Consider the following 144,179-nt stretch of genomic DNA (forward strand, 5'->3'; position numbering starts at 1 on the left):
GTCCCTCTCTCCCCACGCCCTGCCTGGGTCACGAGTCTGGATGTGAAGGGGACAGCAGTGTTTGTGGATGGAGCGAGAGGGTAGGGCCTGGGTGGAGTCTTGCTCGGCTCCCTCCCGCCCCCAGCACAGCCAGCAGAGGTGGAAAGTGAGCTTGGCTTTGTAAATACAGTAGCTGCAGTGACTTATTTCCCTCTGGGATAAGGTGACCAGATAGCAAGTGGGGAAAATCAGGACAGGCTGTGGGAGGTAATAGGTGCCTATATAAGAAAAAGCCCTGAATATTGGGACTGTCCCTATAAAATCTGGACATCTGGTGACCCTAACCTGGGAGCAAGGGCAGAGTAAAGAAGGATTTGTAACTCAGAGAAGGATTCTAGTATGAGATGCAGCTACACGCTGACCCTCACTGAGGACTAGAAGTTGGGTCCCAATCTTGCCACCCGTTCCAGTCAGACAGCAGACCAAAGCCACCTCTTCCTATTTCAAAACAAGCCTCCCCTTCGAAGTGGCACGTGGAGACAGACGCAGTTGAGGACTCGAACATCTATTCTCCTTGGAGCTTCTTTCAGTCCTGGCGCAGTTTGTGAGGGAGAGGGGAAAAAATTGCCATGCATTTGTGCAATATCTGATATCGCCCAGCTAACGAATGGTATGTGGGTTAAATGCATGTAGGAAGCAATATAGGAAAATATCCATTACGTTGCAGGAAAACAACCCCAGCCTTTATCCATCTCTATGTGCCTGAGGAAATACTTTAAGGCAGACGGCATTCTCAAAGAGTTAAATCAGCCAGAGCAGATTGCAAGATGGTGCTTTAGCCATTTGAATAGATAATGGTTAGGTCAAGTCATGAGGCTGGGTTTTCATGATGCTATCAAGCAATCTATAATTTAATATTTAAAATGCAACCTTGGCAATACAATTAATACTATTTTATTAGCCTACAGAGGCTTCATGTAACTACTTAGAGCCATATAACACCATCCGGTATCACAGGACCATATAAATTCATCCAGCAAGATAAACTTTGAGGTCTACAGCCAGAGACACTGGAAATCTGCAGAGCCAGCACAAAGTAAATGGCTTTCACATTTGATAGAATATCACTTTGTGTGCTCACATCTGTGACTCCTCTGCTGAGAAATGTGATGGTGCCAAGACCTTGGAGGAGAGACAAGTGCAGAACATGCCTAGTAAGTTGTCCTAAATCATCCTCTCTCTCTCTCTCTCTCTCTCTCTCTCTCACACACACACAGAGTTTTTTTTCTGCCTCATCCCTCCCTCTCAGATCTGAAACAGAAACCCGTATGCACGATGCTCTTCACTGAGTTAGAATCCTTCTGTCTATTTATATGGACCCTGCCACCATGGTATCTGAGAACTGTTGCTCTACAATGCAGTCTTATGATTGCCAGTGGATAGTTACAGTATAAGGGCCAGATCCTTCCAATCCTTACACCAGTAATCTTTGCTCACAAGAGAGGTCCACTCCTGGGATAAACTGTATGCAGGATCAGGCTCTGCAATCAGTCTGTAAACCTCACAGTATGTCAGACACGGGGCCTGTTCCAAGTCTGTGAAATGAACTCCCCCAGGAATGTAGGACCATCCCAAACCTCTCCACCTTCCACTCTAAGTGCCCGGTGCATTTCTTTGACCGTGCCTCCTGTAACGTGCACACATAGCCATGTATATACATCTTTAACAAAATACCAAAACAAGAAACCGCCCTGCACGCATTTCTCCTCTGGCAGAGGAGATGAGAGAACAAACAGGTGACACGTTAGTTATGTCGCTTAATGCACTAGTGGAAGGAGCTCAGGTACTACAGGGTGTGAGCACAGGAAAACAACCTAAATAGCATAGGATAGACCATCTCTGTTGAGATGTCTACAAATCCCTCCCAGCTGGCATAGGTTACGTCGAAGGTGAGCGAGACTTCCTTTATTCTGGTGACCTCTGTTCCCTTTGTGATCCTCCCACCCGCTTGTCTGTTTTGTCCACCTGCAACATCCTCACTGATACCTAGATCACAAACTCTCTTAGATTATTTGTCTGTAACACCGGGGCCCTGATCTTTGATGGGGATTCCTATGTGCTGCCATAATAAGCAAAGTTTCAGTACCTTTTGCTTTGCTCAGACACTAGTAACAAAGGACAGGCTCCCCAGTCAGGTTCTGTTACTATTATTTCAAGAGCCAGGGTACCAAGGTACCAAGAGCCAGGAGGGTGCGAGAGGCGACACAGAGAGATTACACCAGTCTAACTCAGCTGGGCCCAACTCCGAGGTAACAACCAGGAGCATCCTGGTCGTGGTGAGAAAGCTGTGTTCCAAAGGCCTGATGCAAAGACCATTCACTGAAGTGAGGGGGAGTCTTTCCATTGTTGGAAATGGGCTACGGATCGGGCCTGTAACTCCTAAACTATACCAAGCTGCCCGGGCTTCAGGTTTCTTTGTAAACTTCAGTCTCAGCCCAAATTGGCCCATTTGTTTGCAGAGCTTTGAGGTGAATCTGGTTCCAGCTGTGAGTGAAGCTGGGCACACTGAGACCATGTGAAATTGGCGATGAAGCGGAATGCAATTTTCGATGAGTCACTCAGTCTGGGCTTTGATTTTTTTGTCGGCGGGAGCATTTGAATTCACCTCAAAGGTAAACAGCTTAAATAGTGCAAAGCTCCTGGATGCAGATCACAAGAGAGGGCTGGTTCATTTGAGGCCTTGTGAAAGGAAACTGCTGAGCTTTCCCACAGTTTAGCATCCTCAGCATCTAGAGGCTCAATCAGGGCCCCTTTGTGCTAGGTGCTGTACATATACACAAGAAGAGACAATCCCTGCCCTGCAGCACTTACAGTCTAAATAAACCAGGCAGGCAAAGGCTGGGAGAGAAGAAGTATTAACCACATTTTACAGATAAGGAACTGAGAAATGCAGAGATTAGGTGACTTGCCCTAGATCACACAGGAAGTCTGTGGCAGAGTTTAGAACTCAGATATCTTGAGTCTTCATCTAGTGCCTTAACCACAGGATCACCCTTTCCTCTCTTCAATCACCTGTTCCTGCTTCCATTGACTTCGGTGGCACAGGATCAGCCCCTCATTGCTTGGCCACTGGGTTCAGATCTTGACACCCAGCCCCCCAGCACACAAACCCCTGCTTCCTAGCAGCAATAAGGAGCTGACAAATCCACAAATGAACAAAAACCACCAAAAACAAAAAAAAACAAAGCAGTCCCAGTGTGGTCAACACTTGCAATTTGACCACAAGTCACTCCATATTTGATTCTTTTCTTAAAGCCCCAGCTCTTGGAGTCAGGTGAATACAAGAGAATCTCAGCTTTCATGTTAAAAAAGTAAGTTGCTAGCCCTCCTGGCAGAGAAAAGCTTTAAAACATGCATTTTCTAAAGGCTCAGAAACCAGAGGGTAAATAAAAAGAGCCTAAACTGTATTTTCTGATTGCATGATTTTTAAGCCAATCTCAGGATTTTTTGGAGTCTGACTCCCGGGTTTTGAGTTCTTTGGTGTGGCAGTAGCATAGTTCAGAGGGCCAGTTTCCATCCTCTCTGACTTTAATGCACCCCACCATGCAAAGTCATTGGTGCAACCAGTGAAGAAACTTGTGCACTGATCTGTGACCCTTGCAAGGCCAGGAATGAGGAGGCTAGTTGAGAAGAGAATGGATGACTTAACCCTGAATTTCCTGGCTTTTGCGGGTTTAGGATGGATTTTGAGCATCATGAGAACCATTTGCGCGGGTGGGTGCACGTGTGTTTGTATGGTTATCGCTGAGCTTATGCAAATGCACCCAACTGCGACGGCACAGCTTCCTGAATAGATTTAATGAACACCCTAGTCTGAGGTGATAATGACAGACGGGAGTCAGAAATGCAGAGTTCTAGGTTAGCCCCCCAAGAAGCTGGAGGACCCGAAAGGTATGAAAAGGCAGAGCCGTTCATAAGAAGCAGTGGGGAGAAAGATCAGAGCAGCTGGAGAGGTAAGGGGTGACGAGCTCAGTATGGAGCACACTTTAAGAAGAGGCGGCATGGAGAGATAACAGACTAAATCTGTCCTATGAGCAACAAGGCTAGCCCAGCACCTGTGCTGGAGTTCGAACTTGCCTGACTGGCTGCTCGTCCACATGGGCAGCATGCTGGGTGCTGGTGGACAAAGGCTTCAGGGGGAAGAGACCCTTCCTTGATCACAGGATCGGTTACTGGGACAAATCCTCCCCTGTCCTTCATGTAATCACTCCTTCTGTTCCACCCACCCCTTCTCCCCTGTAGGAATCATCACTGGAGGGGAATCACCCACAGTCTGTGCAAAGGCTAGCGCCTCTGGTTTCCCCCTCCGCTCCCACCAGGGCCTTCCTTGCTGAAGTTAAGAGGCAAATCAGGACAGGATCCTCCCTACCTAGACCGAGTTCCTATCCTGCGAGGTGCTGAACGTCCCCAGCTCACACTGACTTGGCGGGAGTCACGGAGCACCCCCAGCCTGGCAGAGGCTGGCTCTTGCTACAGGCCTACCATGGATCGCAATCATCATTCCCCGTGCCTGGCATCATGCACTCCGGTTTTCATGAGCTGCAGGCTATATTTAGTGCTCCACTATCGCATTGAGAAATGCTGCCAGCCAGAAAACAAACACTCCATTTGATGGAGCACATGGCCCACTGGAATCCACCTCTCAGGAGGAACCCCTGCCAGCATGGGGAAAATCCTAAGGCAAGCCTAGGGAGTTTGTCTCCCAAGATGACAGGTTTCAGAGGAACAGCCGTGTTAGTCTGTATTCGCAAAAAGAAAAGGAGTACTTGTGGCACCTTAGAGACTAACCAATTTATTTGAGCATGAGCTTTCGTGAGCTACAGCTCACTTCATCAGATGTTTACCGTGGAAACTGCAGCAGACTTTATATACACACAGAAATCATGAAACAATACCTCCTCCCACCCCACTGTCCTGCTGGTAATAGCTTATCTAAAGTGATCAACAGGTGGGCCATTTCCAGCACAAATCCAGGTTTTCTCACCCTCCACCCCCCCACACAAATTCACTCTCCTGCTGGTGCTAGCCCATCCAAAGTGACAACTCTTTACATAATCAAGTCGGGCTATTTCCTGCATAGATCAAGGTTTTCTCACATCCCCCCCACCCCCATACACACACAAACTCACTCTCCTGCTGGTAATAGCTCATCTAAACTGACCACTCTCCAGGTTTAAATCCAAGTTAAACCAGAACATCTAGGGGGGGGGGGGGGGTAGGAAAAAACAAGAGGAAACAGGCTACCTTGCATAATGACTTAGCCACTCCCAGTCTCTATTTAAGCCTAAATTAATAGTATCCAATTTGCAAATGAATTCCAATTCAGCAGTTTCTCGCTGGAGTCTGGATTTGAAGTTTTTTTGTTTTAAGATAGCGACCTTCATGTCTGTGATTGCGTGACCAGAGAGATTGAAGTGTTCTCCGACTGGTTTATGAATGTTATAATTCTTGACATCTGATTTGTGTCCATTTATTCTTTTACGTAGAGACTGTCCAGTTTGACCAATGTACATGGCAGAGGGGCATTGCTGGCACATGATGGCATATATCACATTGGTGGATGTGCAGGTGAACGAGCCTCTGATAGTGTGGCTGATGTTATTAGGCCCTGTGATGGTGTCCCCTGAATAGATATGTGGGCACAATTGGCAACGTCATAAACCAGTCGGAGAACACTTCAATCTCTCTGGTCACGCAATCACAGACATGAAGGTCGCTATCTTAAAACAAAAAAACTTCAAATCCAGACTCCAGCGAGAAACTGCTGAATTGGAATTCATTTGCAAATTGGATACTATTAATTTAGGCTTAAATAGAGACTGGGAGTGGCTAAGTCATTATGCAAGGTAGCCTGTTTCCTCTTGTTTTTTCCTACCCCCCCCCCCCCCCCAGATGTTCTGGTTTAACTTGGATTTAAACCTGGAGAGTGGTCAGTTTAGATGAGCTATTACCAGCAGGAGAGTGAGTTTGTGTGTGTATGGGGGTGGGGGGGATGTGAGAAAACCTTGATCTATGCAGGAAATAGCCCGACTTGATTATGTAAAGAGTTGTCACTTTGGATGGGCTAGCACCAGCAGGAGAGTGAATTTGTGTGGGGGGGTGGAGGGTGAGAAAACCTGGATTTGTGCTGGAAATGGCCCACCTGTTGATCACTTTAGATAAGCTATTACCAGCAGGACAGTGGGGTGGGAGGAGGTATTGTTTCATGATTTCTGTGTGTATATAAAGTCTGCTGCAGTTTCCACGGTAAACATCTGATGAAGTGAGCTGTAGCTCACGAAAGCTCATGCTCAAATAAATTGGTTAGTCTCTAAGGTGCCACAAGTACTCCTTTTCTTTTTGTCTCCCAAGAGCATTCTATTTTTCCCTCACTGGTTTCCAGCTAGCCCTGGCAGAGCACTTCAGAGCTATGTGGCAGGTGGCCCACGATGCCAGCAGAGGTGACTCTGCACTGTCGCCTGTTTTATCTTCCTCATTGTTAAAACAGTCAGTTCAGCTCAGCCTTCACTATAGTGGGGCTGCCACTCCACTGGGCTTCTCTCGTAGTCTAGCAGCTCATTATTGTTCTTTGTATTACAGTAGCACCTATAAGGCCCAGCCAAGATCAAGGGCCCATTGTGCTAGGTGCTGTACAAACTCATAGCAGGAAATGGTCCCCGCCCTTGCAATAACACTGTGCTCCATTTAGCACATAGCTGTTAGCAGGGTAGTGTTTAATACAGCACCTTGCACGCCAGAGAGCCACAGCAAGGGGCCCAAGGGGTAAGTTAAAGTAGCACCTGCTATTGTTACTGCTACTCTAGTAGCATCTGCAGGCCTCCATGGCGTGCTAGGTGCTGTTCAAATACAAAACATGGGACAGTCCCTGCCCTAAAGAGCTCACCACCTAAGTCAGCCAGAGAGACAGAGTTGGAGGAACCGAGCACAAGGAGTCCCAGTCGTGCACCGGGACGCCATTGTACTAGGCACTGTACAAACATAGACCATAAAGACAGACCCTGCTCCGAAGCCCTTTCGATCTAAGGCACAGAGCAATTCTGTGACATGCCTAAGGCAACACAGGCCAGTGCTTAGCCACCGGACCATCCTCCTTCCTCCGACCAGCAGCAACCTGGGTTCTCAGGAGAAATATCAGTCCTTCGGAAAAGGAGCACCCGCAATGGCAAAAGTGTTACCTTTGCACCCTCTGAGGCTGGCATGGCCCCTGGCATAAATGAGGCCTCTGTAATTTATGGCACCCTCCCAGGGCTGCCCAGCAACCCAGAACCCCCCCATAACATTGAGCTCCATGCTACTCCGCCTCTTGTCCCGTCCACACCAGGGACTGCCACGGGGTGTGTGCAGGGCTATTTACACCAGCCCTATGCAACTAGGGTGGCAGGGGGACTTTCCCTCACCCATTTGCAGCTCCTGCATTGCCACCACAAAAGCCATCGGAACAGCGTATGGGGCGGAATCAGCCCCTTCATCTGCAAATGCAGACACCAGGCCAGACCCTCAGCCGTGGCTCCAGCCTAGATCTGGCCCAGCACTCGGGCCTGATTCTGCTTTCACCCAGAGAGTAGGAGGACTGACTCCATTCAAGCCCGTGGAATCATACTGGAGTCAACCCAGTGTGAATGAAGATTCAGGCGCGGATAATTCCTACCCTCTCGTGCTGCTTTGTTATCAGGAGGCAGCTTCCTTGTACAATGCATGATGTCCGCTTGCTAAGGAGTAGATGTGATGATCTAATCCAAGAGCAATTACTGTATGTGTTTTGGACACAGTTTCCCAAATCTGCTACCAAATAACAACACACAACGTATAACGATGCAACATCTGACAACGCCAAAGCACCATCCAAATATTAGCTAATTAACATTAAATACTGTACCCGCACTCTGCTCTTAGGTGAAGTACCGGTGCCAGTGAGGCAAAAATCATGCTCCAAAGCAGGGTTCAAAGTCAGTGTTGGGGTTATTAGGGGCTGACTGAAAGCTCCCTGAAGTCACTAGGTGCTGTTAGTATTTCTGCATATCATGGAGGGATATTTAATTACATCAGGATCAACATGTTTCTCCAGACATCCAAATCAATATTAAAGCAGTACACAAAATGCACCTTAATCAATGTAAGGGCAAAAAGATACTATATGCCATGCAAAGTCTTCGCCACACTTACTCGGTCATTTTTGCTATAAATCCTCGTCTATTACATTCCCATCTTTCATTACTTCTCTGTGGCCCAGCCAATACATCATCTCAATAAATACAATGAATGACTGGTTTGTGAAGCCATCCTTTTGTTAATACCTTTGTACAAGCTCTTAGACAATGTAGATTTGGGAGCAAATTCTGCTCTCAGACCAAACCTCCGTAGGACCCTGCAAACACCCTGCAGCTGCTGTGGGTCTTCTGCATAAGGCAGGGGGGCGGGGGTGGGGGAGGGATTTGCAGATCTCTTGAAGGGGGAGCAGACACTATGTGTGCAGTGCCGGGTCCAGTTTTGAAGTGCAGTGATTGGCTCAGACTCATAGTCATAGATTCCAAGATCAGACAGGACCACTGTGATCAGCTAGTCTGACCTCCTGTGTAACACAGGCCAGAGAACTTCCCCCAAACAATTCCCTTTGACCTAGAGCAGGTCTTTTCCAAATATGTCCCTGTCTTGATTTCCAAATGGCCAGCAATGGAGAATCCACCATGACCTTTGGTAAATTGTGTCAAAGGTTAATTACTCTCCCTTTAAAAAATGTATCCCTTAGTTCCAGTCTGAATTTGTCTAGCTTCAGCTTCCAGCCCTTGGATCGTATTGCAGAGGCCAGAAGATGGATCCTCTGCAGTGTAAATCCTCTGTGCTCTTCCCCCATAGAGAAGAGTCATAGATAGGGCCCTACCAAATTCACAGCCATAAAAAATGCATCACGGACCATGAAATCTGGTCTTCCTCCATGAACTCTGGCCTTTTGTGTGTTTTTACCCTATACTACACAGATTTCACGGGGGAGACCAGCGTTTCTCAAATTGGGGTCCTGACCCAAAAGGGAGTTTCAGGGGAGATCAAAAGGTTGTTTTAGGGGGGTTGCGATACTGTCACCATAACTTCTGTGCTGCCTTCAGAGCTGGGTGGCTGGAGAGCAGCAGCTGTTGGCTGGGCGCTCAGCTCTGAAGGCAGCGCCCTGCCAGCAGCAGCACAGAAGTAAGGGTAGCAGTACCACAACCCCCGCTACAATAACCTTGCAACCCCCCAACTCCTTTTTGGATCAGGATCCCTACAATTACACTGTGAAATTTCAGATTTAAATAGCTGAAACCGTGAAATTTACGATTTTTAAAATCCTATGACCGTGAAATTGACCAAAATGGTTCCTGAATTTGGTAGGGCCCTAGTCATAGAGTTTAAGACCAGCATGGACCAGCAGATCATCTAGTCTGACCTCCTGTATATCACAGGCCGCCAACTGCACCCAGTGACCACACACTAAACCCAGCAACCGAAATGAGACCAATGTGAGTGCCCACAGGACACTAGACTGCTATGTGCCCCAAGCAGAGCAGGAGGGACCAAGGTGCACCAATGCCCCAGGCCCCCATAATGACAGGGAAATAATTAAGTGAGTTCAGGGCAGGAAGGGGAAGCTAGTGAAGAGGAATGTATTCCAGTGCTTAGGGTGGAGCAGCAGCCGTTCAGCAGCACACTTACCTCTCCCCAGATTCAGGGAGAGGATTCCTCTCCCCTTTTCCCCATGACAATCCCCAGCATCCAGTGGAGTTACTAGAGCTGGATGCAAAGCAGAGGGTTTTCTCCTCTGGCAGTAAAGCTTAGATAGACTCTAACTGGGATTCATACAGGTCACTATGCAACAGCAGAGCTTGTTCCACTGAATTCTTGCTTTCCCAGCTCGGGTTTTAAATAATTTCCTTGTACTGTGTCCTTTTCCCCTTTGCCCCACCATCCTGACTTCACAGTACATGCAAAATGAGAGGGTCTAAATTATCTGTTACCACTCAAACAAGAGATTTTGCAGTCATCATGGATAGTTCTCCGAAAACATCTGCTCAGTGCGCTAACAGACTGTTAGGAATCGTCAAGAAAGGGATAGATAATAAGACAGAAAATATCATAATGCTACTATAGAAATCCATGGTACGCTCACACCTTGAACACTGCGTGCAGCTCTGGTCACCCCCATCTCAAAAAAGATCTATTAGAATTGGAAAAGGTACAGAGCAGGGCAACAAAAATGTTTAGGGGTGTGGAACAGCCTCCATGTGAGGAGAGATTAAAAAGTTTGGGACTGTTCAGCTTGGAAAAGAGACGACTAAGGGGGGATACGACAGAGGTCTACAAAATCATGAATGGTATGAAGAAAGTGAATAGGGAAGTGTTATTTACCCCTTCACATAGCACAAGAACCAGGGGGTCACCCAATGAAATCAATACATAGCAGGTTTAAAACTAACATAAGGAACTACGTATTCACACAATGCACCAACCTGTGGAACTCATTACCTGGGGATGTTGTGAAGGACAAAAGTATAACTGGGTTAAAAAGAGAATTAGATAAGTTCATGGGGGATAGATCCATCAATGACTATTAGCCAAGACAGTCAGGGATGCAACCCCATGCTTTGGGTGTCCCAAAACCTCTGACTGCCAGAAGCTGGGACTGGATAACTGAGGATAGATCACTCGATAAATTGCCCTGTTCTGCTCATTCCCGCTGAAGCACCTGGCACTGGCCACTGTTGGAAGACAGGATACTGGGACAGATGGACCGTTGGTCTGACCCATTGTGGCTATTCCTATGTTCTTAAACTAGTATCCAGGTGTTCAAGGCCAGGACTTCATGTGCAACATCCAATTGCTTTTAACACATGGTTTAACAGTAATGAAAACACACAAAGTGGCCTCAGGAAGTGGAAGGTAAGAACTGTTATCTCATATTACATCATTAACTACTTCACTGCTGGTTCCCTAGACTTCTATCTGCCGTGTGCTAGAGTTCTTTAACATTCCCGTGAAATCACAAGGGGATGGTACAATATATCTGGTCCATGGGGAAGCACTGGAAGATCACTTTCTCCTGGCACAATATGGACAGAGGGGAAGTTAATTCCTCTGATACGGTATCCACTGTACCGTATTGGTCACTGTCTGATTATTCAGAGAAAGGTGAACTACATACAATTCTGGAGCTTGTTAATTGTAGAGTGCTGCATATTAGGAAGGGAAATTACTTCCTGACCCCTGCAGATAAGAAATGAACAAAGAGATGAAGACTGACGTCACTGCAGGACCAGAGTTAAGGTAGTTTTGATGGTACATTTCTTTCAGCATGATAGATGATAACATGTGTTGAATGGTGACAGCTCAAGACTCTGCTGTCTGTAGGACACAGTTGATTCGTTGTTTAACATAACCGGATTTCTTAATTTTTTTCACATTTGGGTTGGTGGTTGTAATGAAACAAGCTTAACAGTTATACAACCGTATTTTGTTTTAGGGGTGTCTTCGCATCTGCAAATACGACCAAAGCTATTAGCGATCATATTCTGGATAGAACTGTGCTTTTAAAAACCCCACTCATAAACAGATCGGTATAGTATTTCTCATTTAAAATCCCATCCTTTAATAGGACACGGGACAGAGGAATCTCCAAAGGTTCGGAAATTTGGTTCCAGTTGAATGAGTCTCACACAGTTTGGCCGCTTATCTGCCATGCAAATCCACCCCTTTGGTATTCAAAACACTCAAGACTGGTTTCTCGTGCATCCTGCTTTTAGCGAGGCTGGAAATGCCCTGGCAATGGCCTTTTTAGCCCGGCACTTTAGTACTTCTGCTTGCAACTGAAAGGAGGAAGTGAGGAAGAGCACTAACATTTTACAACCCACAGGGAATGTAACTTTTGCTAACCTCAGAAAAGTCAGGGGCAGTTCAGTCTGAGCCACATTTTGACACTGACTCAGACTCGGTATTACCTTGTTCCACTCATTCAGATCAGTGGAATGACTCACAGAGAAAGGTACTGGTCAGTGTGAATCAGAGTAACAGAATCTGGCCCCTTGCGATTCAAGTAAGGGCTTCAATCAGTTCCTGGTTTATCTGAACCTGATCACCTACCTGGACTAGGCTGAGAGCTGTAGTCAGTGAAAACTGAAAATAACAGTGATAATAATAAAATAATATCAGACAGCACTTGTCATCAATAGAGCTCAAAGTATTTTGCAAAGAAGGCCAGCACCTTTACCTGTATTTTACAGATGGGGAAACTGAGGCACAGAGAGGTGATGTGACTTGCCGAAGGTCACCCAGCAGGTCAGCGGCAGAACCAGAAATAGAGCCCAGGCCTCCTGAGTCCTAGTGCAGTGCTCTATCCAGGAGGAGGGTAATTAACCACTCGAGCAGATTACCAAGGGAATGTGTTAAGAGTCCATCGCGTGGAGTCTTTAAATGGAGACTCTCTCTTCAAAGCGATACACTCTAGTTCAACCACCAGTTACTGGTATGGATGCAGGAATGACTGGGTGAAGATCTATGGCCTGTATCCAGGAGGTCAGCCTAGAGGACCATAATGGTCCCTTCTGGCCTTAAAATCCATGAATCTAACCAAGGGCCACTCTTCTAATGCTGGAATGTTGCAGCTTGACGTTGTCTTGTATTTTCTGGCATACCCTTCCTTTCTTCTAGAAAAGCCTCTCACTACATGCTTAGGGTCCCGAGCTCCAGTCTAGAGGTGGACTGCTGGGGTTCCTTTCGAAACAATGAACCCACATTGTTGAAAGCATGAGGCCTTTTCTCCCTACTGAGATTCACCTGCTTGCAAAACTTTCTTTGCTTTCAGTGGGAGCTTCACCTTCAAAAGAACTGCAGGATCAGACCTCATATAGATTATAAAAATAATAGACCAGCCATTTCTTCTGCCAAAAAGACAGAATACCCTAATCCAGGGGTCGGCAACTGTTCAGAAGTGGTGTGCCGAGTCTTCATTTATTCACTCTGATTTAAGGTTTCGCGTGCCAATAATACATTTTAACGTTTTTAGAAGGTCTCTTTCTATAAGTCTATAATATATAACTAAACCATAGTTGTATGTAAAGTAAATAAGGTTTTTAAAATGTTTAAGAAGCTTCATTTAAAATTAAATTAAAACGCAGAGCCCCCCGGACCAGTGGCCAGGACCCAGGCAGTGTGAGTGTCACTGAAAATCAGCTCACATGCCGCCTTTGACGTGCGTGCCATAGGTTGCCTACCCCTGCTCTAGTCCATGAGATCTAGTCTTGTCAGTTGTTTCATGTCACTGGGCTTAGTGAGTGGAGAAGATCCAGTCAAGGGCAGAGAGTGGGATACCAAATCCGGAGCTTTGGGAATGTGAGGCAGGCATGGAGAGAAGGACACAAGTGCAAAGCCACTGGGGAACCAATAAAGGAAAAAAAATAAAAGAAATCGGGGGGCCTATGTTGCTGTGCTGCATAATAACTGGCACAGGGCCAGTCCACCCATCCACCCAATCTCATTCAAAGTCAAGCGACAGAGATGCTTTCTCCACAGCGCATAGAGGAGCAAGGTGAAAGATGTGCGAAAGAGTCAAGGTCAGAGCTACTGGATCACTTCCCAAATGACTAGCACAGGCATATAACTGCCAGCTTTGTCGAGCGCGCACACACAGAACATTGTGGACACAAAGCCCAAAGCCACAGTCATACTGCAGCTTCGCAGGGCGGGCGCACAATTCTCAGGAAGTATGAAATGATATATGCTTGAGGACACAGATTCCAGATGTCCTTGGTATGTCAGATCAAAGCTACGGCGGGACTCCTTTTCTGCTCTGTTTACGGAGTGGTACGGGTAAAGTCAGCGGGGTGAAATGTCGCTTCTGGAACGCGAAGAGAGTATTTGTATTTCAATATGAAAAGCTGAATTGTACAGAGCTGTGATCCAGCAAATTAGGCTGTAGCATTCACAGGCGTGCAGCCCTGGTCTAGAGGATGAAATTAAGGTCATCCCTGCTTTCAAAATGCACTGCTTGACTTGGGGAGAAATTAACACCACCATTCACTTTTCCTATAGCGCCCCCTGTGGGTGACTGTATTGCTACCAGATTTCTGGGCACTAAGTGTTACAAGAAGTGGCTGCATGAGACTTCTATATCAGTTTATGGGGCCAGTCACACATCTCTTAATTCTGCATAATCTTCAGTTCATCCCTGCAGTCTCACTGACTTCAGTGGGACGACTCACAAAGGGTTACTCATGTGATTACAGTTTGCAGGATCCGGTTCTAGCTTTGTAAAGCACCCTGGAGGAATCCTTTGGGGTCGAAGGCAGAATATAACATAAAGGGCCGGATCTGCTGGTGGTTTAGATTGGCAGAGCCCCATTGATTTCAATGCACTTAGGCTGCTGTTCTCCAGCTGAGCATCTGGCCCATGTTACTGGACCCAGTACTCCCCAAAATGGGAGTTTTGCAATTGATTTCCATGGGAGCAGGAGCGGTCTCATTATTATTTCTGGATTAGCAAGAGACCTGGCCATGTTATTGTAAAAGGCCAGTGTTTTATTTTATATATAAAATTCCTCAATCCTCTTATGGAAATGGTAGCTAGAATTTAATAGAGATTAAACCAATAAAGGTCTAAAATTGTACAGACAATTTAACAGAAAATGAGATCCTTTCTATGGAATTTTTAAAACCACCTTATGGGATTTAATAGAAAATTATACTGCTACCATACAGTTCTAAGGCTTGGTTTAAAAATTCCATAGTAAGTGTTAGCATTCCCCAATAAATCTGAGAGTACTTTTTCTTAAGGGTCTGAAAAGAATCACCAGCAAAGTCCATTGCTGACCACATGCATTCCCGTAGGCACGTTGCTCTGATCCTCTATTCCAGCCATCTGAATTCGGATTACCCTGTGTGCCATACAAATTACCTCTCATACCATAGAAATGTTTCTTCTTGTTTCCCATTAAAGCACTGTATCACCTTTAATTCTATGAACCGTACAATGTCTCTCTAATGGTGCAATCCTGCGAGGTGCTTCTGGTGGGACTGCAGGGTGCTCAGCACCTTGCAAGAACGGGGGCTTAATAGCCCCATGCTAGATAGATTGCTGACCTGATACACAATTCTGATTTGCATCTACAATATTAAGGGAAAACGTTGTATCCTATTAAATTAACAAGCTACCACATTCCATCAACCAGTTCTCATGCCCTCAAGGCATCCTCTGGAGATTTTCGCGACATGCCAATGAAACATTCAAGCTACAAGACAGCCCAGTCACTTCCCATCCATTTTTTATGGTCCCATGGAAACAAAGAGTCCCTGCCTGGCAATTGCTTGTTCAAGCTATCAATAAATCATTTTGCAACTAGCAGGGGCACGTGATCTCAGTGTCCTCGCCTACGGGATCAGACAGACTCACATCCCCCTCGCACCATTTACCCTCCCTGCCACCTCCCTTCCAAAAAAAAAAAAAAAAAGTATTTTTGCACAAAGAGTTTGGAAGGGAATCCATTTCTTTCAGGCTTTTTTATTTGCAGATGCTCCTTGGGTTTTGTTTTTGGAACCAGTCCCATACATGTGCTGTGCTGATGCTAAGCCAGAGCCTTAGACAGGGAGGTGGTTTTGCAACAGCTCAGCCAGCCAGAACAGAGACTGAGGGGAGAGGAACAGACACAGTGACTCCTCTGTTGGAAAAGTTACCTTTTGTCCTCTCTCAGGGAATTCTCCTGCTCACCCACCACCCCAATCCTGGACTCTAATCTACACACCAGACCAGACTACTCCTTCTTCCAGTGCTCAAGCAGCTCTCCACTCACAATAAGTGAGCGGGTGATGTTTTCCATTCTATTCAAAACAGCATTGTCCTGAGCAGACATGGGACATGCAGGGCACCCTCCCCCACTCATACGTGCGCTCTCTCTCTCGTCTCATGTAGCTATTACTGCCGTGTTGCCAACTCTCAGGATTTCATCATGAGTCTTATGGTCCTTGGTGTTTTGTTTAAAGCCCCCACCAAGGGCAAGTCGGCAGGTGAAAAACTTAGCTTTCATTTAAAGAAAAAAGTTTCTAGCCCTCCTGGTTTCAGAGGAAAGTTTCAAAACACAACCCGAGAGCATCCAAAAGGCCCAGGAATCAGAAGGCAAATAACCTTCCAGCATGTTATTATTTTTAAAATCTCACCATGTTTAAGCCAATCCCATAATTCAGGGCGTGTCTGATCCACATTGAAACTGGTATAACTGAAATCAGAGTTTGGCCCAGAGGGTCCTACAGGATCTGGAAGCGGAACTAAAGCTAAACAGAACTTTTGGTTCTAGTACCATACACTATAGTTCAAGCAGACTTTACCATCTCCACAACCTCGTTCACAATCTCTCAGTGGTGATGTGAAAGTAACACAAGGGTGCATGCAAAGGCACATCATCTGGAGTACGAGTTTATAATGGTCTTTATAACGTATTGCATAAAAGCTTCCCCAAATTTCAGGGATGTTCTGATCCAGGTCTTTGGTTTGGGCCAATATAAAGAGCTATAGATGAGCCCCAAAGTTTGGCTCCAAATCTGGTTCAAAGCATCACCAAATATGTGTATGTGTACTGAGATCTAGTGTTATGGTTAGAGTCCAACACTGATTCATTCTCGCCCATTAGATACTGCTGTTGCAAACTGGGCCTAATCCAAAGACCACTGAAGTCAGCGGAAAAACTCCCTTTGATTCCAGGGGCTTTGGATCATGGATGAACATGACATGCATTTGAAATTAAACCACAGACACACAACCAAAGAGGAAGAGGAGAAGTGACCCTTTGGGTGACAATCCAGTATTTTTAGGAAGTGCTGTGATTGGGGGTAATACGTTTAAGCATGTAATAGTGGTAAAAAAGAATATTTAACTGAAGTTGCCAAAATGATGGCCAGGTACATTTTGATTTGCAGAGGCCCATGCTTGGTCAATCACATTTCATGTTTGATTTTAATTTATCAGTGTAATGGACTGGCTAGTGCATAGGTGTAGCACGACCTCCTACAGCTGGAGTCGGAAGTGCTCAACTCTGTGGCAGCCCTGGAGTCTCTGGAGGCTGGTTCAACTATGTTTGCCCTAAAGACCTGGACTGCAGTGCAGAGAAGATACTATGCAGAGTTCAACACAAATGGATTACACAGTCTCCAAACAGCTGGGTGTAACTCCACAGACTTCAGTGGAGATGCTCTTGATTAATAGTGAGAACAAAATCCAGACTTTGCTGGGTAAAGAGAAGAGAAAGACACGGGCAGGGGCATGCGGAGGAATTTAAATCTGACCGCTTTTGGAGGGGCACATTCTGTGCCCCTGCCGGGGGCCGGAGAAGCTCACTCTCCCTGCTGTTTCAGAGGAACAGCCGTGTTAGTCTGTATTCGCAAAAAGAAAAGGAGGACTTGTGGCACCTTAGAGACTAACCAATTTATTTGAGCATGAGCTTTCGTGAGCTACAGCTCACTCCACCTGTTGATCACTTTAGATAAGCTATTACCAGCAGGACAGTGGGGTGGGAGGAGGTATTGTTTCATATTCTCTGTGTGTATATAAAGTCTGCTGCAGTTTCCACAGTATAACATCCGATGAAGTGAGCTGTAGCTCACGAAAGCTCATGCTCAAATAAATTGGTTAGTCTCTAAGGTGCCACAAGTACTCCTTTTCTCCCTGCTGTAGCCCTGAGGTGGGAGGAGCTCTGTGACCCACTGCAGCCCCAGAGCCAAAGGAGCTCGGTGACCCTGCTGCAGCCCTGCGGCTGGAGGAGCTCGGTGTCCCACTGCAGCCCTGGGGCCGGAGGAGCTCGGTGTCCCCGCTGCAGCCCCGGGGTTGGAGTAGCTCGGTGTCCCACTGCAGCCCTGGGGCCGGAGGAGCTCGGTGACCAGCTGCAGACGCGGGGCCAGAGGAGCTCAGTGACTCACTGCAGCCCTGAGGCGGGAGTAGCTTGGTGAACCGCTGCAGCCCCAGGGCCGGAGGAGCTCGGTGACCCCGCTCAGCCCCGGGGTTGGAGTAGCTCAGTGACCCACTGCAGCCCTGTGGCCAGAGGAGCTCGGTGACCGCGCTGCAGCACCGGGGACGGAGGAGCTCGGTGACCCCGCTGCAGCCCTGAGGCGGGAGGAGCTCGGTGCCTCCACCAATTATTGGGGGGGGGGCTGTGCCCCTGCTTGCCCCCCTTGTGTACGCCCCTCCTTACGAGCATCTGTATTAACCCATTTGTTACTGGAAACCTCCCCTCCCAGTGTGCATTTCTTTGCTGGTGACTTAGATTAACACCCCATTATATGTACGTAATCAATGAGCTGCCAGGGCACACTCCGCTCTTGTTGGCAGCGTGGAAGGCATGCCTTTGCCAGATAGGCCTGGCACACGCAGCTGCAGTTACTTGGTTATAGGCACTGGCTTTATTAAACGTTAATGGCTCTGATCTCAGAAAGAGCAACTCTCCTGCAGCTAATAATGAAAGGGATCGTCTAGGCTTATTCTGAAACGAGCAAAGAGCGATTTAGAATGATCTGGACCTTCTTAAACACTCTGGGCCTGAACCTCAGCTCCTGCACTTGGGACAGAGGCAGGAAGGGGGAAGGGTGATAGGTGACTTTAAGCCACCTTTATGCTCTTGATCTATTGGGGATGCTCTGATCCCCTGGTTATGCTTGGCTTCCCAGGATCCCCCATAGACCCTAAGACGTCAAGACTAACCACTGTGGAGTGCAGTGCCCAACCCGACCTTAGGGTCTGGGGGTAAGTCTTGCACAGAGTCCTGTATGTTATCCAGCGAAGCCCTTGGGTGGGGAATATTCCAAGGTGGCTTTTATGTCCACTTTAAGCTAGAACTAGTAGAAAATTTTCCCTCTGAACTTTTTTTTGGGGGGGGTGGAATTTTTTTCTTCTTCAGCAAAACGTACGATTTCATGGGAAAAACCCTTTTGCATCGAAAGTGGATTTTTCTTTTTCAGTTTGTGAGATTCTGGTGGCTTTTTGACAAAAGCCTGGAAAGTTTTGAGGAAAACTTTCTGATGAAAACAAACACAATCTCCCCCCTCCCCATTTCTTTGTGGGGGCAGGGCATAATTTCCCAACCCGCTCTAATTTAAAGGACACTTTATGCTGTGAGAGGGATGCAAAAGGGACTTTGCTGAAGTGAAAATCAGATCCTCCTTCCCTTCCCCCCCTACCCCCCCTCCCCGCGCAACCCGGGCTTCAGAAAGTGACCTGAAGCCAGAGGCAGCTCGCTCATTTACTGGTGTGCTGGGCGTTTATCTGCTGGTAGAAATATTTTGTTTGTTTTGGCATAAGCTTTATGGCTCATTTGAAAATGTCACAGAGAACCGAAGGTCGAGGAGGGAGGCAAATGTTTTAGTGAGGACCAGACGATTTTATGAGTGTTAAACCACAGTGTTGCTAAGTACTTATCTATTATTTACTGAAGACAAGGTTGTGCTTGCTTCTAAAAAGCACAAGCCGGGCTCTGTCTAGACTTCCTCACACCAGCGTGGCTTGCCCATCAAGCTAAGTACAGCAAGCCACACTGCACCTGCTTAGGGTTCTCGTTGCAGGCGTCGGTTACTTTCAGCTTTTGGAACCTTGGCTTCAGAGGCTTCTTCCCCTTTTGTAGTTTCAAAAGAACACATCTGCGAAGGAGTCATCACGACATACCTCTGCCAGCGTCTGATCTGTCATGATAACCTGCTCTAATGAGCTTATAGCTCCCCTCCCGGCTTGCAAACACTTCGGAGCTGCACGCGACGCGAGGTAATTAGAGTGACGTGCTTTCATGCACAGACAGAATAAAGGAACACGAAGGCAGGGATCTCATTCACTTCACTGTTAATCGATTGTATCTGCGTAGCCCCAGTGCAAACATAATGATAAACTATGAAGAAATATAGATAAACGCCAGGCCTTTAAGTGTTACAAAGCCATGCAAGTACATTCAGGCCAGTATATGATGTAGCTGGACACAGCACAACTTTACTTTCTATTCATACTAGAGCTGGCCTGGGTAACAAAATCTGGATCTAGGATCAAATATTTCCAAAGTTTAAGGGGGGATTGGATCAAGGTCCAAGATTATATCAAGCTCCATCCAGTGTATGGATCACTTGATGACTACCTGTTCTGTTCATTCTCTCTGGGGCACCTGGCACTGGCCACTGTCAGTAGACAGGATATTGGGTTGGATGGGCCTTTGGTCTGACCCAGTATGGCCGTTCTGATGTTCTTAAGGTCCAGGTCCAGGTCCAGGGCTTGGCTTGTTATAGAAATAGAAATACCAAGCCACAAAGTTCAAATCCAGATCTAAACTTCCTCAAAATGCAAGGCCCTCAGATTCACTGCTTTGGTTTCTGGCCCACCTCTCATTAATACCTTCTTTACAGTTGACACCCATCTGCTTTGCTTTCCTTTAGTGATGGGGACACAAGAGATGTCATCTTTATGGTCAATGGCAGAAGACCCGGAAAAGGTTGATGTTCTCTCCCATGCTCCCTTTCCCCAGCACTCAGCAAAACCATAGAGTCACATACTGAGGTGCTCACTCAATTTCTATTCAGACAAACTCACACTCACTTCAATGAGAACATGCCTGAATAAAGAATAAATGAAAACTGAGAACGGAGGCTCAGGATTTGGCTCCAATATGCTGCTTTTCTATGACCTCACTCCCAGTGTGATTGCAGCACATCCCAGTTCACAGGTTACACGATAAACAATGGATCAGATTCCTCGCTGGTTTTAGTTAGCGTCGCTCCATTGATTTCTGTCGAACGAGGCAGATTTACACCAGCTGAGGATCTGGCTCTGTATCCTTGTTTGCAGACAGAAGACTAGGTGCCCGATCGCAGGTGTGTTTACTTTATTCTGTGATCCTGCCAACAAATTAGAAGTTAATGCCATTGTGTCTCTCTCTTCTCTCTCCTCATGTGGAGCTGCCCTGGGATAAGTGGCACCATTATCCCAAGCTAAACCAGCCAGCTAGTGAAGATATGTGATGTCACAGCTTTACACTGCATCAGTGCCATTGCTGGCCTCAATCTATCTCCTTAGCCACAGCTTCACAGCTCAAGGTACGATATTTTACATCCCTTTGTCCTTTAGCGCCCCATTCTCGGGGGTAGCCCAGCCACTTTGCTGAACGAGGTTGCTGCCCCTGAGACCTGGAGATTCACTTCTAATTACCATGCTTGCGACAATCCTTGCTATGATCAGAGGTGACAGGACTGAGGGCCACAGCTGCTGGACTGCACCAGGATCTACCTTATAGCACAATGCACAGAGCCACAGAAAGAGCTCAAGAGTTATCCGAGCTGAATCATGCATGTTCCCCCTCCCAGAAGCACAGCACAATCTCGCTCTCAGACTGCCACGATTTTTTTTTAGAATCTGTGCATTATTTTGGCCTTCTGCGTAACGTTTGATTGTTCTTCTTTCCTTGGGCAAAAATGCTCTTAGCTTCCCAAACAGGTTTGGATGTGTCCAAAAAAAAAAAATAATCTCTTTGGCCAGACTTACCCTCCTTTCACAACGTGAGCATATTCTGGTCGCTCCTTTGCTGATGGCATCATAGAAGAGGTAACATCCCCATGCCCCAGTCACCATCTGATTTTCGGAGAAATGTAACAATGCAGCCCACCATTCCTCTGCAAAGCGACCACATAACCATCTCTTACAACAAGCACTGTACACAGACAGTGGACAAAACTGACTGGAGTCCTGCATCTCCTTTCTAGTACAAAGCAGGTGGCTGAGGGGACTACTAAGGCTTTCACAGATAGGTCACTGCTCTGACTCTGAGCATGTTGGAAGTGACTGAGGGACAATCCAGGCTCTGTTGGTCAATAAGAGCTTTTCCATTGGCTTCAGTAGTAGCTGTTTTGCGGCCCTGAGCATAAGGCCCTGTGGGTCTAGAAGCCAGGCCTGCAGAGCTGCCAGCTCTAACCAGCTTGTGCTCCACTGCCCACAACCTGCTGTGGACACAGAGCATGGGAAATCCGACCTCAACGGGTCTGACAGACAGCAGCCCCATGGCTCCTGATTGGCTCCCTGCCCTATATAAACCGAAGGGGTGTTCCAGGCGATGTCCAGGCAACAGTGTGGATTCCCTGTAACTGCCATGACTGCTCCTTGCTCCTGAACTCCTCCCTTTGACCTTAGCTTGATATGGACTTCGCCTTCCGACTCGGACCCTGAAACCTGACTTAGACTCCAACCCTTGGTACCAAGCCTGGCCTGGAGCCTGACTATGCACTCCTCCGCTATTGCCCACCTCAGGTTTGCCCTGCTCTGACCCTTGGTTCTGACTGCTTGTGTTGGGGTACTGATCCTGAGTTTGCCATTGGTAACCTATGTGAAATGAATCTGTGGCTCTTAGTTGAAAGAACTCAACTGGTTTCCATACATGGGTAACTGGATTAAATTCTATGGCCTGTGATACACAACAGGTCAGACTAGATGTTCCTTCTGGTCTTAAAAATCTCTGACACTGGTAGAAAAATCAAAATAAAATTTGCACCAGTGCTGAAATGTGTGAAGGCTCTTTTTGTTCTGCTGGGTTTCAAAACAGACCAGTTTTAAAATGTCCTGCCATTTTTAAAAATTCAGGTTTGTTCATTTTCAAAAGTTTTCTAAAACAAAAATTTTCAGTTTCAAAACTGGAAATTTTCATGCTAAGAAATCTGTTTATTTTGAAAATCAAAACTCATGTGTGACTAGGCTGCCCAATCAAAATTGGCAACAGAAAAACAACCCAGCCCCTGCACCACAATAAAGGGAGTTTTTGTTGAAACATGGAAAATTTTGAGAAAAATCAAAATGTTTTGGGAAAAAATTCTTTTTTCCAAAAATTTCCAAATTTCCATTGAAAAAATTTATTTTGAACAAAAGTTCAACCAGCTCTGGCAGTAGATGAACATCCATATCAGAAAACCACCATCACAATTAGCAACCTCATCATGAAGATCAAGGATTTAAAACTGGCCTGTATGGTGACCAAACCTCTTGTCTTACCAGATGGATCTTCCCGGTTGGGGTTGAGGCTCATTGTTAGTGCAGGTTTCAGAGTAGCAGCCGTGTTAGTCTGTATTTGCAAAAAGAAAAGGAGTACTTGTGACACCTTAGAAGAGAGTGGGGAGGGGTGCGGGGGGGGGGAACCTTTTGTAGTGATAATCAAGGTGGGCCATCAACTGCTGGAAATGTCCCACCTTGATTATCACTACAAAAGGTTTCCTCCCTCCCCCGCTCTCCTGCTGGTAATAGCTCACCTTAAGTGATCACTCTCTTGCTACAGTGTGTCTGGTAACACCCATTGTTTCATGTTCTCTATGTATATAAATCTCCCCACTGTATTTTCCACTGAATGCATCCGATGAAGTGAGCTGTAGCTCACAAAAGCTTACGCTCAAATAAATTTGTTCGTCTCTAAGGTGCCACAAGTACTCCTTTTCTTATTGTTAGTGCAGTGATTGGAAGCCTGTCCTGCAGCTGTGCTGTGAATATTAATATCCTTCACTTCTAGCACTGTATGTGTAATGTGGTTTACACAACGCAGACTTGTTGGGAAGAAAACTTTGCTCTGCGGCTCTTTCTGCCTACATTGGACTGGCACAAAACAATTAGAAGATAAGACACGAGGGTGGGAGCAAGCAGGGTCATCTTTGATCAGCGATCGAAAGAAAGGAGAAGAGGAGGGTTTTAAGGAGAGATTCAAAGGAGGAGACAGAGGTCTTTGGAGGGCACAGGAAGGAGGAGGTTTCATAAGCAGACTCAGCCATCCGGAACAATGCACCAGCACTAAATTAAACTTATGGACAACTTTAAAGATGCTCGTGTTGCATCAGCCATCACAAGTCAAAATATAGGGCCTGTTGCACTGCTACCTGGCACCTTGTGTCGTCATTTATGCCAGTGCAAAGTGGGTGCAAAATGGGAGCTCAAGCCTAACTATAGAAGAACTATATATGTGATTGGGCCCACCTTGGTGTAATGCTCAAACAAGTGTGTTACTTGCCCCGTAACTGGCTTGATGTGTGCAAACATGCAAGTGTTTGTAACGTTTACTTATGCTACTTGCCAGATCCTCATCCGGTGTAAATCAGCTTAGCTCCATTCCCATCTCTGGGCTTACACTCATTTAACTCCAGAGAAGGGAATGGAGCTAAGCTGATTTACACCGGACAAGGATCTGGTCCGTGGTGTTTTAAATCACGAACAGGATATAAGTGCAGGCAGAGAAATTACAGGTTCTGCTCTTGCAGAGCAATGTCACTGGTGTCAGAGAATTTACTCCAGGACTACAACAGCATGAGAACACAAAGTAGGCAATGCACATCGGGCCCAGTCCTGAGAGGTGCTGACCGACAATGGGAACAGAAGGGACCTCACAGCACTGGGCCCCTAAAAAGCACTACTAAATTAAAATAAGAAAACCAGCGTACTCTGGTAGCTTTGGCACCATCTTGCCATTTATCCACTGGCCACTGAAGTCTCTATAAAAAGGCACTGGTTTGCTAAAGCAAAACTTTTTTTTAGATCTTCGTACATGGCAGAATTCAGGAGCGATACATACGATGGCATAAGTTAGACTCGCTTATGCTCAGTCTCTCTGAACTTCCACCCCACACGCAAAAGTTGGCCTAATTTACACGCTGAGGAGTCAGAGAGAGAGGTGAGTTGAAGTAAGTGAGGGGCAGGATGGTTTCAGTGGACGGCAGGCCTACCAGCACTCCAGCTCGAGGAGAAGGCTGGTCTTGGGGCTGCACCTAAGAAAGTCAGGAGCTCTGGGTTTGATATTAGGATTTGACGCCCTGCGTGACCTTGAGCAAGTCACTTCATCTTTCTGCCTCAGCTGTATGACCGGGAAAATAACACCTCTTTTCTCCCACCTCTTGTCTATTTACCTTGTAAATTCTTTGGGGCCAGGACCGTGTCTTACTGTATATTGACATTAGAGAGACCAATATGGCTACCAGAGTGCATATATATTTATAGAACAATGGGGTTCAGTGGGGGCTTCTAAGCCTGCCGTAATACAAATAATAAGAGGTGCTCTTATGATGTTTGCCATTTTACACCTTCCTCTGGCAGTCAGGCATCTAAGACGCCAAAGCTGTCAGCAGGTATATGCTAAATGTAGCACAATATTAGAGCAGGTCCTTGGCCCGTCCCCATAACCCTCGCCGCGTTATGCTGGGTGATGGTGAGCCAGCGGCAGGCCCCCTGCCTGCTGAAATCCAACATTCCAAGCGTCATCGCTCGTGTTTTTAGTAATTATTTGGCAGGAGCATCGAAAGAAGCTCTTCCCCCTGCCATTCATCTAGGAGCACCCCTGCCTTCCTAAGGAAGGCCCACCCCTGCCGACAGCGCAAAGGAGACACACTGCAGCTTTCGGTCAGCTGGAGAGTTTACTGACGGTAGCACTTTTCCAGTTGCATGAAGAGTTGCCATTAGATGGCTGATGATCACAGATTGCTAAATTACTTAACAGCTGGAGCCGAGCAGCCTTTGAGTCGGCATCCTTTGTTGTTAGGGTGTGCGTGTGCGTGCGTGCGCCTCCCCGGCCTTTGACTGAAAGAGAAAAGGAAACTCATCGATTTGCTTTGAAGAGCCTGAGCTGCTCAAAAATGATCACAGGTTGCAACATAAAAGAGGGGAGCGAGAAATGGTTAAAACAACCAGCGAGTCCTGCAGTATAGGGCCCAGCCCTGCACAGCCTCTATGACCGTGGGCAAGTCATTTAGTCTCCCAAACTCAACCTCCCCAGCTGGGGATATGACTTACTTACCTCAGAGGGGTATTAGGAGACTTTATTCATTAGGGCCTGACTGTGGCCCTTCCCTACACAGTCACGCAGGGGGAGTAAGGCACTCCCTTACTCTCTGTGTAGCCTCCTTGTCTGTCTGCTGTAGGCAGGAGGTGGGTAGAGAGAAGGACGGAGAGGGGCTGAGAGGGGCTGAGCCTTGTCTCTGCCCACTCCAAGGTGCTAGCCAGTGAAGCAGAGCTTTTGAAGGCAGTGGTTGTAGTCTACTTCGGGTCACTTCCCGGCTGGAAGCATGTGGGGAGGGCGGAAGGCACTGGGCTTTGTATGTGTAACCCTTGGGCCAGGATGTCTCAGTGGCGACAAGGGCTGGGTTCATGTAGCTAGGGGTCCCTGTTAAAGCTAACAAACCCTACTCACAAGCACTGGACGTGTCTGAAACAAGGAAAACTATTAGGGGAAAAGGGAACACAGCATCAACGTGGGAACACACAGAGACCATCTAGCTATACCAGTGGCTCTCAACTGTGGTCCACCACTTGTTCAAGGAAAGTCCCTGGCGTGCCAGGCTGGTTTTTTTACCAGCTGCATCTGCAGGTTCGGCCGATTGCGGCTCCCACTGGCCGCGGTTCACCGCTCCAGGCCAATGGGGGTTGCAGAAAGCGGTGCGGGCCGAGGGACGTGCTGCCTGCTCTTCCCGCAGCCCACATTAGCCTGGAGCAGTGAACCGCGGCCAGTGGGAGCCGCGATCGGCCGAACCTGCAGATGCAGCAGGTAAACAAACCAGTCCGGTGTGCCATAGGCTTTCTCTGAACAAGTGGTGGACCACAGTTGAGAACCACTGATCTATACGAATAAGTAAAACACACCCCACAGGAACGTTGGCAATAGCCTGTTAATCCGGTTCCCTACCCGTCAGTGTGAATGTCCTGTAGGCAAATGTCTCTATCACATCACTTCCTACTTCCCACTCTGCTAACCCCCACTCAGGGCCTGGGATCAGTGGGCAGGATGGTCCAGAATCCTGAGCTGCCCTTGGCAGGCCTGTCTCCAGTCCCTTGGGACATGCTACCTGGTCTTGTCCCGAAGACTCCCGCACCTACCAGTTACAGTGATGTCAGCGTTATTTAGCTGGAGCTCACTCAACTGAGAAGCTGTCCTTTGCTGCTTCAGCAGAGAGCCCTTTCTGCCTAGCACCATTAAAGATCCACCACTGACTCATCTCCCATTGAAGAATCCGCCCACAGTTTTTCATATAAATGTCTACACTGGGGGTATTTAGGGCTGTCTCCTAATATGAAAATCCTTCTTTAACATGATCATCCAGTGCTGAGTCAGCTTGCTAGCTGTGAACCGCACATCATTCCCCCTGTAGTCAGAGCTGGTCGCACCTTTTCCTCAGGCCTCCGAGAATCACCCAGCGGGGTGTGCTAAGCAGACAGCAAAGCGGACAGTAAACCATGTAGTCGTAGGGAGAATGTGAGGTACCAGGGGCTGTCCCATGAGATCTATGGCAAAGGAATGACCCCAGGTTATGACCCACCTTGCAGTGGTAAAGTGTGAGTAGGTTAAATGCACCAGTGACACCTGGCTGGGGGAATTAACCGATCATTCAGTGTGACCAAGCCCAGGCCCCTCCTCCTAAATCTCACCCTATCCACTGGCACTAAGGCACTCTTCCAGAAAAGGAGAAACTATCCAATCCTGATCCATTTTACCCCAGGTACTCTTGGATCTTTCCTTAATTTTACTTCTGCTGCCCCATCCTCCTTTTCTCTCTGTGCTTGTCATTCATAGACGATCCCCAGGAACTATTTTCTAAATGACCTCCCTAAACACACACCTGCATCCCAGCCAAATTCCACCACATTTGTCAGTTCTGCCACACCAAAATGCTCACATGGGTGACTTCATTCAGTTCCTGTCAGAGGACCTTAGCTCTTCTGCAGTTAGAGAATTTCCCCTTGCCCACGTGGCTGTTCCTCACATTAAGCATGTGCGTCTTCGCTCAGGTATAAGGTGTGAAGTTGGCCAACTCAAGTTATCTAACAGGAGGTAAAATCCTAGTGAAGACACGGCAGTTTGTAGTTTTCACATGAGTTTGCAGGTCGAGTCTAGCTTGGCTTTGGTTTTCAAAACTCCAACATTTTACCAAAAACAAGCAATCTTTACAGAAAACTGTTCTTTAAAAAAGATTCTTGTTTATGTGGGTTTTTTATACAACCCCCCCCCCCACGTTTTCACTGGAAAATCTGAAAGAAACCACACATTTTTAAACTTTCCCCTAGAAAAATAATTTCCCTTTTGTGCACCAGCTCTGTCTATCTCATTGATACAGATGTTTCCTTAACTTTACATTTAGCAAAATTTAGATCCTGAGTAATATTTTCAAAAGCGCCTCTGTGACTAAGGCTTCTAAAGTGCCATTTTCAAAAGTGACCTGGGCCCTTAGGCAGCTAAGTCTCACTGACTTTCAAGAATGCTTTAGAGCATTTACTGTGGGGACACACACACTCGAATTTATAAAACCGATTTCTAAAAAACCGACTTCTATAAATTCGACCTTATTCCGTAGTGTAGACATACCCTTAGAAGCCTCAGTCACAGAGGCGCTTTTGAAAATTTCACCCCCTCTGGGGGAATGAGAGTAGCTGAGTGGGGCAAACACAGGACCTAGAAGACGAAACAATTGATTTGTTGCTGTAAGTACCAGAAGCTGCTGGAAAACACAGCAGAGTGAAGAGGAAGATGGTCCCATTAGCTATGGGACTGAAAACAAACATTAGTACATTCTCATAAGAGCCAGAGACTGATCAGATCACTTCTTCCATCTCCCTGTAAGTGAGATTTGTTCCTTGTATCGTTATTTGTGTTTGTTTTTATAGGGTCTAGTTTTACTTATGACAAGAGATGGGGTTTCCACCGCTTCCCCCGGGAGATTATTCCATAGGTGTTATGAACACAGACTATCACAGATGTAATGCTGAACACTGAGCAGTAACACACGTGCAGGTTGTTGCTCGGAACCTCACAATGTATCCCATGGCTTTACCACCTGTACTGGTCTTTCAGAAGCCTCTTATAAGAGAATATTGGATCTAGCCAAAGTAATGCAATGCACTGATCCAATTAATTCACCACATGGCAGACAGGCACATCCTGATATTTCATTCTCCTCATGACAAAGAGAGCAATAAGAATGGGAATGACAATGAGCCTTAAGACTGTAATTGAGTGGGACTCTTTAGATGTTGTCCTGTTGGTAGGACCCTAGGGATCTCATTTGAGACTCCAGCTTGGAGCCTGGAGCTGTGGAAGCTGAAGACAAGAACTCCCTTCGAATAAAAATGCTCTGGTATTTCTGCGTAGCTCCTCACTGGATTTGACATTCTCATCTACTCTCTGCCCCTGGCAAACTTCTCAAGTGGCGGCTCTTCATCTCTCAGCTCCACACAGGGAAATTAAAAAGCCCCATAATATATTTCTTTAATCTAGTTAGGAAGGGAGCTAGCTGCACTGAGCTATGCTGCACAGGAAACTTTGCAGAGGTCTCCTGCAGTGAAATTCCCTCTCTGTCAAAACTCCTTCAAACATGCAAACAAAGTGAAACTAAAAATAATAATAAATAATAATAATAAGAGGAAATAAAAACACTGCTGGGACTTCCATTTTAGCAGGAAACCCCCTGTGGTCCCACTGTTACTGGCAGTATGCTGGGAAATCGCTCTGCCGCACCTCATGCATTTGCAATCGACGGGGCCACTGTCGTAGGAATCCGAAAATGAGCACCAACCTGTTCGGACAACTGCTGCACTTGCAAATTCTCACCTCAAAATAAATTGCTGGCCCAGAAGCAATGCGAACTAAAAGGCATGAGTTTGGATCTCTGGACATCTCAGTTTGACAACCCTCCTTCCCAGCCCAAATTCCTCTGTCTGGTTTCTGTTACAGAGACTGTTGCAGCTCCCCAGCCCTGGAAGTAATGTGGCGATTTGGGCAACGACTCAAGGCAATCTCAATTACAACCTGGCAGCAAACCCTATCCAATAGGCATGTACGAGCTGGGGATTGCTGGAGCCCAGTGGTCTCCAGCCACACACACCCTTTATATACCCTATAATGAGGGCTGAGAGGGGATGGTGTTGGACCATCTACCCCATCTTTATGCCATCTGGGGATCCCCAGCTGGCTGTTTAAGCCTGCGATGCAGTTACTTTGTGTCACTACTCCAAAGCAGGATTGAGCCCTTTGTGCATATTAGCAATGAGAGCAAATATGTCCAAATCGCTCCACGGTCTGGGTTTAACACCAGGTTGTCATACTTATTTAATTCTGTTTTCATTCAACATTTTCAAAATCGAAGGCTGGAACAGATGCACATGAGTATGTTCTTCCCAACAGTTTTACTTAAAAGGCCTAATACAGCATCTCAGAGCTGGCTGAATTACACCAAAAGTGATCCCCAAATGCATCAAATAAATGCATCAAATTTGCTTAGTTGTTACCCACAGTGTCAGATTATTAGATGTTTGTGTATGTTCAGAAAACCACCAATCTAGTCAGGAAAATTGTCCTAAATTCCCAGAATTTAATGGATTATTCTTCCAGAAACACCTAATCATCACACGCTGATCTTCTGTTTGAAAAGTTTCAGCCATCCAATCAGAGAGTAGAAAAAACCACCAATCACACAATATGACTAGCAAATACCTAAAGCAAAGAGTTTGCAAACAACCCATAGTTTGAAACACATTTGCAAAGGCTATTCCATGAGTACTTACTAAAGTAGAGTGAGGTTTAGGGAAGACAAGATCAGACCATGAACAGCAAAAAAGAAAAAGGGCTAAATTCATTGGATATTCATCATCACTCTCAACAAATAAACAGGTGCCAGTCACAGCACATTACCTTCCTGCCCAATAAATCTAAGGATTCACAGACCCATTAACACAGATAGTCTATGGTCAGTGAACAAACAGTTGACTATATGTCAGGAAATATCAGATACCTCCAGCCATTCTCAAAACGCATAATCCAGAGGAAATAAATCAAAACTAAATCTTCCAATAAGTATTTGTTGACATTGTAGTATGCCGCTTTCTCCTTATGTGTTCTGAACAATTGCACAAACATTGTTGGTTGTCAGTACATAGCAGAACTGGTCAAAAACTGTCAACTGAAAAATCCCCCCCCATGAAATTGTGTCAAAATAGCTTTTTTTTTTTAATGCTGGAAATGGATTTTGATGCCTTTTTCCGATTTTGAAAGGAAAATTCAAAACGAAATGTTCTGTTGCAATCTAAAATGTTGAAAGTTTTCACTTGGACATTTCCAAATAGAGCTTTTGGGGGGAACTTTCCACTCAGTAAAAGGTTCTGATATTTCATCTTTTCATCCTGTTTCATGATGGAAGCAAATGCTACAACATCAGCATTTTCCAGGGGATGGAAAGTCTGTATTTCCCACCAGCTCCAATAAATAGAAATGATGATTCATAAAATGTTACATAACAATACATAATAATAATACCCAGCGCTTAAACAGTGTTTTCCCTCTGTAGATCTCAAAGCACTTTACAAAGGAAGTCAGTGTCATACTAAGAACTTTCATGTGAAGATTTTGTAAGATACTGTATTATTTGAACTATGGTAGAGCCCAAAGTCCCAACTGAGACCAGGGACCCATTTTGCTCACTTTGGACAAACACGTTACAAGAGACACTCTCAATGGACAAGATGAAAGCACCGCTAGGTGAAGTGAAGTGGTTCACGCACGGTCACACCACAGGTCAGTGATGGAGCTGGGAACCCAAGTTTCCTGATTCCCAGTCAGTGACACATCTGCTAGACCTTGTTGCCTCTCTGCAGTTACAATAAAGAATTGGGCAAACTAGCAAGGGGAAAAACATGCGACTAGGGTCATGTCTTCCGCTCAGGAGATAAGCCTTGGTGAAAAGGTCTAACACAGCCCCCTTCTCAGCAATCCTCTTACCATCAGTGGTAGGTTTTCTTGAGGAAGGTGCCTGGCAGTTGTCCTCCAGCACTGGGATCTCACCTTTAAGGAGTGACAAAGGAGGTCTGCTCTCCTGTCACTGAGGTCTTCAAGGGGCAGCCTCACAGGTCCCCTCCACTTCTTCAGAGTCTTCTAAGGGAACATACAGGACTTGCTTATCCCAGGCTCCTGGGGAGGCACCCGCTCTGGAGTCGTTGGGTCTGGGTAACTCTTCCTCTGGGTGCCTTTACTCATGCACCTAAAATTTAAAATGCACTCCAGTGATGTACAATCCCATCTTCCCTTGCAGCAAGCAGTGCTAATAGTTAGGCCTCAGGCTGCAACAAAGCTTCAGTGTCACATTCTGTGTGTGTGTGTGTGTGCGTACGTGCGTGTGCACATGCGTGCATGTACACAAACACCAGGCACATCCTTTTGTACAGTGTAGTATGGAAAAAGCCAATAATAATTATTACTTATTATTTGTATTGTGGCAGTGCCTAAAAGCCTCCGTCACGGACCAGCACCCTATTGTGCTAGGCACAGTGCAAACAAATGGTCACTGATTTAGCTGCTCCTCAGGTCTACCGAAACAATCTCTCTCACACCTGCTCAGAATAATAGCCTTTGTTCGGTTACTGCAGAAGCTGGGTGCACAGATGTGCCAGATCAACACCCACTGACCTTCACTGTTTCCTTAAGGTTTTCCCAGGTCCCGGTGTTCTGATCTCTCCTATCACGCCTGCAAACAAAACAGCAAAGAACTCACTGCAACCCCTAGGAAGCTCATATATTGGGCTTTTTTGGTATGATTTGTAAGCTGGGTGTGTGAAATGATGAGGTGGGGAATTTGGGGTCAGATTAGAGCCGAAAATGGGCTATGGAAAACTGCAACTTTTCGGCAAAAAAATCAAAAATGGTTCTATGTCAGCTCAAAGGAAAATGTTGCTTGGTTTAGAGGGCAGGTGCTGCTGGCCTGTGATATATACAGGAGGTCAGACTAAATGGTCCCTTCTGGCCTTCAGTTCTATGACTCTGTTCACCAGAATATAGTGCTTCGGTCAACACCATTCTCCTCTCCAGGCTGGAATCCCTGCACAGACTTCATCTTCTTTTGTGCACCATGGTCTCCACTTATGGTGAAAGGAGGAAGTTGCCTCAAGACAATCCTTGGCCATGGTACATCAGGGAGCTGTCTAACTGGGGAGCTGAGCCTATAGAGGAGAATAGGGACATGAGGAAACCAAACTACAACTCACATGAGGCACCATGGTGAGATATCCGAATCAAAACATTTCAGTTTTCAGTTGTCTAGGTTTTTCAACTGAAAATCAAAAGTTTTCACAGATGCTTTGTTGCACTGAAAACCCAATTTTCCACCAAAAAACCATGGAAAGTTTCAGTGGAAAATTTTTGATCAAAACCTCATTCCGATTTTAACCACAATGTTTGGTGAAGATGAACCATGGGGATGGCATCCTGGAGCCCATGGATCTTCGGGGCTGATGTCATGATGCGTATCCGCTCATTTGGCCAGAGTTCAGACCGTTTGGGATCCTTACCCGAAATTTCTGCCCAACAGGAGAGGGAGCATTTCCCCACTTTTAGCCTCTAGCCCTCTAAAGGGTTTGACGTTGCCCTGAAAATAAAAACTGCACCTGCTGTGCGGGAGGAGTGGGAGTTATTCTAGACATGAAAAGTAAAAGAGTGGTACCCAGAATTCCAAGTAGCTGGAATCCCTAAGGACTTAAGTGGGATTTTGGTGGTGCATATACCTTGTGCTGGCCCTTTAGAGCTCAATAAACTTCTGAATGGGACTGTATGGTAGGACTGCCTACACTAGCAAGAGACTGGACTCGATGACTCTGGAAGTCCCGTCCAGACCTATATCCTATGTTCCTTCACACAGGCTGAATTTTACCCCGTTGGATTGTGGTTGCCGTGAGAGGTAGCAATATTCATCCCACCCATAAACCCCAGAAAACCCATATTCTGAATTCTTCTACACTGATTTAGCTCATCTCCACTGGCAAAAGTGAGCACAAAAACTAGAGGAGGGTGATGGAGCCCCGCATCGCAATGCTGCAGCGATCAGCACACTGGCACAATTGTGCGAAGCAGGTAATTTCTCAGGACCCTTGAGCCACTAGGGGAAGGCACACCTTGCTTACATCTCCTCAGATAAAACTTGGATCAACTCCCAGATTAGTTCCTCCTCACCCCTTCCAACAATGTTTACAGCTCTCCAGCTTTGATTTAGATCATTTTCTGTGGCTTTCATCTAAGCGCATCAGCATTTGCAAAGTAGTCACAGGTGACTCATAGGATTACAAGAGTGGTGTTAAATTACCAAAAAGAAAAGGAGTACTTGTGGCACCTTAGAGACTAACCAATTTATTTGCTCAAATAAATTGGTTAGTCTCTAAGGTGCCACAAGTACTCCTTTTCTTTTTGCGAATACAGACTAACACGGCTGTTACTCTGAAACCTGTCGTTAAATTACCAGAGGTACACAGCCCCGATACTTTAGTACCTCATTTCTGTATCTTCTTTATGGCTCGTGATAACAATGACCTTATAGTTGGTGACTGAAAAACCAGTTAAACTTGTTCTCTGCCAAAATAGTAATTAAAAACTTTCCTACAGGATATGAAACAAACCTTTACTCTCCTGCATCTTTCCCTTTCCAGTGAGACTCATGAGCAGGGCTTCAAGAGGAACAGAATACAACAGCTAGGCAATATGCAAAAAAAGTCTCCAAAGAACAAACTTAACAGCAGGCAGAGTTCAGTCGTCTGCATTAATATATTAACTGTGTATTAGGCTCAATTAAATACAAATTAACCACAGAAAAACACAAAATGCCTCCTCCTTTTGCCACATATTAATACTGAATCTGGTTAAAAATGGTAAATACGTTTAGCAACAATTTGAGTTTTTCCCATTTTTCAGTTAAAAAAAGGAGAACTTGAATATTTCCCCTCTTTTTCCATGTTGCCATTTAAAAAAGGGTGGAGGTGGGGGATGCAGAGTAAGGCAGAAAAAAACCACCAAGAAATCTCAAACGGAGATGTTTGGGGGGATTTCCTTCCAAATCCTAGCAAATAAAATAGGGGAAAAAAATCAGACAAAGCCCATTTTTGTTCAAAAAGGTTGCAGCCAACTTGAGTTAACGCTTTCAGGTGGGTGTGTGCTGCCCGTACAGACCTTCTCCCCTGAGGAAGAGCTACTGCATTGCATCACATCCAGGAAAGTTATGTTGGTGCAAGGGGGATCCAACCCTGAGCTGGTTCTCTGCTAATGCAAGATTTTGGGCTATGGAAGGACACGAAGGAGGTGCCTGTCAGAGGCCAAGCCAGCTATAAACCTGCCTTCAACTCTTAAAAATGTCCTTTTATTCATCCTACCTCTCCTACTAACTGCCATAACACAACACTCGAAAACTCCATTGGATGCCGGCGGGAGCAAAACCATGTCTTAAATCAGGCAGCTCCTGTGAGTTGCTAATTCAAAGGCTAGACAGTTGAGGTTTGGGTCACAGGATCTGAAGAAAATCTTTAGGGAAGGCAGTGTCTCAAGTGAACAGCTGGTGACATACCTGGATTGCTTCCAACTATGTGTGGACAATTAGTCTACCTGCTTCGGGCAGCACCTCCCACGAACAGCAGCAGGTCCTGTCAGTCATGCCCAAGGCGCAGTAAGCCAGCAGCAGATGCAGAAGGGTGTGAGTAACACTCTGTAAATCCATCCAAAATGCACACTGAGGTGGGGGGAATGATGGCACTTTAGAAATTTTACTTCTGAGAAACCCAGAGGATGTTCAAACTAGATTATTGGCAAAGCTGCTGTTGCATGGGTGGGCACTGGCTCTGCAGAGAATGTAGATCCACTGTGTATATGGCACAGCCTTTAAGTATGTCCCAAGATCTAGCTACCTGAGGTAGCCACACGGCCCCCTACACTGTAGAATCTGACTGTCTTGTACTTTTTAATGGGCACCCTGGGCAGTGCTGTTATCCCCATGATTCAGTGGCAGAGGTGAGAACCAAGAGAGACTAAGTCACTTGCCCAATGTCACACAGGCGATCTGCAGTGGAGGGACTTGAACCCAGGTCTTACAAATTGCACACCAGTGTGCTAGCCACTAGGCCACCCTTCCTCTTCAGGGAAAAGCCTGCAGAATTTCCCATTGATTCTCAGAATGTCTGTGCATTAGGAGGGCCCCACGTCCGATCCATGGCGCGGCAAGACATTCCTCTAGACAACACAGCGTTTTGGACACACTTTCGCCTCACTTTTCTGCCTAACTTGGGAGCTCCCCTGTGGTTTCTTCCGATGGGGAAACATGAGAGCTGGGCCTTAGAACAAAAATGGAAATTAAACTTTGACCGCATGGAAAAGAAACTCATGGCAGCTATAATGTTATGTCTCCTTACAGGATATTATTCAACCACCAGATGTGCTGCACAGAGTTCCACAGAGTACGGACGCTGACAAACAAGGCAAACAAAGCTAGACCAAGGTCTGTGGAAGCCTATTTATTTTTCTGTAGTTGTCGCTGCTTTATTTCATAAATGCCTCTTGCTGAAGGTGAACCGTGGATCCATAGAGCATGTCAGCAACAGGGACTCCTGGCAGCAGATTATCTCGCCACTGCCCTTCCCCCTCCTCGCCTTTTTAATATGTACGTTCCTTACATTTAAAGAAAGTGCATTGTTTATTTCAAGGATGAGCAATTATCTCTTGGATAAATGGGTCACAATCCCCAGTGGACAAAAGACAGTTCTATTACCGGTTAAAAACAAAGCCTCAAAAGAAGAACAAGAAACCTCTGGATGTATCACATCCTTCCCCTCTCCGCAACACCCCCAAATTCCCTTTTTTATTGGCGTCCTTTACAGGCTGCTAACCAAGTTAAAACATTCAACCTGAAGTCCAACTAGTAAAAAGCAGTGAAGGCATTCAGAGCATGCTTCCCCATGCCATGTTTAAAGTGCGGCACTAAGGAAATGTTCAGAAGAGTGAAGCTTTGCCTTTTATATATCCCAGCAGACCTACACTTCCTAATAGACCCGTCTACATCAACAAAGTATTCCCCGGTCAGGGCCGAGACTCGACAAGAACCACTCTGAGGCAACTGACGCAGCCACAACTTTCCACTAGAAGTTAATGAACTTTTAAAAACATTTTGGAGAGTGATCTATGCACAAGGCAGCTTGGTGTATCACAGTTAATATAATGGGTTCATTTCCCGGAGGGAGACCCAGTCGGAGCTGCCAGCTGGATGGCTATTCTTCCAGTTCTTTTTGAAAATTCTCTTCCTCCCCTCCCCCTCTGTTCTTGCTGAGGAAGTAAAAGGGAGCCAGGTCCAGCCTGTACTAATGATCCATTTCAACAATTTTAAGGTGAGTGGGAACAAAAATCAGGACCTTAGACTAAGTATAAAAGGATTCTCATTGATGTCTGTGTTTTGATTTGTCCCTGGAAATCAAGGGATCTTGAGAGTGGCTCAATGCCCTATGGATTGATGGATATTCATATGTTTAAGGGTGTGTTCATATGTACACACATGTAGGAGAAAGGTGCTGGCAATCTGATGGCTGTCACTCCTGATCCATCACACTCATTGAGCTTCTCCATTTATGACGATGGAAGATATAGCTCTATATATATTTGGCAGAAAAAATGAGGAGGGTGAAATTGTCAGAAAGAACTGAAGGGGCTCGTAGCTCTTGTGTGAGTGCTTTGTATAGCTTTGCAGCTGATCTTGCTAAGGGAAAGTTAAGACTTTGGCAAACTGCTGGGAGCTTGCAGTTTTGGAAAGCAGTAACATTTCGCATGCTCAAAATTAATCACAGTGCAGAAAATGGACCACTTAGCCTGCATTCAGCTTCCCTCTTTGCTAAGGAAACAGGCATAGCTAAGAAACATACATTGCAGGGGACGACTTAACAGATCAACGCTAACCACTTTTCATGGGCCAGCAACACAACTCTGAGCGACAGCGTAAGGAGGGAATATGCCCTGCTCGGTGCACTTGGTCTTGTGTTATTTTGAAAAAGAAAACATTTAAAAAAATAAATAAATAATGAATCAGAAAGAGAATGCAAGCCAGAGGTTGGTATTTTAACCTTAGGCTATGCATGCACTGCCCTGCAGTTCAGTCTGTGAGTCGTGAATAGCAATGTGCTTTACTATGACTCCCTGTGTGAACTCTGCAGGTGCAAACTACAAGGTTCCTAGTTCACATTAATGTAATCCTGTTTGAAGAGGACTACCATTAATGCAAACTAGAAAGCTTTTAATTTGTGCCTGCGGCATCCACACAGGGGGTTACAGTGCTGCACTTTGGTGCACACCGTTATCATGTCCCTATAGTCCAAACTGTGGGGCAGTATAGACAAGCCATCTTCCCATCTATCCACATTCCCAGCATCCTCCCCACAACCACACCCACTTTCCCAGCATTCCCCACCCCCAGCACATGTCCCCATCCACACACATCACCACCCTCTCTTTGCCTGGCCCTACCATATTTCTTCTTAGGAAATATACATAACATTTTATACCATAATATTTGCAGAAATTGAAGCATTTAAGGTGATATATTATTGTCTGATATTTCATCTTCCAGCAATATTTTGACACTTATAATTTACTAAATTATGTGATTTGTATTTTAATTAAAAACAGTTAATGGAGCTACTACTTCTGGCCAGCATCCAATAACCTTTCAATGTCCAGTGACAATATTTTAACATTAAATATTTCATCTCATTTTGTCTTTAAGTTAACATCTGTTCGACGTAGCTGGAGAAAATATTTTAAGCAAGCTCAAAGATTACTGAGGCAACATCACAACACGCTATGACAGCTCCACTAGATATTGAAAACAAACAAAAAAACCCTATTCCTTTAATAAATATGCAGGTAATAACAACAAGACCAGGAAGAAACCTGCAGTCTGAAGGGTTACGTGAAGTTATTATAACCAGGGCTGCTGCCTGGGTGCCATATGGCCCTCATAATTGCATTGTTACAATGGCAGCTGTTGGGAGGACTGTTATTACAATAGTGGAAATAGCAGTTACCTGGAGTAGCAACTCAGCTTCTTCTGCAAGTGGCTGTAGAGGAAAATGTGCCATTTGGGGCACTTCTGGCTGCTACTCTGTTCTTATTCTGGGTGTAGAATTTCAGATCTGTTAGAAAGAAGAAGCGGAATAATAGTGTGAAATGCAAGGAACGAAAACTCCATTGTACCAAGCTGTCAGAATGGACACTGGTGCAAACCTGTGTTGAAACGATACAGGACAGCTCTAGTACTGCATATGGTCACTCGATAGAATTTGTGTGACGGAAATGTTTGATCTTGGTGTTTGATTTTCATATCATATGGATGGTTCAAGTCAGCCCATGAGATGGATTTCTCACACAAAGTTTTGTTACCTGTAATAAAGTGAGAGGAAAGGAGTGTATGTCGTGGTTGAAGCATGAACCTGGGAGCCTTAGGAATAAACTTCTACTGTACTAATGACTTCTAGTGTGACATTGGGCAAGTCTACTTTATGTTTCAGTTTGCCCACTTGTATAACAGGGATAAATATTTATCTACCTCTCGGAGGTCCTATGACACGTGTCTAACATGTGTGTTACAGAATGTCCTCCAAACTGTAAATATTTACTTGTGAGGCAGGTAGCAAACCACAACCAATCCTTGACTAATTATTAATTAGTTTTATTCCTGTAGCGCCTAGAGGCTCCAACCAAGATCGGGGCCCTAATGTGCGAGGCTCAGTACAGAAATACAATGAGATAGTCCCTTCTATTTATTCCTAGAGCATATGGGAACATTTTTGACCAAATCAGATTTCGGTGAAATACGCTGTTTCATTGAAGCCAAAATGTTTCACGGTGATGGTTCAGTTTCAACGAAGACTTTGTCAAAAAATATTTCAGCTCAAGAACCTCTTTCACGCTCTGTAGCCTGAGGGTTAGGGCACTGGCATGGGAAACCAGGTTCGAGTCCCTTCTCCACCCAATTCAGAGTGATCTGGGATGAAGAACTCTTCCTCTAAATTCATGAGGCAGAGAAGAGCCTTGGAACCTGGATCTTCTATATCCCAACCCAGGGTCCAGCTACCAAGCTCCAGAACATGAAAACACACACATGTTCAAAAGGTTTCCTTTACAATATGGAACTAAACCAAATTTTGAAAGCTCAAAAGTTGCCACAAAAGGGAATCATCATCCACCGGTCAGCAATGCTTCTTGCACAGGATTTGAGCTATCTCCTACCTGTATGCCTTGATTACTCTTGGGATTCAGCAGTCACTGTCCAGCCCCCAGCGTAGCTGCACCAGTGTAAAAAAGGAAAGCCATAATTTGCACTGGTTGAGGTTACTCTGGTTTTAAGCAGAGGTCCACCATTCCACCAGTCCAATTTTGTCTGTCTGCAGTAGGATTTGCACCGCTGCAGCTGTAACAGTTATTGGCCAACATTGGGGAAAATCACCAGTAAGGACAAGTCCTTAAAGCAGGAGATCTCTGTGGTAAGGGCTGACAAATGCGGACCTTGTAAAGGTTTCCATTATGTTTAATTTCACGAAGGTCTAGTAGAAACTGAATGATTGATTCATCAGCTAATGCCGGTACAGCTCTTTGACAATGTAGTGTTGTAGAAGCGCTAAGTGTCATTATCGATCAACCCTTCCACTTTATACTGTCCCCATAAGGAGAACAAGGGGGTCACTCGATGAAATGAATGGCAGCTGAACTTAAAACAATCACTGCAAAAGACACTGGCTGTGAAATTCACAGCCACAGGAGGTCAGGCTGTCAAAGACTGTAGCTAAATTTTATGACCATAAATACTTGTACTTAAGCCTTCTAAGGCAGAGGCAATCAGATCTCATACCCCAGGGTGCAAGCTGATTGCCCCCAGAGGCCAGGAATTGATCGGCACTCCTTCCATAATTGGTGAATTACATTGTCAGGGGGTTTATGCTCCCCCATGAAGCAGGAGGTCAGACTCGACGGACCAATGGTCCGATCCAATAAGGCAAATCAAAGGCCCACCAAGACTCTGTTTCCTTTGCTGCTGCCATCCACCCAGTTGCGAATGCCAATTCAGATCAGGGCTTACAGCTAGACTGAGAGGGAAAATCATTCCATAGCCATGATAGTGAATTTTTTTGGAAAGCCAGTTAGTGAGCCCCATGCTCCTGCTCCACACACGGAGGCAGAGACACTGGGTGAGAGTCTCCAAGCGGGAGAGCGTTTGCTGCATGGCACTGCCGCACCGTGCGTGCAAACAGGAAGTGGAATTCCAAAAATTCCTGGGCCTTTAAAGGGGGAAGGGCAGATGCCTGTATACCTGGGTGCAGGGCAGCGGAGTTGGAACTGCTGACCAGAGCAGTCAGGATGGGCAACGAGGGACACCCCCTGGAGGCCATTTCCAGTGATGTAACAAAGTGCTTTATCTACACGGACACGCTGTCGATATAACTTTGCTGCAAAAAGCTCTACGCCTCTCATCGAGATGGTTTAATTTTGTGGGCAAAGCAGGATCGTTTTCCCGGCAGAAGGACCACTCCAGTGTGGACACCTCCACTGTATTGCCGATGAAACCTGACTTTAGTAGACAAAACTCTGTAGTGTAGACAAGGCCTAAGAGCATGAAATCTTTGAAGCCCTGCTCTGAATTAACAGGCCCCTTCATTCAGGAACGCTGAGCGTTTTATACCCCCCGGCTCGCTCCCAGTGCTATTTTTATTCTGCACACACAGCCCTCACTTGCCACACTCCTGCTTTAGGGAGAGTTAAAGAGCAGCAGGTGCCGAGTCTCCACAAGTGTGTGACAGCTATAGGTAGGTAGATATGGAACTTTGATCACTGTCAGTACCACTGTAGCAGTGGAAGAGGGAGTGGTTTTCCATCATTCACTGCCACTTAAACACACCATCAGCAACAAGCTGAGAAAATGCCACGGGCTAACAAACTGTTTCAAATATTGGAAGGCAATTGGCTACCTCAGCAGTTCTCTCCCCTAAATCTGATTTCGTTAAAAAATTGTGTCAAACATTTTATAGCCAGAGATTTTCAGGGAGATCTAATGGTCAGAAATTAGAGCAAGGGAGGTTCTCCCGGACCTTTCGAGCCTGGGTAATTGTAGCAGCACCTCTGGGGCTGGATAGAGCCTTACTAGTGATTTTCAGAAATATTCTGCTGATAACAGTGATTGTTGTAAGTTGCTGAATGAACACAAAGCACTGGCTGTCAGGAGATGTCGGGTGCCCTGTTTTCCAGATAAAAAGTGATTAAAGACTCCATAACAGGTTCTAAATCTGTTCTTTAGAAATTCTATTAAGCAATCTAATTAGCTAATTCAATTAACTGATTAGGTGATATTAAATAGTTAATTTAGGGGGGAAATTTATAAAGCTATCACATGAAATAAAAAAAAGCAGGACGACGTTAGGCCAAGAGCTTCCTTTCTTAACTCCTGTAGTGCTTTAATCAGCAATTTAATTGGCCACCTGCTTTGGGCACGGAGTCATTACCTACCACTATGCACCAGTAACCTTTCCCTCCACTCCACTATTGACTGGCATTTCAGTTCAGTGCCCAGAGAAGGTGTGTATGTGAGACGGATGGTACCTAAAGTGATTATGTCAGTACCCTACTGTGACAGGTTGCCCCCCTTCAAGATGGCACCTGATGTGCTGAGATGCCACTGAGCGTCTCTGTTCTGCCAGCCTGAGCACCCTTTTCACCTGTCTTGCCTAACCAGGCTCTTAAGCCTCCTCCAGCACACACACAGGCAGGGCCACACCCAACTGTGGAATGAAACAGACACCGAGAACAGGTCTGGGAAGACTCAGTTTAAGGGACTTGGCCCAGCACTCAAGTGCAAACCCAAAAGTATATTATGATATCTGCCTCCTCCCTCAATGTGGAAGAAAGTGTGCACAGCCTCTTCCCCCTCTGACCCCCAATTATGAATTGCACAAATGGGATTATATTATAAACAAGAAATAAATTTAACTATAAAAGGCAGATTTTAAGTGACTGTAAGAGATAACAGACACAACAAAACAGATTATTAAGCAAACGAAACACGCAACCTAAGCTTGTTTCACTAAAGAAATTGGTTACAAATAGTAATTTCTCACCCTAAATATTGTCACAGGTAGATTACAGAAAGTCTTGAAAGGCAGCTGCGCTGGCCTGCAGCTTGAGACTTCAGGTATTTCCAGTCACAGACTGGACTCACTCCCACCCTGGGTTCAATCCTTCTCCCCTCAGTTTACTTCTTGTTTCCAGGTGTTTGTCAGCATCTCTTTGGGTGGGTTTCAGAGTAGCAGCCACGTTAGCCAGTATCTGCAAAAAGAAAAGGAGTACTTGTGGCACCTTAGAGACTAACAAATTTATTTGAGCATAAGCTTTTGTGAGCTACAGCTCACTTCATCAGATGCATGTAGTGGAAAATACAGTGGGGAGATTTTATATACACAGAGAACATGAAACAATGGGTGTTACCATACAGACTGTAACAAGAGTGATCAGGTAAGGTGAGCTATTACCAGCAGGAGAGTGGGGGAGGTAGGCAAACCTTTTGTAGTGATAATCAAGGTGGGCCATTTCCAGCAGTTGACAAGAACGTGTGAGGAACAGTGGGGAGGGGGGGAGAAATAAACATGTGACAGCAATGCCCCTCTGCCATGTACATTGGCCAAACTGGACAGTCTCTACGTAAAAGACTAAATAGACACAAATCAGACTTCAAGAATTATAACATTCAAAAACCAGTCGGAGAACAGTTCAATCTCTTTGGTCACTCGATTACAGACCTAAAAGTGGCAATTCTTCAACAAAAAAACTTCAAAAACAGACTCCAACGAGACACTGCTGAATTGGAATTAATTTGGAAACTGGATACAATTAACTTAGGCTTCAACAAAGACTAGGAGTGGATGTGTCATTACAAAAAGTAAAACTATTTCCCCATGTTTATTTCCCTCCCACCTATTGTTCCTCACACGTTCTTGTCAACTGCTGGAAATGGCCCACCTTGATTATCACTACAAAAGGTCCCCGCCGCCCCAGCTCTCCTGCTGGTAATAACTCACCTTACCTGATCACTCTTGTTACAGTCTGTATGGTAACACCCATTGTTTCATGTTCTCTGTGTATATGAAATCTCCCCACTGTATTTTCCACTACATGTATCTGATGAAGTGAGCTGTAGCTCACAAAAGCTTATGCTCAAACAAATTTGTTAGTCTCTAAGGTGCCACAAGTACTCCTTTTCTTTCTTTGGGTGGGGAGGCAGAGGAGAACCACGATGATGTCACTCCCCTGCCTTATACAGCTCTTGTGTATGGCGGGAACTTTTTATCTCCCAGTGGAAGAACACTGGCATTCCAAGGGATGGGTCCAGTACCAGGTGACTCAGATCCATGTCTCTGCAGGGCTGTGGCAGCCATTACTTGTAGGCTGTCTGGAGCGTCCACAGGAAGACTGAGTTCTTTCACAGTCCATTGTCTTTGCTAATAGCCCATTAGTCCTGTCTGGCTTTTCCATTTGATGTACCTGAAGGGCTAATTGGGGGTGACACCCAAAATAACACATTTGACATACAGATACATGGTCAATATTCCTAAATTCAGATACAGAAATGATACAGGCATACAAATTGGATAATCACATTCAGTAAATCATAACCATAATCATACCATAATGATATCTTATATGCACCATCTTGCTTAAAGTATATCTCAGTTATGTCATATTCATATCAAGCATATTTTCATAACGAATATGGAGTGAAATGTCACACCTCCTTTCTCCTTGGGAATTTCCCCTTCTCTGCTGCATGAGTATTCCTTGAGCTCCTTTCTAGACTTATAGCCTAGGACAGGGAGGTGGGAAGATAAAAATCAATCAAAAAGATACAGCAAGAGCCTAAACTGTGAAACTAAATTGGATAATCACATTCAGTAAATCATAACCATAATCATACCATAATGATATCTTATATGCACCATCTTGCTTAAAGTATATCTCAGTTATGTCATATTCATATCAAGCATATTTTCATAACGAATATGGAGTGAAATGTCACACCTCCTTTCTCCTTGGGAATTTCCCCTTCTCTGCTGCATGAGTATTCCTTGAGCTCCTTTCTAGACTTATAGCCTAGGACAGGGAGGTGGGAAGATAAAAATCAATCAAAAAGATACAGCAAGAGCCTAAACTGTGAAACACTGGAGCCATCATGTTACAGTAAGACTCAGCACTTACATAGCCTCTTTCATCCTCTAATCTCAAGAGCTCGTTTGCATGGACCCTCTGGGAAACAGACAAATATTCACCCTCCCATTCCACAGATGGATAAATAGAGGCACGGGCATCTAGGGATTGATTTTCCATTGCCTTGCACCTTGCATGGTCATTTACATCACTGCAAAGCAAGTCCATATGTGCCAGAGGAGAATGGAAGTGTTGCAGAGCCACCTTGAGCAGGTGTTAACGATGACAGAGAATGTAAGGTGCAGAAGAACCAGACCCCGAGCATATTGCCCAGCAGCTCAATGGAACAGAGCTCAGCAGGGCCACCTCTCAGCCGCTTGCTCTAATCACTGGCCAACCAGACATAGCTGAAATCTGGCAGGAATCTCTGCATGCAGATTTCTCTCTAGTTAGGCAGACACCAGAGGTTCAGATACCACCATCTGGAAGGATAATGTTTGGATGATCTCAACCAAACTTCCATGCCTCAGTTTCCCAAGCTGTAAAAAAAATGGGTGATATTGGTACTGACCTTCTTTGCATAGAGCTTTGAATCTATTGATGAGAAGCACCACATAAGAGCTAAGCATTATTAATCTTCTCTGACCCAGACTGAACCTGTGAACCTCGAGAGACCTGCCCTTTATAGTTCATGAGAGTTCCAAATACGACACAGTTAGAGTTAGGAGACAACCTATCACTGTAATCTGTCCCCAGTAAAACATGGAGAAGTCCTTGTGGCACCTGAGAGACTAACAAATCTAATTGGGCATCAGCTTTCTGTTAGTCTCTCAGGTGCCACAAGGACTCCTCATTGTTTTTGCTGATACAGACTAACATGGCTACCACTCTGAAACCAGTAAAACGCTGCGTCTGGGGATAGTTGAGAATTATTTTTGTACAGATGTAGTGAGATCTTCTTGCAGATGCCTAAGGGCTGAGTGCAGGGAACAAAATCAGTATTGTTTCCTTGTGTTCCTCTGTCTGTTTGTGTGTATCCACTACAGCCTTACCTCTGTACCTTTTGTCTTCTACTCAAGTTAGGCCTGCTTCTCTCCCCATATAAGTTATACTGATATACTAGACCAGCAGAGTGCTCCTTGTGCGGCTGCCAGTTATACTGGTAAAGCTGCACTTTGTACTGATATATAGCCTCCCCCAGCCCCTGAGCAAAACCACCCTATATGGGTAAAAGTGTAGCTGGACCTGTGTAACTGCACCTAAACTAGGGGCTTCTACTGCCACAGCAGTGTCATTCAGGGATCACACCTTTTTTACACCCCTGACCAACATAACTACGCCAAAAGAAGTTTGTAGCATAGACCAGGGCTGGACTTAGGCAACCCAGGCGATCACCTGGGGTGCGGGCTTTGGGGGCGCCAGGCTTGCGGGGGGGGGGCTCTTTTTGTTTTTAGCGGCAAAAGGGAAAATAGAATCTTTGAAGTAACATGTTTCGGGTGTTCCGTATGTGGAGTCATTTTTCACTAAGCTTCTAGAATGTTCTGGATCTTTGTAGAATCTCATGGACTCTTCCAGACTTTCTGAGAACTACATTTTCCTTGAACCTCCTAGAATGTTGTCAGCCACGCCCTTGCAGGTATATAAGGGGCAGGGCGTCACCAGTCAGTCAGTGAGATATAAGAACAAAGTGAAGTGAGAATCCAGCTGCAATATTGTGAGGGAGAGACTGACACCACTTGCTACTTTATTGTTTGAAAATGCCATTGGCCAGTCTTTGGATCTCTCTGATATTTTGCTTCAGTTCGTGAAGGCAAAGGCGAGAAAAGCGCCCTTTTGAACTAAAGGACTAGAGTTAACATTCTAAGGCTGTCACCTACTGTAACACGATTTAATACTGGTCCGCTCAATGTTGGTGCACAGTTCAATTTTGTGATGTTAGTATGTAGAAAATTTAAAAGTTTCTACAAGCTTTGAGGAAACAATTTTTTTATTCGCTTATATATGGCATGAATAAATACAGATTTATAGACCCTAGCGTGCAATTTTATCATCTTATATGACAGGGAGAAATCACGTGTGCAAATCGTGCAGCAAAGTTGAGAAATGGGCTACCAATGCAATACAAAATAAGGTATTCAAAAGTTTAACGGAGGGGAGTGGCGCCAAAGATGCTCCTCACCTGGGGCGCCATTTGCTCTAGGGCCAGCCCCGGAGCAGACATAGCCTTAGATGGTAAGTTCCCTGGGGAAGGGACCATCTTTTTGTTCTGTGTTTATGCAGCACTGAGCAGAACAGGGTCCTGCTCCATGACTGGGGGGTAGGGGGGGTCGGGTCATCTCAGGGGCTACTGCAATACAAATAAAGATAAAATACAATATTACCTACTCCCAACATTCAAAAAATCATGAGTCACGCCGCTAAAAATTCATGAGATAAAAAAAAAAAGTGTTGGGGTCTAGTAGATTTCTGCTTTCTGAGCCTTTTGGTAACACCCGGGTCATGTTTTCAAGTTTTTCTCAGCAACCACCAGGGCCAGTGACCTAGCTGGAAAGCAAGCAATCCGGCAAGCCTAGATTCTCATGTATTCCCAAAATTCCAGGAGCTGGGGCTCTAAGAAAAATATCAAATATTGGCAACACTACAAATGTTATCCTAATTATTGCTTTGAGGGTGGCGGAGGGGTGGTGGTGGTGGCGGCCTGTGTCCTGGTTGGGGGGCTGGCCCACTGTTCACAGCGTTCGCAAAGTCTCCTCTGCCACAAATATATTTCCTAGCCCCAGACTTTGTAGCCTTGATCCCAACTGAGTTTTTCATCTGGGTCCACTTGTGATAAGAATCAGGGAAATTCCAAGCAAAAGCTTCAGCTCCTTCTCATATGCACCCCACTGTAGGTCAGTGTGAATTCATATCTATAGTGTACTTGGAAGGCAATAAGCACCGTATAAAGTAAATGCTGATTGTTCTGATTTCTTATCAGATGCACCCAAACCAGAACCTTTTGTTTGAACACGTGTAAACATTTGGATGGGGGTTAGATGAAATGGAGACCAGATCCAAACCACCCCAGGGGGTTAGTTTTTCCCTAAATGCCCCCATCTCCATTTGAAAAGTAGAAGGGCCAAACCCATTTATCCCAACTGCTTCCCCATCTAAAACTTGGGGTCCCAGATCAAATGGGGACAGGGATCCAAAATACCTTTGGTTTGCTCATCTCCATTTGATCTCATCTGCATCGTTAAAACTTCTGGGGAATGAGCATAGATAGCACAGCACCCCTTTTATATGGGTGTGAAACACGGACAGGTCTCTGTAAACACAAAGCAGCTTGAAAAATGTCACATGCATAGTCTCCGCTCTGTTCTGAAGGTCCATTGGTGAGATAAAGTGTCAAATATTAGCATTCTTGAAAGAGTTCACACAACCAGCATGCACACAATCCAGGCTCAGGTCATGTGATCAGGATGGGCAATGACAGACTCTCAAAAAAGTTTTTCTATGATGAGCTGAAACTCGGAAAGCACAGGAGGGAATCAACAAAAAATGCTTCAAAGACACCCTTCGGCACAGTCTCACCTCAGGCAGCGTAAGTATCAATACCTTCAAAGACCTAGCCAAGGACCGACCTGACCGAAGAGCAACTATCAATAAAGGCTGTAAACATTTCGAGAAAGACAGGCGCAAAAAACAAACAAAAAAAGGCCAGGCATCCTGCCAAGTCTTCAGTGGGAGCCTGCACATTGCGGTGTGACATCTGTTTGCAATCTTGTGCCTCACAAATCGGAGGCTAGAGCAACATGAGAACACAGATAATGCCGTGACATCGTGGGACAGCCATACTCTGCACGGCACAGTACAGGTCTAGATGGGGTACGTCTAGCCATGGAGCACAAACGTGTTATGTGGAAGTTCCTCTCTTGCCTGTTAGGCTCATAATAGGAGATTAGACCCTAACTGTGACATTCTGATCTTGAAATTCTTTGAACCCAATTATCCCAAGAATTCAGGGGTGTTTAGATCTGTAGTTTCTGTCCAGCCTGTTATGAACTAAGACAAATTGGGATATTCAGCTGTGGTTTTGGTGCTCTGGTCTGGGCCCATCTCTAGTCATGATCATATTGATGTCTCATTAACACAGCTCTTTGTATCCTATAGTTATTTATATCACAGCAGCACCTGAAGGCCCCAGTCAGAGATCAGGGCCCCATTGTTCTAGGCCTTATACACACTCATACTGAAAAGACTGTACGTGCCCTAAAGAGCTCACAGTCTGTGACAGAGACAACAGGTAGATACAAACAGACCAGAGGAACACAAGGGAACAGTCAGTGAGAAGATTATGATTCGTGTCAGTAGCAGCTGTCACAGTACACAACTCGTAGTCACTGTTGAGTGCTTCAGCTGTATTGCAGCAGAGGTGAGATTTGAAGGAGGATAATGTAGTGGCTTAGTGGATTTTTATGGAGAACTCCTCCAATGCATCTTTGATCATTCTACATCGACACCGAGGTATTCACAAGCGCATGTGAACTTTTGAGAGGATCCCTTAGGCCGCAGAAGTTGGTGCTAGAGTTCAGCTGTAACAGGAGCTTTGTTTAGTGGTGCCTCAGAGCAGAAGGTCAACAGCAGCTGCTTTGCCAGGGTTTTTAACGCTTTGTTCACCTCCACACTCTGGTCCACACAGAGTTCTCTGCTCTTTAGTGGATCTGTTTAAGAATAGTTGTTTTGCTAATTGCATTACACATTAATCTTGCAGTAGGACGGAGCGGCCAATCGGGTTGGGGTTCTATTGTGCGAGGTGTTGGACGCTGTAATACATTATCAACGTAATTCATCTGTGTCTTGTCACAATGAGCTCTCAGGAAGCACCAGGATATTTTGCAGCTTGTTGCAAAATAAAAAAACAAAAAATGATGGTATCTTTCAACAGGTGCAATGGAAAAATCTAGGCAAAAGTCAGGACAATTTAAGCTCTGAGACTTACCTTATTCTTAAATAGAGACGTACTGAAAGATTGCAGATGGTGTGACTGTTATTCCGAGAGCGTAAATATTTCTCTCTGAAAAAGCTTCCCTTTGGTTTGCTGTTCCTGAGTAAGTGCAGTACTGAAGGGAGTGCTTCAACCACTGACAAAGTCTAAAGAGCCAAACAATTGTGCTGCATACATGGGCATTGGGTTGATGGGTGAAGGTTCAGAGTTTAGCTTGAATAGGTTTGCTACTGATTTGCTATGTGGCCTTGGGAAAGTCATGGGAATCTCTTCATCTCAGTTCCTTGTCTGTACAGTGGGGAATGATACTTCTCTCCCTCCCCCTTCCCCAATCAGGAGCGTTGCAAGGACTAATTCAATAGTGCTTATACAGGGCTTTGAAGACATCGTGTGATATAATAAAATGACTCTCCCTCCCTGCAGCCTCGCTGACATCAGGATATAAAGCAGCACGGCATATGACCCTACGCAGCAGTATCAAACGTTTCTGTTGTATCAGGCTGGAAGTCTCAGGAGGGATGTTCTCAGGAGGGATGATTGCTGAGACTTCTGGTTTATGGCCAGATGAAGAATACTGGACAAATAGCTCATCCGATAGTATTCTGACACTTCTTCGAGCCAGAACAGATTGGACCCAGCTAGCTAGCCTTGCTATGCTGGCATCTAGATATTACAGCACTGGGTATTCTAGAAAATTCAAAACTAAGAGCCAGGTTCAAGCTACCAGGTTTAGACCCTGTGTGAGCTTTCCCCTAAATCTGGGCATGCCCACGTGATGAAACATGGTTGCATATGCACAGATACCAAGTTCATCCATGGGGACTGAACATATGATAGTCAGGCCTTCAGCACACGAGCACTCAGATACTACAGTAATGCTGACCTCCGTAGGTAGCCAGAGCTAAAGAACTCCCTTTGCTGCAAGTAAAAAGCTGCTAGAGTGGCTGGAGCCAGCAGGAACTGTGATCACACCCACTAAGGCAGTATTTCAGACACACCCTGTTAGCCAAGTCCACCATGAGCCTCTCGGATCCACAGGCGTTCAAGTCCGAGCTGCTGACATTTTGCAACACTCTGGACCAAATTCTCCACTGGTGTAACGCCACTGACTTAAATGGAATTACACCATCAGAGAATATGACCCACCATGTCCATGGAGGGCTGTGGAAGGAGGCAAATGTCCTTACCTGATCTGGACCAGATCACCCACCTCTAGCAGGCACAATGGCAGTGTGCTGTCTTGGACCAATCAGAAGAATCTGATCCCTGATGGGGGTCTCTGTGTGATCCCATAACACACTCAATAAAACCTGCTTAAAGCACTGCCTGTATAATATTATACCATAGCATGCAGTTTGATAGCTCTTGTCATTTCACGTTATACTGTTTGCCAGTTTTAATCATGTTGTCTAGTCTTTTAGGTTTGTTAGCATCCCCTGTACCTTTGTGATTAAACAAACTGCATCCCTGTTAAGACCTTACAAAAGATATTGGCCTCTTGTAGCACTGTATTTTGGATTTAAACGATGACGTGGCTGATAAAAACACCCACCTGAAGATATGCCCCTTGAGATGGTGAAGATGCATAAAAATCTCTGCAACTGCATGAAACCCTCAAGGAGAATCCAGGGTCTACAAGACTGGGCTTTATACCACCTGAGCTGCAATTAGAATTTCCAGGGAAGACTGCTGGGACCCCTCCCACAGCCATCTAGGAACAAGCAGGTAGGGAAATAAAAAAAAAGTTTCAGAATCAAGCCTTGCCCTTTCAGGACAATGCTGGGAATGGATTTGTCAGCCTCAAGTGAAGTCACCCAAGAATGTGTTATGCCAACTGCACACATTTGGCAGCCCGGAATCAACATGGTGCAGCTGTTCTTAATGGTAATCCTAACATACCCATTAGGATGGAAAATATGATCTATTACACAGCAGCTGATTAATGATGGGAACAATGCTGGTGAAGGGCCCAGTTCTCTGCCCACCTGCACCAGTGTGACTCCACTGGAGTCAGTGGGGTGACAGCCGTGGAAGGGACAGCAGGGTAGGATTGGGTTCTCTCCCACGGCTCCCTCCAGCACCAGATCAGCATTTCCAGCACCTCTGGATAGCCAGCTGGGAGTTCATTACTAACAGAAGAAGCTGGGCCCACACTTCTGGAGAAACTCCTCCAGAGTCCGAGAGCCATGAGACCAATGAGATTCCAAAGAAGTGACTCAAAGGCTACATACTCCAACAGAGAATGAGCACTTGACTATACTGTTTTTTAGAGCATTCAGTAGACTTGTTGAGCAGGGACATAATTTATTTATTATTTGTCCATTTAATTCACGAGTACGGTTCAAAAACCCTATAGGAAGTTTATCTTCTTTAAATAAATTCTTATGAGACAGATCCCATTATGGCCCATTAATTAGAGCACTGCAGCCCAAGCCAAACTTGACAGGACACAACTACAAGTGTCGGGTCTGTGTGGGAAAACAACCGGCCCCTCTCAGGCTTGGGTAGGGTCAGCTCTCCTCCTCCTGCCCATGGGGTGGTGCGGTGGCAGCCACATGTCCTGCTCTGACCAGTCACCACCACCTCGCTGTGCTGCGTGTGCCAAAGAGTCACTGTACCTCTCACGGCACAGCGTGGCGGGGAGCAGCAGATGGCAGGAGCAGGGTACCTGGCTGCCACAGCACTGGCCCCATGGGCAGGAAGAGACAGCAGTGACTGGGCTGACCTAGGTTTGGGGAGAAACATTGGATCAGGTCGGGTTGGAAAATGACTTGGACCCTTTGGTGCTTGGGTCAGATCTAGTGGGCTTCGGTCAGGGATGGGTCGGGCCTAAAAGTTAGGCCCAACCATGGATGTTGTAATGACAACACGTTACTTTCATTTCCAACCCCATTATGAGCCGGATTTATCAGTGAAGCTTTCAAAAGTATCTTTGTCTATTCTAGTCTGCACTGCTTCCCACAGCAGCCTCACCACTGTAGTATCTGAGTAATGCCTTCCAATAATGGAACTGTCGGATGCTAAATTCTATTCTCTTGAAGCAAAGAGGTGGAGACAAGGTCCCAAATTATACCCCATAGCTCCTGGGTACATGATACACGTGTCCTATACATCCACTCGTGGGTGTCTGCCAGCACATCAGGTCAGACACAACATCAGATGTTTAGCGCAAGTGCATGGCTCCCCATTCAAGGGCACAAAGGGCAGCTAGGAGCCCAGCTCCCAGGGTAAGTCAGTGGAGACTGGGAGCCAAACTGCCATGTGTGCCTGTGACAATCTCCCCCTTTCTCATCCTCCTCCTCTACGTTCTTGGAAAACTCACAGCCATAGTCCTCATGGGAGCTGAAATATTAACAGAGTAAGAAGCTGGTGGCTTCGATAATTGAAGGACCCCGGAGCCTCTCCCAACTTCTAATTACCAGTTTCCTGCTTGAGGTACTTCCCTTCCTGGCTCTCCTTTCTTTCAACCAATAGGGATTTTTTAGTCATATAGTACTTGCCAGTTCCCCCCGCCCCTCATGTGGCATGATGTCAAATCCTCAGCAAGCAGTCCAGGATCAACAAATATTCCAGTTATCCTCAGCACTACAGTAGAAGCTTTCAACACAGCCAGTAAATGCAATCCTCTGCAGGCTGATTCCTTAGCAAGGGTTCTTTCTGCAAGAACGTCACCATGTGCATTGCACAGACCTAGTGCTAGACAGAGGGCTCCCATGTTTACCAGAATAAGGTTGGAGAATCATATATATCTTGCTGCTCATTGTAGAAGGGTTTGCTGGAGTGGCAATTCAGAAGATGGGTCCCTGATGCGTAAGGCATGTGTGGACTTTGGATAAGTAACCACAGCAAAGGTACGCGAGCAGCACAGTTTGCATTAATATGGATTTCTGTCTGTTGGCAGGGATGCTGTCACCCAGCTGACAGGACAGAACAGACTGAGATCCACAACTGCTTGCCATCTGCAGGCACAGGAAATTGCTCATGTAGCCTTCTTCATTGCTCCAGCAGAAGGGGAATCCCCTGAGGTTCCTGTCAACACGGCCTGAGTGAAAACTCCTTCCTGACACCACACTTCTCTCTAATGCAAGCAAGTGAGAATCACCGTAGTTACTCAGCCAAAGATGGAAGGTTTTCTAACTTTTTCTGAATCCTGCTAAGCTTTAGGACTCAATACTATCTTGTGGCAATGAGTTCCACAGGCTAAATGTGAATTATGTGAAAAATTAATTGTCTTTATCGGTTCTGAATTTGCTGTTCTCCATTTTTTATCTTCTTGATTTTGCATCATGAGCAAGATGAATAGAAGTGCACCATCTACCTCCTCTCTATTATTCACTAATTTTATATACTACTATCAGGTCCATCTCAGTCATCTCTCTAAGACAAATAATTCCAGTTTTTCTCCATTTTCGGCTGGGCTTTCCCGTAAGATCTCTCATTGAAGCTCTGATCCTCCTGAGTCCTGAGATCCAAAAGCCATCTTCTATTCTACAAATTATTAATACTTGTATTATTTACTGTAATTAATTACCACTGTATCACTATAGATGTGCATGGCACTTTACAAAAGCAGACAAAGTCCCTGCTGCTGCAGAGTTTGCAATGCAAATTAAGAAAAGGGCAAGAGGAGATGAAGTCAGAACGTGGTGCTGTGGTCCAATGGCTAGAGCACTCAACTAGGAGTCCAGAAGTCCCTCTTGCTCTGCCACTGACCCACTGTTGGCCATGGGTAAGTCTCTGTGTCTCTGTTTCCTCTCCCACCCTTTATTTCATCTTGCCTAGCACACCCTTAGAGCAGGGATTATTTAAGCAGTGCGTACCACACTCTGGTGCAATTGTAATATAAATTATGTGCTCACTCAGAGAGTAATGCACATCCCTCTGGTTTGGATTTTTCAGTGAGAGGACAGTTGTTTAAGCACCTCCTGGCAGAAACAGGTTTCAAGAAGCAACCTGAAGTTGGAAAAGCTCTGATCGTGGCAGCCAGGGTCCAGAAAAGATTTCATGGAGCCTCAGCTCTTAGTTTGGACAATAATACCTAGCTCTTATATCCTGCTTTTCATCAATAGATCTCAAAGCACTTTACAAAGGAGGTCAGTATCAATATTCCCATTTTACAGATGGGGAAACTGAGGCACAGAGCAGTGACTCAACTTGCCCAAGGTCATCCAGCAGCCTAGTGGCCAACCCCAAAAATAGAACCCAGCCCTCCTTAGTTCCAGACCAGGGCACTCAGCAACCTCCTGTATCCACAAATAAAACAAACCCTAACCAGCATTTCAAATCAAGTTAATCCAAGTTTAGCACGGGGGCATTTTTATTCAGATGCTTGTGGAGTGGGTGTTGCCTTTTCTGGATTGTAAGAGATGGTTCTGAGATGAGTTGTGTGGCGCTGCATAGCTGGAAAAAAACCCACAGAGCAGAGTAGATGTTTGCACTAAGAAGCACTGCAAATCCACATCACACAGCTAAGACTGTGTTTCAAAGCCCTCCCTCGGTGAGAGGTCAGAGCAGTCAGCCCACAGGTGCGAATTTTCTTCTGTCTGGGTGGGTGCTTCACCCCCACTCTGCCCTGAGGCCCCACCCCACTCCATCCCTTCCCCCAAGGCCCCACCCTTGCCCCGTCTCTTTCCGCCTCTGCTCCAGCCTCTTCCCTAAGGATCCAACACCACCCTGCCTCTTCTTGACCCTACTCTGCCCCCGCCCTCAGCACCTCCCGCCCGCCACTGAACAGCTGATGGGTGGGGCCCGCAGAGCGACTGATGGTTGGGAATCGGTGGGGCCCGCTGAACAGCTGATCGGCAGGTAGGTGCTGAGCCATGGAGTCGGCGTTTATGATTCAGGAGGTACTTGGCACCACAACACTCAGGGCTTGTCTACATGGCCCTGCAATTTGGATGATGGCGCTGTGAATTGCAGAGTGCACCAAAGTGCTGCACTGTAACGGTGCTGTTAACATGAACTAGAAGGCACCTCATTTGTCTTAATGCAGGCCAGTTGGAAGAGGATTATGTTAAGGTGAACTGGTTGCCTTTTAGTTTGCACCAGCAGCATCCACCCAGGGAAATTACAGCACTTCGGTGTGCGCTGTAATTCACACCCTGTAGCCCGCACTGCAGCACAGTGTAGACACAGCCTCAGTTCTAAACTGCCCTCCAGGTCCTGAGTGGTGAGAATCACTCTGATATGCTGGTCATGTATGGATAAATCAGAGAGTGATGGTGCCCTCTGCCGGGGAAGCTCAGAGAATAAAGGGCGACCCGTTTAGCAAGTTCTCACATTCCAGAGGTCTATGCTCTTTGAGCTGAAAGCGGTGTGTGCTAGTCCCAACTCTCTAGTTGTGTGTGTAATCTATATAATAATGTAATGAAAAACTGAGTTAAAAGAACATCAAGGTTGCAAATGCAAGCATTTAAAAGTTAGGATTGGGCATGCCAGAATTAAGGTTGCCTGGGCAACCTTAATACAGCCCCCTTGTGCATATATATTGTGATGCAATCTTACCAAACCTAACATCACATAAGAGGGCTGTAGCATAGCCAGAAACAGAACTGAGCTCTGGGTCCCAGTCCATTGCCTTAAACACAGAGACCTCTGTCTTTCTTGCATCTCTTCATCTCACTGTCCCTCCTGTGCCCTGAATGAGGCTGTAGTCCTGTACAAAGTCCATATGTGATCACATCTTTAAAGATTATCATAATGCATAAACACAAGGGTGAACTCAAGTTTCACAGGCAGCAGCCTTAAGTCTGGCATTTCCAAACTCCTGAGTACTTAACTTTGCAACCATAACATTCTATTATCATTGTTTTTTGTAAGGCATTTCCTAGGTTTTTAAAAAAGCAAACTGTAAAAACCAGAAATCCCATCATATGGAGCAGTACGGAACACACACACAGCAATAGATCATGAGCAAAGTCTGAACCCAGGACTTTTAGATCTACAGCACAGATCTCTACCACTTAAATTAAAGGAGTAACTACTAGCAGTAGTAGGCTACTGTCTTCAGTGTGAAATAATCACAAGAGAGCTGCAATATATGCTCTGCCAGTGGTTTACACAGCTACTGGCTAGACAGCAGAGGAATGTTGGAAATCAGGTTTTCTGGGTTCAGTTCCTGGCTCTGGAAAGAAGTATCATCTAGCAGTTACAGGGTAAGTGGTTACACAGGATGCAAAGCAGTGGAGAGTCAAGCCCATTGCGTCTTGCTGACAGCTCATGAAATTTGTAATTCATCTCTGCCTCCCTACCTGCCTCACACAGCGCCTCCATTCCTTACCCCGGAGCTCCCCACAACTGGCGGCCCCTCTCACTTGTGCTGCCCCTTCTGTCTCAAACTCCCTCTCTCCCTCCACATCAGTCCCCATCTTTAGGGCTCAATTCCCACCACATCCTTCTTGTTCAACGTGAAGCCGTGGCTGATCTTAAACTACAGCCCCATGCCCAGCTGCAGTGTAATTAGTCAAGAGGATACCTGCAGCTTTCAATGTAAGGGGCTTTTCCTCTCCTCTACGCCACCTTCATACATCAATTTGCCCCTTACTACCTGAACCCAGCTCCATAAAGCCACCTTCCTTCAGTTCTGCCAGTCACCTTCTGTAAACCATTTAGCGATGCCTTCTACAGCAGATACTCTCCAGGTAAAACTGCATGCTATTCCATTGCGCCTGCCTTGGCAGCAAGAAAAGCAACGCCGCCCTGCTCCGACTGTTAGGGTGTTTTATTTTCCCCATACAAGAAGCCTCCCAGTCTGCTCCATTCCACAGCCAGCGTGTCCATTTCTATGGCTTTGGGAGGGTCTGTTTGGAAGCACCCTACTGGGCTGGCAGTGAGAGGGGCCAGCACGGTCAGAAAGGCAGACACGGCACGGTTCAGTAGGATCTGGGAACCTGACCAACAACGCAGGCTGAGGTAGTTAGCGAGAGGCCTCAGTCCCGGGAGAACAAAAGTCAGAACATGGAGGAGGGGGTAGAGAAGACAGAAAAGGATGAGAAATCAGAAGAGGCACCCACCCAGCATGTCCCAACCATTAACGCCGTCCTCCCCCCACCCCGCCCCCCCCCACACACACACACTCATTAATGGGAAAAGACTTCCTCTGGCTTTTTGAGGGCTGCATATTTAAAAGAGGTTCCTATTCAGTTGGTCCCAATCAAGCATCACTTGGCCACCACTCCAGCTTCTGCAGAACGTGCATAATATTCAGGCAAGCTGCTCTCCACTCCAGTTACCTTCTGCGGGTTTAATAGCAGACATGTTCTCTAGCCGCCCTCATCACGAGCCATTGTCCGCACTAAGGGAGGTGTAAAGGGGCCGCATCATTCCTCCTAGGGGCTCCCCCAGGCAACATATGCTGCTGCACTGGCATCTCCAGCATCCCTAAGGCGGGGCACCATGGGCTGTCCTCTGTGTCCAGCTAGCTCTTCCAGCTGGGGGTAGGGTCAGAGGGAGCATAGCTCTTCTCCCCCACCCCCGTTCACTCTCATTTGATACAGACGACAGAACACTAGCAAGGATCAGCATCTGCCCCTGGAACCAGGGAAGAAGCCTCTTTATGGCCTTTGTTCCCATTTCATACTGGTCTACTGGGGGTGGCTAAGATTTGTTCTGCTGGCTTGCCCCAGAAACTATAATCCTACTGGTTCCTCACAGCTAAGGGAGCTGTCCTTTTTGCTCATCTAGTCAAGGCCTGTGTTTTTGCTGCCAAAGGTCTCAGGTTCAAACCTCACAGATGACTAATTCACAGCACAAGTCCAGACACAATCAAGCCCTACATTTGCCCAGGGCCAGTTGGGAACAGGAAGGGTGACCTGCTAGAACTTTTGCATCCCTCACTTCTCGGGGTCTGAGTCTCGAGGAGTAGACATCTCTGCATCGAGGACGTGACATGCTGTCTCCAAGCACTGTGCTGACATACACTTCCTCTCCTCGTAGGTGTGAGTTCAAAAGAAACTAGCCTCGTTGACTCACAGGGTCCAACATGCCTTGTTATCCACCAGCTCCAGATGAGTCATCACCATGGGGGAGTAACATCCAGCATCTGCAGTGCATATTTATGGCATCAGCTGTGTCAGCAGGGAAGTTGTTTGTAGGGAGTAACTATGGACAGAGGAAAGCTGGCAAGCACTGAGAGACTAGGGATGGGGGGAAATACCCCACCCCCGCAGCCTCTAAACGCCGCCCCCCCATTGCTGGAATCCACCCTTTTGTTCGATGAAAGTATTTGAATATGGCTTTTCCTGTTCATTGTGTTTTCCAGCCAGGACTAGAATGGCTGAAATACCAGAATACTCTTGTGGTGTTGCCGGCTGCAGATCCTCTAAGGAAGCAGGATTCCAGGTCGGATTGCAAACCTAAGGGGCCAGTTCCTCAGCTGTGTAAACCGGAGTGGTTCCACTGAAGTCTGCAAAGCTATGCCTGTTTACACACGCCGAGGATTAACATTTATGCTTATTTACACCCACTGAGGCTCTGGCCACTAAGAGCTCTGCATAAGCATCTGGGGCTGAGTTTAGCACTTCTGAGCTGCAAAGCAATTTTTTGCCACTCTTTTCACCCAACACAACTGAGTTTCACCACTGTGATCACAGCACAATGCCCAGGGCTGGGCTCAGGAGTCTGGGCAAGATTAGTGGGACAATCTTTTGGGATACACCCCAAAATGTAACCGAGTCATTTTATATGAAAGTTATCTGTGTGCTGGGGTTGGGGGGTGATATTTGGGCCAGCTTCCTACTGCAGAAACAGAGCCCAGATTCAGCATCTTTTAACTCCAGCAGTTCGGTTTCTATTGTTAAGGCTGCCTTTGCAAGGAACAAGGGCAAGAAATGGGCTCTTTTTAAATGAAAGTTTATCTGAAGTGTTCATTAATAGTTTATAAAGGATTAGTAAATTATTAATAGATATTTTAATTAATGGTTAATCAATTGTTATAGAGTCCTTTAGGTCAATAACTGATAACTATCTATAAAACCTCCCACTGATGGGCTTCTAACTGTCACTAAGATATTCTGCTCAGGCCTACAACATCTATTCATCATTTATCAACCCTTTATAAACTATTTATAAATGTGGCTAGTTTCCCTTTACGCAGCTGTTCCCCCAACTCAGAGGTGCCATAAGCTGGGAGCTTCATAGGGTCCAGAGGTAGAATCTGCTCTGAACTTTTGAGGTTTGTCCATGTCACCAGCAGGGACTTCCCAGCTAAACAAAGAGGAAGTGCAGTTGTGCTGGTAGTGGCTTCAGTTACGCTGTGCCAAGATTGGGCGGCGAAGCAGAAAAGAGCCTCGTTTTCCCAGCTCGGGAAAAACCATGCTACCAGCATGGAAGCTTGCCAGAAGTGGATGCAAGGTCTGTCTCCTCTGACCCCACTATAGAGCAAAACTGCCAGCTTCAGCTATGGTAAAATTCACCTGAAGTCATTCTTTTGGCGATGGTCATTTATAAAGTCACATAGCATACCTAAAGAAGCAAAATAGCATGAGGTGCACGGTGAGTTTACTCAGTATTTCTCTTCCCATAGGCATTGTCTTCAATGCTAAAAACGGTGCCTATTTTACCTCAGTGCAGCTAACACATGGGAGCTATCCTGAGGTAAAAAACACAGTGAAGGCAAGGCACTCTGGTTTTATCATGAGGAAAACTAGGCAAGGTCAGCACTACACCCACACCTGGGGTTGTCCTCGCCTAGTTTGCCTCACAGGAGAACTAAAGTACTTCGTTTCCCTTTGGTTTTACCACAAAATAGTGCCTGCCCATTAGTTACCCTGTGATAAAAAAAAGACACCGTTTTTAGCAGTGCAGCAAAGCCCCCGCTGGTCTTCACTAGACTTTTTTACCTTGAGTTAACTGATAGCCAGTTAACTCTAGGTACTTAGCATGTTCATTAAGACCAGCATGGACACTCCCCAGACATTTGATCTAGAAGCGATCAGCATACTGTTTCCTGAAGTTTGGATCTATGGTTTGGACCCATCATAGAAATACAGGCCAGCAAAAAAATGTTGATCTAGATCAGGTCTTGAATTCACTATAGTTTGGGGTGTATTTAGATCTGGGCTTTTCTTCAGGACCTTCTCTAATTTGCATCTTTTGTGATGCAGTAACTTAATATGCCCAAAAAATAGAGAAAATTCACTGCAAAGCAGAATTTTATGCAGATTTGGCAGGGAAATGGAATGAAGGGTTTATTCAGAGTTCTTACCTATGACAAGATAGGTGATTAGCAACATTCAAATAACCAGGGTAGATTAGCGCGCCAATGGATAGCTTCAGAGGTGGCTTGGTGTAATTTTGAGATGCCAAGAGCAAGTGATTGAAGTGGGCACTGATTTACAATGTGGTCCATAGTTTTTGACTGCTGTCCACAGCCACATTCTGCATTGTCTCTCATAGTCCAGAGGTAAGAGGTGACAGCATCTGCCATACAATATTCTAAAATGGTTCCATCTGGACCATTGTTTTTGGAGTAGGTTGATGCCTGGACATTCTTTTGAGAGGTCAGCAACCAGGTGTTTGTTTGGGACACAAGCATTATCCCAGAATTCTTTCCAGTGTGATTCAGGACTGAATGAGGATGCTTTAGGAGCTTTAGCCCAATCCCAAAAAGGCTTGCGAGATTCCATACGTGTCTTTGGAAGGTGATGGAGGTCTTCATGAATTGGTAAGTTGAAGCTGGCCATGGTTTGATTTGACTCCCGAACTGCGTGCATATTGTCACTCTGGATTTTGGGTGGGTATATATGTGCCAGAGTGGGCAACCTTTGAACGCGTGTTGATTTCAATATTCCAGTTATAGTTCTTATCGTAGTGTGAAGCTGCACATCCAGGGATTTGGTATCTGAGCTGCCTGCCCAGACCGGTGCACAATATTTAGCAGTCAAGTATACCAGAGCTAGCGTCACCGTATCAAGTGTGTATGCCTCTGCACCGCATGTGTTGCCTGTAAATTTTCAAATGAGATTAGTGCTGGCTTTTACCTTCCAGATGAGCTTTAAAAGTGAAGCTTGTGTCCAAAGTTACATCCAGATACTTCAGGTGAGGCTCAGTTCTGATCTGCTGACTGCAAAAGGTGACATTGAATCAGGAGTGGTGGAAGGTCCCTAAAAGGGGTGGAGGCCATTAGTGCCCCATTATCTTGCAAGTTGTGGAGAGGAGTGATATTGGATGATATCTGGTGGCATCATGCTTGAGAAGGGCAACAACTATCCCCCAATGGCAACTTTCTGGGATCTTCCCATCTAATGTATGGCAGCGAATAGGTCTGCCAACCGTCTGCCCCCCAAAAGAGCTCGCCCTGAACCTTCTGGCAAGTCAGTTTTGGTCTTTGTATTATGGAGAAGATGAGGCAACAGCACTGGCTGTCACTTTTGGTTGACAGTGTCTTACAAAGACAGTAGGTCCAAGCTTATGGAGGAGTGCCCAGGCTTTGCAACTGGAATAAGTCAAGCCAAGACCCTCTACTGTCTTTTTCCCTCTCTCCAGGCAGGCAGAGTTCAATGACTATTAGTGCTTTAGCTGGGTCAGGATCACTGTTCTTCTCAAACTCTTTGAAGAATGCTTCTGTCTCCAGTTGCCAGCAAGGTGTACAAACCTTGCCATAGCCACGGGGAGTGTATTTCACAGCAGCTTTGTTTAGATGGTGAACAAAGCAGTCATAATTTTCTGGGGCAGGCTTGATACGGTGTATCTTGTCTTCAGCTTCTACAGTCCATGCAGCCCAGTTTTTTCTGCAGAAATTCCAGCCTGGTTTTGGTGTTGATTCAATCAGCGGGACTCCACAGCCGACAGGTAGACTAATGGAAGTTTCCAAGCACAGGTGGCCAGGCTTGCAGGGGAACACCACTATTGTCATGCCACAGAGCTGCAGGTAGTGCTCAGTGTGCCATCTGGCTGGGTGAAAAGTCCCTCATTGTTTGGGGTCGAAAAGAAGGTGGACATTTACGAATGAAGCTCAGTCTGTGAGCTGATCACCAGCTGCATCGTTTCCGTGACAGCCCCATTGTGAGTGGTGGCTATTCAAGTCACCAAGATGCACAGCTGGTGGGAAAAAATGGTAACGTAGACTTTGGCCATTCAAAATTTGGAGGTTTGTTGACATTTATTCTGGTCAGTTGTCAGATTCTTATTGCAGCAACAGAGATTACCAGGGCTGTGGATTCTTCCAGGACTGAGCCATCTTTAAGACTATGTATGATATCTGTGGTGAGACCATATTTCACATTGTTCACCATGGCAGTAAGTTCACAGCTATGAGTTTTGTATGATACAGCTTGCTCATGATCTGAGGCATGAGTTTTTTGTAGAGCAAGCACATCAATTTCATTCCCCTTGGAGCTCTCGAAAGATAGTTACACTTTGCATGTGACAGACTTTCCACATTAATTTGGTACCCATGTACATCTGGTCCCACACGTCTTCCATGCTGGCCCCAACAAAGGTTTGCAACAGATTTTGCATTGCCAATCATACTAGGAGATCAGCAAATCGATATCTGGTAGCCTTTTGATGACATTCATTGTGTTAATCAATAACATGTAACCAGAATGCCACATGAAGGCTGTTGTCTTGCTTGCTTATTCTGTACACTGTACACACGGGCATGTTTTTTAGAAATAAGAGATGGACTCAATTGTTTGCAGAGGCACGAAAGAGGGAGCTGAGATTTAACTTAGGCCTGGTCTACACTAGAGGGGGGATCGAGCTAGGATACGCAACTTCAGCTACATGAATAGCGTAGCTGAGTCAACGTACTTAGATCTACTTACTGCGGTGTCTTCACTGCGGTAAGTCGATGGTTGACACTCCCCCGTCAACTCCGCCTGCACCTCTCGCTCCAGTGGAGTACCGGCGTGGATGGGAGAGCGCTAGGCGGTCAATTTATCGCCTCTAGACTAGATGCAATAAATCGACCCCTGCTGGATCGATCGCTGCCCATCAATCCAGCCCGTAGTATAGACAAGCCCTATTAAAGCAAACCTCAGGAGAGGATGGAATTAGTCTCTGGTTGAGCCAAATGTTTCCCTCTCAAAAAAACAAATGAATCAAAGCCATGCTAATTTGGTCAAATCACCCAGCCACGTGCCAGCATCACTAGTTTCCCTTGGTTTTATGCCACTTCAGGAGACCCATGCAGCTCTCTCCTTAACTGAGAGGAAAGCATCCTGAAGGGGCTGCCTTTGTAGAGATTCCCAAGTGGGGTTAGACGAACAATTTATTGCTCATCAGCTTCAGAAGCGCTCCACGCACCAAGGACTCAACTTGGATTTCAGTTACGTGTGTGCATGTTGTAAAGACACTTGATTCTCTACTACGTGGCACCTTGGGTAGCCCATTTGCTCCTGGGCGGCCCATTCGCCCTTGTGCAAAGTGTGTGCAAACTGCCATCAAATCAGAATTCCCCTCTCACGCCGGCGGCAGCATTTAAGACCCACATGGCAAAGACCTGCATTCAGATCTTGCTCCCCGTTTTGCCCCACACTGGTAGCACAAAGCAGGCCGAAATATGTTTAATTAGCTCCCCCAGGATTCTCCCAGTGTGGCAAATCCCCAGATGGCATAGAACTGGTATAGTAGCTCCTACGTTACCCTATCTCTGATCCCCAGCATAGAGGCATGGCTAGGGAGTGGCTACACCTGGCAGATCCTCAGTTGCCGTAATGACCTCTTGGGGGCTATTACCAGCTGAAGCACCTTAGAGCAGCCTTGAAATGGTTCTCATGTCATGCCTTAGGGTTAGACTGGTACTGGGCTGCCCCATGAACAGTAGGGTTGCCAACCGTCCCGGTTTCACCAGGAGTCCCCCGGGATCAGGCGCTACCTCCTGGAGGCTACCAAGCCAATCCAGGAGATTTTTGGCCGCTAGAAGTCCAGCAGCCGGGGTAAAGCCCTGGCCCCACACTGCTCCCAGAAGTGGCCAGCACATCCCTGAGGCCTCTGCGGGGGCAGGGGCTCCACACGCTGCACGCATCCTGAGCACCGACTCCCCAGCTCCCATTGGCCAGGAACTGCGGCTAATGGGATCTGCGGGGCCGTTGCCTGCAGGCAGGGGCAGCTTGCAGAGCCCCCGCCCCTCCCCCCAGGTGCCGCAGGGACATGCTGGCCCCTTCCAGGAGTGGCATAAGGAGGGGGCAGCGTGCAGAGCCCCCAGCCTGGCTTACCTCCGGCGGTTCCCGTCCATGGCAGGCTCCACCCACGCAGCTCCCACTGGCTGCAGGAACTGCGGCCAATGGGCACTGCGGAGTCGGTGCTCAGGGTGTGGGCTGTGAGTGGAGATCCCTGCCTCCCCACAGGGACCAGACATGCCAGCTGCTTCTGGGAGCAGTGTGGGGCCAAGGCAGGCAGGAAGCCACTGACTGGGAACTGCCCAAGCTAAGTGGTGTCCAGCAAGAGCTCACACCCCTCACCCCCTCCCACACCCCAAACCCCTCCCCCAGCCCTGAGCCCCCTCCACCACCCAAATTCCCTCCCAGAGCCTGCACCCTAACCCCCTGCCCCAGCCCTGAGCCCCCTCCACCACCCAAACTCCCTCCCAGCGCTTGCACCCAAACCCCCTCCTGCACCCGAACCCCCTGCCCCAGGCTCAGCCCGGAGCCCCTGCCCACACTCAGAATCCCTCAGCCCCAGCCCAGAGCCCACACTCCTTCCCGCACCCCAAACCTCTGCCCCAGCCCAGTGAAAGTGAGTGAGGGTGGGGGAGGGCGAGCAACGGAAGGAGGAGGGATGGAGTGAGCAGGGCGGGGCCTTGGAGAAGGGGTGCAGCAGGGGCAGGGCCACGGGGAGCAGGCAAGGCTGGGGTAGGGCAAGGGTGTTTGGGCTTGTGTGTTTAGACAGTTGGCAACCCTAATCAACAGAGATACCTGAAAGTGGCTTAAACCCATCTTCACTCCCACCTCCTCTCCCATGCTGCACTGAGCACAAAAGGGCCAGTCCCAGGGATCTGGCCTCCTTTCGCTCGCTTGCTCTGGGGGAGTCACATCCTCCTTTTCTACCTCGACTGTTTTGTCCAAGTCACACACTTCTTAGCAAATTTAAACTACAGCCAAAACGTTGGAATTTGATGGGGACAGTGGGTGAGAACACCCAAACGTGGTGAGACGTGCCAGAAGACGCCTGATGAACCCAGCTGGTTAATGTGATGCGTTTAGCTTTGTAACCTTGTTTTCTGGGTCCTGGCCCTTTAAAAATCTAAGGGCTGCTCTCGGCAGAGACAGGTGTCCCTTTTGTGCTCACTGCAGCGCAGACTGTCAGAGGCTACGCATGCACACACATACACTGTCTCCCCATGGAGACCTCACTTTTGTTTGTGCTTCTCTTCCTGAATTTAACATGAAAGTCATTCAGACTGAGTGTATACGGTTCTGGTGTACAGACACGCCACCTTTAGGACCTCCTTTGCAGATCTCATCTGAAAGACCGATCTCTAGCAACACCGGAGACCCCTGCCACAGCATTACCCTGGGGCGTCAGCGCAGTATCGACTGTCCTACTGTAAGGAGTGCCACTTTCTGAGTCACCCGTACCACTCCCTGCAGACCCGAGGGTTTCCCTTGGGTTGCCTCCCAGCCAGGTACTGACCAAGCCCAACCTCGCTTTGCCATGGAATCTCATGCCAAAGGTGGGGTGACTGAAGGCTACAGAACGTGAAACTTCAATTGATAATTGCTTCCTTAATGAGTTAGGAACACAGGCAGACCCCTCCATGTAAAGTCAATGGGGAGCTACCCTGGGGAAATTCACTATTCACATCAGTTTGTCACCTCGCCCGGTATCCGAGATGAAAAGGTCATTTTGCTATTTTGTGTATTATGTGGATACCGAGGGCAAGAATCATTTCATCACTGTAGCTGGCCACACATCCAGCCTCCACCAGCTCCTATGTAATAAGCAAGAATGAGGTAGGGGACAGGGATACTCTGCTGGTGGCCTGATTTACAGGGTTTAGATCTCCCCTCCCCAAGAAGTGTAGACTCAGAGGCCAGCCAGTGCCTCTGGGCATGTAGAAACAAATACACCATCACATGATCCGGGAACTGCCTAAGTGGACTCTGCAAGCTCCTGGGGATTTTGAGTTCCCCAGAAGCCCTCTTTATAGGCTCCTCCATTAGTAACAACTGCCTGGATGGATCCGTAAGTCCATTCTCCCCTGAGGTCAGAGATGAACTCTCCTCTGCCCTAGCTTCGCTGTAGCCCCCACACCCCCCATGTTCCTCTTTCTGGGGGCGCTGGGACACTGTGCTGGATGATGCACCATGACCCCCTTTGGGGGTGCAGAGACCCAGAACAGAATTCCCACCCAAGCTTCCAAACGTCTCAGGTGACAGGCCTTCAAAATGACTCTTGGAACTGGGAACCGGCTGACTCGCCTGGGGCACGGGCGGCCTGGAAGGTTTCAATCATAGGCTCAGACAAGTCGGAAATGGGAAACCAGCTAGATCATCAATTCTTGCAAGTACAGGATTTCTCCCCTCCCCCATCCCACAAGTGGGGATGTTTCAATTACTTAACTAATGCTACCCTTGACCTTACACGACTGCGGAGTGGGGGGTTGGGAAACTGAGGCGGGAGCTGTCTGGGAAGCAGAGTAGTCTAGGGGCTAGGAGAGTGGATTGGGAGAGCTAGTCCTAGCTCTGCCACTGACCTCCTGTGTGACTTGGGTGAGTCACTGTATCTTGGTGCCTCTCTTTCTCCTTGTCTGTGTAGAATGTAAGTGCTTCGGGGAAGGGACTGTCCTTACTAAGAATGTGTACAGCACCTAGCCCAACAAGGTGCTGATCTTGATTGGAAACTCTAGGAAAAACTGCAACAAACAAAGAAATAGGAAGCAATAAGAGATGCTTCACGGAGGAGCTGCTTTCACAGCGACTTTCAAATCTTGTGGGATTTTGCAGCCCATCAGTGCACCTCTGGGAGCAGCGTGCCCCTCAGGTCCATTGCCAGAAAAAAGGGGAAGTGGTCACTCAGCTGTGGGAAAGTTTTGCAAAGGTTTCTGAGTCTGGAGGGCTCTGACTCAGCACACAAGGGGAAGAAGGGGCCAGCTGATCTGCGTTCCCCACATAGGCTTCATTAGCATCAGTAAACTGCTAAGTCCTAGAACGGAAGCTGGGAAGTCCTAGATATTCTGACAGCATCACAGATAGGCCAGGCAGGGTCTGGAGCTCCCACAGACAGGGGGTTCATGGAGATGACCCTGCCCCCGCAGAGGAAAGCAAAGGCAGGGGTTTTCCGCCGCAATTAATCCACTCCCCCCTCCATCCTGCACTGGAGACAAGAGAAGCAACAGTGAAGAGTGGTGCAGAGACTGAGCCAAGAGGGCAGCTGGGAGAGAGAAGGGGAAAGGGATGCAGTGTTTGCAGAGGAGGAAACACTCTGCAGGAGGGTGGGTTGGCTGCCAGGGCCGCCTTGTGCTGTAGTGCAGGGAAGCAATGACGCGGGAGCTGCCCAGCACGGCCGAGGGACTGAAACCACCCAGCGTGGAGCATAAGGTCCCCTCCTCACATGTCCTGCTGGGCTCCACATCCCAGGGAAGAGCCAAGGCAGGAGGGCACCTGGAACATCAGTGTGGTGGGCAGTGCCGACACCTGGCTGCACAGGCTTGCATCAGCACTTGCCAGGCTCTGTAGGCTGGGATCTGCTATCTGGGGTTCCCTACGTGTGGAGGAGAGTCAGATACGGCCCTTGGTTACCCCTGTGCAGAGCCCCACTGACTTCAATTCATTGGCCTCCTGTGGATAAATCATGTTCTGTCTCATAGGGGCAACTTCAGTGCTAGCAGTGGGGTCCCCCCGGATTCAGAGCCATTTCCCTGAGTGTAGTAGGCCATCTCCTATGTGCAGAGGCCCTTGCTCAAAGCTTCTCTGTGTTCGGTGCATAGAACCGTGGCCGGCTCTGAGGCACCACCGTAACAAACAGGATTAATAGTTGTAACAGAGCCAGCCCTGTGTGTGTACGGAGATCTAGGACCCTGGGGAAGCCAGGCTTCGTCCTGGGGTGCTGTGTGTCCAGCAGCAACACTGGACAATGGCAGATCAGGTTTCTCGCTTGGTCTCTCACAGGCCCAGCAAGGAGGTTGCTTTCCTTCAGGCAGAGAACCACGGGGTGTTGGCTTCAGAGGCGGTCCCACTGGCTCCCAAAGCCCTGCTCCTAGGAGCCAAGAGGCTGTGGCAACAGGCCCTGAAACGGCCCACACCCTGCCCAGCACAGCGAGCCAACTCCTGCGGGCTCCCAGAAGCAACGCCTTGGCCCAGGTCTGCAGAGAGCATGGAAAGGCAGCCCCAGCTCCACAGGGCAGGCCAGAGGAGCTGGGAAGAAGCCTAGCACATTGTCCGCCCCGGAGACGCGGCTCCGCAGGCGTTCCACTCAGGCCAGCCCCTGTCTTCCTTCCACTGCAAACACGGCTTCTCCCCTCTCAGTCTGCTACCATCTCAGTCTCTCCTGGCTCTCCCGGCTGTCAGAGCCAGTCCTCCGAGCTGCTAGGAACAGACACTGGACCAGCTCATCAGCTGGCACAAATCAGCCTAGCTCCATTCCTGACCCCTGCCCACCAGTTTCACACTTTATATATAAATCACTTGATTTGCATGGAGCTATGCCATTTATGCCAGCACCGGCTCTGTCCTTCCATGGTTAAATATGAGCCATTTCCCTCTAGTTCTTATAAATCGACTGTAGTATTCTGCAGTAATCACCCACAATGCTGTAGTAAGGCTATTGTAAGCGCCATTAATCAGAACCGTTGCTGGAGTACTTTATAGAGTGTGGAGCTGATTGGCATGAATTGGCAAAGAGATTTTTTTCTGGCATGGTACAGAGCTGGAATTCCGGCACGGTCGTAAATTTCAATACAAATCCTGCGAAGAAGGCTATTTTTATAGCAGTTAGGGGCCCCATTTCCTCCTCTTTCTGGGCAACACACAATACTCCTCTTTCCAGGGCTTCAGCTATCAAAGCATTTATAAGTAGCAGCGCTATGCTTGCCCCTTTGCCAGGATGCAGCAGACTTTGGGGCTGCGAAGTAGGTCAGGTTCCCAAAGAGAGAAAAATCAGTGAGAGAGACTAAAGATATTTGTGAGCGTCATGGGTTTGCAAAATGGACACAGGTCCTGGAGTCAAATCTGGATCCAAATCATCCCCGAATTTGGTGCCGGGGTGAAGATGGGCATGGGCAGATGAAGTGTTTAGGCCTATTTCGAGTGGAAAGATGCAAAAAATAAAACTCTGTTTTGGTGTAAACTGAGGTGAAGGCTGAGTTTCCATCAAAATTCTGACATCCAACAGCCTGAAACCCATCTGGTCCAATGGACAAGCTGTGTAACTGCTCCTCCTGCTGGTGTATGTGCTGCATCACATAACTCTGGACAACAGCCCAGTGGATGCTCTAGGTTAAAGTTTTAGGTGGGGAACATAGGAACAGCCATACCAGAGTAGCCAGAAGTCTATCTAGGCCAATACCCAGTGCCCCATCTCTAGTCGTGGCCAGTACTCAGTGCTTCAGAGGAGAGTGGAAGAAATCCTCATAGTGTTTCCTTGTGTTCCCTCCCGCCCTGGATTCTCTTCATTCTATTCACTGATGTCTCACCCTATACTTAAAATGTAAGCTCTCAATAGAGATAATATTCTTGTTCTGTGTTTGTACAGCACCTAGCACAATGGGGCCCTGATCCTCAACTGGGGATTATGTGTTATTACGATATGTATCTTCTCATTCATAAGTGGACAGATATGGAATAACTTGCCCTGGTGGTAATTTCTCCCCAACCCCTGTCAGTGAGAGATTGGACCATTAAGGCTTATATCTTATTTTCCCCTATCTAGAGTATCTGTAGATGGTCTCACTATCCATAGTAGTGTCTAACCCTTTTCTGAATTGCCACTAGCCTTCCAGGGCACTTTTGACCAAAAGCAACCCTACCCTGAGAGATTTCCCACAAAAACTCCCTCAGAACTACCTGGCCTCAACATTGTATCGTCTCCAGCCCCAAATCGTAAATCAGCCCAGGTTCACTTCCATGCCTCATGACACTCAGCAAACCCTTTAAGAGACGTGGGCTATATTTTAAGTTTGCAATAAAACACGTAGCCAGGTGGTTTTGGGGTATGTGGCAACGTTTCACACAGCTGGAGATTTCCAAGACTCGTGCAGATTACAACAGTCAAATAGGTCACGCACTCATATTCTGGCCCTAAACTGCCTGACAGTCATCTGCTAGTGAGATAATTCAGTCTTTTTGCAACCTCAATATCCACAGCTGGTCAATTTACTTCCCAATACCCACTTCCATCTGCATCACAGGGTGCATCACTCACCACTGGTCTGGGGCCTCCTTCTGGTCGCTCTGGGGATTTGCTCTTTAGGTGGACACCCCACCGTTACTCTGTCTCTCATAGAATCATAGAATATCAGGGTTGGAAGGGACCTCAGGAGGTCATCTAGTCCCCCTGCTCAAAGCAGGACCAATCCCCAACTAAATCAAATCTAAACTAAATCTCCTTGTGGTCTGCAGCTCCACTGTCGCTCCAGGAGCTTCAGCCTCTCCTTCATGACTTAGACATCCAGCTAGGTGACACAGCAGTCCCCCTTCCGGGATACAGTCCATCAGCAGTCCTAGGCAGTCCTCCCTTTCACTGCCTCAGTTCTATGCCATGCCTTCTGTGGCTGGTAGGGGAACCTAGATCAGCCCTTTTCTCCTGGTTCCAGTCCAGGGACCCTCAGCTCAGCAGTTCTGAGCTTCCTCTCTGCCCTCCCTGCTCCTTCCCTGGACTGCTTCTTACCACTCTGGTTCCCCTTCTCTCTCTGGGTGCACCAGCTCCAAGAACCTTCTTCCCAGGGAGTGACTGCTGCCTGCCTTCCTGCAGCCTTTCCCAGAAGCGTCTATCTGTTTCCAGCTACCTGGCTTTATAGGCCCTGCCTGTTCCGGCAAAGGTGGGTCTGCTCACAATCACTTAGTTCCCTGCTCCTACGTTCCTCCAGGTGCACCCTGTGAAGTTAACTGGTCTGCGTGCAGCCTTAATCCCTTCCAAACCTGTGTGGGGTGGCCACCCCATCACACCCTGTTTTAAGAGAGGCTCAAGCTACAAAGTTTGGATTGGAGCATTACCGAAATAGAGATCAGTCATGTAGTTCTGATCCAGTCTGAATCCACCCTTCCCCCGCAAATCCAGGGGAGTTTGTATCCAGTGATTTTGTTTGGTCCAAATCTCTTTTTTAATATATATTATTAATGGAACCACAATTTAAATGGTCATGGTCCTGATTTTACTTCTTATTCCCTAAATATGATAAAAAAGGGTCTTCTGGAAATAAAAGGGAAAATTATACAGCAGCTAAAAATGAGTTCTGAATCTCACCATCCATGGAAAACAACCAGTATTCCCATCCAGTGGGGTCTGCTGATGCTACCACTGATGTTAATGGGAAGTTTGCCATTGACTTCTACAGACGAGAAGACCCTGACTACTATACAAAACAATCAGTTTGGCTGATAACTGAAATACTTTGCAAAGTGAAATAATCCCAGATCTTGTTTCCAAGAACTCTTGGTTAGATGGACAGCCTTGGCGGGGGCTGGTGTATGTGACTCAGGTTTGGGGAAAGGCCCACTGAGACAGACTGTGTTTCAGAGATGAAAGGTTTTAATTTGGAAGTGGACAGCAGGGAAGGCCTTGCTGCTTCAGAGCCCCCTGCTGCCTGATACTGGAAACAGCAGCAGTGTCGAGTCAAAAGGAATTTCTAACACTCTTTTTCCTGGCATCCCAGTCGCAGGTAAGGAAGTGACAGGATGGCTTTAGCTGCTGACATGAGATGAAGATGTGGAACTGTCAGCAGGTATAGCCAGCAGCAAGCACTCATCATAAATGCAGGGCACCAGGAACACGCCTAGACATTGTAAGAGAACAATCGGATGCGTCACAGATCGGGCGCTTTACCAATGCCTAGTCAGACAAATTCTCAGCGCATGCAATAAGGATGTTGAGCCAGTTCTCAGCCTTACTGAAAAAGTAGCCTTCAAAGCACTAGAGAAAAGTAGTGTCAGGGACACGACTGGGGTGTGTGCAGTCAGGTCTAATGGTCCGAGCCATGAAGTGGCCAAGGCTGGAGGTTATAGCAGAGCTGAACTGGAGTCCAGAATCAGGACCACGGGACACCTGGGGGCACACTCAAGTAGTAGCTAGCTCCACCCTTCCACCAGTCAGGAAGTGCAATCAATCAGGCAGCCCTTGCCAGGATCAGCTGTGCCCCCACATGTTGCTAGGAGACTGACTCTGCTGCAGCTGGCTCCCTGAGAAGTTGTTTCACAGACATATGGGATATGGGCCTGGCATACGGGCCTTTGAACGCAATTCTTGGCAATTATATAGCACTTTACCCCCAAAGACCTAAGGCTTTACAAAAGTGGCTGCAAATCATTACCCTCATTTTACAGGTGGGAAAACTGAGGCACACAGCAAGTTGAAGGTCACACAGGAGATCAACAGAAAAGGCTAGAATAAAACCCACATCATGTGGCTTCCTGGCCAGTGCCCTGTGTAGTGAATCAAATGGACTGTCTTACTTGCAACATCAGTTCCTGTTGCAGGCCCAAGCTTTTTAAAAACACACTTTTTGCTGAAAAACTCTTTTTTGTAAAATGAAAATTCTTACCAGAAGTGTGCCAGTTTCCTTCAATTTAACCTGAAAATGAAAATGTTTTGACTATTCACTCCCTCCTTCTTCCAAGAGGAGAAAAGGGAACCAACCCCTCCTCTCCAAACCCCCCTCCCCACACATTTTCAAGTACACAAAAATTGTTCCTGTTCATAAGTTTCAGACCTAAACTGGAAAACTTGTAACATATTTACAACCATAAAATCTGTGCCCATTTTTCAACCACCCACCTCTGTTGCCAGCCCTGGAGGAAATGGGTCAACGGAATGCAGTAGTGTCAGGCTATTCTACTTCAGGCAAGCAAAATTTTGAGGAGTAAAGGAATCCAGAGAGGAAGGTTGAATAAGGCAAGATTAAAATCCAATAGGGTGGAAGAAGATGGAACGTCCTATGAGGCAGTATAATTAGATTGCAGTTTCACCAGGGACTTTCAGCAATCTGAGGTTTTAAGAAGTAAGACTCCTGGTAGTTTACATGGAAGAAGAGGCAGGAGATCAAACAAAAAATTATAGGCTTCAAATATGCTATGATAAAGGAACTATATCGAGGACAAAGGGAATGGATTTGAGAGGGGAAAATTCAATCTGAACAAGAAGAACATCCTGACAGAGGTTTACACTGAGCCTGTCTCTCCCAAGGGAAATGCAGCGGACTGATCAATTGATGTATTTAAAAACTAAATTAGACCCCAAAGTGGTTAATTTACAACAGGAAAATCCTGCAGTAGCAATGGGGTGGGGGGGGAGACACCCAATAGATTTCCCCCTCTTTAGATTTCATTATTAGCATCCCGTGATACCAAGGCCCAGGTCCTCCAACAACCTTGCCAAAGTCTTCCAAGCTTAAAGATCACAAGGAGGACCTGATTTGCGGTGTCTGGAAAGGAATGCTGGTATTTTTTACCCAGTGCTGGATACAGGGAGGCCCTTGGTTCTATTTCAGGTCTTTAGGAGCGACCATGATATCATCTTCATTGCTATTTTTTCTATGTTCAGAACAAGCAGAAAACAATCCTTTATAAGAAATACCATTTCAAACCTTTCCCAAGGCCATCATCATCCTCTGGAAGAACAGTGCAAGGCACACACTATCATTGTACAGCAAACATCACTTTTCAAACTACTCTTTTGTTGTTTCAGAAAAAAGCACAGTGCTACGGGAGCACTAATTGTCATGACATTTCATATGCTAGTCTGACGGAACGCACTTTATACTTTATTGGCTTGTGTTCAACTTTTAATTATTCGCTTTTTCCTCTTGTAAATTTCAACATGCTCCCATTGTACAATGATGGGACCCTCTCCTAGCTAATTAACACCTTTACACACTGTGGATGGTAGCCAAAGACTCATGTATCCTAACGGATAATAAAATGTCTCCCTTATTTCAAAGGAGATACATTTGCATCTGGTTAGGGTTATACGTTTATTTTAAAAAGTCTCTTTTTTTTCCCCATCACTGCAATTAGAAATTAATTCTTGCCCATTTTTCTAAAGCAACAAAAAATGTAACACATTATTTTACGTGTCTCAAAGTCAAGCTAAAAAGAGTAACCACTTAGCCCCATGCAGATGGGATAGATACACCCCCAGCCAAGTTAGAAGAGGTTAGCCATTTAAATGATCATGTTAAACAAGACAAAATATGGCTAATATTGATCATAATCCCACACAAGGGAGCTGTGAATTGGGAAGGGGAATCAAGTTAACCCTGTGTGTGTATTGTTTAACTTGGTAGGTTAGGTTATGCCTTTTCGAAGGTAGCTATTTTTCTTGTAGCTCATGTATTTCTAAACTGATTTTCTTTTTGATACACATGTTTGCAGCTAGACACACATATTGTATAGAAGGTTCCCCTGCAAATGATACCAATCTCGGCATTCCTTTCACAACTCAGACCTTTTTTCTGGCTGCCTGTGACAACCTCATAAAGGGCCCAATCCAAAGCCTATTGAAGTCAATGGAAAGTCTTTGCTTCAGATCAGACCCTAAGCATTCATTCTTGCTGCCATTGAATGCTGGTGGCAAAATTCCCATTGACTTGCAATGGGAGAAAGGTCAGGATCATCCATAACATCCCCCAAAAAATGTGTGCAAAAATGATATCCTACTAGAAAAGACCATTCACCGGGTCCATCCAGGACTCAAACCTCAATTTCACCACTGTCATCCTGATCCTAGGGGCCAGATCCTCAGGTGCACCTGAGCAGTGCTCAGCACACCAGATCAAGAAAGGACAAAGGTGGCTAAGGAGTAGTTCATCTCCAGTGCATATTAGAGTAACCTCAAAGCTGCTCTAAATTGCCCAGGCAATAGGAGCTGTTCCACTGACCCAGGAACACCAGACCACAGTATGATCCCACCATGCCCCCTCCACTAGATAGGGCAGAGCAGGTGGCATAGAGCTGATTGCATCTGCTTTACATCACCCGGGGATTCCCCACTGCAAATTATTTAAACCATCTTTTCATCTTTTTTGCACTGGCAGAGCAGCCCAAAGGGTCTGCCCTTTGATTCAACTCCAAAGTCTCTTTTGTTTCCCACATCCTCCAGGTCCTTTAATCTTCCACCTTGAAACCATCCTCCGCATTCACTGTTATCCTGACCAAGCTGCCAAAACTCTTGTTCATGTGGGGTGCATCTACACTGCAATTAAACACCCACAGCTGGCCGGTGTCAGCTGACTCAGGCTTGTGGAGCTCGGGCTGCAGAACTGTAAACTTGCAGTGTAGATATTCGGGCTTTGGCTGGAGCCCAAGCTCTAGACCCTCCCCCCTTGCGGAGGTTGTGGGGTCCCAGAACCCCAAGGTCTACACTGCAATTTTATAGCCTGCAGCCTGAGCCCTGCAACCCTGAGTCAGCTGACATGGGCCAGCCTTGGGTATTTAGTTGCAGTGTAGACTTACCCCCAGTCCCCTCTCATCTTGAACAGAATAGTTCTGTCCCCTGTTGTGCCCCAAACGGGAAACCCTCCAGATGTCTCTTCAGCCAAAGACAGTAGCAGGGAGAGTACATTTAAATCCAGGGATAATCTTGTTCATTTCAGGATCCATTACAAAGTCCTTCTATCCAGTCTTTGGGAACCTGAGCCAAAACCCGCTGAAGTCAATGGGATATTTAGGATAACACTGCATAATGCACAAGTAAACCTGCTGTATGAATAATGAAACGTCAGAATGGAAGGGCTTGTAGCAGTACTTGGGCTAGTCAGTCTTTGCTAAGAAGAGTGCAGGTGAGAAAGTATGCAAGTTAGAGAGGGTCACTACCCATGACTAAAATACAGCCGCTGAAGGAACTGGCTAGCTCGAGGACTTGCAATGCTCTGGCTATAAAGTCTTTCACTTAGTCACCAGTTCAGATGCAGCCCAGGATAGGAGAGAATTAAAGTTGATTACACAGTGGTTGTTTGGTGGCCTACAAAATATAACGTCGGTGCTTCTGATTCTGCTTATGTGATGGCTACCATCTTGGATGACACACCAGGGATCGAACTGGGGAACCTCCAGAGCTAAAAGCATCAGCTGCTACCATTGAGCCTCTTGGTTAGCTTTAACAGGTTCCTGCCCTCTGGGGATCAGGCACAGAAGGAGGCCAGTAACACATGTTCACCAGTGAGTTACACTTATGGTGCCACACCGTAAAAACCCCTATTGCAAACAGCACTGATGTTCACTATCTCAGCTGAGACAGTAAGGGCTGAATAGGCATGTACAATGAGTTAGTCTTTGTACACAAGAGGAGGTCCTGAGCAGATCAGGATTGAGGAACAGTAGTGGAGAAGGTTGCACTGCAACTACATCTGTCCTCTCTCTGATGAGAAGATTTCCATCTCCAAGACCACCAATCCAATCCATTACACAACCATAACTAAGTAAAAGTTCAGCCACCTCTGGAGTGAAGCACAGTCGCTGTTTCATAGAGCACAACAACAGTTTGGAGCAAGAAATGAAGAGCACCATCTCCAATTTATATGAAAACAATTTCTGATTGTGTGTGCTCCCATGTGCTCTGTGTGTGTGTCCATCCGTGTCAATGTCCGTGTTCTCTAAAACAGCAGAAGTTATTTGTAACAAATAGTTTATTCAGTGAATTTCCCCTCTTTTTCTGTTTGCAAATTACCGGATTGTTTTACTAATTTCTCAAATTCATTCTTTTGACAAAATTATTCACCAGATAATTTCTGTGCATAATTTGGGTCTGAAGACTGTTCACAAGCGCTTCAAAACTGGAGCTAATGATTGGAGACTGGTATCATTAGGAGTGAATGTTGCCTTAGTTTAGGATTTCCTTGCTCTTTCAGTGTTTGCATTGCTGTGAGGAAATATACTTGAGCAACTTTTTATGTAAGTTTTTTGTCTGGTCAAAAAAGAATAATTTAAATATCTACAGACAGACACAAATGAATACATAACACTGTGCATTTTTAAGGCACACATTCACCCTGTAGAAGTTTTAGTTACAGCTGCATAGTTACTATTGAGCTGTATACTTAATACACACACTCACGGTGAATACTATATATTATAGGATATGTTTACATAATTGTATATATAATACATATAATTAGCACAGAGAAGAGAGGTGTGTTTGCATGCATGCAAGCATCTATGTATACATAAATATTAGAGATGAAGCAAATCTACAAAAATCAGGTTTGAGTCAAAACTCTGGACTACCTTCTGGCTTTATGCATATTTATGATAATCTGGACACTAAAATCAGTGACAGTGACTACTATTTGGTTGTAGGTACAGTATCAGGTTTCCTTTTATGACCTTGCACCCGTTGTGGAAATGTACTGCATTAGATCAGATCGTTAGTTTACTGTTGACATTTCTGAGATAATCTAAGGATGAATAATGCAAAAAGCTACTTGTCTGAAAAGTGAAGGGGAGGAAAAAATCACCAAGGTAAAGTACAGCATGTCCAGTAGATTCCAGTCCCTTGGCTGCCTGCCCAATGACTTTCCTGAGTTGAGTTCTCCTAGCAACCAGTCCCCAGCCACTTGAATTTTTATGTACCACTATGTCTGTAGTGATGTCACGGTTTCCATAGCTACTATCAGCTGGAGGAACTACCACACTTATGCTGCCAAGTAACTGAGAAAAATTGACCTGACTGAAATATTTCAGGCAACTATCGGAGACGTTTGTTATTCAGCTCACACGCCTGCATGACACAGTGAACGCGGCAATGCTTTTTGCTGATGGAGTCATTCTTCATGAGTGCATGGGCTGCTTTGCACTCACACCTGAAGGCAGACACTTCTGCTGTACCACAGCAGCTGCTGCAGTATTCATTCTTACCTAAATGCTTCACTTTAGAAATTAAATATTGGTATTAATTAAAATCCCCATCCCACACACTGCCTGGCCCCGTCCAGTTAGAACATGCTTGTGCAAGATGAGAGACAATCCATTTGTCATTCGGTGACAACTTTTGGCATCTGGAATGAAGCATTTCAAGAAGAGAAGGCTTTGATCCTATTCATAACACTGTATTAAAATAATTGCTAGCTAGTCCGAGATTGCGTGCTTTTTCAAAGAGTGAGCATCGCGATTGCAAAAGGTTGGACGGAACCTTTGGGGTGGAAGCCAGTTGGGAGGATACTAGTTTGGTTTAGTGATTAGGTTTTAAGCTGTGGCTTTGTTAACAAAGAGTAGGGGAGATGTAAGAAGATGGTCCAATCATGTTTCTCCTGCCCACAAATGGCATGGAACAAACATACAATGTGTTTACAATATTGCAGCAGATATTTTCGCTTGCAGCTGCTTTTCTGCTCACTTGAGTATCTTAGAGATGTACTAAGTACTTTCTATTTCCTAAATGGAGAAAATTCTAGGTCCTCCTCTTACAGTAGGTGTTTATCTCCACAAAACTAAAACAGATATAGAGACACAGTTCTTTCCATTGGGTAAGCATTCTGTGGGTGAAATCCTGCTCCTGTGGAAGTCAATAGCAAACCTACCACTGACTTTAGTGGGATCAGGATTTCACCCAAAAAAATCCACGTTTTTACCCCATTCCAGTTCTCCTCTCCAGAGTGTGTCACACAATCCTCTAAGGGATATAGTTGTGGCTACAGTTGGCCAATAAATGGCTTTATCATGGGATTTTGGAAAACACCTAAGTAAGTTAGGAGCACAAGCTCCACTGAAAGTTAATGGGACTTGTGCTCGTAATTCTTTCGAGGCATTTTTTCACTGCAGAGTTAACTCAGGTGGTCAGCACCAGGGGCTGAGTGACCTGAGTTAGCCTAGCCCAGGTGACAGGGGCCATGCTGCAAATCCCTACCTGGGTTACTGATGCCCTCACTGCTGCTGCTCTCCCCTGTGTGTGTCACTAGGAATTCTGGGCACACATCCCATGATTCTTAGCACAACAGTAAGATGAGTCGCTCTGAGTCCTTCACAATGAATTATGGGAGAACTTATCTGTTTTTCTGGGCAAACTGGGGGAGTCGTGGGAAGGCACTGGAGGACTCCTATCACTTGATTGGGTTAGCCTGTGTCCTCACTTCAAAGTGGGCAGGCTACCAGCCCGAGAGAAAGCAGGACCCAGTCTCTAACCCACCCCCTCAGCCTGGCCAGCTAACACAGGCGGAAAACACCACCTAACTCCAGTGAGAGGTTTACATGTGGAGACAGGGAGCGGTTTTGGAGGCAACACCATGGTAAGAACCCAGATAACTGCAATGAAAACATGCCCACAGGTGCTTCTCCTCTTTGTTCACAAATTGTCTGCAAACAGCTGTTTCTTAGTTATTCCCTGAACCATGTCTAAGATTAATTTTTGGTCTGTAGGCTGATCAGTTCTCGCAGCCCATATAGTTCTTTGATAATCCAGACCTAGTGATGCAACATCCCAACTCAGCGGTACAGATGCTCTGCACTTAGCTTCAGCCAGCCTCCCTTTCACCTACAAGTTGGCCTTATACAAACGTCACCCCAAAGGGAGCCCAGCCAAAGCTCTAGGTACTCTTGATGTACATTTAACACCCAAAGATACAATGTGTCCGCAGGTTAGGTCCTCTGGACTCACGGCAGCAGTGCAAGTAGGGCGGTCCGGTACACCGTACCTGCAAGGTATTTATAGCTGGTACAGCGTACCAGAAAGAGTAGGAGCAGAACGTTGGGCCACTGGGTGGCCCCATGCCCACAGCACCTCTGGCACAGCTGTACCGTCCCCAGCCCTGTCCTCCAGGGGGCTGGCTGCTGTACAGATGGAGGGGACCCTGCGTGGAAGGGCTGGGGTGGTACAGCAGCCGTGCTAAGAGGAGGACAGAGCCTCCCTCAGGTAAGGGGGGTGGATCATGGGAAGGGACCGGGGAGAGTGTGGGGGCTCTGGGCTGGGGAAGAGGTGGGGAGGAGTCACATGGACGGTCACTTGAGAAGGTCACGTGCCCCCCGTGGGCGGGGGGTGCCTACCTGTAAGAAATGGAGTCCACTTGCACCACTGAGTCACAGATACATTAGACTCCGATCTAGTTCGACATGTGACACTCTTGAACATGGAAGGTGTACCAGGACCCATTTGCTTATCCCAGTGCTTTCCCATCTCAGTGTGGATTTGTGGGCGAAGCTTGACAACAGTGCTGGAACACAAACACACCACCTCCGTCTGGAGCTTATTAAGAGAGGCCACTGTAATTCTGTCAACCTCTTCTACGTGTAACACTGAGAATTTCTCATATGATGCACACAGGGACAGAGGCAATCAGTTCTCTGACTCAAACAATGATACAGCTAAGTTTCACTCTCCCAGACTGCTGCTACATGACACCCCTCTGCTAAATCAGATTTCAAGCATCTGTGAACTGCAATATCTCTTGGTTTAAAGTGGAAGCAACATGACTTTTAGCAAAGGCTTAAGCCACAAAATCTTCTTCCACCTTTCATTAATTCCAAAGAGGAGTGTAAATGTGTAACAATCCCACCTAGCTCTTACATAGCCCTTTTCTTCTGTACAGCTCAAAGCATTTTACTGAGGATGCTGGTATCATTGTCTCCATTTCACAGATGGGGAAATGGAGGCACAGGAGTGACTTGCCCAAGGACTTGCAACATGTCAGTAGCAGAGTCAGGTAAGCGCCCCAGGTCTTCTGAGTCCCAGTCCAAAGCCCTAAGCATTGGAAAATACTGCCTCACCAGTGCAAACCCACAATGTAGAGGAGCTGCACTGGAGTTGCTATGTAGGTGTAACTGCATCTGTACACATATGCCCCAGCATAGACAAGCCCAGAGTCATCACATTCCAGGAAGTGTTGTCCCAGGCTGAGCAGTGAACTGGAAGTTGAGAGACTTGAATTCTTTTACTGATTATGCCATTGGCTCGCAGGGTAGAATCTCGCAGCTGACCTAATTTCCTGTGCCTCTGATTAGCCAACAGTAAAATGGATGTAGCATTTGTGCGCTTCCCGGGGAAAGGTGGCTTAATGTTTATAAAGTGCTACCAGGCATAGATGCTGAAACTGTTATTGTTACTTGTCAGATTCATCACTGAAAATAGAAGTTGAGACATGCATTCAGTTTCTTGTGTTATTTTCCAGGAGGTAACTAGATTTCCTAGAGGGTGCTGCTAACAAGGAATGTAGGCTCTGCTATTTTCAAACATAATTCTGAGTAATTTACAGCAGCAAAAACATGAATGGTGCTCCCCAGGGACATTGCAAGTCATTTGCAACAGTGCGGTAAAGTTTTTAATGTGCCCTCATTTTGTTTCAGTTGTTAACACAGATGTCTGTTGAAACATAAAATTGCGTATTACTATCTTTCAGACACCAGGGCAAGACTGCTTTCTTAGAGATGTAGTCCCCAGGCAGCGTCAGTCACTGACACAACACCATCAGAAGATGTGTGCTCGCATCTCTCTCGTGTCTGACTCTATACCTAGAAAGAAAGGCCCAGCTTGTCAGAATTGCGAGCACCAAAAAAATGAATGCAGGTAATTTGTTCAAGAAATTACCATGACTGTACGCATAGTCCCAGCTATTTGTATGTGCAGCAGACCAGCGAGACATCCAGCTGATCATTTGCGTAGGCACCTACTATGATTCCATGCAGAATTATGGTAACTGCTTTTACAAACCACCGAAGTGACCAGTGGAAGTCATTGCAAGCTCCTGGGGGCAGGGACTGTCTGTCATGTCTGTGAAGTGCCTAGGACACATGGGGTCACAGTCCAGGATGAGGCCCTACAATAAGGCAAATAAATAACAATAAAGTCACTAGATATTACAAGACCTGGAGTTTACAAGGGTTGTTAAAGGACTGAGTGTTTATAGAGATACCAAGGACATCCAGAATACAAAAATGTGTAAGGGATATAAGCCCTCATGCTTCAGGCCATTAGTCACTAGCTGATGGGAGGTAGGCCGGAAGCTTTCTAATGGACAGGTTATTCTTTAATTGTCCTTACAGGGTTTCTTGCACCTTCCCCTGAAGCATCTGGTACTCCTGCCTGCTGCTTGTGTCCCCCGCTCCTCCTTTAGGTTAGGGAAAAGCCACGGAGTAGCAGTACACAGCAGAACAGCCTATGGGAAAACAGTCATGGAATTGGCCGTGACAAGCAAGTGGGTGAGTAGCTGGGAAGCCACCAAAGTTGGAAATAACTAACCCCGAGACATCACCATGTTTGTGACGTGCATGGGGAAGACAACTGGAAGTGCCAGTTGACGCTGTGCCCTGGGTGGATCTACAGCTTGCAGCCACGCCGCTTGGTACTATAATCTATCTGCTTGTACTTCGCCCATCTCTGAGGCACCTGTCAAGTCATACAGCTCGATCTTGGTCTAGTCAGGTCTATCTGTGGAAGGGGGCCCATAAAGAGACACCAAGGGGTTGCAACAGGTGGTATTTGTAATTAGTTAGTTGGCGCACTTCCCTCTGAGACAGTGCTGAACTAATGCTTCAGTATGGAGTTAGAGGGACCATCCTGTGAACATGTAGTCAGTCAAGACCCCCGAGCACTTTTCAGAGAGTCAGGGGGTTGGTACCAGTGAGCTAGCTACATTCCCACCCAGGCGATTACATTCCACCAACCGACACTCCCCCTGCAGTTCTATTTGGATTTCACTACCTAGCCATAGACCTGCAGCATAGTGTTGTTGTGCATTGTTAACTAGCTGCCCTATTCTATCCCAGAGGCGGTTGCATTTAGCTGACGAAGGAAGCAATTCCATATTCTTTACCTACCTCACTAGGGCATTGTGGGGTTTAATAAAATGCCAGGAAAGCTGTTTGGAATCCTCAGATGACGGGCACCGAAGAGCTACAAAGCGCTATGACTGTATCTGTGCAAGCCAAGTGATGAACTCCTAGAAGTGACTCAGTCTGAAAGCTTTGAAGGCTTTCAGGAAGGTAGTTGAAGGCTGCTATCAAATCCCCCCCCTCCCCCCCCCCCACACACACACTCTTCTCTCTTTGACTGAGAGAGCAGTGTCATTCTGAAGGGTATCCGTCATAAACCAAATCAGGGAGTTTGTTCTTACATAACCAGATTTGCAAGGGTGTTCAGTACCCTCCAGCTCCCATAGTCCTGAATGGGAGGGCAGCTCCTTTGAAGATCTGGCTCATAGAGCTAGATAATCCCCACACTCTCATTGCAATATATACATGCATGAACTTGAAAGTTTGCTATTGTCTTGTATTCGTATTTGGGACCATTTGTTTAGTTCCCGAGTGGAATGTCTCAATATCTGACACTCAAACCCACACCTCGCCCAGGAATATTCCAAACTGGATAGTGCCTCTGTTCCCCAACTATTAGGACCATATTGTCTGTTTTGAGAGGTGGGCTGTAAAATTGGGGTAGGGGAACAGGAAATAGAAAGTCAATATTGGTGAAGATTCAGGAGAATACATATTGTCCAGAAAGGTCTGAATTCACAAAACAAATTGCAAATAGGGTAATTTACAGTTAATTTTCATCTCCTGTGGATTTATGATAGACTAACAGCCAAATCTAGGTAGACTGTAGCACCACACTGGGACTCAGGAGAAGTGGGTTCTATTCCTGGATCTACCGCTGGGTGATGTTTGGCAAGTCATTTTACAGTGCCTCAGTTTTCTCATCTGTAAAATAGGGATAACAATAGTGAGCGCCTTTGTAAAATGCTTTGAGATCTATGGATGAAAAGTACTATGCAAGAGCTGGGTATTATTGTTACTGAATGGACTTAGTACTTCCAGTTAGAACATACGTGCCCTACTGCTGGAATTACCAGCTGTGCTACTATCTGTCTAGGTATTTATTGTAACAGAATACACCCTACACACTATTATAATGATCTTTGTACAAGGCATGCCTTGTGAAGCATCATTTGAAAACTCATAGTTTGCTGGTCAGTATTGTCCTGATAAAATATGTGTGGCAACCTTGTAATTGAAGTTATGATTCCCCTGTATGATGTTATTAATACATGTTCCAAACCCCACAGCTCTGCCCAAGCAGAAGTGGGCAGACAGGTCTGTTCTAAACAAAGGAATGTGTGCTTGCCTTATCTTGCATTTAAGCAGAAAACAGAGTCATCAAGCAGGAAGGGAAAACAAAAGAAGTTCAAGCAGATGAAAAAAACAACAGGGAAAATCCTTCCACATAGACTGTCTGTCTCCTGGTTCTCAGTTGGCAATGTTTTTCAAGAGAGGGACTGAAACTGCGAAAAGGAGGGACAAACACTCCAAGGCACCCCGCTCTCTCTCTCTGTCTCTCTCTGCCTATCACATTCACCTCTCCTGAGAAGACAAAAGGAAACATTGGATTCTGAGGGAGGGGTCCTGACCCCTGAAGAGGTTGGTCAGTAAGACTCCTGCTAAAACATGTGGTGAGAAAACTGCTTTGAATCTCATAGAGTTTGTTAAGTTTGGCACCAGGAAGTGTTTTCTCTTTATTTTTCTTGTAACCATTTCTGACTTTTGTGCCTCATTACTAGTACTCACTTAAAATCTCTCTCTTTGTAGTTAATAATCTTGTTTTATTGTTTTATGTAATCCAGTGTGTTCACATTGGAGACTCTGGGTATGCTATTTCAAATAATAATCTGGCCAATTTTTCCTTAAAGGAATAACAGATGTGACATATTTGTACAGAGGGCTGGGCAGTACAGGATGTACGTTTCTGGAGGAAGATCTGGGACTGGGAGTGTGTTGGGTCACTCTGCAGCATAACCAAGGCTGGTAAGAGCCAAGGGGTGGCTGGCTGGCTGCAGCACACACTCAGACGTAGCTGGGAGTGACTTACATGCTTGTGAGCAGTCCAGGTTGGAGGCTACAGCAGCGAGGCATTGTAAAGGACACCCCAGGTTACAGGGCAGGGGTGACACAGATACTCATTAGTCTGGACTGTACCCCTGGTATGTCACACTTATATCATCTCAGTCACTGTGATATTTAAGCACCTGACTAGACCCCTAGGATGTACGGACATGCACTCCCCATTTCACATGAGGAACCAATGCATGGGTGTTAAATCACTCACCTGAGGTCACATGGCCAGTCTGCAGCAGAGCTGGGAACTGAATGTCAAACTGAATCCCTTTCCATTGCCTTCACCACAAGACCCTTCTTCCTCTCCTGGCAGTACACACGGACAGAAGGAATCTGCGATGCTGCTGGATTTGGATGACATTCAGATCTGCAGTACTTTCTATTCATGATTTTTTTTTCTGCTGGTCTCAATGGTCCCTGTGCAATCTGAAAAATCCCTGGAAAGACCATGGTGTGTGTGATGCTGTACGATTGAAATATGACCATATAGAGATCATTGTTACTACCACAGTTACACAGTTGCAACAAATCTTATACAAAGTATGTCATGTAAGGTATCAATGGAAAAGTTACAACCGATCAAATATGGTTATCCTGTTTGTATGCATGTATCATCCTTATATCTGACGTTATGATATTGACTATGTACCTGCATTTCAAATGTGTCTGTTCCTGGGGTAATTCTCACTAGGTAAAATCTGCATTTGAAGCCAGACAGCTTTGTGTTGAAAAGCAATTGATTCTCACAATGGGCCACAGAAGAAGCTCCTCACAGCCCGGTGAGCCTTCCTGTGGATGTTTTAGAAAGAACATGGACAATGGCTGCTCCTGTTAGTCATCAAAGCATGTAAGGGCATGTGACTTGCTTATGTGACCCTGGATTCTATCTTGTGCCTGTAATTTTCCACAAACTGAGACCGAGAGCTTTGTTTTGGACAGTAACATTCCATTCACATGGGAAAGGGTATAAAAGACTTCTGGAAATATCTCCATTTTATCTTCAGTTCTTGCTTCGTTTCTCTGGACTGGATTTCTAACAAGGAAGCTCTAAAGAAGGACTGATGACCCCCAAGCTGTTTGGGTAATTTCCAGAGAGACTTTTTGCAAACTAGCAGTTTATTCCGTCGCTGATTCAAACCTGATACAAGAACTTTGCAATGATTGTATGCATATGGTTTCCTTAACAATTTTAACTCTATTTCTTTTCTCTTAAATACAGACCTTTAGATTTTAGCTATTAAAGGACTGGCAACAGCTTGATTATTGGGTAAGATCTGAGTTAGATATTGACCTGGCTGTGGGGTTGGTCTCTTGAGATCAGAAGCACCCTTTGTTTGATTAAATTGGTTTTCAGTAACCAGTCGTCATAAAGTCTAGTGGCTGGGTGGTGAAACAAGGGCTGGAATGCCTAGGAGACTGCTTGTTAACCAGTGAGGTGAGATAGAAGTTTACTTTTGTTACCAGCTTGGTATATCTAATGGTAGAATAACCACCAGCTTGGGGTGAGTCTGCCCTGTTTCTCAGCAGTTTGTCCTGAATCTGGCATCCTCAGCTGTGATCCACTGAGGCATGGTGACACTGTGTACAAAGAGTGAACAACCACAGGGAACTGTAGAAAATCCATTGCTATTGTGTGCCATCTCCTACCCCAAAGCCATCTGAAATGTAAAACCTAAACAAAACTTTCTATCATCAGCTCAGCTCCATCAATCACCTGCCAAGGACCAAGCATGGGATGATACAATATTTGGATAGACCCAAAATGAGAGACACACCAAAAAATTATTCATGCGGGAAACCTAAAATTATGTAGGATTCTTTCCTTTAGTCCATTTCCATAATCCATTTCTCTCCTGTTATAGTCTTCCTTCCAGGAGCCTTTATTTCAGATGTAAAGACTTTTGAGTAATACAAAAAGTGAGGAGACACCAAAAGTGGGCGAAATGCAGGAAATTTTGGGACTAACGTTACTGATGCCCTTCGAACTAAGGGACATTTAAAAGGGACAGACACACTCAGCATCATAGACTATTTTAGGGTAAAGAGCCCAGTGAACTTCCAATCCTTGGGTTAGCTGTTTCTGTTTAGTGCTGTTTATTTGCTTGTCTCATGTAATCACCTCTGAAATTCATTTCCTATGTAAGTAAGGGAGTTGCTGTGATGAGGTGATAATGGGCTTCTAGGAAAGGCATGGGTTGTGCTACAGGGGTCAAGCTTAGATCAATGACTTTTGTGTATTTTTAATTTATCCTAACTGCAGCAGTTCACATCTAGCTTTGCTTCCCAGAGCCTTGATCTGTACTCCTGATTTCACGGATTTAGTTTACACCTTACCATTTTCATTTACATCCTGCTGGTGCAAAGATGCTTGTGGAACAGCTAAGCCCACTGACAGCTGCCCATTAATCCTGCATGCCTCTTTCAACTCAGCAACACTGAAATATCCAGAGTGCCCGCAGGAGGTCTGTGGGCCTGATGCAAAGCCCACTGAAATCAATGACGGGAGACGGGGCTTTCCAGTGACTTCAATGAACATTGTATCATGTCCCAAGGCATTACTCTCCAATGCCAATTGGTATTACATCAATGTCACACCTCTGCTAAAGGCAGTTGCTGCCCATCCCAAATTGGCATAGGTCTTTTCTGAACCATGAAAGCCTATAATCGGAACAAGACCACACCTTTTGTGTCAGGATACCAAAGTACTTTATAAACCCTAATTCATTTCCACAACCAAGAGGTGGTTTACTGCTAACCTACAACCTGGATTCCTCCAAATTTTGGTGACTTTCTACCCTCAAGGTGCCCACACAAACACTTCCTTCTGATTCACCACCACGACTACGTCCCTCCGTCCCATCTGAATCTGGCCCGCCCTCAGCTGCCTCAGTGCCAGGCACACAGTACACCCTGCCTATCTGCCACCTCCTCCTGGTCAGGGGGCTACCAACTACTCTGTTATGGGGCACTCCATCATGTGCCACATAATGCAGAGCAGGGTAACATGCTTGAGAGGAGCTCCCACAAAGCTACCTCATTATCTTCCTTCAACTCTCTCCTTAAAACTCTCCTTTGCTATGAGGCCTCAAAACACTGGACAACATGTCAGCTGCCAGTGTGCTCGGATAACTGCCCATCATGCTGACCGATATTGTCTCATTGCTGTTCCCCATCCATCTGTCCCTCTGTTGTCTCTTACCTTGTAGATTGTAAGCTCTTTGGGGGAGGAACTGTCCTTTTTTTCTGTGTTTGTACCGCACCTAGGACAGTGGGGTCTGGTCCATGACCTGGGCTCCTAGGCACTATGGAAATACAAATAAATAATAAAATTCACACAGGGTGGGTGGCAGGATAGGCAAGCAGGGGCCAGAAGCTGTGCAGAGCTTCCGGACCAGCCCCAGCCCCTTCTCAGATCAAAGATTGTTGGCTTCTAAAATCCTCGCTCAACCCACCAAGCAGAGAGCCAAGGATCTGCCCTCAGTCTGCTCCTTCTCACACACCCGGCAGGTGGGATTTAGCTGCATTTTACGGATGAGAAAATAGAGACAGGTCAGCAATTTCAGACGCGGGCACAGCTCTTCTGTATGTCAGCCCCAAGGTGTCTCAAACTGACATCCAAAAACAGAGGCACTCAAAAATCAGTGTCTGCTTTTGAAAACTTTGCTGATGCCTGTGGCTTCCCCAAGGCCACAGAGCAAAGAAGGGAGAGAACCAGGACTAGAGCTTTCCGACTCCTAGCCTCTAACCACTGGACCACATGGTCTCCCTTATCTTTATGATGCTGCAGTGCTACCTCCAGGCCACAGGCTTCAGGAGGGAACAGTTTAGGAATCTAAGTATCAGATTTGATTCCTGCAGGTTTGAACCATGGCAAGGTCACCATGGCTTGCTATCCCTTTGAGGTACCAGGTGGAATTCTGTGCAGTTTACTGGGCAGAAGTCTTTCAGATGAGACCTTAAAAACCCAGCACCCATCAGCTCTGGGTGGATATTAAGGATTCCATGGCATTTTTCATAACAGATTTCAACCCAGGTGCCCTTAGGCCCAAATTGCCCCCAACACACACACATAGGCCTTGATGCACAGCATGCTTTGCTCTAGCTGCTTACCTAGCTTTCACCCTCCACTCCAGGCGCATGCATGAATGTATTTGATGAGGACCTTTGGGATGGAAGGATGTAGTCTATAAATGCAAAATGGGATTGTCCTGCAAGCCAGCCCTGAAGGACATGGCAGAGATCTGAGACTATTTGGTGCATTTTTGGATTGCAAACCTCTCCAAACCACAACGCTACCTGCAAAGGGAGGAGGGAGGAGTGTGGAAGCCATATCGGAATCCATGTGCATTGCCGGAACAGCTGTTAGTCCCCAGAGTTCCTTTCTTCATTTGCTTGTTTCTAGCAGCCCCGTGAGACAGCCACAACCTTCGGGCTACACTTGCAGCAGTTTCTTTTCTTAGGAAGTCAAGAAGTAAGGGCCTTTCCTGTGCAGAGATCTGGAGATTATTTACCAAAATATAGGTGTCACTAAGCTGCACAACTGTTTTCTGTATGTTGCTGATGGGGGAGAATAGAAAGACACTGCTCAGTGGTAGCAGAGCAACCTGATAAGGTCTGTGGTTCTCTGTGTGCTGCTTGGCAGATAGTCACGGGGACCCTAAAAAGTCATTTCATTTTCTTTTTTCCCCGTCCCAGCTCAGCTGCACATTGCATTAGAGCCTTTCGGCCAAAGCAACCCCTTGCCCAGTGGAAGTGCGATTAGATGATAGACTAGTGCTCTGGGCAGAGGGCTGCAAAGCAAATTTAACCCTTCAACTGGTCTTCCACTGCACCTGCTCTGCCGGCACAATCTAGTGAGGTCAATGGAACTTTTGGACACACCTAGAACATTAATCAGCTCAGCAGGTGCCTCCTATCCAGACTTGCCTTCAGCCCACGTTCACCTGAAGCCAAGGGGCTCAATGAAAGGACCAGCTAGCACCACTTTCAGTTAAAGCCCAAAGTTGTCGTGTCCTAAATCAGCTGCTCTAACAGACATACTACCTGAATAGTGTAAACATAAGCAGAACAGCTGCCTAGTCTACTAGATAGGGCCTGGGGTCAGCATTCAAGGGACCTGGATTCTAGTCCCACCACTCAGCTGCTCCATGTCCTTATGCAAGTCACTTCACATCAGCTTCTCTTCCCACCTTCTGTCGATCTTATCCATTTAGATTGTAAGCTGTTTGGGGCAGAACTGTCTCTTCCCATGCGTTGGGGCCCTGATCACTGCTGGGCCCCTACGTGCTACCTGAATATAAATACACAGTATTTTACATGTGTATAGCACCTTCCGTCCCAAAGAACCCCAGCACTATACAACTGGTTTATATATAATACCAATGAAACGGAGCCAACTCTGAGGTGGGGAGTAGCAGATGGGCAGCGTGCTTTCCAACAATAGGGAACACCTGCTTATGTTCTAAATCTAAATGGACATTTCGAGAGAAAAAACAGGGGCACCTCATTCCCCTCCTAATTAGGAACAATTTTGGATGGGAAGGAGGCAATGCCAGGACAAGGACACAAGGGCAGACCTCTGCTCTGATGATAGAAGCTGTTGGCATGTCAACCTCCATGGAGAGCCGATGGAAGGTGAAATCCTAGCCCAATTGAAGTCAATGGCAGAATTCCCATTTGCCTTCAATGTGACCAGGACTTCATTGTAGGTCTTCAGTTCTAAGGGCCTGTCCAAGTGATTTTCACTTAATAAAATGCTACAGTACCTTGGAAGGATGAAGGAACATTGATTTAATGAGTAGTAGAAACACAGGGCATGCCCCATTGCTGTCAAACTTCAATGACTTTACAAACAGGGATCCCTATAATTCTTCCTGGCTGGATCTTGTTATACAGGAACTTAGTGGTACCCAATGGAAGTCACCTTGCAGGGCAGGAGATCCCCTGTGTTATGCAGGAGGTCAGATTAGATTATTGTAATGGAAACTTCTGGCTTAAAAAACAAAACAACATGATGAATCCATGACGTTGAAGAGTGAAATCTGTCATTCTGGACAATATGTTTGTTACTCACATAGGGCTGGCTGTAATGTCTCTTGAAACGGAGTATTTCCAATCTCCCCAACACCCACCTTCCCCCAACTGTTGCTGAAGGTCAGAGATGAAGGGGTTATACCAAAACAGAAGAGGCTGCTTTGAATAACCGCTGTTTGGGCTATTGCTATAGTTGTGGTTGGTTTGCTATTTTAAGCAAGACTCACAAGGGAGGGGCTAAAAAGATAGCACTGGAAGAGCTGCCCAGAAAACAGCATTAGCTTTGGCTGGGGTTTTCAGTTTTATTTTGGTTTTAAAGCGCTCTCGTTGGAAATAGGGAAGTTGTTTGGCCACAACATTCAACTGTCACTTTTGCAGGGCGAAGAGCTTGACCTAAATCTGTCAGGGGTGAGCACAGCTGGGTGGGAAAACAATTCTCCTGCCTGAACCGCTCCCACTCTGCAAGCCCACCATGAGCCATTATCATTTTCACTTGAAAACACTGCGGTAAGATGCTGGACTATAAACCCTATAGGTTGCAGCCCATCATTCGTCTAGCTGAGAGGTACAGAACAAGCACAACATGGACAGCAAAAGCTCCCCTGCCTGCTCCATCAGTGAAACAGTCCTGTTCTGTAGAGAACACTGCTGGGGCCATAGGCGTGGTAAAATGTCCATAACCATTTAGGGCCTGAGTCGATGCCCACTGAAGCCAATGGGTGTCTTTCCATTGACTTCAGTGAGAGTTGGATCAGCCCTTTGCTCTTCTGCAGTTTGTCAGTGAAGATGGCGAAGATCACTAATTTACTAGAAAGGATTTTTAGTAAGTCTGTCTAGCCAGAGGTAGTACCAAATGACTGGAGAATAGCTAATGTCATCCCAGTATTTAAGCAAGGGAAACAAAAAATGTGATCTGACAATTACAGACCTGTTAGTCTGACCTCAGTAGTATGTACGATTTTAGAACAAATTGTGAAGGATAAAATAGTTAACGGATTTTCTTCTTTGAGAAAATAAGTGATTTTTTAGGTAAGGGAAATGCAGTAGATCTAATGTACTTGGACTTCAGGAAAACATCTGACACCGTGGCACATGGGAAATTTTAGGTTAAATTGGGGAAGATAGAGGATCAGTAAAAAGATTGTTAGGTGGACAAGGAATTGGTTAAAGAGGAGAAGGCAACGGGTAGTGCTGAAAGGTGACTTATCGGACTGGAGGGAGGTAACTAGCGGAATTCCTCGAGGATCAGTCTTGGGACCAACCTTATTCAATATTTTTATTAATGACCTTGGCAAAAAAAAATAGGAGCATGTTAATGAAATTTGCTAATGATATTAAGTTGGAAGGCATCGTCAATACAGAAGACGACCAGAATGTTCTACGGGAAGATCTGGGTGACCTTGAATAATGGAGTGACAGAAATGAGATGAAATTCAATAGTACAAAGTGCAAGGTCAAACATTTAGGGTCTAATAATAATAATTTCTGCTGCAAGCTGGGAGCTCATCAGTTGGACCTGACAGAGGAGGAGAGAGACCTGAGTGTACAGGTCAATCGCAGGATGACTATGAGCTACCAATGTGATGCAGCCGTGAAAAAAGCAAATGCAATCCACGGCTGCATTAGGCAAACACAAAGCAAATTCACTTTATTACTCGAGTACCATAGGCATGGAACACGAATATTTTTGAAGGTATTCACCTCGCTCTACAGAAAACCAGCTCCACAGACAAAGGCAACAATTTCTAAGAACACATGCAGCATAACAGAGCATTTCTCAGAGATCTAACTGCCTACCGGCTCAGATAAAAGAAATCTTTCAAGTTCAGATTGTAATCGCATCATCTCGTGACTCCAAGACAATATTACAGTATTACACTGGCACCACCAACTCATTTCTCACAAATCAAAAAACTGTAAGATAGCAACAGGTGAACATAGCTGGATTTGAATTGGTGACACAATGTTGATGAGTTATGTATCCTGTTATCATTTCTGAGTCATCCTTCCTGTGAATATTTATACAGATAAAAATGGCTGCTTCTGGAGACAGAAAAGGGTCATTTTACTGCTAGGAGCACTTTGGGCTGCTAAAATGCTCACATTTATGTGTAAAACATTAAAAATTACCACATAGTGCATGTGTTAAATTTTCCCCACAGGATGGAATTTTGTCACAAGCAGTTGCAGTTACTGGCAGATATGGGGAAGTTTTATTTTAGCTGAGTGGTTCTCCAATTTTTTCCCCCTTTCTGCATGGACCACGTAAGGGGGACATTTTCTCATAGCCCATCTTCCCTGTCACCACTCCAGTCTATCATTGCACAGTTTCTGTAGACTATGCCTTTAGGGTATAGCAAACAATGGTTGCTCGACCGCACCTAGCGAGCCCCTGTCTTAGATCAAATCTGCTATCCACTTGAAAATATCACTTTTCTCGTGCAAAATGGGTCAGAAACTAGTGTTCAGTTGGAAAAAATTGAAGGCTAGGGGCTTTAAAAAAAAACACCCTGGAAGAAGCTTGCTTTAAAAACAAAACAAAAATAGCTCCTTATATTTGCCAGACTAGTCAGCCCTGTATCAGCCTAATTGAAAAGGACAAAGGACTGTAAGTAAGGAAGAAATATTAGGGCAACACAAAAACCAAAACCATGTTTGATTCCTAATTACACTGTGGGCTTTTTCTGTCTAACAGATCCCTTGTCTTTCTTTGCCACAGTGTAATGTCGCATGTGCTGCAGGTGACTCAACAGAGACAGACGGGGCCGTGTTTATCTGCTACACAGATGTCTGATTTTGTACCACTCTAGCTAACCGGATTGTTTTTAGGAGGGGGAAGGGTAAAAGCTGTCCTTCAGTACTCATAATTCTCTGTTGCCACAGCTGGCTGAGCGCTTTGGGCAGGAGTCAGCCGTTGACTGGGAGTCATTATCAGATGCTTTTCTCCTCAGCGCCTCCAGTGGTGGAGAAATGCAGATTGCGTACGGGATCGTCTTCATTCTTCTTCGTTCTGCACCAGTTCTCGTCACTGGCGTGCACTCAGTCTGCTCAGAGGAGAACAACAGGCAGGCTGTGGAATGGTGGCACTGCTTCTGTTGCACAGCATTCAGCACTGACACCAGGACGTGCATCCAGGTTTTGAAGGATAGCTGCTCTGTGAGACTGAAAAGGAGTACTGAGTAGAGGGGGAGGCTGGCCCAAAGGCTACCAGCCTGGGAATCAGGCAAGCTGGGGGGAGGGGGGAGCCAAGCCCTTCTCTGCCACAGATTTTTCTGGGTGACCTTGGGTAAGTCACTTAGTCTCTGCCGCCTTTCTCCATCTGTAACTTGGTAGTTCTTCCTGCCTCCCTCAGAGGGCTGCTGAGGAGATAAATACACTTTAAAGAGATTGTGAGTGCTCAGGTAGTATGATAAGGGGGGCTAGGTAAAGTGCCTATGAAAGGCTGGGCATAGCAGCAGCGTGGGGGTCCTCAGCTCTAACTTTGTTGTTGGAATAGGATCCATTTAGTGGCTTTGGCTAGCTGTCTCCTGTGCAATTCTCTCCTTTGTGAGGCTGCTTCGATCAAACCATAGCCTAGACCCGTGGCTCCCAGCACGCACCACTTCAAGGTGACTGTGCATTAAGCAGAAAACGCATGTTCGATTAGGAATTGAAAATGTGTTTCCTGAGCTGCGCTCTATGACATTGAAATGGAAGCGTTTGAATCAGCCTCATCGCTACGAGGAGGCAGATGGCACAGGGCACCACCTTCCCCCGCGCCCACCGTTTCCCCGGCCACCCCAGGAGCGGCTCTGCTGTGAGCCTGGCAGTGCTAGTCTGAGAAGCTGCTGTCCCTGCCCTGCAGCACCTGTTTCCCGCTCTAGCAACTGCTGCATCACAGGGGAGGGAGGAGAGTGGTGGCTCTGGCTACTCCATTGCCTGCTGCCCTGTAACAGCCCCAAGGAGAGCACTGACAGGACCTTGACTGTCTCCGCCTGAGCTGCTAAGAAAGGATGGCTTCCCTCCCTCATACAGCCACCCAGAGCAGCCCAGCAGTGGAGGAATTCTAACTTGCACCAGGTCGCTATACTCCCCTAAGGTCCATAAGGTAGCTGGGGCACAACACTCTCCAGCCACTCCCTCTCTGTGCCCCTCCTCACATGCTCCCGGTGCCAGAGGTTGCAAGAAAGGTGGCTTAGGAGCCAGCTGTGCCGATTCTGTGAGACTCCCATGCTGAGGGAGTCCCCAGAAGTGGGATATAGACTCACAGAAGATTAGGGTTGGAAGAGACCTCAGGAGGTCATGTAGTCCAATTCCCTGCGCAAAGCAGGACCAACCCCGACTAAATCATCCCAGCCAGGCCTTTGTCAAGCTGGGCCTTAAGAACCTCTAAGGATGGAGATTCCACCACCTCCATAGATAACCCATTCCAGTGCTTCACCACCCTCCTAGTGAAATAGTGTTTCCTAATATCCAACCGAGACCACCCCCACTGCAACTTGAGATCACTGCTTCTTGTTCTGTCATCCACCACCACTGAGAACAGTCGAGCTCCATCCTCTTTGGAACCCCCCTTCAGGTAGTTGAAGGCTGCTATCAATTCCCCCTTCACTCTTCTCTTCTGCAGACTAAATAAGCCCAGTTCCCTCAGCCTCTCCTCGTAAGTCATGTGCCCCAGGCCCTAATCATTTTTGTTGCCCTGTGGGTGGCTTGTGCCACTGGAGTGCTCTAAAGGTAGCAGAGCAGGCAGAGGATCTGCCCCAACATACTGATTGCGGCCCCTGGACCTTGCTGGAAGATGTCTGACCCTCAGGCTGAAGAGGTTGAATGACACCGTTCTAGACACACAGGTCTGCAACTCTAAGCCATGGCTGAGCTATTGGAGTGGTTGATGTGGGAGAGCCCCACTGACAGAGTTTGTAACTTCATTGGATTAAAGCAGTTTCACTAGTGGGGTTGATCAACTTCTCCACCACAGTGGAGGAAATTTGCACCCTCCTCGTGCCACAAGGGTTCAGACGGCTGTCTTAAACTCTGTGGCCAGAACCTGTGAGCATCATGGTTTGGGTCTCTTTCAATACAGTGTAGTAGTAAAACACAGCTAGGGTTTCGCTATTTGTCTACAGCAAAGATATTCTGTCCTGGCTTTGTAATAACATATGCTTTGGAAGCAGAGGACGGAGAAAACTGATATGGGTTATCATAGAGCAGATGCCTACCAGCTTTCCTACCATGGATATGGAGGCATCAGAACTTCAGAAAGGAACAATACATTGGAAGACTCTTAGGGCTTGTCTACATAGGCAGTTATACTAATATAACACAGGGTGTGAATTAAGACATTCTAGCTATCCCAGTATAACTCCCTGTGTGGATGCTTTTATTCTGGTACAAGAGGGGGTTTTTTCCTCCAGTTTAGCTTATGTCGCTTTGGAAGCTAAAACTGCAACAAAACCCCACTTTTATTCTGGGATAAGAGTGTCCACATAGGGTTATACCAGTATAACTACAGCATTGAACTGTACTGGTATAACTGGAAAAATCTCCTATGTACACAAGCCCTTCGCAGCTGAGACAGATGCAAAAGACAAAACCAACAAGAGCTGGGGGCACACGAGAATCAGCTTTGGTTTGAGCAAGAGTTTCTCTGCTCTTACTTAACTCAAACCACTTTTCCCTTCTCTCTCAGGGTCACAGGATCCACACAGGTTTCCACCTCTTCGTGCCTGTACCCTGTGTTGGCCGGCCAAATAAACAGTCCCAATGCCTTCTTTGGGGCTTCACCCTTGTGTCTTTATTTACAGTGCAACCGTGTAGTCCCTTTTATTCCCCCAACAGCTATCCCCATTCAGACCCTTCCCAGGGTCTCCTAGCCCATGAGGCGCCTTGCCTTTGGTGAGGAGACAGAGCTGTAAGCCTCCTATCCCCTCCCAGGCTAGCCTCCTGACTGAGTTGTCTCCTGGGCTTTTATAGCCCTTCCCTTCCTCAGCCCAGCTGCCACTACTTAGCTCAAGTCATTGCTGTGAGCCGGCCCTTGTTAGGGCCTGCAGCTGGGATCTCTGCTGGCTGCCTGGGCCCCTGCACCTGGCTTCCCTACCAGAAAGCAGGGCTTAGCCAGCATTTTGGTAGGGCATTCAAGGGGTTTTACCCCTGCCCTGCCACACCCAGTTTTTTTTTTTTAATCAGGCCCCTTTCATGAGTCACTTTGAGCCTGATCCAAGTGCCTCTCAAAGTCAGCTGAAAGCCTCCCATTGACTTCAACAGGCTCCGGATCAGCCTTTTAATGAGGAACAAAGCACTCTACAGAACAGCACGGTGGCTGCTTCTGCAAGCCCCATATACCTTGTTCCCGCAGCTCTCATTTTTCAGCTGTAGTATGCTTCTTGGCAAAGTCAATTCAGCAAATGCCCAGATTTATAGAGTTCAGCCACATGGTGACCTCTTTCAGGGCCACACGAGCAGCTATTATTTAAAGCCTTTTACAGTATATATATTATGGGACAAAGCGCACTTTTCCAATAAGATTTAAAGCCTCTGTCTAGTGAAGCATATATCACCTTGAAGAACACCTTGGGTCTTGCATATAGATGTTCCTTGTATGACTTCCAGTGCAGGTTCACTTGGCTGGCTTCTTGAAAGGTGTCTTCTCCTGCCAAGTAGGTGAAACTGTAAAATCTCTTTCTTAAGAGATTCTGAAGTGCCTCTCACCCAGGTATCTACGTGCCAACAGGCTACTTTAAGCGACACTGTATTGACTCATAATTTGAAATCACTAGGAGAAGGTCAGTATCAATAAGAACCTTGTTGCTTGTCTATTAAACATAGTGGGGAAGACCTGCTGTTGGGTACATTGCACATTTCCAGTTTCTGAAGGCTTGAAGAGCCTGAGAGTATCGGGACAATGATATTCCTCCTGGGGAAGAGACAAATCATCATCCATATTACTGAGCACTTCCCCTCAGGTAGCAGCTCCAGCTTGAGTTGGCAAAGGGAGGGAAGAGATGGAAAGGGGCAGGGCTAGGAAGAAGGGGAAACAACCAGAAGCCCAGGATGGATGAAGTAAATGAAGCATCTCATGTCTTGGACAGGGCCAACATTGTATCATTACCTTGTGTTGGTGGGCTTGACTTTCCTCTTGCACACACTGGTGTAATTCTATTAACTTCAGTGGGGTTACTCCTGATTTACAGCGGAGAGAAGACTTAGGCCCATCCTTTGTGTCCTTGCTCCCAGGTGTAGGCAGGTAAAGGCCCACAAGCATCATTTCCACTTTCTAGTGGCGATATTTTGTATCGAGACTGGTGGGGGCAGGGGAGGGTTGGCTCTTCGTGCAGCTTTTTACTAAGATGCTATTACTTCTCTATTTAACTGCACTGACTGTGCTGTGTTCACAATGTGGAAACGGTATGCCTACTTTGGGAGCTCATTGCAAGTGCTCCAGGGTAAGTAGAAGAGAATGCAGCAGCAGCTCAGACAGCGTGTATATGTCTCAACTTAAAATTCCTAGCTGCATCCTGGGTTTGGATGGGAGGGTGAGGGAAAGCTCTCTGTGATACTACACAAAGGCTCCCTGCCATGTAAATAAAACGCCACCAACTGATTCCAGTCGGAGTGCTTTGGTGATTTAAATGATGTACACGGCAGAGAACAGCTTGATTAATTCATAGGAACTTTAACTACTGTACTTAGGGCTCCATTCATCTGGAATGATCTGTAGCCTTCTCTGCCACACGAGTTACAAAATGTCCCAGGCTTCAGTTCCAGGTGATCGATTCGTCACACACCCCAGAAGTCAGCACAGCCACAGAACTCCTTTTGTTTTAAAAATATGTGTGGCTGAGCTATTGTGCTCCAAACAAGGGCAGGGACTTAACCATGCAGCTGGGCAAGAAGAAGGGTGGGTGGGAGTGCATTTCCCTAGACACAGAGGGTGGCCGTGTGGGTAAGGCAAGCCATTGGGTAGATGAGAGAGGAATTCTTTACCTGCTACCATAGGGTTTGTAAGTATTTCATTGTCTGTATCTGAAAAATCCTCATCATGGTACACCACATACAAGTGTAATGAGGCACCTGGTCAGATCACCTGCAGGGACTGAACTCAGAGCTTCTGGATCTACACATCAAAATACCTTTTGGGGAGTGTTCACCAAAATTAGAGTTCTCCATTAAAAAAAAATTCACCAGAGTCAAAATTCAATATTTTTTGACAATTTCTGATCACAGGTCACTGTTTGAAAAGGATCCCACTAATGTCTCTGCCTGGCATGAGCTCTGGAGATTTTAACAAGGGTCTCCTGCCTAAATCCCCCTCTCCACATGGCTTGTGATAAAACACTCACACTCTAGTTGTGTGTGGCACAAGGAAGGCTGTGGGACTGGGGAATCTATTTATTTGCTTTCTAGCTTAAACAAACCACTGTCCCAGAAGAGAAACCGAGGTGAGAGGAGACATTTCCTGAAAAATTGTAGAGTGTATGGATAGCACAGCATTCAGCTCATGTCATCCACAAAGAAGATAGGTCAGGCTGTAGGCCGATCTTCAACCAGGAACACTGTTTGGAAATACCTTCCTAAATTTTATCCATGCTAAAACGTGACCTTCAGGAGTCATGTGAACTAACCTATGTTAAACATGACCCTGAAGTCTGCAGAGACAGATTTAAGTTGTGTATCATCATGTCAGCTGGCTGTTGTTAAACCCTACTAGAACCATAAGCTTTACCATGACAGCTGTTAAATGTGACTTGTCCCTATTGAATGCAAAGTCTTGTTTAAGATCATGCTTGTTAACATGAGTCATCAAGGATGTTATGGCGCAGGTCTACCTTGTGGACTCTGTGAGTATGTAACAGTGAATTGGCTAGAGAGAGACAGAGATAGAGCTTAAGGGTTCTCTGAGTGAGATATTCAATCTGGCTGGTGCCCTCCATTGTGTTGCTGACATGCTTGTTAAATGGAACCAAACATGCCCTGCTTGCTCAAGAATACTACAGCCACCTCCAGCACATCATGATTTTCTCATGACATAAGCCCTCGGTGAATCCCACAAAGGGAAAATATTTGCTTTTCAAAAGTATTTTTATGAGCCTTATTGATTTGCCATCTCCAGAGGAGGAGATCAAATGCAATGGAGAGCTAGGGGGTTATTCCTACCCCTGAGGGAGGAGGTAGAGTTTCACTGAACTACGGACCATCACAAACCTCACCACCTTGCACTCCAAATGCAAGGAGTACTTAGAATCATAGAAGAATCACAGAAGATCAAGGTTGGAAGAGACCTCAGGAGGTCATCTAGTCCAACCCCCTGCTCAAAGCAGGACCAATCCCCAACTAAATCATCCCAGCCAGGCCTTTGTCAGGCCAGGCCTTAAAAACCTCTAAGGAAGGAGATTCCACCACCTCCATAGGTAACCCATTTCAGTGCTTCACCACCCTCCTATTGAAATAGTGTTTCCTAATATCCAACCGAGACCTCTCACACTGCAACTTGAGACCATTGCTTCTTGTTCTGTCATCTGCCACCACTGAGAACAGCCAAGCTCCATCCTCTTTGGAACCCCCCTTCAGGTAGTTGAAGGCTGCTATCAAATCCCCCCTCACTCTTCTCTTCTGCAGACTAAATAAGCCCAGTTCCCTCAGCCTCTCCTCATAAGTCATGTGCCCCAGCCCCCTAATCATTTTCGTTGCCCTCCGCTGGACTCTCTACAATTTGTCCACATACCTTTTGTAGTGGGGGGCCCAAAACTGGATGCAGTCAGGGCCGTCCCTACCCATACGCAAAGTATGCAGCTGTGTAGGGCACCAGGAAATTTTGGGCACCACATTTCCTCGTGCCGTAGGCAGCTGCGTGCTGCTCCAGCCCCTGCTCCGCCTCTTCCCCATGGCCCCTGCCCCTGCTCCACCTCAGCCCTGCCTCTTACCGCCCCGGCTCCGCCCCAACCCCACCCCCACTCCAGCCAGTCCTTCCCCTGAGGACTGCAGCAGGGGTGGGGCTCCCTGCACTCACCAGTGGCGGTAAGTAGAGCGACCGGGCCCCAGCCTGCTCTGCTCCCCTGGCTCCCAGCTGCGCCACCAGCGAGTGCTGGGGGGCGGTTCCCCCCTGCCCTCCAAGCCTGGGAGCCAGGGGAGCAGAGCAGGCTGGGGCCGGGTCACTCCACTGCCCACAGGAAGTGGCCAGCCACACCCCCCCTCCGCCCTGCGGAGGCCTGGGTCCCCACATAGCCCCCCTCAGGGGGGGCTGCGCAGGGCACCAAAATGGGTAGGGATGACCCTGGACGCAGTACTCCAGATGTGGCCTCACCAGTGTCAAATAGAGGGGAATAATCACTTCCCTCGATCTGCTGGCAATGCTCCTACTTATGCAGCCCAATATGCCATTAACCTTCTTGGCAACAAGGGCACACTGCTGACTGATATCCAGCTTCTCATCCACTGTAATCCCCAGGTCCTTTTCTGCAGAACTGCTGCTTAGCCACTCGGTCCCCAGCCTGTAGCAGTGCATGGGATTCTTCCATCCTAAGTGCAGGACTCTGCACTTATCCTTGTTAAACCTCATCACATTTCTTTTGGCCCAATCCTCCAATTTGTTTAGGTCACTCTGGATCCTATCCCTACCCTCCAGGGTATCTTCCTCTCCTCCCAGCTTAGTGTCATCTGCGAACTTGCTGAGGGTGAAAACCATCCCATCATCCAGATCATTAATGAAGATGCTGAACAAAACCATCCCCAGGACTGACCCCTGAGGCACTCCGCTTGATACTGGCTGCCAACTCAACATCGAGCCTGTTGAGCCCAAAGATCTAGCCAGTTTTCTATCCACCTTATAGTCCATTCATCCAATCCACACTTTTTTTAACTTGCTGGCAAGAATACTGTGGAAGACCATATCAAAAGCTTTGCTAAAGTCAGGATATATCACGTCCACTGCTTTCCCCATATCCACAGAGCCAGTTATTTCATCATAGAAAGCAATCAGGTTGGTCAGGCATGAACTGCCTTTGGTGAATCCATGCTGACTGTTCCTGATCACCTTCCTCTCCTCCAAGTGCTTCAAAATGGATTCCTTGAGGACCTGCTCCATGATTTTTCCTGGTACTGAGGTAAGACTGACTGGTCTGTAGTTCCCCGAATTCTCCTTCTTCCCTTTTTTAAAGATGGGCACTATATTTGCCTTTTTCCAGTCATCCCGGACCTCCCCCGATCACCATGAGTTTTCAAAGACAATGGCCAATGGCTCTGCAATCACATCAGCCAACTCCTTCGGCACCCCAGGATGCATTAGATCTGGCCCCATGGGCTTGTGCATGTCCAGCTTTTCTAAATAGTCCTTAACCTTTTCTTTTACCACTGATGGCTGCTCACCTCCTCCCCATACTGTGCAGCCCAGTGCAGCAGCCTGGGAGCTGACCTTGTCTGTGAAGACCAAGGCGAAAAAAGCATTGGGTAATTCAGCTTTTTCCACATCCTCTGTCACTAGGTTGCCTCCCCTATTCAGTAAGGGTCCCAGACTTTCCCTGACCTTCTTGTTAACATACCTATAGAAACCCTTGTTACCCTTCACATCCCTTGCTAGCTGCAACTCCAATTGTGCTTTGGCCTCCCTGATTACATCCCTGCATGCTCGAGCAATATTTCTGTACTTCTCCCTCGTCATCTGTCCAAGTTTCCACTTCTTGTAAGCTTCCTTTTTGTGTCTAAGCTCACCGAAGCCAAACTGGTCACTTGTCATATTTGCTATTCTTTCTGCACATTGGGATGGTTTGTTCCTGCACCCTCAATAAGGCTTCTTTAAAATACAGCCAGCCCTCCTGGACTCCTTTCCCTCTCATATTAGCCTCCTCTTTGACCTGCTTTCTCTAACACACATAGCATATACATTTAAAAATAAACCCCAAAACCTTACTGAAAGAAGGCACTACACTGCACACATAATTCTTCCCTGGGAAGAGGAAGAGCAAGACTGAACCACAAGTAACAAACGTTAGCCCCATTGCTTAATGCACTGCTTGAGGACACTCTAATGCTATGGTGATGAGCATGGTGTAAGAACCTGTATAGAGTAATTTTAAGAAGAGGTTCCCATTAACCTACTCCTGCCCATCTCCACTGCAACCATTGTAACTGTGCAAAATCTTTGCTGGCGCATTAGCTTTCAGGAGAGACTTTTAACACACAATTCAGATAAAGCCATGGGCATAACACCTCCTGGTCACTCAGTACAGTGTTTGGCACCCAGCGACCATGCACAAGAGATGGCCCCAGATTGGAAAAACCCTGCCCTTGGTGGCTTTACTGTGCACGCACAGTGCTAAGTCCTGGTGAACTCACAGACCCAAAGTCTGTAGCTCAGCATTCTTTACAGAACTCACTCCAAATTCACTCCAAGATTGGTCTCCCTGGGGAAAGCTAGGCAGAGATCTGGATCTGTAAATGGCATCAGTGCAATTGTTTTGCTCAGTTCAAATCAATTAAGGTTTTTTTAAATAATAAATTAATAAATCTGCCGGAGCCCCCCTGTTCCCTCTTGTTTTTAATACCCTTTCTAAAACCCTGCCATCTAAAAGCCAGAATTTAAGCAATTTTCTTTTCCACTAATGTGAGCTGCCTGCAGTGAAATGCATTGGCCCTGAGTGCATAAGTCAGTAACACTGCCCCCTAGTGGCTGTCCTAAAAAGAGGCTACAGGGCCTACTAGTAGTAGTAGTTTAAAGCAGTGTTACCCAGACCTCAGTGGTTTAGGAGCCAAATTAGTGATCAGTTTTACTCGAAAGAGCCACAGAAGCATGATTTCATTGTTTCAATTAATATAGTACTAGATAGTCATATTAAACAGTATGATGGGAAATATAAAGTGTGTGTGTATGTATATATAATTATTATCATCCCAGCCAAATGACCGACCAAGTTTTATTATTTTATCCGCTACAATTGGTTAATAACATAGTAAAAGCATCCCGACTGGTTAATAACTTAGATTAGTTAGTAATTAAATCACACCGTGTTTTAATATCATGTGCCACACAGAGCCGCAGGAGACACTTTCAAAAGCCACTTGCAGCTTGAAAGCCACAGTCTGGGTATCACTGGTATTAAAGAGTTCTTTAGCACAGGGGTTCTCCATCTTTACCTTTCTGAGGCCCCCCCAACATGCTATAAAAACTCCACGGCCCAGCTGTGCCACAACAACTGGTTTTCTGCATATGAAAGCCAAGTTGGTCAGGCTTCAGCTTCAGCTCCGGGTGGTGGGCCTCGGGGCCCTGGGCTTCTGCCCCACACGGTGGGGCTTCAGCTTTCCACCCTGGGCCGCAGCGAGTCTAACGCCAACCCTGCTTGAAAGACCACCTGAAAGCTGCTCGCGGCCCCCCTGTGGGCCCCGGACCCCTGTTTGAGAACTGCTGCTTTAGCCATTGGTACAGTCCCAGGTTCATGGAGATGAGAGACCTGTGGTCTACTCCCTAGCAGTGGGAGTATGGCTAGAACAGTAATTAGGTCTCTTGCCCATACCACATGTATTTGTGACAGCAGCTCCCTCCAGAGCCTGTCAACAGGGTTTTAGCTAGAGGGTGTATCTAGAGACTGAAGCAAAATATTCCCTCCCTTAGGGCTGAATGATTGCAGTATTTCCAGCCCGTGCCAGCCAGCTGGCAAGAGACTCAGATCCCCCATGGTGTTGCTCTGCAGCTGAACAAGTGAATCTATGTCAGTTCCCAGTGGAATCTCTGCCCAAGAGCTTTGCTGGGTTTCCCGAGGCTGGGGAACCTCCTGAAGTAATCAGGATGAGTTTTCAGCCATGTGAACCAGATGGTGCTATGTGGAATTGATGCAAAAGCAACCCAGACTCTCTGGTTTCAGCTGCATTGTGTTGAGTTTTTGGATTGCTTTGTAAGCCACACACACTAGTTATACTCTCCCCATGCAGTCTGACTGTCCCTGTGCAGGTGTGAGAGAGGGGGAAGGAGTGGGGGAGAGAGGGGGAGAGAGGAAGAGGACAAAGGGAACCTTTCCCTACTTCCCCCCTTTGCATGCCCAATCTTTGTGCTCCTTGGGCCAAATTCAGAGCTGGTGTGAACAGGTGCAATTATTGCCCAAATGTAGCTCTTGAGCACAAGGCGGGAGGGATGGCACCATCAGCAACACTAAACCCACCATGGTTCTCTAGGGCACAATTCCTGCCCTGGCCCCTCTCATTCAAGTGGGGTCAGAAGATACCGCAGCCCTCGGCAGAGTTCCCCCTACTTCCTGCTCTCGCACCTGCTTAGCTACTCTGGCCAGCAAGCAGCAGGGGCAGACACAAGGCTCCACCCACTCCCCACTACTCTGCCCATTTCCAAGCCACTTCTAATACTCAGCAAGTACGGCTGCACTAACTCAGCCAAGCGGGGTAGGAACAAGCTTATTTCCCTGCAGACATCACAGAGCCATCACTCAAGGCCAGCAGACATCACAGAGCCATCACCGGGCCAGCAGACATCACAGAGCCATCACGCGGGCCAGCAGACATCACAGAGCCATCATGCAGGCCAGCAGACATCACAGAGCCATCACGCGGGCCAGCAGACATCACAGAGCCATCACGCGGGCCAGCAGACATCACAGAGCCATCACCGGGCCAGCAGACATCACAGAGCCATCACGTGGGCCAGCAGACATCACAGAGCCATCACCAGGCCAGCAAACATCACAGAGCCATCACCGGGCCAGCAGACATCACAGAGCAATCACGTGGGCCAGCAGACATCACAGAGCCATCACCAGGCCAGCAAACATCACAGAGCCATCACCGGGCCAGCAGACATCACAGAGCCATCACCGGGCCAGCAGACATCACAGGCATCACTCAAGAGGGCTCTGTGATGTCTGCTGGCCTTGAGTATGTCTTCAGTATGGCACAATTAACTCAGGGGATCAGCACTCACCTTAGCTTAGCCCAGGTATGAGAGGCCAAACTGCAAAGCCCTCCTGGAGTTAGTGTGTCCTCACTGGTGCTGCACGTGTGTTATTAAGAGTTCTGGGGGCACATCCCATGGTTCTTAGCATGGCAGTTGCTCTGATTCTTTCCCACTGAACTGTGAGAGAACTTGTCTGTGCTCTGGACACACGGGGGGGATTACAGGAAGGCATTGGAAGATTATCAGCACATGATTTAGCCTGCATACTCACTGCAAAGTGGGCAGGTTACCATCCCTAGTGAAAGTAGGGTCGCCAGATGTCTCAATTTTATAGGGACAGTCCTGATTTTGGGGGATTTTTCTTATGTAGACACCTATTACCCCCCACCTCCTGTCCCGATTTTTCACACTTGCTATCTGGTCATCCTAAGTGAAAACCTTGCTTGGGTTTTAACCTATGGCTCCTCCAAGGCCAGCGAGCCCAGGTTGAAAGCACCACCTAACTTGGGTGAAAGGGTTTTGTGTGTGGACAGGAGGAGTGGAAGGGGCAGCACCTGAGCAAGAGCCCGAGCTAACAGTGGAGACAGACCCTTGCGTAGGTTAGTTTATGCCAGGGCAGTGACACACAAGTGAGCCAGGACATTCCAAAAGTACTTGCTGTGTTTGGAAGAACATGCCACCACTTACAGGATATTTCCAGGATATTCCCAGTAAGTCAGTCCCAGGAATCTGTTCTTCCAGGAGCTAGCCAGCTGATGCTTCTCCCTTGTCCCTTCTCTTCACACTTAGTATATTGCGGCTCAGCTGCGCAAGTGGGATACATGAGAATTGTGCTACGGGGAATTTCACTCATGACTAACGCAGACACTCGAGGTGCTCACAACTTCCTCTCTCATTGCTTCTTCCCAGACTGAAATGGAGGTTACCTACCTGTAGCTGGAAGTTCTCTGAGATGTATGGCCCCTATCTGTATTCCACACGTGGGTATGCCTGCGTGCCATGCGTCCACGGCAAGGAAGTCTAATAAGCAGTGTCTGTTGGCTGGCAGATGTGTAATAGATCTCCTCATGCTCCTGACCAAGGGCATCAGAGGCAGTGCAAGCCAACGGCTCTCCAGTTCCTCTTCTTACTGTGAATCCAAGAGGGCCCAAAGCAGAAGGAACAGAGGATGGATAGTAGAATACAGATAGGGACCACACATATCAAAAAACTTCCAGTTACAGGTAAGTAACCTGCATTTCTTCTTCAAGTGCTGGGTCCTATGTGTATTCCACACAGGGGCGATTGACAAGCTGTGCTCAGACTGGAGTGGGGTGCGAGAAAGCCGGCAGCAAAGATGCCCACAGTACTGCAGTTCCCACTGCTGTGTCCACAACAGGGGCCTGAACTAGCACGTAACGTCTTGCGAATGTGTGGCTGGAGCTTCAGGTGGCTGCTCTGCATACGTCCAGCATTGGAACGTCCTGCAAGGATGCTGTAGCAGCAGCTTGTGCCCTTCTGGCACTCCATCAGGACGAGGTATGCGTGGTAACCTGTAGCACTTGATGATGCACTCAGAAACCCACTTAAAGATTCTCTGAGAGGATGTTGCTTGGACTCTCAATCTTTCTGAGATGCGAGAAAAAGTCTTGTTGATTTTCTGATAGTTTTGGTCCTCTGCAGGTATACTGCCATGGCCCATCTCATGTTGAGGGACCAAAGTCTTTTCTCTTCAGCAGAACTGAGGGGTTTCAGAAAAGGGGCAGGTGAGTGGACGCTTTGGTTGACACAGAATTCAGAAGTAACTGTGGGGAGGAACTTAGGTTAAAGGTGAAGGATTACCTTTTCCCTGTGGAAAATCCATATAAGAAGGGTCTGCCAGGAGGGCTCCAAACTTGTTCAACACCCTGGCTGAGGTGATAGCAACTAAAAAGGCTGCTTTCATGGATATGTGGGACATCAAGCATGTTGCCAAGAGTTCAAACAGTGGTCTGGTGAGTGTTGACAAGACAAGATTGAGGTCCCACTGAAGTGATGTTTTACCACTGGTGGAAAGGTCCTGACTAGGCCCCTCACAAATCTTATTGTAGTTAGGTGGGTGAAAACAGAAAGTCCGTCTACCAGAGGGAGGAAGGAACTAATCATTGTGAGATGGACTTGCAGCAAGCTAATGGAAGGCCTGGAGTTTTTTAGAGGCAGGAAATAATCTAAAATGACCAAAATATCTGCAGTAAACTGATTACGCTGCACCCAGGTACAGAAACGTCTACATTCAGCTAAGTAGCAGGCTGTAGTTGAATCTTTCCTACTTTGGGTGAGGATAGCCTGAAGAGATACCAAACTGGGGCATTCTATTTCCGATGCCCATCCAAACACTAGGCCGTGAGATGGAGCGAGTCTGGATTGGGCTGTCTGATTCTGCCCTCCACATAAGTTAAGAGGTCTGGGAAGGGGTGGATCCTCATCAGGGAACGGGCTGATGTTTTCAGGAGCTCTGGGAACCAAAACTGGGAACCTGCCTTTATGATACAGAATTCCCCCAGGAGTAGAAGGAAAGCTCTTGTGGAAACAGAGTTCGATGTTGCTCTGATGAAGTTTATCATCTGTGTGGGTGATAAAAACAGACTTTTATTTGTTTATACAGATGCTCAGGGCTGCAAGAAGATGAAGAAGAAATCCCATCACCGACTTAAACTTCTGGCAGGATCAAACTACTAAAAGCCAATCATCCGGATATGGGAGAACTGTGTAACTCTGAGACCTTATTTGGGCTCTCATCACAGAGAAAACTTTTGTAAACACTCTGGGTGCTGTTGCTAGCCCAAAGGGAAGGACTCTGAACTGGAAATGTTCTTGGCCCACCATAAACTGCAGGAGCCTTCTTTAGGAGGGATGAATGTCTGCATGAAGGCATGCATCCTTCATGTCAAGACCAACAAACCACATCCCCTCGATTCCTGATGCTGACGTAACCATCCTGAATTTCAACTTTTAAATAAAGATGTTTAATAGCCCAAGGTCCAGAATGTGTCTTTACCCTCCATCTTTTTTTTTTTTTTGAGACTATGCAATATGGTGAATAGAATCCTCTCCCTTGATACTGAGATGAGATGCCTATTCCCCCTCATTGTAGGAGGGATTCCGCCCCTTGGAGAATGACCTCCTGAGAGTGGTCTGAAAGGGGAACGGAACTCTATGGAGTATCCTTGATGGGATCATTTTCAAATTTCCTTTAATTTAATGGGAGTCTCAGGGTGTTGAATACTGAGTAAGAAAGTAGTGAGTAAGGACCTCAAATTTGGTCTTAGTTCCTTAGTAATGTGATCCTTGTAGCACCACAATCTGCCCTAAGTAAGGGATTATGCATGGCTATAGTACCATGGAGGAGCAGACTAGAACATGAACTGCATTCCTCCCCTTGCTCTGGGGAGGAGTAAGTGATTCACCCCTTTGTTTGGAGCACCTCTGGTCAGCAAGGAGAGGTGGGGCAGAGCCAGGGTTCCTCTCCTTCCCCACCTCTGCCCATTCCCCACCCACTTGCTTACAGCAGAGGGAATCCCAGGACTATTCCCTGCTCTCCTCCCATAACCAGAGTCACACCCTGGCAAGGGGGGGAGCGGGGATTACCTAACTCCCCTGTATAGCCTAGCAAGGGCTGTGATGATCTGGCCCTTCTAATTAATCTTCCCAATTATTCCTCCTAACTAACCACTCACCCTCAACAAGTCATGGAACTAATGACATTTATCACAATCACATTGCTCACTCTGCTTGTATGTTTTCTCTCTTTCCCCTGCCCTGCGGCTATCTTGTCTGCTTAGATTGTGAGCTCTTCAGGGCAGCAGCTGTCTGAGACTGTGTTTATTCAGTGCCTAGCACAAAGGGCCCCCAATTCCCGGTTGGTTCCTAGGCACTACCATAATAAAGAGGATTACTAATTCCTTCCAAGAGACCCTCTTGTTAAAATATTCACCGAACACGAATCAGTATCAAGGATGAAAACCAAACAAGTTCTAAGAGTTTAAAAGCTGTTTGGGGCATTCCTAGTTCTAATTTTCATCAGTCTTGGGGGCATAAATGCAGGCAAAGCAAATCTTTTTTTTTTTTTTTTAGTTACAGGGAAAATTTGTAGAAAGATTTCAGAGGTATTCCCCTAGCTCTGGTAATGTCAATATAATAAATAACAAGTAGACCCAATAAATAAGAACCACAGTATAAATAAAGAGCAGCTCCAATACAGACCATATACTTTCAAAATAATACTAATTCCTGAGAGCACTTCAGAGAACCTCATGAGGTTCGCCAAGACCCACAGACCAAGAGACTACCTGCATTCCTACATCATAAGCGGTCACGTCCTCCCCGCTCTGATTCACAGGCTTTCCATCTCTCCAGTGCTCAGATCAAGAGACAAGAGTACTGATATATTTTATTAGCAGAAATATGGGCACAAAGCCCACTGACGATCTTAAGGATTTAAGATACTATGAAAACTATTATTCATATGTAACAAGCAATGGCAGATTGTACACCAGAAAGTGCCATCAGGCAAGCGAATGATGCAGCCACCTGCTCCTGTTGCTGTTGAGGGGCCTAATTGAAAACATAAGTGCAGAGAAGCCTGTGTCTATTATTCAAAGGTCTGCATGGCCTTTTGGAAAAGCTGATACCTGTGTAATCGTCAAGGGAAGAAAGGAAGCATCAACTGCCTTACCTAACAAAACACTTGCACAGGCTTGGTGCTAACTTTTGCAAATGTTGGGAGCTACAAGACTAATTGCAGTGCTCACAGGCTGTTCCGATGAGGAGCTTGGCAGCCACAACTGCCACTGAGTTCAATGCACAATGAGTCCATGTAGTTGCAACCCGCACTAAAGCAGTGTGGGTCTTTGCTACCCTCTAGTGGGTTTACCAAGTATGAGCCTATTACCACCTTTGAACTTTGCACTAGGTTTAACTTCCTTGAAGGACACAGGAGACGTTTCCTTGGTCATAAGGAATAGCTGTCAACACTGGTCACTTAGTAGAGTCGGTTGAAAAATGCCAATTTCTTTTTGGCAGAAAAGTTTGAAAAATTGTTGTTTTCCTGAACGTCCCGTGATCTTTTAAAAATGTTTTTGTAATGAAAAACCATTTTCTGTAAAAATTAGGTTTTCAAAAATATAGGTGTGAGGGGAGGGGGTTATTGAAAAAGCAGGAAATGTTGATAAAAATGAAAATTTTGACCGAAATGCAAATATTTGTGGAGAAAGTATTTCAATAAAAATATTTTGACCAGCTCTGTTGCTTAGTTCTAAGCTAGTTCACAAGTTGTGCTGATCAAATATATGTGACTAATGCATCCAATTATTTTTCCCCCTTTCAATCATTTGCAAACATTCCCCACCCCTTTTTATTTGACCAGGTGTATGGTTAAAATTATAAACCAAATATGTTACTTGTATTTTTCCCCAGCAGTCAGCAAATAATTGACCATTTTTTCCATTATTTAAGCCACTGGTGCTCATAAGCAGTGTGACCCTGGGCAACTGACTACAAGAATGAAAGCTACAGTGAGGCTGAATTTGAAAAAGTGATGGGCAAAACTTTATCAGCATGAGAATTAAGGTCATGGCCTATGAAGGCCAATTTCTGCTTTACTGATATTTGTCAGATCCCGTTATCATGACATTTTAATATGGACATTAGTGTCTCTGATCCATCCCAACTCTTTACACACAGTCCTGGAAAAACCAGACTGATGGGGACTTAAGCTCCTCCCCTGATGACATCACTGCTATTTGCATGTGAAGCAGATGCAAATAACATTTCCTCCCGCTCTGTATCATGCTCTGTTCTATAGAGGAGATTTTCAAAGGCATAAAAGGTAGTTAGGCACCCAGCTCATTGACTTTCAATGGGAGCTGGCACCTAGCTGTCCTTTGAAAATTTTATCCCTACGTTGTCTTGGCTAAAGATGCCACATTGCTACTCCCTAGCAGAGAGTGAATGTGTGCGTGTACATGTGGGACGGTAGGGAGGACTCACTGACTGGCTAGAACTCAGATTACAACTTCTTCATTGACCTTGTCCATGGTGTTTGTGAGGTCACTATTTCATAGAAGAAGTAACACAAGCTGCTGAGGCTAAAGGGGTGTGTCCAAATGGTAAACTTCCAGGCATTTCCCACTTCCACAAAGGATATTTAAAAGAGCTAAACAAACGGAGGGCTTCAGACACCAGCGTGAACATAGCCCCATTCTTCTAGGAACGGAGAGCTCTGATTAAGCCTGATTTTCTTTCTTAAAAACACAAAGCTACATATTACCGTTGAGCTTTAAATGCCAGGAGAGATTCACCAACACCCGTCACACTGAGTGTATGAGGTACACTTCCTAAATTAAACTCCCTGCTATTGCAAGAGGGCCCCCTTCATGCAGCACATGGCAATAACACTTTATATAAAGGGGAAAAGGATTAGCAGATACTTTGGGGGCTTGATGATTTCAGTGAGGATATGATGGGTTTTCGTTTTAAGAGAACACACCAAGGTGATTGCATGTTGTTTCCAAAGAATCACCACAACCCCTTGTTATATAGCATTGCTTCCAGTGCTCTCTGGGTAGCACTGCTTTAATTTAGTAACTGCCTGTTGGGGACCTACGGTTGTTTTTCTTGGCTTTTCTGCTCTTTTAAATTTTACCTTCTCCCACAATAGCATTCAGAAGGAACCTGAAGTTGCTAGATGAGGCACTGATATTTTTATCCAATTACCCTCTTTTTTTAATAAGTCGCCTTACCCCAGTACAGTGATTTGGAATGTCACCAATAACATGAACTTGTTCATTCTGATCACAGGGGAACTTTTTATACTTTTATAACTTTTACTTGCAGCACGTAACTGGACCTGTATGAAACTTATATAATGAAACCCAAACCACCAAGCTTTGTGGAAGTTCAGATTCAAACTTTGTAACTTTTTTATTTTTAATTTTTTATATATTTTTATTATTATTTATCTATAATATATAATATAGTTTGGTTTTTTTTAATCCCAGAACCAGACTCATCATTATCATGCTGGATTCTGGCCCATGCTGGTGCATTCCTGGACACAGAGAGGGGGAAAGCAGCCAGAGGCAACATGAACATATTGGAGGCTTTGGGGTCCAGCGGCTACAGAACTTGGGGAGGAATCAGGGCAGTTTTGTCAGCACCCCTAGAAAATAAAGATGGGGAGAGCAGGCCAGCTTGCCACCAAATGACAAACATAAAAAGGAGCCATCTAGAATTCCCCAAGGACATATTGGACAGGAAGCAGGGGGAGAAGCAGGGAGAGTTGAGGGGGTCAAGAAGCATGCAGACAAAGAAGATCCAGTGGAATTAGTGTATTTAGATTTTCAGAAAGCCTTTGACAAGGTCCCTCACCAAAGGCTCTTAAGCAAAATAAGCAGTCATGGGATAAGAGGGAAGGTTCTGTCATAGATTGGTAACTGGTTAAAAGATAGGAAACAAAGGGTAGGAATAAATGGTCAGTTTTCAGAATGGAGAGAGGTAAATAGTGATGTCCCCCAGGAATCTGTACTGGGCCCAGTCCTGTTTAACATATTCATAAACGATCTAGAAAAAGGGATAAACAGTGAGGCGGCAAAATTTACAGATGATACAAAACTATTCAAGATAGTTAAGTCCCAGGCAGACAGCGAAGAGCTACAAAAGGATCTCACAAAACTGGGTGACTGGGCAACAAACTGGCAGATGAAATTTAATGTTGATAAATGCAAAGTAATGCACATTGGAAAACATAATCCTAACTATATATATACAATGATGGGGTCTAAATTAGCTGTTCCCACTCAAGAAAGATCTTGGAGTCATTGTGGATAGTTCTATGAAAACATCCACTCAATGCGCAGCGTCAGTCAAAAAAGTGAACAGAATGTTGGGAATCATCAAGAAAGGGATAGATAATAAGACAGAAAATATCATATTGCCTCTATATAAATCCATGAGACCTTGAATACTGTGTGCAGATGTGCTCACTCCATTTCAAAAAAGATAGACTGGAATTGGAAAAGGTTCAGAAAAAGGCAACAAAAATGATTAGGGGTATAGAATGGCTTCCGTATGAGGCGAGATTAATAAGACTGGGACTTTTCAGCTTGGAAAAGAGGCGACTAAGGGGGGTATGATAGAGGTCTATAAAATCATGAGTGATATAGAGAAAGTAAGTAAGGAAGGGTTATTTACTCCTTCTCATAATACAAGAACAAGGGGCCACCAAATGAAATTAATAGGTAGCAGGTTTAAAACAAACACAAGAAAGTATTTTTTCAGGCAACGCACTGTCAACCTCTGGAACTCCTTGCCAGAGGGTGTTGTGAAGGCCAATACTATAACGGGGTTCAAAAGGGAGCTAGATAGATTCATGGAAGATAGGTCCATCAATGCCTATTAGCCAGGATGGGCAGGAATGGTGTCCCTAGCCTCTGTTTGCCAGAAGCTGGGATTGGGTGACAGGGCATGGATCACTTAGAATCATAGAATCTCAGGGTTGGAAGGGACCCCTGAAGGTCATCTAGTCCAACCCCCTGCTCGAAGCAGGACCAATTCCCAGTTAAATCATCCCAGCCAGGGCTTTGTCAAGCCTGACCTTAAAAACCTCTAAGGAAGGAGATTCTACCACCTCCCTAGGTAATGCATTCCAGTGTTTCACCACCCTCTTAGTGAAAAAGTTTTTCCTAATATCCAATCTAAACCTCCCCCACTGCAACTTGAGACCATTACTCCTCATTCTGTCATCTGCTACCATTGAGAACAGTCTAGAGCCATCCTCTTTGGAACCCCCTTTCAGGTAGTTGAAAGCAGCTATCAAATCCCCCCTCATTCTTCTCTTCTGCAGGCTAAACAATCCCAGCTCCCTCAGCCTCTCCTCATAAGTCATGTGTTCTAGACCCCTAATCATTTTTGTTGCCCTTCGCTGGACTCTCTCCAATTTATCCACATCCTTCTTGTAGTGTGGGGCCCAAAACTGGACACAGTACTCCAGATGAGGCCTCACCAATGTCGAATAGAGGGGAACGATCACGTCCCTCGATCTGCTCGCTATGCCCCTACTTATACATCCCAAAATGCCATTGGCCTTCTTGGCAACAAGGGCACACTGCTGACTCATATCCAGCTTCTCGTCCACTGTCACCCCTAGGTCCTTTTCTGCAGAACTGCTGCCTAGCCATTCGGTCCCTAGTCTGTAGCGGTGCATTGGGTTCTTCCATCCTAAGTGCAGGACCCTGCACTTATCCTTATTGAACCTCATCAGATTTCTTTTGGCCCAATCCTCCAATTTGTCTAGGTCCCTCTGTATCCTACCCCTGCCCTCCAGCATATCTACCACTCCTCCCAGTTTAGTATCATCCGCAAATTTGCTGAGAGTGCAATCCACACCATCCTCCAGATCATTTATGAAGATATTGAACAAAACCGGCCCCAGGACCGACCCTTGCGGCACTCCACTTGATACCGGCTGCCAACTAGACATGGAGCCATTGATCACTACCCTTTGAGCCCGACAATCTAGCCAGCTTTCTACCCACCTTATAGTGCATTCATCCAGCCCATACTTCCTTAACTTGCTGACAAGAATACTGTGGGAGACCGTGTCAAAAGCTTTGCTAAAGTCAAGAAACAATACATCCACTGCTTTCCCTTCATCCACAGAACCAGTAATCTCATCATAAAAGGCGATTAGATTAGTCAGGCATGACCTTCCCTTGGTGAATCCATGCTGGCTGTTCCTGATCACTTTCCTCTCATGCAAGTGCTTCAGGATTGATTCTTTGATCTATATTGATTCTATCATCATCACTTGATGATAACCTGTCTGTTCATCCCCTTTGGGGCACTTGCCATTGGCCACTGTCCGAGGACAGGATACTGGGCTTGATGAATCTTTGGTCTGACCCAGTATGGCCGTTCTTATGTTCTTATGAGAAATGAGTGAAGAACAGTGAGCAGCCCCAGTCAGATGACGACAAAGGATACGGGGAATGTCTCCTGCTAGGCCTTCCAAAGATATGAAGTAGGGACATCCTCTCCCCCTATTTCCAATAAGGCCAGGTGAGAGTATGCTCAGAAGAGATGCAAAGGGTTAGGAATAAATTGTACAAGACTTGGCAGTTTAGGCATTACTGTAATCTGAGTTTTCTAGTTTGAAACGCGGAAGAAGGAGACCATATGACCTGAACCCAATGCAAATCAAATCCCCCCTGAGTTTCTTACAGCTACATGCAGTATGTAATTTTTTAGTACTTTAGGGACACACATATTATACATCAGAACCCTCTGTGACAAAGTTACTATGGTTTAGCAGCCTAGGAAGAGACTGGGGATTTTCCAAGAACCTTACCTTTGGCTAGGCTTGACCTGGGCGCAGATTTGTCCTGTATGGCTGGGACTGGCTCTCTAGGGGCCAGCAAGGCAGCTTGTTGCCTCTCTTATGGGATACAACTGGGAGATCCCAGGTGTCCACCCTTAAAAGGGTAAGACTATAAAAATGAGTCATGACATTCTCTCTGGGAGTGAGTGTGAGAAATCTGTCAATCAATGATCAAGGAAGCTTTGGTCTGATAAATTATTAGAGCTTTGACAGTACACTACAGATAATAAAAGAATAACAATAGCCACTTCAGACTAGTGGTCTACCTTGTTTAGTATCCTGCTTCTGACAGTGATCACTGGCAGATGCTTCAGAGGAAGGTGCAAGAAACCCCACAAAGGACAATTATGAAATAAAAAAATAACACACACACACACCCAATAGAGAAAGGTTTTATTCCTAATCCTGTGCAGTCAGTGGTTGGCACTTATGTCTTGAACCAGAAGGATTTATATCTCTATTCCTCCTGCCACAATCTCAACTCTACTGTGGCTTGTCTGACTAACTGCTTTTCTTGGAATATATCTTTAAAATGCAACATTTTTAGAACTGGGGATTTAATCTTTAACTAATCTCAGCAGTTGTTTTTTCATCCTGCATTAAACTCTGATGGCCACCACTGTACTCTGCAAATATTGCCTATTGCCTAAGCAATCTTTGCCTTCCAAAGAAACACTTAAAGTAAATCATAAACACGTTAACCTCTTTAAGCCTTATGTTTGGCATTCAATAGGTTGTGAATTTTGCCAGCTTTCAAGCTAAGTGAATCCAAGAAATGTAAATGTATTACTCATGCACTGGCTAATTTGTATGCTTGTTGCTTCCCAGTCTCCCTGCAAATTCATTTTAAGCTTCTTTATTTAGCCCGTAAGATATTTCCTGGCTGTTCCCCCAGAATGTCATGGACCGACATGATGCCACTAGCTGCCATAGTGTAGTCTGAGAACCAGGCAGTGAGCTGAGCTCAAGTTCATACATTGCACAATCAGTCACTCAACACACAGTTTTGACAATGAACCGTGAAATTCAGCACAAGGTGTAAGTTTTGCTTGGCAGATGCTCATGTAGACACACTGAAAACAGGGAAGTGGAACTACTGGTGATCGGGGGAGCTTAAAGAACACAAAATGCAGCTAAACCTGGGGCTCAAAGTGGGAAGATGAAAAACCCCATAGTGGAACTCTCAAGTTCCACCCACGCACCAAACTCCACCCACTTGAGATGTCAAAATGAGACTCCAGCCACAGTCAAATGTGCTGATCTTCACATTTTAATTGCCTCTCTTCTTGCTTACATGCTTTGATCAGCAGTGAAATAGGTAATGTCAGCATTTAAATTATTGTCCTGGCACATCCAACTAATGCTGTACTGAAATGACCACTGGCAGTTGGTACTGCTCAAACTTATTGTTTCAGACTTCAGCGGACATTGTAACATTGGTTATACTTGGGGTCATAAGAGCTGCAGACTTGTTTGAAATGAAAGCTGAGATTCTGGAGAAAGGATAGCACCCTCAAAAGCGTGGCAGGTTTCTGAGCCAGAATGATGCAGCCTCATCTGAGTCTCGCAAAAGCCTTCCAAACATCAGTAGCAACACAGACAGCAACAGTAGGACTAACTGGAAACCTGCTCATAGACACCAAGGATTGATGAGCTTTTGGAGAATGAACTGGCCCACTGTCCGGGAAGTGATCCATCCTAAGCAGGGTTAAGGAGCATTGGCAAGGGAAAGCTGGTTTGACAGCTTCTAGTTTGAATGACACAATGGAATTGAACCAGGGACCTCCAAAGGTAGATCCATGAGCCGTTACAGCTTGAACTAAAACTCTTTAACTAATGTAACAGACTCCTAGCCTCGGCCCATCAGGTACACAGGGGGACCCGATAAAACATGCTCACCCATGTATTACATTTGCCCTGTTTCTGTCTAGCCTGTACAGCCGTTGGGTTGTGGATGGAGGACTCCAGCTTCCAGGGCTGTAAAACCGGCTTTTCTCACCAGCCTGTGATGTTTTGTTTTAATTTCGAATAGGGGCTAGAGTCACGGGTACACTCAGGCTTCTCTGTGCCACTTCCACGTTGCAAAGCAGCCGTACACCCACCTTAATTGGACAGGCCCTATAATAAGTCTGCTTAAGCCATGTAATCATGCCTATAGCCAGTATCCCTCCTCATGCCTTCCCTTCCTGCTGTATTCTTACTCATCTGCCAAATCCATCACTTAGGCCTTGATCCTATAACTGGATCCAGGCTAGGGGACATTTACACCAGTGTGGAGCCCCACTGACCTCAGAGGTGCTCTTTTGGGTCACTCTGCAAGATTGGACACTAAGATTGTAAACTCTCCATGGCAGGGACCTGTCTTCTAAGGAGGTTTGGAGATGCACCTAGCATACTTGTGGCACGGGTGCCATAAAATAATACGGGATCGTTATTATTGCTGAATGTCTTGATTCTTGTGACTGTCAGTGACTAGGAGTCTGAAAGGTAATCATTGTCCAGCTGAGATGAGAAAAAGAGTCTGGGGGGCGGACCAAGCCATGAAGGTTGGATCCAGATCCAAACTTCCTTGGAGTTCGATGATTCCTTTGATTTGGCAGGTTCCTCAGGAGGAAGCCATCATATTTTGCTAGCAGTCCAGCTCCACATGTGAATGTTGTGTGATTATCAACACACTGTTGCAATCTCTACAGGTAACTCGCTCCCTTAAGCCAAGGCTAGGAATCATGCAGCACTCACTCTTTGACCCCACTGGCCATTAGGATGGTTGTCGGCTTTCTTGGCTTGTTATTGAAAAGCTGTCAGCACTTGTTTTTTGCAAATCCAACTTGGAAGCAAGGCTGGGAACTTGGAGTTGAGCCAGATGTAAAATCCACATATTTTAATAGCATGTCAGGAAGGATTTACCTCAACCTTTAAAGAAGAGTATATTAAAAAAAAAAAGTACAAATGTGGGGCCTGATCCTCAGATGGTGTAAACTGAGGTATTTCCATTGACGTCAATGTAGCTATGTCAATGTAGCTCACAGCGACTGAGGATCTGGCCCATAGACTTCAATGTGCGCCTATAAAAATCTCTTCACATGAGTCTTTACCTGCTCATATTAGAGGAGATCTTCACCTTCTTCAGAGGGATAAGCTTAATTCTCCCATAGGTACTCATTGTATTCTTCCACAGCCCTCGTTTATGGAGCTACAGTCAGTGACAGGAGGGTTGGCTTGCTTTGTTCTGCTTATTACATTTGGAGGGTAATTTTCTTTGCTTTCAGGGACTGACTCCCACAGTACTTATTCCAGGAAACATTCACAGTACTTCTCTCCTGCCAGCAGTGGACTTTCACCCCATCCCTTGGGAACAATGAGAAATGATGTGTCAGAATGTACAGGCTTCGCAGAGTACTTGGCTCACCACAAGGACCCCAGGGACAAGCGAACAAGTAGGTTAATACAATCCACAACTCTCCGGCTAATCTTCTGCTGTTCTTCACTTCCCCAACTGTGGTATTGGTCATTTTGTCTGGGCCTCTTTCTACTTCAGGAACTGTGTCAGATTAACACCCACCACCCATGAAAAATGGCATGATTTGGAGTCTTACGATGAAATATCACTATGGATATCAGGATTTTACCCTCCTGCTTCTCTCAGGTCCCTGATTTTAAAGCAGTGGCAATTCAGTACAAACTGGCTGTAAGACTCCAGCTTACTAATGCAACCCCCCTTCCTCCACAGTCAACCAAACGAGCCCAAATCTTGGAGCAAGAGCATGGATACTAAGTCAAAGAGCCTTTCCTCACAACCACAACCCTGCTCTCCATTTCCTCCTGTTCACACCACACCTCAAGACACCTTTGCCCACCACCCACACCACTATTCTAATCAGGTTCTCATATGGCTGTCATCACCACGCTATCCAAGTACCTTCCAAAAGTGCACTAAGCAATCTGACGGATATCCAGGACATTTGGGGCTCTCTCTCCTTCACTTCCCCAGGAAAAATTGGAGGGTGGAATTAATTTCTGGGTGTCTAAAAATAAATGTAGTGTATTATATGTCCACGCAGCTCAAGGAAGCATGCCTTGCTCTTAGAGCAGAAGGTAGTGAGGTTTGTGATGGCTCTTAATTCCCATGGGAGTTTGTTACACTGGCTAAACCCCATGCACACATGAACAACAATCCAACTAAAGAGTTTTGCAGGGAACAATCAGATTTTCATCTCTTGCTTATTCTTTTCTCCATGTATAGTGTACCACCTATAACCAATGCCCTCTGCCACCCCTAAATCCTTCCAATGAAGTAGCTTGGCTTAAAAAGCCATTTTTTCAATGCTTCTCTTTAAAATCAAGTGAATTTAATGCTAGAAAAGCATGCTACAGTGACAGCTCTGGAGAACGGAGCCCTCTGTTTAGCTAAAGAATAGCTATGTCACAAGTAGCAGCACTGAACATCTTACCCACCAAACCTAATCTGGAAGAACCAACTTTGTTGGCAAGACAGTCATACATTTTCCCTGCTCACTCAGTCCTTAGGTTCCCTGATGTGATTCCCAACAAGGGGGGCTGATTAATGCCAATTGTGGCGGGGTGGCAGGGGGTTGTGCTGTGAAGCTTTTTCTTGTAGGAATAGTATTAAGACTACTGAATGCTTTCAATTTGGCCACGCAGATGATAATGACCTTTGGTCGTTATTGGCATGAGCTGGATTTGACACCAGAAATAACTATTCTGAATAGATGAGTTGAAATCGTCTGGAGGGGTGGTGGGTGAGGGAGGCAGGATGTGGCAGGGAACTGTTAGAGAGAGGTCTGAGAAATATTGGTTGAGCACTTCCATTTAATTATTCATTCTGCTTAATTTGCTGGTGGACAAGATAAATTGTCCATGGACCACATGTTCTGGAAGCAACTCCTTCCTGACAAAACAGACTCGGCATTAAACATTCAACTAAATAGATACAAGCAAAGAAAATTCCTCCTGTCAGATTGACCATCTCAGCATAGAATTCTTGTATGGATGCCAGAGCCGATAGAAATGTAACCAAAAATGGTGCTATTTCCCAACTTATATTCATTTTCATGGATTTTTCTTTATCCCTGTTGCATGTTTGCTTGGTTTTATTCAGTTAATTTAGTGCTTGTGGAAGATAGCGTAATGACAGTTGTGGGACCTGAAGCGCTCTGCATGACAATGCAATGGATACAGATGGCAGTGTGGTCTAGTGGATAAGGTGCTTGACTTGGAGACTAGTGTTATACGCTCAGCTCTGCTCCTGGGTCATCCTCAATAAGTCACTTCTCTGTTTGGGACACGGGCTACTTAGAATCATAGAATATCAGGGTTGGAAGGGACCTCAGGAGGTCATCTAGTCCAACCCCCTGCTCAAAGCAGGACCAATCCCCAATTAAATCATCTCAGCCAGGGCTTTGTCAAGCCTGACCTTAAAAACTTCTAAGGAAGGAGATTCTACCACCTCCCTAGGTAACGCATTCCAGTGTTTCACCACCCTCCTAGTGAAAAAGTTTTTCCTAATATCCAACCTAAACCTCCCCCACTGCAACTTGAGACCATTACTCCTTGTCCTGTCCTCTTCTACCACTGAGAATAGTCTAGAACCATCCTCTCTGGAACCACCTCTCAGGTAGTTGAAAGCAGCTATCAAATCCCCCCTCATTCTTCTCTTCCGCAGACTAAACAATCCCAGTTCCCTCAGCCTCTCCTCATAAGTCATGTGTTCCAGACCCCTAATCATTTTTGTTGCCCTTCGCTGGACTCTCTCCAATTTATCCACATCCTTCTTGTAGTGTGGGGCCCAAAACTGGACACAGTACTCCAGATGAGGCCTCACCAATGTCGAATAGAGGGGGACGATCACGTCCCTCGATCTGCTCGCTATGCCCCTACTTATACATCCCAAAATGCCATTGGCCTTCTTGGCAACAAGGGCACACTGCTGACTCACATCCAGCTTCTCGTCCACTGTCACCCCTAGGTCCTTTTCCGCAGAACTGCTGCCTAGCCATTCGGTCCCTAGTCTGTAGCTGTGCATTGGGTTCTTCCGTCGTAAGTACTTGTTACTGTGTGTTTGCACAATGCCTAGCACAGGACAAAGGGGCTCCAGTTGTAGCTGGAGTCTCGAAGCACTACCCTAATATAAATAATAAACAACATATTGCTGGAATTACACAGGGGTGAAACTGGTATATTGCATCCCATCTTTTTTGAACCATTGGCTGCTGACAAGGACTCTTAGGCAAACAGTGAATATTTTCTCAGTAATCTCAGTCCTTAAACTGGTGATTGTGATTCTAGTTTGGAATCATTTAACCTTGATTGCCAAGATTTTAAAATAAACATGACCCAACATCACTCAACAAAGATGTCACCATTCTTCCAACATGAATGTCTGAGCCTAGCACATGCTACATTAATTTTATTTTCCTTCTTTCATCCTGATTAAACTGTCCACTAGTAATTCTTTGCCTCTAGGCAAAAGCCAGTGCAATTTTGTCACTAATAGGAATTGAGTATGTATGCATAAAAATACAATTAGATTAACAATATACTTCACATTTCATGCCACTCAAATTAGCAAGTGGATGTGTTATTGCAGGAATTCTCAGGCACTGGTCTGATTTTTGCATATACTCTAAATTACAGGTTTCCTTCTAATGTAAAGCTGCAATATACTTTAGATGTGCCATACATTATTTCTATTTGAAATTAAAAATGTTTCCATGCCTTAGCACATCTATATCATGTCCAACTCTGCTCTCATGAGCTAAGCAGGGTCAGGTCTCATCAGTATTTGTACAAGAGGCTGCCAGAAAAAACCCTAGCATATTACGGGGAGTGGCGCTCAGTAGGGTAGCCTAGCAGCTAGCATTCTGGCCAGGGACTCAGCAGAACTAGGTTCTAGCCCTGGCTCTGTCACTTCATCTTCCTGTGCTCTGATTTCCCTACATATAAAATGAGAATAATGTTGTTCCCCTCCTATGTAAAGTGCTTTGACATCTAGAGATGAAAAGCCCTATCTAAGGGCTAGGTAGCATTAAATTATTATTATTTTCTCTCTGAGTTGGGCCCCACTATAGCATTAGGGGGCACTGCGTAGTTGGGTACCGAGCCTGTCTTTCCCCTCATGTAGTCACGTGCACCTGTGTAAAGAGCTCCCATTCTGATTCGATAGCATTTTACACCCACTTGGCAAAGGGCTCAATAACTGCACGGGGCACAGGCCAGGGGAGAATCAGGCCTTCCATCTTTTAGAGGAAATGAGAGGTACTGAGCACTTGGGCTCACAAAGGTGCTCAGGGCACATTCTGCGTGAAGAGGGGAGTTAGGCTGATGGCTTGCCCAAAAATTACCACGTGGCATTTCCACTATATTCCGTACACTTTCAACACCGAAGAATGATATTAAAAGTGTCATTTTAATATGACCCATGCAATGTTTTGTAGTGGCCCATGTCAAATGTATGTATTATTGGACATATTTGCATAAATATGCAACACATTAAAATAATCCCATGACACTACGCACAAGAGACTATTTAACTGTGGAGTCCTGGCTACCTTCCAGTTTGGGTAATTGCATTCCGCCTGCCTAAACTCCACGAGCAGTTTCAACTGGATCTAGCATTCTTCTGCACTTTCCATCCCGAACAGTTTTGTATTGTGCACAACTAAACTGTTGCCGCATCTCACCCTAGAGGTGGCTGCATTTATTAATATTTAGGAGGGGATTTTCGAAGCGGTCTAACAGAACCAGGCACCCAACTCAGTGGGAGCTGAGTGCTTAATTATGTTAGGCCCCTTTGAAAGATCCCAGTATCAGCAATCACGCTACACAGCGCTTTACACATTTGGAGTGCATTACAAACATTAATCCATCCGCCCGGCACCGTGTGAGGCAGAGAACGATTTATGACGTAAACGTTGAGCCTGCTCCATGTCAGAGCAGACCAAAGCCCTAGGCTGCCAGTAGCATGCCAGGTATACGTGACACGGAGGCAAGCACTCTAGGTGCTTCAGCAGTTAGGCCTTGTAGGCTCTATCCCTGGTGGGTCCCAATAATCACTCAGACACATGGCTAAGGGAAAGAGTATTTTACCAGGGCTGTCAGGAAAGGGAAGGTTGCAAATACCCTGGTACAAAGGCTTAAATAGTTACAGTTCAAAGTGAGCGACAGCGGTTCTTGTTTGGGCCCCTGGGGCAGTCCAGTCAAGAGGCAGGGCTCTTCAGGCCTAGTGCCTGGGGTGCCCTCTCCAGCCCAGTCTCTACTCAAGCAAATAGGAGCCTTTTGGTTTCCAAGCCAGGCGCAGCTAGCATCTCTCACTGGGGCCCCTCTGCTCTGGCTCCTTGCTCAGCTGCTGCTGCTCCCCCACAAATCCCACACAGACCTGCACCCAGCATAGGGTCTGGCAGTCAGAGTCTGATCCACACACGGCTCTCCATACAGTTACTGCGGGTTCTTCTCTGCAGCTCCTGGCTAGCCATGTGGCTGCTGCTTCCTAACAGAGCCTGGGCTCTCCCTGGTTCAGCCCCTTTCCCTCATATGGCCAGACAGAAGGGTATATGCATTGGGGAGGGGGCTGATGGGAGTTGTGATCCCCTGCTTAGTAGATCCACCACAGTGATTTCCATCTTGCATCAGAGCTCTGATCTTGCAAGATGAGAGCAGCCAGTTAAAATGTTAAATATTAGTATCATAGGGCTAGGATGTGGCCTGGGCTGTATGTGTGGGGTATAAGCCAGAGTACAACTCCCCCATGCGCCTGCATGGCCTCCTCAGACATTGCACCAGGATAGGGTTGCCAACTTTCTAATTCCAGAAAACTGAACACCCTTGCCCCACCCCTCCCCTTTCCTGAGGTCATGCCCATGCTCCGCCCCTTTCCAAGGCCCCGCCCCCACTCAATGCACCCCTCTCCCTCCGTCACTCGCTCTCCGCCACCCTCGCTCACTCGCTCATTTTCACTGCAAGGCCGAAACAGGCACCAGGAGAAGGCCAGGAGCTGCAGCAGTTTGAATGTGGGAGATGCACACACTTGCCTACACAGAGACTTTTTTTCATACGTTTTCTCGGGGCCCTACAGGAGAGGTGGTGCAGGAGTCCAACAGGGCCCAAAGAGGAGCAGTCTCATGTCAGGGCTGGCCTTAGGGAAAATGGCACCTGGGCAAACTTGCATTTTGGTGCCCCCACCCCAATTGCCCCCATGGGCTCCCCACGCTCCCTTCATCCCTAACCCCTGCGCTGTGCTCCCTTTGCCCCTAATCCCTGCATTCCCTTCCTGTTCCCCTAAGCCCTTCACCCTTTCACTCCTATCTCTGCTCCTCCCTCCTGGGCCCCTAACCCCTGCACTATGTCCTCTTCATCCCAATCCCTGCACTCCCCTCCTGCGCCCCTAACCTCTGAACCCTTATACTCCTGTCCCTGTGTGACACTCTGTATCTCAGGGGAACACCCTGAACTCCCATGTTCATCCTCATAATATGATTGTATGGTATCCAATGCCAAGTTTGTCATGTCGGGTGTCTTCGAAAGGCTTATGATGCACTGAGCATTGTTGATATAGTAATGTTATAGGTTATAATTTCACATATATAGTTATGAGGCTGAACATTTGTCCTCATGGCTTAAAACAAGCCCAGGGAAAACTCTCCAGGAACAGAGGGGCAGTTCACACCTCATCAGGGCATGCATGGGACAAACCCAGCCCAGCCTCACATGAACAAAGGACACTGGCCTAGGCAGCAACAAAGGATCTGTTGGACTCTCGAGTGAGTCACCCCCCTTCCCTTGGTCAGTTTGGGACTCCGATGAGGTAATGCTCACCTGACCCTGTACTGTGCCCTCTTCACCCCAACCACTACTGTGCCCCTAACCTCTGCATCCCCCTCCTGCACCAACATGGGAACACTGTCCTGGATGCAGTGATTGAGAAGCTGGCATTGCTGCTCGCTCCCCCCCTGGACTGTTGCTCGTCTGCCCCACCCCCACACACCCCCAGGGGGCTGGGGGGGGGGAGCAAGCCGTGAGGTCAGGACTCCCTACATGCAGCAGCTCCGGACCCAGAGAGGCAGCCAGCAGCACACACAAATTCCCCGTGTCCTGTCACCCCAGTTCAGTGGAGACTGGGTACATGGGCAGGTGGACACCCCAACATCAGCCTCCCTCCTGCCCCCGCAGAGCAGATAGGAAAATGCTCCCAGTCTGGAGTGGCCAGGGCTCCGGGGAGAAACGGGGAATGGCGGGGGGACGACAGCAGCAGTGGTGGCCTGCACACAGCAATGGAGCGGGGGGCAGGAGGGGCACCCCTGCTCCAGAGAAGTCACCTGGCTCACTGCCCTCTGCGGCTCAGGTCCCTCTCCCATCCGCAGGGCTGGCCCTGATCTCGTTCTCCTTCCCTCCCCTCCAGCAGCCCCATTCCCAGCAGTGGGAGACGGGGATACAGACCGTGGGTCACCACAGGGGCACGCGCTGCAGCCCAAGCCCAGCCTCAGGAGGAGGAGGAGGAGAAACGGGCCGGCAGCCACGGGAGAGGCGCACGCCACGACCCCTCAACAGCCACCTGCGGAGCACTCGTCAGTCGAGCTAGTTCGTCCCCTGCCGCGACGCGGCCCAGCCAGTGGGAGCTGGGGTGGGGGCAGCACATGGAGCCCCCTGGCCGCCCCTAAGCATAACAGCCAGACATGCTGGCTGCTTCCCAGGAGTTGCACGGCAGCTAGCAGGGATCCTGCCAGCTCTGCCACGCAGCGCCACCAGCCGGACAATCAACGGCCCGGTGAGCGGTGCTGACCGGAGCCACCAGGATCCCTTTTCGACCGGGCGTTCCAGTCAAAAACCGGACACCTGGTCACCCTCCCAGGAGGACAGGAGTTCGTGCTCCTCATCCTATCCCGAGTGGATGGGGTATGGGCAAAAGAAGCAGTAATGTGCTACTGGTATAGGTAAGCTCACACTGCTGCCTCATGGAGCATGGTCTCTGTGGACTGTTTCCTTCCCTGCACTGCCCCTGTCTGTGCCACCCCTTACCCAGGGCACAGCATCAAAGCACAGTCTAACCCAGAGGTGAGCAAACTACGGCCAGCGGGACTGTCCTACCCGGCCCCTGAGCTCCTGGCCAGGGCGGCTGGCCCCCAGCCCCTCCCCCGCTGTCCCCCCTCTCCCGCAGGCATGCCGCCATGTCTGGCTCTGGCCAGGCGGCGCAGCTGCCAGACATGCTGCTCTGAGCAGCATGGTAAGGGGGCCGGGGCTGGGGCGTTGGATATGGGGCAGGAGGTCCCGGGGGGCAGTGAGGGGACAGGGAGCAGGGGGAAGTTGGATGGGGCGGAGGTTCTGGGAGGGGGGCGGTCAGGGGACGGGGAACAGGGGAGGTTGGATAAGCATGGGAGTCCCGGGGGCCTGTCAGGGGGCAGGGGTGTGGATAGGGTCGGGGCAGTCAGGGGACAGGGAGCAGGGGGGATTGGATAGTTGGTGGGGTCCTGGGGAGCGGTTAGGGGCGGGGGGTCCCGGGAGGGGGCGGTTAGGGGACAAGGAGCAGGGGGGGTGGATGGGTCGGGGGTTATGAGGTGGGCGGGAAGTGGGAGGGGGCGGATGGGGGCAGGGGCCAAGCTGTTTGGGGAGGCACAGCCATCCCTACCCGGCCCTCCATATAGTTTTGCAACCCCAGTGTGGCCCTCGGGCCAAACAGTTTGCCCTCCCCTGATCTAACCCATAAGTATAAATGGAGAAGAGCAATCTACAACTGGATTGGACTGGACTGGAAAACCAAGGAAGCGCTAGTTAAATTACTGCAGCAATACAAAATCCTTGCCTCTCATGATAAGGTTAAAACTGAAACCTCAGCACAGAGCAACGGCAACCCAACATGGGAAACACACGACATTTGGAAAAACCTAAAATCTCCAGCCTGGGCTGCATAAAGAAAACATTGCAATAGCTTCTCTCAACTCACACCAAACGACCTTCGACCTGCATTCTATAACCAATTCAATCACTTATTTTATATCTGTTGGAACCCAACTTGTGCAAAACAAAAACAAAAAAAAACCCTCAGTAACCCTTTTCATCGCCTGCCAGCACCTCAACGATCATCATTTTACTTTCCAAAAGACAGTTGAAAACCCTTGGACATCAAAAGCATCCAGCGTGAGATTTACAGATGCTGGGTATTTGCAGATACAGTATTCTGCCAAAATGTTGTCATGCTTCCTAGTTCAGATTTAACTTCCCACTAGTGTGCGGTATTATTTCTTCAAGATGGAAATTGGCCTGTGTCCATCTGTTATCAAAGTTCAGTTCCATAGCTCCTACATATTGCTACCATCCTCCCTACTCCAGCTCTGCTATACCTGAGTAGCAATGGTGGAATATACACTAGTCCTCATCATCACTTGCAAGCCTGTCTAGTGTACAATTGCTTCAGAGATAAATTTCCCTTCTGAGTGCCCTCCTGTAGTTCATAGATCTCAGACTAATCTGGCAGGGGCTTGGTCTGTTTAATAGCGAGCAAAGGAAAGCTTTTGTCATTAAATGATCCCTTGGCTCCTTGCAAGACTCGGAACGATAGCTTGGAAAGCCACTGGGCAAGTAAGGTGCCCCTCAGTCATACAGCAGTGTTTGTGATAGGATAGGATCTTGCAATACCAAAACCTGCCTAGCAACATGTAGCCGTGGATGTCCTTCTGGGCTCTCTCCTTGGCCTACTTCTCTTTGTACCGGGTATAAATAAATGATCTACTGGAAGCTTGTTACAAAATCACAGTCCTGATGTGCCCCAACAGCAGCATCTTAGCATACTGTGTTCCTTCTGCACTCCGGGGTCTGAAACGGCCTTTGGCTGAAATATTGGGCCAGATCCTCCACTAGTGAAGCCAATGAAGCTGTGCTGATATATCCCAGCAGAGGATCTAGACCACTCTATTTAGTTATCTCTTGTTGCCAATCCAGGCACCAGAATGATCACAGCTAATTTTAATGGGGGAAGAGGGGGGGTCAGGGAAGATCCCTCCTCAACCTCTTCATTAATGCATGTTTTGTCCAAAAAGCATGGATAATTTTTACTGAGGATACACCACCAGTAACATTTTCTTGTCTGAGGTTGGAAGTACCACTGTTGTCCAATTTCAACAGGGATTGGCAGTCAGGACTCTTGGGTTCTATTACAAACTTTGCATTGGCTCCTTAGGTAACCTTGAGCAAGTCACTTAAAATCTCTGTGCCCAGTCTACAGACAATGGGAGCATGAAGCACCCGAATTATAACTCCCATAAGGCACCACAGAAACATTGTCTAATCAAAATATTTCGGGGTTGGGTAGTCCAATTTTAACTTTAAAAAAAAAAAAAATTTTCTATGGAAACCCCTTTATTTTCTGACCAGCTCTAAATTCATTCTCTTCTCTTCCTGGCTGCGAGGGGCTATTCCTCATCTCTCCCTTTCTCCTGAGTGCAGGTGCCACTCTGACCTACAAGGGTTGTTTGGAGAAAGAGCCAACACTACCAGCACCACCCATTCACCACTCCCACCGTTCCTCGTTCACACCGCTCAGGCAGTTTGGTCTGTGCTCCAGTGACAAATGCCCTGCAAGGACCCCAGCCAGCATGAATGCAGTTCCAAGCAGCAGCTAGGTCTCCAGAGAGTCACTCAATAGGTCTCGAAGTGCTGCAGGCCGAGGCTTGCTCTTCTCAGTCTTCAGAGTTGCACAAGATCTAGCCTCACAACTCCCACTCAAGTTAGCCAGGGAGAATCCCATCCAATCGTACAAAATTCAAATACGAACAGACCTGAAAAATGCCTGTCAGGAATAGAGAAGGGCTTTCGCTGACACTGAACACACTTGGATGAATGCAGAAGCAAGTCAGAGAGACAAACGCTGGTTACCCTCATAGGTGCTCAGCGATCCATCAGGTTTTACCTAGCTGTGAATTTATTTCTCTATGCTATCCAAAGCCAAACTCACACCTGCTGGAGTGCTTCAGCTTCCCTGTCTTTAAGAAGGGGATAATACTTGTCACAGTGGGGTTGAAAGGAATCAGTGATCAATATTTGTGAAGAGCTCTCAGATCTTTATCTTTAAATCAAGACTGGATGTCTTGCTAAAAGATATTCTATAGGTCAAACGGGAGTTATGGGCCTGAAACAGAAATTACGGGGTGAAGGGCTGTGGCCTGCGTTATGCAGGAGCTCAGTTTAGATTTAGGTCATAGAGTTTATATGCCCAAGGATCACATCTGCCCTCTTTGCCACAGCACTGCATTGGGAACTCATGTCCACTTGCTTCTCCACCATGACCCCTAAATGCTTTTCAGAATCATTGCTTTCCACGCTCCTGTCCCCCATTCTGTAAGTATGGCCTGCAATCTTTGCTCCTAGACATATACCTTTGCATTTGGCTGTATTAAAATGCATTTTATTTGAATGGGCCCAGCTTACAAGCGATCCTTATTGCTCTTTATCACTATCCTTATCCTTATAATTATTTACCACTCCGCTAATCTTTGTGTCTTCTGTACATTTTATCAGCAATGGTTTTATATTTACTTCCAGGTCATTGAGGAAAATGTTGAATAGCATCGGGCCTAGTTCTGAACTTGGTGGAACCCCACTAGAAACATCCCTTCTCGATGATTTCTCATTGACAACTACTTCTTGTCCATTAGCCAGAATAGGTTATGAAGCATTGCTGGGTCTATCTCCCACTCATGGTCATGTGGGAATTTGCAACTGAGCCTGTCCACTATTGAGTTTTGTGTGCCCGGGAGGTAAGCCGCAGATAGTATCCCATTGTGGGAGATACACCAGTTCCATAGTCTCATCGCCTCCGCACAGAGGGAGGGCAACCTGGCTCCACCTTGTCAATTGATGTAGTCCATAAAGGCTATGTTATCTGTTAGGACTCTCATGTGTGATCCTTTGATCAACAGGAGGAAATGGTGCAGGCATTCCTGAACACCCTTAGCACATGGAGATTGATATGAAAGGATGACCACCTGCCTTGTGTTGTTAGGCCATGTAGATGCGCGCCCTACCCTATGAGTGATGCGTCAGTGGTGAGAAGCAACGACGGAGCTCAAGGGGGTTGCAAGAAGGGGATCCCTTTGCAAGCATTCGCTGGCACCAGTCTAAGGAGTTTTTGACCCTGGTGGGTAGTGACAGGGGTTTGTCCAGTCTGTTTCTGTTTGGTTTGTAAACTGAGCTGAACCACATCTGGAGGAACTGCATGTGAAGCGTGGCATGTGGCATCACCGCTGTGCCTGCTGCCATATGCCCCATGTAAAATGGATAGAGCACCCTTGCAAATGATCTCTAAGACACATCGATCTGATGTTATTCATTCCCAGGTGCTGCAGAACTTTGCCAGACGGTGGTCAAATGGGTGAATAGCAATGGTCAGCTGTAGCGGTTCGGGGGGAGTGGTCTATTGATGCCTCGACCAACACATCAAAATTGGTGTTTTGAAGTGGACATCTGGGATATGGAAGATTGCAGGCCAGATGGTTTATGCCTCAGGAACTTAGTTTTCTTTCTCTGTGGCTTGTAGTAGCTCTGGGGTTGTGCTGGGGCTGCAAACTAAATTTCCTCTTTTGTCCTGGCATATAGATGCCCAGTGAATGGAGAGTGGCCCTAGAATCCTTTAGGGTGTGAAGAGAGACGTCAGTCTTCTCTGCGAAGAGCTTAGTGCCTTCAAAGAGAAGGTCTTCAATGGTCAACTGCACCTCCTTTGGGAAGCCTGACAGATGTAGCCATGATCCACATTGCATAATCGCTGCTGTAGAGGTAGACCTGTCTGCAGTGCTGGCTGCGTCAAGGGCAGATTGTAGCATTGTCTTGGCCACTAACTCTCCCTCTTGATGGCTTTAAATTGGTCATAGTGCAACTCAGACAGCTGTGCAATAAAGTTGTCCCATTTTGAATAATTTATGTAGTCATATTTCACCATGAGAACTTGTTAACTGGCAATTTGAAACTACAGTGTGGCCGAGTACGCTTTCCTCCCAAAAAGGTTCCAATGCTTCCAGTCCCTTTTGTAGGGAGTGGACCTCCTCTGGTGTTGACGGCCATGGGAATTAACAGCATCCACCATGATGGAGTCAGATGGAGGGTGGAAGAAGAGGAATTCAGTCTCCCTCACTGAGACATAATATTTTTTGTCCACCCACTTGTAGGTAGGTGCCACCGATGCTGGGGTCTGCCAAATGGTTTTTGCGGGGTCCAGAAGAGCCTCTTTCATAGGTAGGGCAATTTTCGAGGATGAGAATGAATGCATTATGTCAAGAAATCTGTGGTGGGTATCCTTGACCTCTTCTAGTGGTATTTGAAGAGTGTCTGCCACTGTCTTCATTAGGTCCTGGAAGATGTGAAAGTCATCAGCCATAGATGGTGGGGGAGGCATGATGGCCTCATCAGGAGGATATGGTCCTCAGGGTTATCTCTTCCTCAACATGGCCCTCTTGTTCCTCCATGATTTCTTCTGGAGGTTCTGAAGCTCTGGATGCTGCAGCCAAGGGGGTGCATCTCGAGGGTTCTTGGGTGAGGCTAGAAGCCCAAGAGGCATGGTGACAATATGCAGTCCAAGGGTCCCAGTATGGCCACTGGGGTGGTGGTGGCATTGAGCTTGGAGGCAGTGCTCATGGTTGCCCATACCGAGATGGTGGTGGTGGGGCCATCTGAGGGTATGCTTGGGGGCCCTGTTGGTATTGGGCACCATAAGGAGTCTGGGAGGAGTACTGTGACACCGATTCCTCTGGTTCAGTATCAGAGTCCTCACTAGAGAATAGGGAAGACTCCCATGCCAGACAAAGACTCGGTGCGGAGATCCCAGTACGGAGAAGAGGAGACTCCAGTACATCAGATAGACGGAGGTCCCTCAAGTACTGGAATTCCAGCAATACTGACAGACTCAGTGCCACTGGTGGTACCGCAGGGGACACGGAGATCTTGCCCACGTCAATCGCTTTGGTACTGGATGGGGCATCGATGATGGTACTGATCGACTATCACATATCGGCAACATCTTCTTAGAGGAGTCCTTACTCCTGTCCTTGTCTCTCAGTGCTGTTGACTGGGGCCTGTGCCCATCAGGTCCATAGGCATGTCAATGGTACCTGCCGCTGTAGAACGTAAGCTGTGGGTACCACGCTAGGATTGTCTTGCTGCCAACGATACTGAGGATTCAGTGGATACCAAGCATGCCGGAAATCATTTGCGGCTAGCTGGGGCTCACTGTGGGGACTTCCTGCTCTCTTTTTCGATGACTTATGAGAGGGGTCAGAGGCTGGTTTCTTTGACCCACAGCCTTTAGATGTTGATGGCTGTGGGGAAGACTCAAGTCTGCCAGGTGACTCTTGGTGCAGGTCCAGAGAGGGTCAGAGGGCTGTCTCCTGTCTCAGTTCCCTATCCTTGCGAGACCTGGGCCTGGCTTGCTAGCACAGACTACACTTTTGTGAAACGTGGCCTTCCCCAAGGTAGTGTATGTACCAGGAGTGCTTGTCTGCAACTGGGATAGTCTCTTTGCAGGAGAGGCACTTCTTGAAGCCCAGTGACCCAACAAGAAAAAAGTGGGGGGGAGCGGTTTTTTTGTTTTGTTTTTTCAGAGAGAAAATTTTAAGAAAGAGAAAAAAAACCTACAACTATGCTAAAAACTAAGTACGAGGAGACTAACTAATGATGGAAATGCAAAAGTGAAAGTGAACCTAACGGACTGTGAATAGCTCCATCTCTAGTCAGGGGTGATTGAGAAGGAACTGAGTGAGCTGGCTAGCCTCGTGGAAGGGCACAAGGAGAGACAGTGCATGTGCGGCCTACTGGAAACTGGTACCAAAGTTCTCAGATCAGCAGCACAGGGATGCAAGCACACCTATACTGAATCACCCATAGGGACACTATTTGAAGTAGAATATCTAGGTTAACATAATGGTTGCTTTTGGCTTTAAAAATCTATGACTCCCTGGATGAGTTAAAGAATTAGTACTATTCAAATATATTGTGAAATTATGCTAGAAATGCAGACTAAAGTGATTGAATAGATGTGACAGTAGCAAGAGTGGGATATTGCAGCTGCACAGCAGGAAGTGGCAATGAAGGGGCCAGGAGAAGGAGGGTTTCTGGCAGCAGAGAGACAGAAGGAATGGCAGCTGGAAGACAGACTGTGTCCTAGCAGTAATGAAAAAAGAGGGATCTTTTCAGCTTGCACATATTGCCGGTGTGTGCATCCCCATCAATAACAATAAGCTGATGGTGATGGATAGTGCTTGGATATGAATTACACCAACCTGCATGACTTTTTCCTATAAATAATACTAAAAATACTAAAAATGTATCAGGCTTACATAAAATAGCAATTTCTCCAGAATAGAGAGCCAGACTCTCCTCTGTTGTGAATCAGTATAGCCCCATTGAAGTGAACAAAGCTATGGTGATTTACAGCTGAGCATGTATTTGTATTTTAATTCTCCTTTAGCTTGAATAAAATGAACTATAGACTGAAAACTGGTCTCTGGCTTTAACAAATGCTTGCCATTGACCCAACAGATTAAAACAATAAAGTCCACAGGGTATTGTTTGATGAAAAAGACCAAGCAGATTCAACAAGATGATATTCCACTTAAAAAATTAAACATGGAAGTTAGCCCTATCTCATTTACATGGGGCCAGATTCTGATCACTTTTATGCTGAATTTTCACTGGTTGAACTAAGATTAGAATCTGGCCCATAATGAATTACTTTCCTGTGGTAAATTAGTCCATAGCAGTTGGGTTTTAGCCTTTTTAAAAAATTATTTCACAGCAATGGATTATCAAAATAAACTATAACAATCTTCCCATTTTGAGGGAATGTGGAGTAAGAGAAGGCAGAGATGAGGTGAAGAAACATAAAGTACAAAATACTTAAACTCGTGAAACCCCTTCCATACAAGGTATTCACAGCATTTTAGAAGCCTCATAGCAAGCTCAAGGGAAGGTCAATATTATCCTTATGCTACAGCCAGGGAAACTGAGGCACAGACATGTTATGTCTTTCAGGGTCCCACATCAGAATGGAACCAATTTCTGCCAACTCTCAGCACATCTTCCCTAACCACTAGACCACACTATTTCTTGTACAGCTGGCTAAGTACTGCAGGCCAAATCCTGAGTGCGTTTAGATGAATTTTCCTCCACCCTTTCTCAAGCAAACTGCTATTTATACTGTAGAGTTTCCTTAATGATGTGGCTTAGGATTTGGCCTGGGATATGCTGTGCCCTGGCTCTGGAGAACAAGAACTGTAGAAGGGTATTAGCAACAGTGTGGGATACAGGGCTCAATCCCCAACCCCAGTTCTGTGGAGACAGACCCAGCTGCTGTAAAAGAATAGAGGATTCTCTCCCACAAGGGAGCCTCAGCTTGCACAATGCTGACAGAGCTAGCCTCTACCCAACCTGCTGCTCCCGGCTCCACACACGGGACATGTCAGAGGTGGGAGCTGGGAGACACATGGTACAGCCGTTCCAGCCCCTGCATGGCCCACGATTTAGAGACTGGAAAGCGTCTCGGTATTGCCAGCCTCAAGCAGCCAATAATGGTAAGTCTACCTCCCAATTATATTGTAGTAACAATACTCAGCAGGGTGCCTCGTTATTTCTCTGAAGAGGGACATTTATAACCCTACCTCTCTAAAGCTATCTGTAGGTTGCTCACATTGTTCACCAACAGCTCTAAAATTTACTCCCTCTATTTTGACACAAATCTTTTCCTTCTGTCTTTGGAATGTTCAGACTCCAAGTTACATAGAAATAAAAGACAACTGCTGAACAAAGACTTGCTTTGCTCTGCTCCCTTCCTGGTGACAGAAATAGACTCGAGAGCTATTTTTATCCTGGAGAACACACAACACATGCCCAAGTTACCACTGCCAGTAATAAATACATCCCTAAGAGGGTCAAGAAGCTACTGTAAACAGTGATTAGTAATGAGACCATTCTGTTCTCTTATTACCATAGAGGCATCATTATCTAGCCTCTAATTTCGTACTTTATGTCTCATCACATAAAAGCCTTTACAGAAAGCAGGCAGGGTTGTATGTCTTGTCAGACTTGACAATTCAGAGCAATAGGAATATAAATAGCTCTTGACCATGTACTCGCTCCCCACCTCCACACTGCACACTGTGAAAAGACAGGTTTCAGAGTGGTAGCTGTGTTAGTCTGTATCCGCAAAAAGAACAAGGAGTACTTGTGGCACCTTAGAGACTAACAAATTTATTTGAGCATAAGCCCACTTCATCAGATGCATGCAGTGGAAAATACAGTAGGAAGAAATATATATACAGAGAACATGAAAAAATGGGTGTTGCCATACCAACTCTAACAAGACTCATCAATTAAGGTGGGCTATTATCAGCAGGAGAAAAAAAACTTTTGTAGTGATAATCAGGATGGCCCATTTCAAACAGTTGACAAGAAGGTGTGAGTAACAGTAGGGGAAAAATTAGAATGGGGAAATAGTTTTTAGTTTGTGTAATGATTCATCCACTCCCAGTCTTTATTCAAGCCTAATTTAATGGTGTCCAGTTTGCAAATTAATTCCAGTTCTGCAGTTTCTTGTTGGAGTCTGTTTTTGAAGTTTTTTTTGTTGAAGAATTGCCACTTTTAGGTCTGTAATCGAGAGACCAAAGAGATTGAAGTGTTCTCTGACTGGTTTTTGAACGTTATAATTCTTGACGTCTGATTTGTGTCCATTTATTCTTTTGCGTAGAGACTGTCCAGTTTGGCCAATGTACATGGCAGAGGGGCATTGCTGGCACATCATGGCATATATCACATGGGTAGATGTGTAGGTGAACAAGCCTCTGATAGCGTGGCTGATGTGATTAGTTCCTATGATGGTGTCACTTAAATAGATATGTGGACAGAGTTGGCAACGGACTTTGTTGCAAGGATAGGTTCCTGGGTTAGTGGTTCTGTTGTGTGGTGTGCAGTTGCTGGGGAGTATTTGCTTCAGGTTGGGGGGCAGTCTGTAAGCGAGGACTGGCCTGTCTCCCAAGATCTGTGAGAGTGAGGGATCGTCCTTCAGGATAGGTTGTAGATCCTTGATGATGTGCTGGAGAGGTTTTAGTTGGGGGCTGAAGGTGATGGCTAGTGGCATTCTGTTACTTTCTTTGTTGGGCCTGTCCTGTAATAGGTGACTTCTGGGTCCTCTTCTGGCTCTGTCAATCTGTTTCTTCACTTCAGCAGGTGGGTATTGTAGTTGTAAGAATGCTTGATAGAGATCTTGTAGGTGTTTGTCTCTGTCTGAGGGGTTGGAGCAAATGTGGTTGTATCTTAGAGCTTCGCTGTAGACAATGTGGTGTAGTCTGGGTGAAAGCTGGAGGCATGTTGGTAAGTATAGCGGTCAGGTTTCCGGTATAGGGTGTTGTTTATGTGACCATCGCTTATTAGCACTGTAGTGTCCAGGAAGTGGATCTCTTGTGTGGACTGGTCCAGACTGAGGTTGATGGTGGGATGGAAATTGTTGAAATCATGGTGGAATTCCTCAAGGGCTTCTTTTCCATGGGTCCAGATGATGAAGATGTCATCAATGTAGCGCAGGTAGAGTAGGGCTGTTAGGAGACGAGAGCTGTGGAAGCCTTGTTCTAAGTCAGCCATAAAAAGGTTGGCATACTGTGGGGCCATGTGGGGACCCATAGCAGTGCCGGTGACTTGAAGGTATACATTGTCCCCAAATGTGAAATAGTTATGAGTGAGGACAAAGTCACAAAGTTCAGCCACCAGGTTTGCCGTGACATTATCGGGGATACTGTTCCTGGTGGCTTGTAGTCCATCTTTGTGTGGAATGTTGGTGTAGAGGGCTTCTACATCCATGGTGGCTTGGATGATGTTTTCTGGAAGATCTCCGATGGATTGTAGTTTCCTCAGGAAGTCAGTGGTGTCTCGAAGATAGCTGGGAGTGCTGGTAGTCTGAGGAGAGAGTCTACATAGCCAGACAATCCTGCTGTCAGGGTGCCAATGCCTGAGACAATGGGGCGCCCAGGATTTCCAGGTTTATGGATCTTGGGTAACAGATAGAATACCCCTGGTCGTGGTTCTAGGGGTGTGTCTGTGCGGATTTGTTCTTGTGCTTTTTCAGGGAGTTTCTTGAGCAAATGCTGTAGTTTCTTTTGGTAGCCTTCAGTGGGATCAGAGGGTAATGGCCTGTAGAAAGTGGTGTTGGAGAGCTGCCTAGCAGCCTCTTGTTCATATTCCGACCTATTCATGATGACAACAGCACCTCCTTTGTCAGCCTTTTTTGATTGTGATGTCAGAGTTGTTTCTGAGGCTGTGGATGGCATTGTGTTCTGCACGGCTGAGGTTATGGGGCAAGTGATGCTGCTTTTCCACAATTTCAGCCCATGCACGTCGGCGGAAGCACCCTATGCAGAAGTCTAGTCTGTTGCTTCGACCTTCAGGAGGAGTCAATGCAGAAGCCTTCTTTTTGTAGTGTTGGTAGGAAGGTTTCTGTGGGTTAGTATGCTGTTCAGAGGTGTGTTGGAAATATTCCTTGAGTTGGAGATGTTGAAAGTAGGATTTTAGGTCACCACAGAACTGTATCATGTTCGTGGGGGTGGAGGGACAGAAGGAAAGGCCCGGAGATAGGACAGATTCTTCTGCTGGGCTAAGAGTATAGCTGGATAGATTAACAATATTGTTGAGTGGGTTAAGTGAACCACTGTTGTGGCCCCTTGTGGCATGTAGTAGTTTAGATAGTTTAGTGTCCTTTTTCCTTTGTAGAGAAGCAAAGTGTGTGTTGTAAATGACTTGTCTAGTTTTTGTAAAGTCCAGCCATAAGGAAGTTTGTGTGGAAGGTTGTTTTTTTATGAGAGTATCCAGTTTTGAGAGGTCATTCTTAATCTTTCCCTGTTTGCTGTATAGGATGAAACTGTGAAAATACAGTTTCCAGCGCTCGTACCTCAGCGGTCCCTTCCACTGCCATTTGTGGCTGACACATTAGCAGGAGATTTATCTTCCTCATTATTTTTCAAAGGGATGTTCATGCTGCAACACCATTTACAGGAAGTGGTGTTTATAACATGGGATTAAGTCTTTATTTTGTGTCATCCATCATAAACTGTCGGGTATATTTGTGTGGTTCACTTCCTGGAGCATCATCATCATATCTGAGCATCTCACAAAGCTCAATGAATTTCTCATAAGATGATAAGGATGGCCATACTGGGTCAGACCAAAGGTCCATCTAGCCTAGTATCCTGTTTTCCGACAGTGGCCAATGCCAGGTGCCCCAGAGAGAATTAACAGAACAGGTAATCATCAAGTGATTCATTCCCCGTCACTCATTCCCAGCTTCTGGCAAACAGAGGCTAGGGACACCATCTCCTCATTCCCTATTTGCAGCTGGGAAAACTGAGGCACAAAGATTAAGTGACTTGCCCAAGGTTACATAGGGAGTCTGTGGAGCCAGGCATTGAGCCCAGGTCTTCTTAGTTGTATTGTCATAACCATAAGGCATCCCCTCTCTTCCTCAAGAGCCAACTCAACCACTACTGTGTCTTTCTAACCCCAGACTTGTGTCACAATAATTCGTATCACTTAATAAATGCATGCAAAGTGCTTTGAAGATGGAGGGCCAGATTCATACAAGGGAGGTGTAGACTCCACCTCCCTTTCCAGCTAATCCTCCATCCCACAGGGCCTTCACCCAAGGGAAGGGCAGGGAGTGATGCCACCTTCTGCTCAGGGCCAGACAGTCTATCCCTGCCAGTGCTCTACAGAACAAGCTGGCATCTTCTCACCTCTCACACTCCTCTCAACCACAGAGAGGCACTTTTTGGCTCCACCCTTCCTTTAGAACCCCCTGGCGCCGGGGAGGTTTCAGCCACCATGACCTCCTTCCCTGGTTGACTTTTTCCCTCAGGGACTCTGCACCATAAAACTAGGGTGGATCTCATCTATAAAAGGGACAAGTTTATTACTGCATCAAAACAAGATCCTGAGGTCTTTGCACAGTCCTTGCTCAGGCAAAGTCAGTGGGAGTTTTGTCTGAGTAAAGACTGAATGAAATGCTGTGAGGACCTCAGGATTTGGCCCATACATTGCTGACTAACATAGCAATCTGCCTGGAGCTGGAGAGAGGAGCATAGATGGCAGGTGGAAAGAGTTCAGAGGAGGCACCAGGAAGCCAGTTTGCATGCACATGGCTGGAACGCTAGTTGTGGGTGGAGCACCTCTGGAAATACTTCTCTTAATAAAGAGCCAGTTTAGTTGTGTAAACATGGAGTCCTCTCATGTTATTGCCCAGCACACATAAAACAATTACTATGAATAGGCTGTTGTCTCAGGCATATGGACTTTACTGCACCATGCCGCAGAAGCAGCAAATGCTGTTTTGGAAGAAAGCTCCTGCTTGGACATGGGATCTGCAGAACAAAATTATTCCATTTGGGTAGAAATGACAGATTCGGGCAAAAGCAATTGCATTGGATGTGCCATCATTTTGCATGATGGGGCCAACTTTATAGTTAAGAGAGTTGACCTACAATTAAATCATTCTCCTATCCCATTCTTCCACCCAACCCCAGCCCCTAATTTATTTTAGGTGCACTGTTAAACGCTAATGAGAAGTGTCCTGGAAACTGATATCCTCTGTCTATTTGCAGTTTTGTTGTAGCCGTGTTGGTCCCAAGATGTGGGAGAGACAAGATGGGCAAGGTAATATCTTTACTGAACCAACTTCTGTTGGTCAAAGGGACAAGCTCTTTCTCAGACCTGGAAAAGATAAGGAGAGTGTCCAAGCTAAATACAAGGTGAGACAGATTGTTAAACATAAGGGATTTATACATGTTGTAGGAGACCACTTAAAATGAAGTGGGCAATTAACATCTCTGCAATCCTAGGACAAAGGAGAGTAATAGGCAGTAAGGTGTGTTGCAAATTATTGTAATGAGCCACAAAAACCAGTCTCTCTGTTAAATCCATGGTCTTTAGTGTCCACAGAGCTATGAATTTAAATTCCCAATCCCAAACTTGTCTTTTCATGGTGTTGTGCAGGTTTCCTTCGAGGATTAGGAGTGAGAGGTCAGATATGGAGTGATTGCTTTGTGAAAAGTGCTCATCCACGGGTGATAGGGCATTTTTGTCTTTTATCCTTTTTCTGTGTGAGTTCATTCAAGAGCATAATGATTGTCTGATTTCACCCACATAGTTGTTTTTGGGGCTTTTATTGCATGGGATGCAATACACCCCATATTGTCATAGGCATGTGTGGAACCCATAGATCTTGAAAGGTGTGCTGTGGGAGGTACTGATCATCATAGCAGTGCTGATATGGCTGCAAGTTTTGCACCTGTTGTTCTGGCAGGGTCTCGTGCCACTCTGAGTTGGTGTGCCCTGGTCTGTGGGGAGCTTGCTTCTGATAATGAGCTTGGGAAGATTGATCTGGGGTTATTGGAAGGGCATAAGAGGATGGTTGGGAAAGATTGATTTCAGGATGAGGTCTCCATCAAGAATGGGTTGTAATTATTTAATGATACCCCATATGTGGGGTGGCAGGTGACAACTAGAGGTGTGCAATCAGTGGTTGTTTTTTTTTGTTTTGTTTTGTTTTTCTGTATTGAAGCAGGTTGTCTCGGGATATTTGGGTGGCCGTTCCATAGTGAGTTCTACTTCTCTGTCTGATCAGAACACAGGAACGGCAGGAGCAGCAGCACCAATGTCCCCAGCTAAATACCTCAATACCTACCTGGAGCGATGGGTTGAGAAAGAAGACCAGTCTCAGGGCACACTGATCAGTGTGATGTATGCTTCTCCTGGACAGAGGGAGCACACCCTGGGCATCTGAAATCCACAGCAGTTCAAATCCCAGATAAGCCCCAGTTTATGTGACAGCTGCCACCCTGGCCAAAACCAGGGATTAAACTGGGGGCTCTCCATAGCTAAAACCTCTCTCTATCCGATCTGAGTTGGAGGCTGTAACAGATTCTCATCCTCTGTGGATCAGGTACAAAGGGGGACATTTAATACACACTGACCAGAGCTGTACATACAGTCCTTGACCTCTCCTTGCTGAGACTGCCAGCAAGATGGCCAGCTAATGATGGGGCTAGCACCTCATGGTAGAAAAGAGACTGAACTCTGCTAGAATCAATAAAAAGGAAATTCTGTCCTGACAGTGCTGGACACAAACAGGTCCCTCTAGTCCTCCCAGACTAAATAAACACAGCCTGTGCTACCTAGTATCATCATGCAGGGTCTCCCTAAATCCTGCTGACTACACTGCTGATTATTATCCAGTAGGACCTGAGACAACAGACTCATTTCACACATACAGCAAATATTGCCTTTATATGGTAATGGTTCACCCACTAACTCTGGTTTTACTGGCAACTTCTATTCCCAGATGCAGATTACGGGAATATTTTAATCATGTAATATTTGAGCTATGAGTGATAAAGTCTCTGCAACATCTGGCAGAGGCTGAAGTGACAGAACCCCACAGCTGGCATGCTGGGCGCAATTCAGAGCTTGGGAAGCTAGAGACCTGGGTCCAGGGTTCCTAGCATGATGGTTCCTCTAGCTTTCATTTATCAGCTGTATGGGCACAGTAGGAATGCTTATGGGGGAAATCGTTATTAAAAAACATGGCATTTCAAAAAAATGTACTCAAATGCCTAAAAGATAAATGGGGCCAGCTGCAAAATAATAATTAAAAAGTACTTTGTAGAGTTTCCAGTATATCCTTTGTACTAATAGGGAAGAAGTATATTAAAAGGATTACTATGCCATATTCATACTTTGTCCTAGTATAAATGTATTGTATGTAGGATTGTTGCATGTAGTTATGTAGATGTGCAATGCACAAAAAGGTCCCATGGCACAATTCCAGCCTTGCAAACTTCTACTTGCTTAAGGCATTTTTTTTTCCTGATGGGTAAAATATCATTCGTTTTAAATTATTGTTAATCATTATGACCAGGACAAGCAAATAGATTTTGGC

General features: G+C 46.4%; 1 long non-coding RNA gene across 2 annotated transcripts; it reads right to left on the reverse strand.

The window, feature by feature from the left end:
* Positions 1-35,389: 35,389 nt before the first annotated feature.
* LOC142070889 (uncharacterized) lies at positions 35,390-90,474 on the reverse strand. 2 transcript variants are annotated; one of them, XR_012666805.1, is made up of 6 exons: positions 90,219-90,474; positions 89,122-89,224; positions 42,953-43,160; positions 39,072-39,227; positions 38,873-38,980; positions 35,390-35,517 (listed from the first exon to the last, which is right to left on the reverse strand). It is a non-coding gene; the product is annotated as an uncharacterized LOC142070889 (long non-coding RNA). The 2 variants fall into 2 exon arrangements; XR_012666804.1 differs by having other exon boundaries at positions 90,033-90,474.
* Positions 90,475-144,179: the final 53,705 nt, after the last annotated feature.

The sequence above is a fragment of the Caretta caretta genome, chromosome 2 (genome assembly GCF_965140235.1).
Source record: "Caretta caretta isolate rCarCar2 chromosome 2, rCarCar1.hap1, whole genome shotgun sequence".
In the NCBI taxonomy this organism is placed as follows: domain Eukaryota; kingdom Metazoa; phylum Chordata; order Testudines; family Cheloniidae; genus Caretta; species Caretta caretta.